Source organism: Furipterus horrens, unplaced genomic scaffold (assembly GCF_987537825.1).
Source record: "Furipterus horrens unplaced genomic scaffold, mFurHor1.1.pri manual_scaffold_2, whole genome shotgun sequence".
NCBI lineage: Eukaryota > Metazoa > Chordata > Mammalia > Chiroptera > Furipteridae > Furipterus > Furipterus horrens.
In genome coordinates this window covers 81,102,368-81,234,353 of record NW_028327172.1, presented here as the reverse complement: position 1 = coordinate 81,234,353, position 131,986 = coordinate 81,102,368, and the positions used below count along the sequence as shown (strand labels likewise).

The 131,986-nt window shown below is 40.4% G+C and overlaps 1 protein-coding gene, 1 long non-coding RNA gene and 2 pseudogenes across 2 annotated transcripts; 3 read left to right on the top strand and 1 right to left on the bottom strand.

The window, feature by feature from the left end:
* Nucleotides 1-12,063: 12,063 nt before the first annotated feature.
* On the top strand, nucleotides 12,064-16,296 carry BTG4 (BTG anti-proliferation factor 4). Its single transcript, XM_090267884.1, has 4 exons — nucleotides 12,064-12,236; nucleotides 12,678-12,815; nucleotides 13,610-13,808; nucleotides 16,117-16,296. Exons 1-4 carry the CDS (start codon nucleotides 12,064-12,066, stop codon nucleotides 16,294-16,296), a joined length of 690 nt encoding a protein of 229 aa, XP_090124010.1.
* Nucleotides 16,297-22,517: 6,221 nt separating this feature from the next.
* LOC150018901 (U3 small nucleolar RNA-associated protein 4 homolog pseudogene) lies at nucleotides 22,518-50,582 on the bottom strand (annotated as a pseudogene).
* Nucleotides 47,855-47,925, top strand: LOC150018902 (U6 spliceosomal RNA; annotated as a pseudogene).
* Nucleotides 50,583-54,201: 3,619 nt separating the features above from the next.
* Nucleotides 54,202-103,879, top strand: LOC150018900 (uncharacterized). Its single transcript, XR_016509232.1, has 3 exons — nucleotides 54,202-54,524; nucleotides 95,513-95,668; nucleotides 103,827-103,879. It is a non-coding gene; the product is annotated as an uncharacterized LOC150018900 (long non-coding RNA).
* The last annotated feature ends 28,107 nt before the right edge of the window (nucleotides 103,880-131,986 follow it).

Genomic DNA, 131,986 nt, shown 5'->3' with positions numbered 1-131,986 from the left:
GACGCCGCCGGACCCACTGGGGACCCTCGCCCGGCCCGCAGGCTGCGCTGTTCCCGCAGGACTGGCCGCGAACACTGGGCATGGCACGGCCAGGCCAGCGGGCAGCGCTCCAGAGGGAACCTGCACCGCCGGGGCAGAGCCCCCGAACCCCAGGAGGCTCCCGGGAGCGCCTGGCCTGCTGGCTTCACCTCTGCTGCCGAGTCCCGGCCTCCGGCCTCTGCTGCCCCGCAGCCTCCCGCACCTCCCAGGGCCCTCCCGCTCTTGTTCCCTTCACTTTTCCTTTCCCCTGAGGTTTCTCGGGCCCAGCTCCCACATGCCTCACCCCCAGGCCGGCCGCCCCAGACTACTTCTCTACAGTTCCAGCCCAAACCCTAGAGACGGCTCTCTCAACCCCGTGCGCCCCGCAGCTCCCAGCCGCCGAGTGACCGTGGCCGTGGTGAGCCAACCGCCCTTGGAACCCCGCGGGAGGAGGGGCGGGGCGGGCACGAGCTGGGGCTGGGTGGGGGAGGGGCGGGAGGGCAGGGAAGGAAGCTCGAGAAGGGGCGGGGGGCGGGCCCCTGTAGGGAAGAGGCCCCGGAGACCGAGGCACAGATTCTTAAAAGGTTTCTCTACCTGATCTGACAGGAGGGACAGAGAGCTCCTTCTCCCCTCCCCCTCCCCAAGAAGCCCCGCAAGCCAACCTCATGCCTATCCCCATTAGGGAGGACAGCCTGCCAGGTACCAAACTATGGGCTGAATTTTCCAAATGGAGATAGGCCTGTATATCCTGTGATGTGCTGAAAACTAAGAGTTTCATCTGCACTCTTGCGTTCTCCTTATACTCTTGGAGGGCCATGTGGTGATGTGGGAGTTGAGTAGTGAGCCAGCCAGCTTGTCAGTTAGGTCAAAGTATGGCCCTCATGAGATCAAGGCCACAGTTTTGTACTCTCAAGATCCACTTTAGGCCAACTATTCCTACTTCCAGCACATATTTATTTAAACATCAGCTATGTGTTCAGCACCTAAGGTCATTCATTGCACCCTCCATATGTACAATCTAGGTGATAACAAAAAACACATTATTTGCCCTTCGAGACAGTGTACAATAAATTAGTAAACCGGGTAGAGATGGAAGTGGGTAGGGTGGGACACTGAGAATTGGGATTGGTCAGGGAAAGTTCCTGGAGCAGGTGACACTGAGGAGGTCCTTGAAATAAGACTAAATTTGGACATTCAGGATGAGGGCTATGAAGGACAGAGGAACAATGTTTTGTGACCTGTTCAATTATCTTCTCACAATTTCCCATTTGATGATGTAGATGTGTTTATGTTTTGTGTATTTGGAGTAGGTTTGGCAAAGAGGACAGTTACAGAAGATTCCTGGGAGACCTCTACTAATTGTTTCCTTTAGTTACTCCTACCCTTTTATCCTTCAATGAATGAATCAGAAGAGGATAAAGAATATTCTCTGATTACACACTTTGTGGAACTCAGTTGGAAGTAGTTCCCTGCCCTTGAATATAGTCTTCGTGAACCCAATACAGTGTGCTCATTGTTGACCCTGAAAGCTTAGCTCTAAATTATTTTCCACAAAAGAAAGTTTCCCAGATATAGATTGATTGCCTAGACCCAGCAAATTGTCTTGTAGATGCCACTAGTACTACGATGGGGCAGGTAGCCTAGATCATTCAACACAAATTCCAAACTCACACTATTAAAACACCAGGAGAACTTTCTAAGAATAAGTTTGAGTAAGCTATAACATTATCCTTGAATATGAAACCATATGTTTTGCCAAATTCATCATTTGTTCTGTGAACAACAAAGTGAAGAATAAGGAACCCAAGTGAAGTATAAAATGTATAGTACAGAAAACATTAATGTAAAAATTAACTTGTAAAGTTGCAAAAGACAGTTCATTTACTATAATTTCTACTCATTTTTGGGATAGGCACAATATTGTAGAATGCATTACATAAATTTTTTGTACTCCTTTAAAATGTACAACAAACCAAGCCATACTAGGCAACATGCTAAAATCAGAGCTAATTAACTTCTGAGCTCTCTAGAGATAACTGTAGAGCCAATTTTGTATTTTATAGTTAAATATACATACATAAATCAAATCAGGAGCAAAATATCTTCCATTCCATTAGCAATATGATGAGTTTTAAGTCTTGATTAGGGCATAGTTATAAAAATAGTTCTGTTCTTTCAAACTGTTAGTCATTTTTATCCAATACAAGACTTAATACCTCTTCTTGATTGATGTTTTATAGTTATTAGTTTGCATCTTGCATGTCTTACCTGAGTTGTATTGCTCCCAATCAAGGCTGCAGTAGGGACCTTGAAATTTAGATTTTAAAAACTGTTCTTCAGGCCCTGGTTGGATAGCTGAGTTGGTTAGAACATTGTTCTGATACAACAAGGTTGCAGGTTCGATCTCCGACCAGGGCACATACAAGAAGCAACCAATGAATGCATAAATAAGTGGAACAAGAAATCTATGTTTCTCTCTCTCTCTCTCTAAACTCAATTTAAAAAACTCTTCTTCAAATATAATAAATATAAAGAAAACATATATAAAAGTCATGAAGTTGCATTGCTTACTGAAATAAAGTTTTAAATGAAGTTTATTTTGTAGGTAGTACAACTAAAAATATATATATAATAATGAGAAAATGTGTATGCCCTAGTTCTGTTTTTTTTTTTTTTTTTTTTTTTTTTTTTTAAAGAATGCTTGTTCTTAGGGTTGCTATTGATTTGGCCTGCAGTTACTACAGAAACTCCAAGGATCTCATTCTCTTTATGGTTCATGTCTAGGCATGCCTGGAGACCAGGGAGACCCATGATTTAATCTAAGTAAGAATGCTTGTGGTGTTTAAAATGCCCAAACAGAAGACTGTGTTTGTTTTAGACAGCACCAGGAAGGCACCTTTCAGGGGAATTATTTACTGTTTTGTTTAATTTCTGGGCTTTTGGTGAATAGTGAAATGGGGAAGCAGCACTAAGGAAGGGAGGTAAGGTTAGTGATTAGAAGGGAACCAAGAAGAGTATAGAAAACAAACACCTTCTGGGTGAGCTTTGGTAAATTTATATTGGCTAAATTTATCACTCCTGCATAAAAGACTAGAAGTGATGGGAGCTGTGAATTACAAATGATGGAGACAACTTAACTCCTTTCAACACACACAAACACCATCTGAATTTCTATTTTATACAGCTTTTGAAGCATGTTGTTAGGGATGAAGAAATGAAGAATCAGACTGATTAGAAATTATTGGGGTTTATCAGCTTCTTTTTAAACTTGTTTTTTTAAATGCATATTTTCTCTTAGGAAATATACAACCATGTTTTGATTTTATATAAATCAATAAATGTCATTATCTTATTTACATTCATGATACTACATTTAGGAACTAGTTTATGTGTTGAAGTAAGACAAGATTGAAGCCAGCTCAGTGCCTTTGAAGAACCAGACAACATTCAATCTGCCTAATTATGAGAGATTTTTCTTTAGCTAAATGAACTGCCAGCAGTTTTTATAATCTTATACTTCTGATTCCATTTCATTGTACTCTCATTAGTAAGAGTACATCAGATTCTTAATTAGCTTCTTGTATATATTTATTGATTGATCAATAACATTGCTTTCAATATGAAAATGTTAATATTTTAGTAAATCAAAAGCAATCTAAAAATAGGCTTTATAATTAAATTGCTTGAGCTCTTAGCAGTAGGAGTAAACATGTTGCATATTTTACCATCTTCAGAAAACAGTCTAGGAATTTGTGGTCTAGTTGAAGAGATACATCATTTGTATATATAGATAACTGAGATAGTTATAGTATAGTCATACCTTGGTATCCCTGGGGGACTGGTTGCAGAACGCCTGACAGATAACAAAATCTGCAGATGCTCAAGTTCCTTATGTAAAATGGTGCAGTATTGTATGTAACATACATACATCTTCCTGTATACTTTAATTATCTCCTGATTTCTTATAATACCTAATATAATGTAAGTGCTATGTAAATAGTTGTTATACTGTATTGTGTAGGGAATAATGACAAAAGAAATCTATACATGTTCAGTATAGACACAACCATCCTAAATACACATCTGCAACAACATAAATTTCTTTTGAATATTTTTGATTTGTGGTTGGTTGAATCTGAGGATGCAGAACCCACGGGTATGGAGAGCTGACTGTATATTAATTATATTATATTAATATACACAATATAATACTTTAGATATTATTTATGTATTTATATTACATGTAATTATGTTAAGTACCAAGGTGGCACTTAATCATGATGTGTTTAGGTTTAGGCATGTTTAGTTTTAGGTAATGAAAGGACAGTGTAGTGGAATTAGGTATATGGAGCTGGAACTCTGGAAAGAGACCAGAATTGAAAAGAGAGATTTCATAGTTTTTTGAAGTTTATAATAGTTGAAGTTGTGAGGATAAGATAGATTCTCCAAGAGAGCCAAGTTGTCTTATTTTTTGTTAATCCTGCAGCACCTGCTAAGTTTCACTCAGGACAGAGAAGGAGACTAACGGCAATGTGCTATTCTTGCGGAATAGGGAACAGAATGAGGAAAGCAGAAGGCTCATGACCAACTTTCAGAGCACCCATCTCCTATTTAGGTGCTGGCAAGAGGAAGTAAATTTTGAGAAGGATTAGCCCACGAGGAGGAGCAGAAGAGAGGACTATCACAGAAGCCAAGCTGTTTTAAATAGGGTCATATAGACATATGAATCCAAGGCACCAGCATATCATAAGGCTCGGTCAGTGGAAGCAGCCATAGAGCAGCAGACAGCTGCATCGGCTCCACCAGAATGTTTTGTCTTGGTGCTTTATGCAGTGAGTCAGTAAAAGGCCCATAAAGTTCTCTAGGCAATTAATAAGTAGATTAATGTTCCTGGCCACTTCCCACCACTGATTAGCCTCTGTCACCTCTCCAGAAAAAAACCTGGCTAGATTTTCAAGATTTATTAGAAGTAATTTCAGGGTTTTCAGTACAGCCAACAAATAGCCTGGGTGCACAGTTGAAGAAAGTCTATTCTCCATTAAGAGCTCTGGGATATGTTCTGTTATTCTAATAAGCCAAAGGGAGGAAATTGACTATCTTGTTAATTAATTTAAAAAAATGAAAATACTTTATGCTATTCTTTTAAGCATCACTATCTATTTATTCTTGTTCTTATTTTCACTCTCCCTATTTGATGCTTAATCTTTTTTTCTAGGTTGATTTATACTTTTCAGTTTTAAAAAGTTACATAGCTCTCATTTGTTATCTTTATTACCTTTATACCCATAGAATACATCTCAAGAATTTCAACATAATTATATTTACTAAAGTTAACATTGTCTTTCCCCTTTTAGCTCATCTATAGTTTGTTTAAATCTCAAGCTCAAATCCTATTTCTTGGGTAAAATTTTTCTTGGTGCCTTTAGCTTATCTTGATCTTTCCTTTCTCTAACTCCTTTTGCACTTAGTCAATTTACTCTACAATTACTATCATCCATTGGTAAGAGAACGCTATTCTCTGATATCTAATTGCATTTTGAAAAAAAAAAGCATTTTATTATCATAGTAGAGTGTGTTGGTATATATAACACACATTTATTATATTAGCACAGAACATTGTATATACATTTTCTTACACCCTGAATTATTTTTAGTGGGCTATGTTGGTTTTCAACTTGATGCATGAGATATATATATTTGCACTCTCTAGCACAATGCCACTTACATTATGAATGCTTGATAATTCACAAAGAAAATACAAATAAAGTCATAAAAATGCTTGTCATAAATAAAGCACTTGTATGGTAATTTTATGAAAAAGAATCATTGTATAGTCTAAGGTTCATTTATTTTAGGCAGCTCTAACCTTAATTTCTTTTGGGTTCAAATCAACATTGTATGACTGTACAATTTTACTATGTAATATTTTGGCATATGAATTTTGTTTCAATAATGTAACGTCCTTAATATGTGGTTTGGTCACAATGGGACTGAGTTCATGCATGGGTTGTAGAATAATAGTTCATCACTATATAAAATGGTGCTACTTCCTTGCTTTTATTACAAAAATACACTTTCTGTCAGAAGTGGGATTTTTACTAAAACATCTATATTTTTTCCCTCATTAGCAATGACATGCACTTGCAAATGGATGGATGAGCCTAGGGCTGTAATTTGCAACTTAAGGAAGGGAAGCTAATGAAAGCAAAAGTCCAATGAATTTAATGTTCAATTTAGATGATATTTTAAATTATTTTGCCTATTTTGTACTGTTATATGCAAAAATATTTTTATTTTATAGCTGAAGTTTAGATAAAATCAAGAAGACAAATGTAGAATGAGATTTTCAAGATTTACCTTAATTGATGAACCTTGTGGGGCTTGAAGATACTTCAGCAATCAGATTGAATTCATGTTAAAATGAAGAAATGCAATTCTGAAAACTGTTACTTGTACAAGGTCATTTCTGTCATTTTCATGTTGTGTACCATTGGATTTTCTGTTACAGAAAATGAAGTGTCTCTGTGCTCCCCTTGGTCTGTTCTTCCTCCCCGTTCCTGATGGCCAGAAACCTCGTGTTTCCCATTTTCTGTGGCGCCTCCCTCAGTCTTCCTCCCCTCTTCCAAATGTCTCCAGAAAGAGTATGATCCTGTTCTACTATGGATAACGCATTTGACATTTTCAAAAGGATATCCTGGAAAGGCAATAAATGCCTTATAGCGGGAATTTTAGACACCACATAAAAAGAGTAGAAGAGTTGTTTTTTGTCTTAAATTTCAACAGCCATTTTATATTCTAGTTAAGTATGAGGCTGGCTTAGGTTGGCCCAGGTTAGACATTCTGCTAAATTCTAACATCCTTTCAAAGGACATCACAACATGGGTGTTTCATTGCCATTGAAAACTTAGTACTGTATACCTTAATCTGAAGCAACCATTCTCCTTTTTATACTGGCTTTTCTGCTGAACTTGATTATTTCAGTGATGACCTTATTGTCTTGGTTACTAATGCTTGAAACTTGGAGTAACTTTTGAGTATCCTATTTCTCAAACTCTGGATCCAAATAGCCACTTGTGTACATACCTGATTTCCTTGTCTAGGTTATAAACCTCTTAAAAAGGCAGTTGTGTTTTTTTCCAACTCCATGGCACTTAGCAGTGTCTAATATGTAGTAGATGGTCAGTAAATCACCGTAAGTGAATGCTAATTATAACAGAAGGTATTGTTGTGATTAATATGTAGGAGGTGATTTAAATAAGGTGTTTAAAATTGTCATAAACAGGTAACTGAAGGAAGTCTTGCATGATGTTTAGTTTCTATTTGATTGTTCTTTCCTGATAGCTAAGTACATTGTTAACCTACTATTCTATTCATAATTCCAAGGCCTGCCTGGGCCTGTTGCAGAAACTAATGCTAGGAGAGGGTTCAAAGCCTTATCGGCTAATGTGATTCACTAACACAAAGTCCAGTAAAACAGTATGCCATCTGGGAAGATGAAATAATAAAAGGATTATTAAATACCTGATGCCACTTTAATATTATAAATGCAAACACTAATCATTTGAAAAGGAAAAATTTGAGTATGTGCATATGGTGCCTTTAGTTCTCAAGCAAATTTTATTTCAGTAACATATGAATAATTGTACTGATTTTCAGTATTGTTATTTCCAATAAAAGATCTGTGTTGATGATCTTCCACCTTTGCTGCACATTAGATTTACTTGGGAAAGTTTTTAAATCCCTATGCCCAGGTTGCACTCCATCCCAATTAAATCAGAATGTCTGGGGGTAGGTAGAAGTCAGGCAACAGTATTTTAAAAAGATATTCAGGTGATTTCAAACTGCAGCAATTAGGAAACCCATGCAACTGAGTAAGGGGAATAAAAAATATATCATGGAAAGCTGAAATAAATAAGACACTGTGGAAATGGAAGACCATTAAGGTCTTAGTTGCACCTTTATTTTCTTTTTATATGTTCTGGGTATATAGTAGATACTTAAATACTTACCGAATTGAACTAGCCTTATTAAATCATGTCATTATTAGATGACTTAGCCATCCATTTCCATGGTCCTTATATTCTCATTTTCATACTTCTTAAGCATCAAAGGTATTACACTAGACAATGTGCCCCCAATATCTGTACTTCATCTCCATCACTGATGAGAGTTTTATGCTGAAGTCATCCATATCCGTATCCTCCTACCACTAGCAATGAGCTTTTCATTCCAGCCAGCACGTGAATAATCCATCTCCAAAATCCCATTTTAGAGCCGGCTTCCTTAAAACATTCCTGCTACAAACTGTATTAGATTGGGTTCTTTGAAACAGACTCTGAGTTGGGAGTTGCATGCAGAAAGTTTACTGGAGGGTCCTCTTGAGAGCTATATCTGTAAGGGAGTGAGAAAGATAGGATTGGGGAGAGGGAGAGATGGACCAATGAGGTGAGTGCAGTTGAGGCCTTGGCCTATTTTATGAGGAACTCTGGAGATGGATGGCCCTTCAGAGTTGTTGCACATGAGGCAAGATGGCCAGGTTTTTGTATCTCCACATTAGCCTGAGGTAGTTTCTCAAAGCAATTCCCAATGAGGGATGCAGCTGTGAGCCAACAGTATCAGCTACAATAGTTCCATCAGTTAGAGGATAATTGTGTTGACCCAGAAGAGGTGAACTGGTTGAAGGACCACATTTTCTATTACAAAGTTCAAAAAGACTTATCTTTGACTACTGGGAGTGCGTTGTATGGGCTTTTGTGTCTTTTGATGTGACCATTAGTTTGTATGGTTTGCTTACTTTCTGGTATAAAAATTCCAGGCTCTTCTAGTATACTACCTGAACTAGAACTGGAATCTGCCATTTCTCCATGGATTTTTTTTAAAAGAGGTATTTAGAGACCACAACATGAATGCTAGGATTGTTTATTAATTCTAGGCCTTTTCAATGGACAGAACTAAAGTATACATCTTTGAAAAGAAAAAGAATCACAAGCTCATATTAATCTTGCTATTTCAAATGTAACATTATAGGATTTTTACTTAATTTCTTTATTTCACATTTTTATTTCCTTTTCCTTACATTAAAAAGCTTAGTTCATAACAACGTTAAAGTAAATATCTGCATTCCCCTAGTCTCTCCCCATATGTTTCAAAATGGTAATACTACTGTTACTGTAAACAGTTAGGCTACAAAATAACTTTAAAAAATACATCCTCACAGCTCTTTCTAGAATATATTCCAATGTGTTTTAGAGTCATAAGATTTTGTGAGCACACACTGCTTGATTTTTATCCTCTTCAGCCTTTTAATTCATTACATGTAGCAGGACACATTCTTGTCAAATTTACAGATAACAGGTAGCCAAAAAAGATAAAAGAATTTATTAGAAGACAAAAATCAGGGTTACAAATAATCTCAAATCTTTACAGTGATGGTTTGAATTTAATACAATGAAATATGATAGCTATAGCTGCAATTAGGTTTTATATTCAACTTAATCCACAAAGCATTAGAAAAGACATAATAAAATGATAAATATAAACTTACATTTATTAAGAAGAAAGGCTTTCACTTTTTGAGCACATACTATATGCCAGGCACTCTGCTAAATGCTTCATATAATTTTAAAACTTAATCTTGATAAGAATCTCATAAGGCAATAGCAGTATTGTAGTATGAAAATTGTACTGCATCTAGTAATAATATCTAATATTTACAGAGCATGCCAAGTACCAGGTGCTGGTCTAGGTAGTTTAGTTATCACAACAACTCTACAAATTGGGTACTATTGTTATTTTCCTTATATAGTTTAGGAAATTGAGGCACAGAGAAGTTAAATAGCTTGCTAAGTTACACAGTAAATTGAGGTAGGATCCAGATCTGGTCATCTGATTCCAAAGCCTTAGGTATACTTCTTCCCCTTTTTACAGATGAAGTTATGAAGGACAGAGAGGCTGAGAAACTTCCCCAAGTTTCTAGTAAGTTAAAGATTGGGATTCAATTCACGGCATTTGAACTGATCTCTTAACTGCTCTGCTGTACTGCCTTCCTGTAAAATTACTAGGTAACTAGTGGTTAGATCAGTTGCTTTAACATATTATTAGTTGTAATCTTAATAACAACCCTAGGAGGTTGCTATTTCAATGACAGGAAATGGGAAGTTCAGGAGGCTAAGCAAGTTGCTCAAGGTTACAGATAGCGAGTTGTAAAGTTGCAGTTCACACCCAGATCTGACTCCAAAACCCATTTTCTTGAACATTATACTGTGCAAGAAGACAAAGATGTGACAAAACAACAGCATTAGTAAAGAAGACTACTTGCAAATTCAGTGGGAGGCAGTGGTATGAGGCCACTGCCACCAAGGTGAATGCAACTTGAGGCTGCATTGCAGAAACACGGTACTCAAAGCAAGGGAGGTGACAGTCCCACTCTACTCTGCAATGGCAGAGTACACCTGGAGCACTGTGCATGATTCTGGGCTCCACACTTTAAAGGGGGATTACTCACACACCTGAAACTTAGCCAGAGGTGAGTGCCAAGTTTGGTGAAGGCTCTGAGTAACATTTTTAAAAGAACTGTGAAAAAGCTGAGAGTAGCCCTCAAAGAGGAGACTCAGAGACAGCTGAAAAGCTAGTATTTAATGTCTTCATGTGGTAGAAGATTTGATTCAGTCCAGAGGGAAAAATTAGGCTGCGTATGTAGGGAATCACAGAGGTGGATCTGGCTCCTCAGAGGGAGGAAGGACTGCATGGTGGTTGGAGTTTTTCAGAAATGAAATGAGATTCCTTGTAAGACAATGAATACTTTTTCACTGACAAGAACCTGAATGACCACTTACTGTGAGTGTTAAGGGTTTGTATATCAGGTGAGGTAGTTCTTAAATTTTAACGGGTATATGAACCACCTGGGGGGACTTGGTAAATTCTGATTTCCAGGCCCCACTTTTAGAAATATTGACTCAGTAGGTCTGGGCTAAGTTCCAAGAACCTGTCTTTTTAACAAGCAGCATGGTGGATCTAAACCGGGTGGTCACTGACTCACACTTTGAGAACCAGTGACACTAGATAAACAGATCTCTTCCACTTATTTCACAAATAAACATTTTAGTAAAAAATGTGTGCAGTCAAAATGTGGCTGTTCAGAGAAAGTTGTCATAAGTTTTATAAAAGATTCAAGACAAAATTCTTTAATATGTTGGCAGTTACAATTAGAAATGAAATTACTGAAATGTAGAATATTAGCATATGGAAGGAAAAGGCTTGATTCTCAATCTGTCAGAAAGAGAAGACTTTAAAAGTAAAACAAAAGGTACAAATGCAGTTTGAAAATCTTTAAACACTTCAAGGACCCAGTCTACATATGACAAGGAGCAATTTCATGGGGACCTCAAAAAAGCTGATTATCCTAAATGACAGCACCTGTGTTAGGTTAAACACCTACCAGGCTTTGGGGCCCAGGCTTCTATAAATTTCAGCCTAAAACTAACAAAACACATGTGGGTGCGAATTGGAAGCTTAAAGCATAGTTGGTCTGCCTCTCGCCCACTTTTTGTTGGGGCTAAAGAATTTTTGCTGGCAAGTATATGTTTGATTAATCTTAACTTTTACTTGAAGTGTGCAATCTGAGAGCCACATTTTAAAACTACTGTATCCTGAAATGTTTTTGCTGTCTGTAAATGTTTTTTAAAAGTGGTACTTGGTGTAATTACTGTCCTATATCAAGACTTTCTTCTATTTTAAATTGCATAATGATATTTCATTTATTTCTTAAGTATATTAAAGTTAAAAAAGATGTTTTTTCTTTGAAAATTGTTAGAAATTGGCTAGTTGAGGAAGTGGTATCTTTGGCTGTTTTGTTGATTGATAGTATTAATGTGCTTATTTAGTTCATTAAGAACTAGCAAATAATTTGTTTTAAATTTAAGGCATTGAAAATTTCCAAATAGCAATTACATGTAGGTAAGTTAGGAACTTGTTTCTATTTAATTTCTTCTTGCTTCCTTTTGGTAGTTGCAGACCTCCTGACAGATTTTTTTCCCCCCTTGAATCATGAGGGATGAAATTGCAACAACAGTTTTCTTTGTCACAAGATTGGTGAAGAAGCATGATAAACTGAGTAAACAGCAAATAGAAAACTTTGCAGAAAGGCTGATAACTATCTTGTTTGAAACATACAGAAGTCACTGGCACTCTGATTGCCCTTCCAAGGGGCAAGCCTTCAGGTGAGAGCTAGTATTGGTACAAAAGGAAAGTAACAAGCATCAGCCCTGATTTTGCCGGCAGTCTAAGAGTAATGAAAGTTTTTTGCATGCAAATTTATTCGTTTGAATGTGATCTTAAAAGAAAGAGATGCATAGGCGATAGAGCAGTTGAATATTATAGTATAAACTTTCGCAATTTCTAACTTGTGTTTACCATGAAAGATATACAGTGACCATTTGGCGAACTAGTTGTGTGACTTAGTGATATAACTCACATTCTGAGTTGCTGTGAGAAAAGCTGATGTTTCACTCTTATTTGTAAAACTGGAGGGTGGGGGAGGCGTCAGGGGAGCGCAGGGGTGAGGTGGGAGCTGTGCGTTTTGCAGCAGTATGCCTACAACATGATTCTCCTGCTAAAGCACTTGTCATCATGCCTTTGTCTCCCTTTCCTTGTTTTTAAAGGTGTATCAGGATAAACAATAATCAGAATAAAGATCCCATTCTACAAAGGGCTTGTGCTGAAAGTAATGTGGACTTTTCTCACCTGGGACTTCCAAAAGAGATGACAATATGGGTAGATCCCTTTGAAGTTTGCTGTAGGTGAGTAGCCTCATTGGAAGTAAGAGATTCTGTTTTCACTGACACCTGGAAACAGGTGTTTAGTTTATTCTGTACACCTTTGTGAAAGATGATGTTCTGAAGCTGTGGGTTAGCAGTGAGGGCAATGGTTGGTTAAGATTTTAGATGCAAACTTTATTAGGTAACACAGACTTCCAGTAGGAGTGGGAAGCACAAAAGATTTTGCATAATATTTAAAATTTGATTTTAATCCCTGCACCCTATTGCCAATAGCAGATTATAATGTCTAAGTATTATAGGCAGTATCAAAGAGGGAGAGGAATTATTTATCATGGTGCAATTCAGTCCATTATTTGGATCAAAAGAAACTAGTCTTTGTCTTTTTCTGAGCAATTAACCAAGATAGTTCTTACAGAATACCTCCACTAATTACAACAAGTGTAGTAGTTGAAGATTATAATGTCTTTCAACTTATTTTGCTATTAAGTCATTTCAATCTGTTTTTCAAAATAACTTTTTGGAGGTGGAATGAGGTAGAAGAGGAAAAAATTAATACTGATATAAAAAGACTTGATGGGATGATGAAAACGCAATAATTTAGACAGATAATGTGTAATAAAATTGTATACTTGAAACTTATATAAATTTATTATCCAAGGTAACCCCAATAAATTCAATACAAAATAAAAAATAAAACCCCCTAAAAAAACAACAACTCTTTTTGTAAGTTAGTGAGTTGTCTCCAGGAAAGATTTGAGATAAAACTGTGGGACATTGAACCCCAAATGAATACTTCATTTTCCTTTTCTACTTAGGTGTGGCGAGAAAAGTCACCCATTTACAGTTGCTTCTTTCAAAGGCAGATGGGAGCAGTGGGAGCTGTCACAACAAATCCAGAATGCCATCAGTAGAGCTACACTAGACTCCTCCTTTGACACATCCTCCGATGAAGAAAATTGTGACAAAGAACCTCAGATGATTCCTAAAGTCAGCAATCCAAAGAGTATTTATAAGGTAAAGGGTGTTTCAGTTCTGTATACTTTTATTCCAATTCCAGTTCTAAAAAGAATATGCTCACTGTCAAAGCAAAGAAACAATGACTGGGAAACATGGAAAAAAACAACACTACAAAGATTAAAATCATAATATTAATATTCTGGCAATTTTTTTTCTTTTATATGTACTTCTTCTCCTTGGCTGAGTGCTCAAGATCTGTACCATCTTTTGCAGTCCCATTTTTCCATATAGTATTTGAACATAAGTGTTCTTTCACCTAAATTTCTTTAGGAGTAAATATTTAAAATAGTGGGCTATTTTTTTTTTTTTTTTTTGACAACAGAAAGTAACATACCACTCATAGGTAATTTGGAAAACTAAGAAATAACAAAGGTCTGTAATACCACCACCAGAGCAGTTTTTCTAAAAAAAAATTTTTTTTTTTACCATAACTCATAGAAAGATATGCACAGCTTTATATTAGAAATAGGTTTCGTGAAACAATACTTATTCTTACTAGGTACAATTCTTCCAATACTTTGTATTAAATTAAATTGATTTCAACCACCTAAATTAATTTCATGGTAACCCATACTTTGAAAAAGTGATCTAGAGAGATCTGTGTTAACACTTTGTATGTGTATACTTATTGGTATTTAAAAAAAAATCACTTATGTATTAATATGTTAAAGCAATTTAAATATTAAAAATTTTAATATTCATTTGCTTTCCTAGTAATTTACTTACTTAATCTATTATTGGCAGATATCTAGACTATTTCTACATTGTTGTGATATAAAGAAAACTGATAACTTGTACTGAGATGTCTGAATTTTAAATTGTTTATGGAAATTTGATTCTCAGACATGGACTTACTGGGTCATTGAGTAGGGACATTTTACTCATTCTCAATATACAGCCAAAGTACCCTCTAGAAAGTTGTATTTATCTGTACTCAGTTTTATGTGAAAGTGTTTACTATTTTTCCTATAACTGGGTATTCTCACTTAAATAGTTTGGTAACAATACTATTACAGATATTAATTAAATTGAAAAATTAAATGTCCCCAAATGTTTAAGGTATTTACTGTCTTTTGAATTTTCTCTTCTTTATCCACGTATCATTTGAGGTCTAAATGTATTGGATTGGTCAAAAAAGTTTGTTCGGTTTTTTTGTACGATGGCTCTAGTAGTTCTTAGTTGTTTTTAACTCCATTTGAAACAATTTTGTTAGATTGTATTGTGACAGCTGTCATATCAGGGTACATTAAAAATTTTATCAAAGTTGGTGAATTCTTGTGTAGCTATTTTAATATTGAAGATGGAAGAAAAGAAGCAACATTTTGGTATGTTATGCTTTATTTCAAGAAAGGTAAAAACGCAACCAAAATGCAAAAAAAGATTTGTGCAGTGTATGCAGAAGGTGCTGGGACTGATTGAACATGTCAAAAGTGGTTTGTGAAGTGTTGTGCTAGAGTTCTTTGGCTGGGCAATGCTCCACAGTTGGGTAGACCAGTTGAAGTTGACAGCGATCAAATTGAGTCATTGAGAACAATCAATGCTATATCACGCAGGACATAGCCAACATACTAAAAATATCCAAATCAAGAAAGTTATTGGTGAAAATGAAAAATGTGTCTTTTATGGAAAAAAAAAATCCAGATGAACTTTTTGGCCAACCCAGTATTAGGACAAGCTCTTCAAACTTCAGGAGTATTGTAACCCCTTGTTATATTACCAGAGAATATTTTTTTCCCTAGCTTGTTTAGTTTTCTAAACTATATGTATAGTTTATATATAGTTCTATACGTATAAAAGTTTAAAATTATATAGTGAAATATTTGCCCTTAATTCTATTATTATGCTTAGAAAGGTCATCTTCCATCTAAGGATCAGATCTATAGTCAGGTATATTCTAGAACAATATCCTTTCCAAGTATAGTCTATAAAATATTTGTGTTGGTCATTTGGGATGTTTAAAGTGGTTATTTCTTGACCTCAGTCCCAGGGATCATGATTAGACAGCTTTAGATTCGACCAGTGAGGCGGGGTGAGGTAAGGGAGAACTTAAAAATATGTAGAAATTTGCACAAATGTGTTTTTAAAAGAATTAATTTTGTTAAAATGTATGAAGTTGACTTTATAACCCCCAAAATGCTAGTCAGGTTTCCCGAAGATAGTTATCTACTTTTATTTCTCTTCATTTGTACTTCCTAACTTTTGACAGGTTTACCTTCTGAGTTATTGTTTATTTAATCCTTACTAGCTTATTAGTTTACAGAAGATCTTTATACTACCTCTTTTTCCTCCACCCCGACCCCCACAGGTTGAAAACTTGAAACGTCCCTTTCAATCTTGGTTCCAAATCCCCAGCAAAAAGAATCTGACGGATGGCTGTCTGGGTTTCCTAGGAAACGCTTGTCATGCGTTGTGTAAGAACCCCAAGGGTCATAGGCCTGCAGCTCTCTGCCGGGTGGACAGGTACCACTGGGTCAACACAAACTGATAAAGCAGTGGCTGGGCACTCAGTGCAGCAGAGCTCAAAGGAGCCACTTTATTTTATCTAAACCCAAACTAGTCTAAGGTGGAGAGGCCCATGAAACAAAAAATAATGACATTAGAGACCAGCGTGCATCATGGTGAATCCTCTTACGTAAATTATGACTGTGTTCTTAGTTGTACTTTTAATCCTTACTTAATTTCATATAAAGTTTTATGTAATACTAATGAATGTACCCAATAAGGTAATAGAATTAAGATACTAACCTGTGATAAGATTCAATGAATTATGAAAATTAACAATTTAAATAAATGTATTGTGTTTTTAATATATTCCTTGTTCAGTTTGTTGCAAGAAAATTTTAAAAGTTTGTGTTTCTTCATTATCTATTTTAAAAAAATAGATCATCATTTATGGAAGAGTGATCTTCATAATATAGTTTTTGGTTCTACTTTATTACCTGCCCTCACTTTTATTCATAAGGTCAGTGAGAGCTCATTTGAAAATTACTCCTTAAGAAAAATAATTCTCTTTTTAAAAAATTAGTTTATTTCTAAACCTTTTAATAGACTTAATCATTATGACTTGTTTTATAAGAGTGATACAGTCATCCTCTTATATATACAAATGTAAGAATATATATACAGACAACTTAAATAGAAAACCATACTAAAGGAGCTACTTGTTAAAATATTTGGATTTAACTTTACTTGATCTTAGCAAAATGAAGAAACCTAAAGTGAAACAAAGGATTACTGATATATTTAAAAGCTGTTCTATCACAAAGTATTTTATTTCCTGTAAGACTTCTTTATGATTTTTTTTTTTTAAAGGAAAACACCAGGAGGCTGGAGCAGTCTTTTAAACTTAATTTTTTTTATACAGTATAATTTGTTGAACTTAATTTTTTTTATACAGTATAATTTGTTGCTATGTAAGTTGCAGAAATGAACACTCTTCACTTTTTTTCCTATCCCTATTTCCCATGTCATTTTTTAAGACTGAGGTATAATTGACAGATAACATTATATTATTTTCAGGTATATAACCTAATTTGAATATATATGTACCCTGTGAAATGATCACCACAATAATTCCAGTTAACATCCACTACCATACATTGTTACAAACATATTTTTCTTGTGATGAGAACTTTTAAGATTTACTCTTTTAGCAATTTTCAGATATGTAATTTGTTTACTGTCAAGGTTTAACATTTATGTTCTGTCCTAGAACAATTATTCCTGTAGTTTTATCTCAGTTCTATGTTTCAAATGATTCAATGCTCATCAATAAACTTTACTATATGTGAAATTTATTTTGATTCATCTTTGGTTAGCTGGATTTTATTGTTAAGCAGCTTTTCCTTTTTTAAAAATTAAACTTTTTGAGAGAATTGTAAATTCACATGAAGTTAAGAAAGAGAGAGATCCTGTGTACGCTTCATGTAGTTTCCACCAATGGTAACATTTTATGAAATTATAATGTCACAACCAAATATTGACATTGATGCAGTCAGGGTACAGAACATTTCTATCACCCACAAGCATCCCTCTTGTTACCCTCTTATAGTCACACCCGCTTCCCTCCCATTCCCATCTCTTCCTTAACCCCCTTGACAACTACTAATCTGTTCCCCATTTCTAATTTTGTCACCTCAGCATATATTAAATGGAATCATAGGTAGGTAACCTTTTGGGATTGGCTTTCTTCACTAAACATAGTTCTCTGGAGATTCACCCAGGTTGTTGCATGTATTAATAGTTTGTTTGTTGTTATTGTGTTTCATGGTATGGATATACCAAGATTTGTTTAATCATTTAACCATTGAAGGATGACAACTGGGTTATTTCTAGTTTTGGGGATTATGAATAAAGCTGCTGTAAACATTCATGTACATAAAGTGGGTACCTAAGACTTTATTTCTCTGGGATAAGTGCCTAATAGTGCAATTACTAGGTCATATGGTAGTTGCATATGGTAGTTGCATATTTAGATTTGTAAGAAACTACCAGACTGTTTTACAGAGTGGCTGTACCATTTTATATTCCCACCAATGCATGAGTCATCTAGTTTCTCCATATTTGTGCCTGCCTTTGGTTTTACTGTTTCACATTTATCAGAATGGCTTAAGCAAAACAACAAAACAGCAAAAAACCCAAAACAAACAAACAAAAATAGTGTTACCTCACTGTAGTTTTAATTTACATTTCCTTCATGGCTAATGATGTGGAACGTCTTTTCATGTGCTTATTTACCGTCTTTATATCCTCTTTGGTGAAATGTCTGTGTATGTCTTCTGGCCCCTTTAAAAATTGGATTATTTGCTTTTTAATCTTTAATCATTGACTTTTGAGAGTTCTTTACATATTTCAGATACTTGCCCTTTGTCAGAAATGTGGTTTAAAAATATTTTCTTCAGTTTGTAGCTTGTCTGTTCATCCTTTTAATAGGGTCTTTTGCAGAGTAAAATTTAAAACAATTTAAGTCTGATTCATTAGTTTTTCATTTTATGGATTGTGCTTTGCCATCAAGCCTAACATCTCTGACCAGGCCTAGATCCCGAAGATTTTCTATTTTTTCCCCCCTAAAAGTATTATAGGTTTATGTTTAAATCCATGATCCATTTTAAATTAAATTTTGTATGGGTAGTGAGACTTCAGTTGAAGTTCATTTTCTTTTTTTTTTCTGTGAATATCCACTTGCTCCAACCCTGTTTGCTGAAAATGTAATTGTTTTTGCATTTGTGAAAATTCAGTTAAGCATGTATGTGTTGGTCTGGTTCTATCTTTATTTCCTTCCATTGATCTGTGTATTTATTTCTGCCAATACCACAGTCTTGATTACTGTAGCTCTGTAAGTCTTGAAATTGGGTAGATTGATTCTTCCCACTTTATGCTTTAAAAAAAAATTATTTTAGCTATTCTGCTTTTTCTGCCTTTCTATAAAAGCTTTAGAATAAAGTTTTGTCTATATCTATAAAAAATCTTGCTGATGTTTTAAAAGGAAATGCTTTACACTTGTATATCAATTTGGGGAAAATCAACATCTTTGCTAGGTTGGGTCTTTCAATCCAAGAACATAGTATGTCTCTATTTAGATTATCTTTAATTTCTTTCATCAACATTTAATTGTTAGCATACAAATCTTATACATGTACTTGAGATTTATACCAAGAATTTTATTTCTGAGTAGTTCTAAGTGGTGGTATTTTAAATTTTGGCATCTATCCGTGTTCACTGGTAATATTTATAAATGCATTTGACTTTTGTGTGTTTGCTTTTTGTCCTGTGACCTTGATGAACTCATTAGTTTCAAAAATTTTTTATATTTACTTTAAAATTTTTATAGATTCCTTAGGATTTTCTAGGTAGATAATAATGATATCTGCATATAGGGACAGCTTTATTTCTTCCTTCCCAATCTGGTGTCTTTTTTTTTTTTTTTCTTGCCTTGTCGTAGTGGCTAGAACTTTCCACACTATGTTGAATGAGAATAGCGAGAACAGACATCCTTGCCTTGTTCTAACCTTAGGGAAATGCAGTCAGTCTTTCACTATTAATAGATATTTACCATTTTTGTAGATGTTCTTATAGCAAATTGAGGAAATTCCCCTCTCTATCTTTCTGACAGTTGCAATTATAAATGGGTCAAAGCTTGACAAATGCTTTTTCTGCATCCATTGTTATAACCTTCTGATTTTTCTGCTTTAGCCTGTTGATATATGAATTACAGTTTCTAAAAAAATATTGGACCAGCTTTGTCTCTATGTATTGTGGTGTATAATTATTGTATTATTGAATTTTATCTGCTAATATTTTAAGGGGTTATTGGCCTCTATACTCATGAATAATATTAGTCTGTATTTTTGTATTGTCTTTGGTTTGGGTATCATGGTAATAATGTAAATATGCTATAAATGTATATAAATGTTATATATATATACATTATAAACACTACATAAAATAACTTGGGAAGTGATCCCTCTTATTCTGTTTTCTGGAAGTGAGCATGTACAATTAGTGTTCATTCTGTTTTTAAATGTTTGGTAGAATTATACGGTGAAGCCATCTGGGCCTGGGGATTTCTTCTTTGGCTTTTAAAAATATGAATTCAATTTCCTTAATAGTTGTAATGCTATTCAAATGATTTATTTTATATTGGATGAGTTATGGTAGTTTGTGTTTTTTTGAGGAATTGGTCCATTTTATCTGTCAAATTTATTTTTCGTGGAGTTGTTGTTTATATTTCCTTATTATCCTTTTACTGTCTGTTGTGATATCTCTGCATTGATTCATGATAATGGTAATTTGTATTTTCTTTCTTTTCCATTGTCAGTTTTGCTAGAACTTTGTCAATTTTATTGACCTTTCTAAAGAAAACAGTTCTTTGCTTTATTAATTTTTTTCCTATTGTTTTTCTGTTTTCAATTACATTGATTTCTGCTCTTTATTACTTTCTTCTGCTTGCTTTGGGTTTACTTTGCTCTTTGTTTTCTAGGTTCTTGAGGTAAGAGCTTAGGTTATTGATTTGAGACTTTTCCTATTTTCTAATGTATATGCTACAAATTAGTACTAGAAGTTTCCCTCTCAGCACTGCTTGAAATGTGTCCCACAAGCTTTTTTTTTTTTTTTAACCTCACCCGAGGACATTTTTCCATTGCTTCTAGAGAGAGGAAGGGAGAAAGAGAAACATCGACACAAGAGAGAAGCATCGATCTTTTGCCTACCACATGTGCCCAGACTGGGGATTAAACACCAGCCTACGCATGTGCCCTGACCAGGAATCTAACCCACAACTCTTCAGTTGGTTACTGGATGATGATCCAACCAACTGAGCCACACTGGCCAAAGCTAACTTTATGTTCACTTTACATGGCCATTCATTTCAATGTATTTTAAAGATTTTACTTATATATTTGTCTGTCTGTCTGTCTATTTATTTATTTATTTATTTATTTATTTATTTATTTAACCAACAGGCACACTGCCCAGGGCTAACTTTATATTCACTTTTCATGATCATTCATTTCAATGTATTTTAAAGATTTTATTTATTTATTTACTTACTTTCAGAGAAAGGAGAAGAGAGGAAGAAAGAGAGGGAGAGAAACAGACATGTGAGAGAAACCTCAATGGGTTGCCTCCCACACACCCCAAACTGGGGACCTGGCCCACAACCCAGGCATGTGCCCTGACTGGGAATCAAACTATTGACCCTTTGGTTTGCAGGCCAGTGCTCAACCCACTGAGCCACACCAGCCAGTGCTCATTTCAATGTATTTTTAAAAGTTTCTTTGAGATGACTTCTTTGACATTTAGAAGCATGTTGTTTAGTTTCTAAGTATTTTGAGATTTACTTCTTATTTTTCTGTTAGTGATTTCTAACTTGATTCCATCCTGGTTTGAAAATATACTCTGTATGTCTTCAATTCTTTCAAATTTTTTCTATACCCTAGGATAAGGTTTGTCTTAATACATATTCATTGGGCATGTGAAAGAATGTGTTCTGCTGTTGGCTTAGGACAGTGTTCCATGAATGTTAATTAGTACTATTGATTGATAGATAATATTGAGTAGTTTTATATCCTTGATGATTTTCTGTCTAGTTGCTCTATAAATTGCTGGGGATAGGTGTTGAAATCTCCAACTATAATTGTGATATGTCTGTTTCTCCTTTCAGTTCTATCACTTTTTGTTTTACATATGGTATAGCTCTGTTGTTTTATGTATACACATTTAGGACTGCCATGTTTTCTTGGTAGATTAACCCTTTTATCACTAATGTCCTTCTCTGTCTATGATAATTTACTTTTCCCTGATGTCCCTTTATCTGATATTAATATAGCCACTCCTGCTTTCTTTTTATTAATGAGCACATGGTATATCTTTTCCCTCCTTCTACTTTTCAGTCTGCTTATATTGTTATATTTGAAGCGAGTTTCTTGTAGATAGCATATAGCTAAATCATATTTTCTGCCAATTCCTGTCTTTCAATTGGTATATTTAGAATATTTATATTTATTATAACTATGCTAGGTCTCAAGTTTGACATTTAATTTTTGTTTTCTGTTTGTCCTCCATTTTTCATTTGTTTTTCTTTCCTTGCCTTCCTGTGGACTACTTGAATATTTGTTGAAATTTCATTTTGGCTTTTTATAATTTTTTTCTTAAAGAATAACTTTGTTTTATTATCATGATTCATAAAAACAAACAGGGTAAAACAGTTCAAGGAAGTGCACACAGATGGTGTCCTGTTTCAAGTCCCAAATTTATTCTTTTTTTGATGGGCAGTGGGAACTGAGCAATGATGTCATCCAGAGGCAGTTCTGTTGTTACCAGTGTTCTTTCATCCAAAAGATCCATAAAGAGTAGAAGCTTATATATCTTAGTAATTTTAAAGGCATGGGTTATGTGCCTCCTGATGATATCTGATTTACTCATGGGAGGAAGTGGATTGTACAGGTTTGGTCATTTGGAAGAAGCAATGACTTGTTGATGATGTTGAACATGTAGGTGCCATGGAGAAGAATATGCATTGGTCACTTGGGATGAAAACTCATGTGCGTGGTGGGATTATGCCTTTAGAGCCAAAAGTGATGAAACACCTGCATCTGGATGGTCTGGCTCTACTCTATATATTGTTTGTCTAGGGTGCTGTATTCAAATATCTGCTGGTCAGAATGAGCAGTGACGAAGTTGTTGGTATTGGGGGTGATGGCCAGAGCAGTCACATGGAAATTGTAAGCAGACACTGTACAGTGAAGTTTTAGATGTTTTACTTGTACACATGGACTCCAGCACTGGTACCTGATGCAGCTAGCCAATTTCCTCTGGACTGGCTGCCAAAAGACACACAGACCCTACCATCTCTGAGTGAGGCTGGAAAGTATGTAGGTGCTTAAAGCCTGATTCCAGCAGGTGAATGATATGTAGAGACCCTTGATTTGATGCCACAAAGAGCTTTGTTGAATCTTTGGTAAAAAAAATCTGAAGGGCAGAGTGAGGAACTACTGAAATTTTGGAAAACTTTTGGAGGCTTATGTTGTCGTGTTCATAATTCAACCGATAGAGAAAAAACCAAGAAGCTGTAGAATAGACTATCCAACTTCCACATGGGGAAATACAGTTGCAAAGAATGTTCTTGGGACCCTTTCTCTTCAGGTGCAGTAAATGATCTGCATCTTTTAGAGTGTGGAAGGGTATCCCCATGCCTTCTTGTTGCAAATGTAGATCCCAGTCGCCAAAGATCTAAGTGACAAGAAAACTAGAAGAGGAGAAGCTGCCTCTTTTCAACAGGAGAGATGTGGATGGAGAAAAGTGATATTTCAGGCAGTAGCATCATAATTCTTTACCTCCAGTTCTTCCATGAGAGAATGAATGGCTAAGTGTGTGTCATTGCTTCCAAATATCAGTGCTGTAAGGCCGTGGGCCATGGTTTGCACATTGTGAGTATGATGCTGAAGTGGTTTGTTTGCACCCACCTCTTCTCACTGCTGTTGAAAGTCACAGACACCAGCTGAAAACAGAACACTGTCCTCTCAGCTGTGCTCACAATGAAATTGTCTTCTTGATCAGATAGAATAATAGACTGTATGTTAGCATTTGTGATGAGATGGTTCTTTAAAAGTGTCCTGGTAACTGAGTCTCAGAACTGCACTTCCCAGCAGTGCCACCTGATAAGGAGGCCACACCCCACATGATACATTTCTGCGCATACACATATACTGCCTATCCACAAGCAACTTTTGAATACTGCTACCTGATTTCACATTAAACAACAGTAATGTAGTCCATGGAGCCAGTGCAATGTGGGTACCAGAGAGGTGCCAGCTGAGATTCCAGATGTGACTTTTTTTATCAAAATTTCTTTCAATCTGGATATTGCCTGGGATGACCTGAAATAGTATTACAGATCTATCTTCACAGCCAACCAAAAATCGAGACCCACTGGGGCTGGCAGCTATGTTCCAAATTGGTCCTACAGAGGCATCCACAGGATACTTGAGGTTTAATGACTGCAAATCATACTCGATAATCTCTGTTGAGTCCAGCACTAAAGGGTTTCTGTCCTGTTGCCCAACACATAGCTTCTGTAGCTTGAGACTCATGAGCTTTTAAAAATTTCTTCTGAAAGTAGTTTGCTGACAAGGTATATCATAAATTTCAACAGTGCCATCTGTTCTTGAAACAGCCAATCTATTTGGTTATGGTAAGCCACATAGCAGATGCCTGATGGAAAATACTTAAAGAAATGAATCTGACTCCCAGCCAAGATGGAGGCCTAGACTGACACATTCTATCTCCCTCCACAACTAAGAAGGAATACAACTACCACAAAACCAGAAATAGCCAGAAGTTCCAGAAAATAAATGGAATTCCAATGTATGAAGTTATAAAGAAGTGGTGCTCATCTGGATAGGTGGGAGGGGTGAAGCCAGAGTGGAGAGGTCAAGCTGTGCTTGCAGCTGCAGCAGTGGTGACAGCAGCAGGATGGCGGTAAACACAGACACCTGTATTTAAGTGGGGCGAGAAGTGCCTGGGGAGCACCCCCGGCTGCAGACAAGACCCATCAGCTTGCGATTCCAATGCCGGGAAAGGCAGACCCCCATTGCCTTGGACTGTGAGGCCCGGAGGAGGAGGCTCCTGGTCTCTTAGCGGAGAATGAACATTAGGAATCCATCTTGGACCCCCCCCCCCCCAGAAAATGCCACAGCGTGGTGGAAAGGGTCACCCAGTTGTGACGAGTGCATGGGGCTCCGCCCCCTATAGCGTAGGAGGTGTGACAGCCCAGTCCAGGAAGCAAAGGTAGACACAAAAGTGTCAGGATGGCCCTGGCTGCTGTGGCTCAGTGGATTGAGAATTGGCCTGTGAGCCAAGTGTCATTGGTTCGATTCCCAGTCAGGGCACATAACTAGGTTGCATGTCAGGTCCCCAGTTGGGGGCACGAGTGAGAGGCAACCACACAGTGATGTTTCTCTCCCTCTTTCTCCTTTTCCCTCTCTCTAAATAAAAAATAAACAAATAAATTAATATAAAAAAAATAAACTGTCAGGATGGCACAGATCATGATAGCGATCCTGGTGACTCAGCTGACCAGACAGCAAATATCTAATCTAATGGCTCAGCAGATAGGAAATTTTTCTGAGGCACAGTTCAGAGCTTTGGTTATAAAAATGCTTACAGACCTAATAGCAGATCTTAAACAAGACAGGGAAGGAATGAAGGCTAGTCCTGCTGAAATGAATGAAAACACATATGGAACTAGTGGTGAGGGAAAGAAAACCAGGGATCAAATCAACAAATCAGAACAAGGGAAGGAACAAACAGTCAACCAGTGCAGAAAGAGGAAACAAGAAGTGAGGAAAATGAGGAGAGGCTCAGAAACCTATGGGACAGCTATAAGCAAACGAACATTTAAATAATAGGATTGCCAGAGGGCGAAGAAGAAGAACTAGAAGTTGAAAAATTATGTGAAAAAATAATGAAGCAGAACTTCCCTGACTTGGGAAAGGAAATAAGACTTACAGGTCCAGAAAGCACAGAGAGTTCCAAAAAAACTGGACCCAGGGAGAACCACACCAAGACCCATTATAATTAAAATGTCAAAAATTAAGGATAAAGAGAGAATCTTAAAAGCAGCAAGAGAGAAGAAAATAATTATGTACAAAAGGATCCCAATTAGACTATCAGCTAATTTCTCAAAGGAGACTCTGCAGGCAAGAAGGGACTGGCAAGAAATATTCAAAGGAATAAAAAGCAAAAACCTATAACCATAATTACTCTATCCAGTGAAGCTGTCGTTCAGAAGAGAAGGGCAGAGAAAGTGCTTCCAGGACAAAGTAAAACTGAAGGAGTTCATCAGATCCAAGCCACTGTTATATGAAATGTTAAAGGGACTTGTTTAGGAGAAAGAGGATCAAAACTATGAACATTGAAATGAAAACTGTATCACAACAACCAACAACAGAAGCTAGGGAACTGAAGCAAAGGCAAACTAAGTAGGCCACGAGAGTGGAAAAAGAATTATAGGTATGGGGAACATCATGGGGGGAGGTCAGGAGGGAGTGGAGTAGGTAGGAAGATGTTGAGAAGAACTATATGCACAACCAATGGGCATGGACTAAGGGGAGGAAAAAACTCGAGGGAGGGGGGTCGCTGGGTGGAGGGGAACAAAGGGAAAAGAAATTGGGACAACTCTAACAGCATAGTCAATAAAGCATATTAAAAAAAAAAAGAAATGAATCTGAGGTATGATAAATTCATTTATTCCTGTGGATGGGCATTCTCTTCTTTCTGCCCTGGCCCCACATGTACATGCACTCCTGGGTTCTTCCCAGAAGTGCTTGCAGTGCCTATCTATAGAATTTTTTAATATAGATTTTTGAATGTATCTTTTTGTATAGCTTCCTTAGTGGTATCGCGTTATTACGTAACTTGTCATGGTCTACCAGTGTAGTCATTTTATCAGTTCACATGAAGTATAGAAAAGAAAGCTGAATTCCCATTATGTTGTATTATCCTCTTCCCTCTATAATTATATTAAATATTTTCTCTACATATATTTAAAGCTACATCAGAAGTATTATAATTTTTACTTCAACCACCAAACATAATTTAGAAAGTTTATTGTAGTTATCCTTATTTTTTTTTCTTGCCATGTTTTTTCTTCCTGGTGTTCCAGAGTTCTTTCATTTCCTTTCTTTTTAAATATTATTTTTTAGCCTTCCTCTAGGTTATGTTGGCTTGTGACACAGTCTTTGTTTTTCTTTACCCACAAATGTATTCATTTTCTCTTCATTCCTGAAGAATATTTTCACTAAATTGATGATTCCTTTATGTGCTAAAAAAATGTGCCACTTCTTCCTGGCTTCTGTGGTTTCTAATGATAAATCTGTCATTTAAAAATTTTTTGACTGTAGACAAGGTGTCATTTTTCTCTGGCTACTTTCAAGATTTTTTTTTTTCTGCTTTTAGTTTTCAGAAGTTTAATTATGATGTATCTTTGGGTTTATCCTGTTGGGATTCACTCAGCTCTTTGAATCTATAGGTTTATGTCTTTTCCCAAATTTTAGTAGTTTTCACCCACTATTTCTTTGAGTACTTTTCAACCTGCCCACTTTCTCTTCTCCTGAGACTTTGATCAGACTCAAATGTTAGATCATTTGTTATAGTAGAATAGGTTCCCAAAGGCACTATGCACTCATTTGTTCCGTCTTTTTTCTCTTGTTCTATATAAAAATCCACTGACTCCACTCACCCCATTCCTTCCATTTTACTGTTAAGCTTATCCAGTGAGCTTTTTAGTTTATTTTCTGTATTTTTCAGTTTTAATTTCCATTTGGTTCTTCTTTATTTTCTATTTCTTTGCCTGTGGTTTTATAGACCCTTGCTGAGACTTTGTTTTATATTATTTTTTTTGAGCCTGTTAATAATTGTTTGTTGAGACATTTTTATGATGGCTCCCTTAAAATCGTTGACATATATAATTCTAATATCTTTGTTATCTTCATGTTGGCATCTATTTATTGTCTTTTTTCACTCATTTTCTTTCTGGTTCTTAGTATGATAAGTGATTTTTGACTGAAACATCTACATTTTTGATGTTATAAGACTTGAAATCTTATTTAAAGTTTGGATTAGCTGATTTCCTTTGCCACCTTTCAGTGCAGCACATAGCGGGACCAGAGTGTGCTGCCTTGTTACTGACCAGGGGGAGATAAAAGTCCAGCTTCCTCACTTGGCCTCCATTAATACCTCAGGAAGAGATTATTCATACCTGCTGGACAGGTATGGGAGTTCCAGCTCCCTACATGGTGTTCACTAATACTTTGGTGAGGATGGCCTTATTACCAATGGGCAGTGGTGAAAGTTCTGACTCTTCATTTTGCCTCTGCTGATGCCACTCCCGTGGAAGGGTGGTGGTGAGGGGACTCATTACTGCCATATGTTGGTAGATGTCTAGATTTTTCACATGGTCTCCACTGACATCATGGGGTAGAGGGGAATTTGTTACTGACCTTTGGGGATGAAAATGTGAACATCCCAACACTCTGCTTGGTCTTTTCTGGCATTACCACAGGAGGAGGTTCGGTGCCTTGTTACAGGCTAGTGAAGGGGAAGTCTAGACTCCCCACTCAACCTTGGCTTTATTTGTTTTTGGTCTGTGATGTTTGGCTGGAGTAAAGCAGTCAATGTCTAAAAGTTTTCTATCTTGCTAGGCTGCCCATTTCTCAGTCCTTTGGCTGGATAGAGCAGGCTTTTGTGAAGCTCTTTTGGTCTGTGCTCACTGTTGTTTTGGGTCACTGTTTTTTTATTTTTTGTTTCTATCATTCATATGGGGACCTGAGGGATTATAGTGCTTTCTTGTCTACATGTGTACATACACTTTTTTTATTTCTTTTTTTATTATAACTGAGAATTTGAAGTTTTGAGTATGTTGTTATGTATTGCTTTTTGTTTTTGTTTTCATTAATTGGTTCCAATACAGGCTGCAAAGGAAATAGTATGTACCATCAGAAGTAGGAGACCTCAGCTGGTCAGAAGTATTGAGTCACTTTGTGATGCTTCTATTATATTAGCAAACTTTGATGCCACTCAGTGGAAGACTCAGAGAAGTACGTGTGTAAAGAATGAGCGTTCACTTCCAGCTATGTTACTTTCTGTGGGGATACATTAATTTTGAAACCCATATGTAAATATCTTTAAGATCACTAGCGGTACTGTAATTACAGATATGAAGGTCCTGATGATTCCAATTCATACGTGATCCAAAACTTAATTTTTATCTAATAGCTTCACCCCCCTCTGCTTTTCCACTTAATACCCTTTGGTGCGACTGATAATAAGTGACTGCACTGACGTCATCATTTCATTTCTCTGGGTAATCTTCCATTGCACAGAATTGTATAGAAGCAAGTCTTTCAACTGAATAATTAAGAGTTTTTCAGGTCAAAAGTGTTTTAAAGTAGTGTTAGTTACTCACTGTGCCCTTGGAGTTAAAAGCAAAAAGGCTTCCGTTTCCTCCATGGAATGCCTTACACGTAATCCATCACTCTTCTTGTTGTGTCTGTACAATAACTATAAGCTGCTGTAGTTTTTGGTTATATGCCTTCACTTATCAGTATCTTTCTCCGCATGCTTTAATAATGATATTGCTTTTTCTGTTCAGAATCATAGCTTCCCATTCAAATTCTCACTACTTTGAAATAAGAATGAGACTTCTCGTTGTGTTCCTCTAAGCAAACAAAAAATATCATCAAGTCCTTTAGTTCTTTTTAAATAGTAATATGGAAGGAGTATATTATGTCATTATCTAATGTAATTACTCTTTTAAAAAGCATGTAATTATTTTAAGGTACTCAGCCTGGCCCTCAGGTGGAATGTGGTCTGCTAAGCAGGGGCAGGTAACCTGCAGGTGCACTGTAAGCCATGCTGACCATTGCATGCTCTGACCCTGAGCTGCATTGTGTCCAGAGCCCTAGGGCCTTCGTTTCTAAGTCAGGGCCTAAATCGCGGATCAGCCACAGGTCGGGTCTGTGGCCTCTGCTGAATGGTGCTTTAATTCAGTGCTATTCCTCGGTTCTGGTTGTCACTGAAACCTCTTTACTTTAAGTACAAAAGACATAAGTCGTTTAAGTTTTAGTTTGAAATGAAAGGTGTGGTGGGGCATGGATTTCCCAGGCAGAGTGAGAACAATCAACCATGCAGTCTATACTCTGAGCTGAGTAGAGAAGGAGGAGAGGCCAATAGACTAGAACTCTCAATGAGTTTGAAGACTGTTTAATAAGTGTGCAGGAGAAGAGGTTTGATTACAATGTGGAATTTCAGATTTCTAAGAAGGTGTAGTTTTCAGAAATTAGAAACTATACAGTATAATCTGCATAAATGATTTACTAAGAGAAAATTGAATTACCTTGGAAAGAGATGAAGGATTTTATGAATATAAAGTGACTTTATATATAGATATATCCTCTGCATTTTGAATTCTACCTGCAACTACTTCATTTTTAAAATCACCTTTTAATCAAGATTTCTCTAATTCTGTCCAGAAGTAGTTCGTGTGTGTTTTATTTGAGGTGGACCTTCTAAATAGTGGTAGGGATGAGGAAGTCAGGCCGAGCAGAAATAGAATAAACTAGCATGCGCTGTAGTACTGAGGAGATATAGGTGACGAGTTATTTGGTGCCTTTACAAAGTTTATGTGCCAGTTGGGAAGAAAGTCAATTAGCTATGGAACCTCCTAACCTCACTGTAATTTTCACTTAGAAGTTGCTTTTGAAGAGGATAAAATCTTTCTTACTCCCAAAATGGTCCTTTTAGAATCAGTGGAGATATTGTGGATGGGATGGGCATTACTGGTGTTGAAGGTGTCTTCAGAAGGTAAGTGATGTAACATAAGGAAAAGACGATGATTTTTGATGTCACAATAATTATTTGGATAGTCGATTTCTATAGATTATAGAATTTCTTGCTAGAATTACATCTCGGTGCTTTGCCAGTACTAAGGAACAGACCCTGGGTGAAAACCATAACCATTTCCCCTTTTTTCAGATAACCTGGGACCTCCTCCAGTATATCATATGTACTGTCCTTCTCAACTTCTTCTGGAAGCATCCCACCTTTGCCTTTAGTACCTCTGTTCTAGCTAACTCTTCCTTTTTACTGCTGAAACTCCTATTGGGCGCTCATAGTTGGGCTTATATGCCTCCCCAAAGGAGCTCGTGGTCCACTTCTAATGTCTGCTAAAAGAAATCTGCAGTTCCCCGTATCTTTCCCACCATAGGTCTATATACTCAACTTTTAATGGGGCAGAGCCTAGTCAAAGTAAAGTAATAATTAGCGTAATGAATGACTGAAAGAAGTATTTTGTAGTATTGTATTATTATATTTGCAGATATTTTAATTAAAGTATAGCTGACATACCATATTACATTAATTTCAGGTGTTATACGACATAGGGATTCAACATTTAGGTACCATACTAGATTGATCATAATCTAGTCACCATAGGTTGCCATACAAAATTTTTACAAGATTATTGACTATATTCCCTGTGTTGTATATGACATCCCTGTGAGTTATTTATTTTATAACTGAAACTTTGTATTCCTTAATCCCTTCCACCTTTTCATTCATCTCCCACCCCCACCCCACGGCAACCATTAGTCTGTTCTCTGCATCTATGAGTCTGTTTCTGATTTCTTTTGTTGATTTTGTTTTTTATTTTAGATCCCACATAGAAGTGAAATCATAGCATACACGCCTTTCTTTGTCTGACTTATTTCACTAGTATAATACCCTTTATGTCCATCTAACAGCTCTTGCTGTTGCTTGGGGAGACACATCTGAAGAAAATATTGCTAGGGCTGATGTCAAAGAGGTTACTGCCTATGTTTTCTTCTAGGAGTTTTTATGGCTTTTAGGTCTTACATTTAAGTCTTTAATCCATTTTGAGTTTATTATTGTGTATGGCGTAAAAACGTTGTCCAGTTTTAGTTTCTCACATGTATCTGTCCAGTTTTCCCAACACCATCGAAGAGGCTCACTTTCCCAGTTGTGTACCCTTGTCTCCTCTGCTATGGATTGAGTAAGCATATAAGTGTGGGTTTATTTCTGGGTTCTCTATTCTGTTTCATTTAGACATATATTTGTATTCATTTTAGAAAATTCTACTGAAAGCCCACTCTGCCGAGTACTACACTCTTTGAGATATTAATTTGGAAGTTATTATCAAGAATGGTCTGAGTATACCACACATGAAGCTAGCCAGCTAGATATCTAGACAGACAGACAGATAGCTATGGAAAACATTGGTGTGTAACAAAGGCCATATTTATAATGTGGTTGTAGATGCCGTGAGAAAACCACGGAGGTTAAGAGAAGCTCTCGGGAAACCCTGTTAACCATTGTAGAGGTAAAGTATATGACAAGAAACTCTTTATTCCGCTACCTGATGGACTGTATCTTGTCAACAAGACACTGATTTGAGGCACAGTGCTTCATTTTAAAGTGCTGGGCCGGTGCCCAGCAGCGGAGGGTGGGGTTGCACACATCAGAAAGACTGGTTTGGAATGCCTGCAGTTCCCTCAGGTTTCTTACAGTGTTAGAGCAGAATAAGCAGTCTCTAGTCTTTAATATGCAAATCAGCACCTCTGCATCTCAGACCCTTCTTTTGGTATTCATTGTCTTCAGAATGGAGTCCATTGCAGGACTGAGAGAATTGAAGTTGTCTCCTTTCCCCCTGCCAGGTTCAGAACCGTGTAGTCAGACACATGGACATCAAAGTCAGCGTGTTGTTAGTGGAGGCACGTGCTTGAGGAGTGAGGGCCAGACTGGCTTGCATCTGGGCCTCTCTGCTGTCCTAGCCTTGGGACGGTCACCCAGTGGGGGTTTGAACCTGCAGGTCACACACACGCCATTAGGCTCTCTGTCTCATGTTAAGTAGGGCAGAAAGGGGAGTCAGTCATGAAATTTCCAGTGTTTCTGACCCTGGCTCTACCCAGCAGGAACTGTGTCCCTAAGGCAGTCATTGACCATCCTGGGAAAAGGTATGTGCAGCAAGAGGTGAGGAGTCTTCCTCCTCAGGGAAACGTGGCAGGTGGAGGACGGGCATGCTCACTTCCTTACATTCTTTAGGTTTTCGTTCCTTCAACCTGGTGGTGCTGGGCCTGGCTGGACTTCAGTGTCACCTGTGCTGTCTTTAAAAAATATTGATGCTGACCAAATGCAAACCAAATTTTTAGGGATGCTTCATGAACACTGACATATTTTAAATGCTCTTCCACTGTGCAGCCAGAGTTGAGAATCATTGTCTTTAATTCACTGGCATTAACCACTAAGCCTCTGATCAGGTACCAAGGGTGGGGCTGTATCCTGTGTAGAGTGAAATGAACAGTCTGTTAGGATGGTCCTTTGTCCACCCTTATGAACCATAGGCTTCTTTATAGATCTTGGGAGTGCTGGTGGCATTATAAATTTTTGCTAGAAAGGGGCTGCTGAAAAGGATCCCAATAGTATGTTGACAATTTAAATACGAGGCTATGCTGTTGCCAAAGCTGAATAAAATGCATTCCCTCTTCTTTTTTCCATCTCAGTTATGTTTCTACATACTATTTATTACAGTTTGCCATTGATTCTTCAGTAAGAGTAAATGATAACCTGGATGTCTCCATAATGTAGAAATGAAAGTCTAAAGTCAAATTGTCTTGCCTTTTTGTGTTTAAGGTAAAAAGTCCAAACTTTTCAAATTAGTTTAAGATCCAAAGAAGTTTAAACGATTCCCCCATATGTTCCTCTGCTCACTATCAGGCAGAAGGGTCTTTCACGCCTGGGTAGATCTGGGCTTCCTTTAGGAACCGTGTGCTGAGTGAACACTTGCTGCTGGAGGGTCGTTTCTTCAAGGACTCAGAAGAGTTCTTAGTCAAATGTCAGAGTGCTCCTGCACCTCAATCTTTTGATAGTCATGGGATATCAAGTGAGAGAAGTAACAGTGGCCAGGTCACCGAGGGGTTCCTGCGGCATTGTAAGGACTTTAGATTTTGCTGAGTGAGATGGAAACTACTGGAGCGTTTTGAGCCTGAGAAGTGACTTGCATCTCCACCTGCAATACCTGTGTCACTGAAAAGGTCACCATCTCGTGATTTGTGTATTTTATACTGAGGTACCCAATGTTCCCTCCGTGAATGTTCAAATTTCCTGAAATCATTTGATTGTCCCAATCTTTCCGAGTAGTTTTCCAATCGAAGGCTGTGCATCTTCAGCTTTAGGACAGTGCTTCTCAGTGGCAGCAGGTGTCCCAAGTCCTGTGGATGCCATTCCAGGCCCCTCTCTTGTATTCATTGCTTTTCCCCTCTTAGGTTTCACTGGGCCACAGTCACTGTTTCTGATAGAATATCAGTGAAAACATCTCCTTGCTCACCAGATCCCTCTTTTAAAAGCGCTTTGACTAAGGTGTGTTTCCCTTTCCCTCTCAGCGCCTTTTCTCATCTGGCCTTCACGATTGCTTTTTCTTCATAAAAGACCATTGTATCCTCCAAGATTTTAATCAGTTCCACTAAGGAAATCTCTTTTTTTGACTCAGAGTTTCTTAGCCAAGGGCAGTTCTGTCTCCTAGAGGATAGTTGGCAATGTCTAAAGACATTTTTGATTTTCATAATGGGGCAGAGGGTTGAAGAGGATACGCTCGACATTTAGATGATTTCGGCCAGGGAGGCCGCTAAACGTCCTGTGTACAGGGCAGCCTTCGCAACCGTGAGGTCTCCGGTGCTGCGACCCATGCAGCTCGATGTCGAAACCTAAGTTACCAGAGAGGGGGTCGACCCGAAGATTAAAAGAAAAACACAGACACAAGACACAAGATTAATGCAAAGCAGGGGTCAGGTGGTCCATTGCTCTTGGATGGAGAGACAGTGACGCAGGCCTGAGTCCACCAAGTTTATTTATAATGTATAATTACATCAGCTACTGACATCAGCCGTCAGGAGGTAAAAATAACAAGTGAAATTTCTAAGAAACGAAATGATGAGAAACTCCTGAGAAAGCTGTAGGCGGAGTGTTCTCAGATTATCTTGCAAGTAGCCCCTGCTGCAATCTAGTGGTCAGGATGTTCCCTTCTCCTGCTTTGTTTCCAGCCCCCACAGCCCCAGCCTTGGTCATCAAAAGGCTACATGTTGCAGACGTATTCAGTCAGGCAAGACCTTGCAAATACCTGATCCGGACCAAGCGAGTTGGCCTTCCTTTTGTAACATCGGTTTTCACCGTCCCCTATAGTCCAGCCCCCAAATGTGCACAGCGCCGGGACTGAGACACCGTGCTCTCGCTTAATGGGTCTGTATTCCTGTGTTGTCTTCTCTCAGCCACTTCTGTCCTAACAGGCAGACTGCAGTATATCTTTCAGATCACTTTTTTCTTGATTTTAGAGTTTGCATATATGATTTCTAACATAAGTCCGTGGGTTGGAAATACTTTGTGGTGTTTCTCTGCTTCAACCCAAAAAGACCATATAGTCTCTTTATAATTGAGGCCTTCGTTCCTTTTCATTAGTCTATTAATAAAAGATTCCTTCCTTTGGCAGTGAAACTGGTTTGAATCTCTGAAATCTAAAGCCATGCCAGTGTTCAACTTGAAATCACACAGGGGCCCTGAACTTATGGTCAAACTACTTATATTCATAGTCCGTCCCTCCACATTTTTTAATGGGCTTGTAGGACACTCAGAACCACAGATACAGATACCAGAGTTTGGTACTGCTGATTCAGTACATTAAACATGTAATGCTAAATACATTGTACAGTCTCAGCCTGAAGACCTGCTGAGAAACACAGTAAAGCCATCAGTAAAAAAGTGTTCTAACTTTATAATGCTGGAATATCCTGCAACATCCCTCATGCCTAGAATTGAGTCTTCAGTTTTTATTAAGACCTGCATGGTAAGCACTTGCTAAGACATATTTTTAAACATGTTGATGCTTATAAACATCAGAGGGAGTCAGCTGTTCTGAATTGTCAAGGTCATAAATCCCGCATGACGTCACTTACTAAAATTTATGATGTAAAGCCACTTGCTCTGGCCATACCAATTATTTGCTATTAAAATTTTTCTCCATGCATAACTTAAAATGCCAACCACAGCACTAGATCTTGGGTTTTGAGGAGCTTTCAATAAATTAGACCTTTTTCTCTTCACTCAAAGTTGGAAGTAATTGAGAAAGAAAAAAAAAAAAAAGAAGAGCTTTGGGAATGGGAATAGGATAGAGATCAAAATGTCAGGTTATTACTATGAAAACTCTGGAGAACAAGACTTAGGAGTGAGGTCCAAATAGGGTTGCTAGTGCTGTCAAACTCATAGCCTAGCCTAGCCTCGTGAGTTAGAATTGGGCCTGCAAAGTAAATGCCCTTACCCAGGACAGGGTGAGAGAAGAAGGAAAGTGACTAGTGCTTATCTCCTTTTACTAGATTAGTTTCACCACATAAGGAAACATGAGTCAAGGGATTTCACTGCCCCCAACCGTGGCATGGGAATGAATTCATTCAGAATGGGATAAGAAGCCCAGAGCATCATACTACTGTAGGTTCCTCCATAAGGAAACAAGAAGTTTACCCCTTCCCCCAATCAACTACCATATGACTGGCCTCTACCAGTTTTATAATAGTGTTCCTACTGTTACTAAATACATTATCAAGTTGCATTTTGTTCTTCTGACAGGTATGTTCTCCTCTCTAGGTCCTCCTGTATGATCCTCTCTTTGACTGGACCGTGAACCCTTTGAAAGCTTTGTACTCACAGCAGAGGCTGGGAAGGAAACTGAGCTCCCCTTCGCTCTGAATGCAGATGACCAGGAATGCAAACAATCTTGGGTGATCAGTATTTTAGGAAGAATGTCAGTTGCTCAGATTTTCCTATTCCCGAGGCCCTTTGAAATGATCTACCTCATTAATGCCTTTGTGTTCTTGTCATTAGTGAAATTGTCCAGTTTCAACAAAGTTCCTGAGGATCCCTTGATGAGAATACAAGAGAAGCTCAAAGGAGTGGAGGAAGGAACTGTGCTCAGTGTGGGTGGACGAGTCAATTTACTCCTACAACAGGCCACGGACCCCAAAAACCTCAGCCGACCTTTCCCAGGGTGGAAAACTTGGGTGTGATATTCAGCATATGAATCACTCTTGAATTCAACCTTCAGAAAGTATATGTTGGCCTTTATCTCTAACCCACCCACATATGTTGAATATATGGTATTACTCTGTAACTAAGCAAACTACCTACTGTGCTTTTTAAAAAAATGTGAACTTCTCACTTCAGTCACTTAGAGATGCTTTGAGGGTCTCAAGGAACATCTGTTGTTGCACACTTTAGAAATAATTGTCACTCATGCTCCGTTTCTTGGCTAAACAGCTATTTTTTCTTCTCAAGTACACACTGTATCATTTTCAGTAGGATCTCTAACTTATGCTTCAGCCGAAACAGAGGCAGCAGGAAATCGAGAGCATTGCTGGCAGCTTTTCCTCTAGTATGAGTGCAACAAATGTCCTGCTGGTTTTGAGGGGGCCTTTCCTTACAACGTGTTTCCCAGATCTTATGTATGAATGAAAGATATTTAATGTTCATATGTGAAAGGAAGAAAACCCCTTCAAAATAGTAACCATCTCTATATATCATGGTCAAAGTACCTTAAAAATAAGCAATGTTGAAAACAAGTTAGTGTTTCAGAAGTATGTTTGGATTTTCAATAGCAAAATCATGTGAGGTTACTGAATAAAAAGTTGTTATGTTATGGAGAACACATTTCAAAGACACAGATAGTATGGTTACTATTTTTAAAAAATGTATATTGGACCTACTCATTCTTTTCTCTTTCTCTTTTAAGCTCTCTGTGTTTCCTATTCCTTATCTTTCTGTGATGCCTTTTTATCTGTGTTTTCTAGTTCATGAATTATCTTGTCAGCTGTTCATATAATCTCCTAAAATTATTCATTGGGTTGCTTTTAATTTCTAGCTGTGTATCATTCTTCAGATCTGCCTATTGTTTCAGGGTGTCTAGTTGTTTTTTTAACTTTCCAGTTCCTTTTAGGTCAGTAATGACTTTCTCCGTCCTTTATAGTGTCTCAAATAGCTCTATTGAATCAATTTCCTGTCATCTGTACGTGTTGATTCTTATATTGGGTAGACTGTGTAGGCAGGTATTTTGCATTTTTGAAAGAGGAGTTTATTTTCAGTAGGGCTTTCTCTGTACTAATCTTGAGTGACGTGTTAAGAACTGTGCCTTCTGGGTAAGTTTTGTGTCTCCTATGTCATATTCCCAGGGCTGTGACTGACAAAGGACCATGATTAATTTCTGAGCTTCAGAGTTTCCAGACCTCAAGAGTAATGTGGAGACCCCCAGGCCAGGGCAGACACTTTTCCTCATCATCTGCCTGTCCTAGTGGCAGAGTGTTCTCTTGACTTTCCCTTTTACTGAGGGGTCATCCTCAACTTGCCTCATGTTTATAGAGGGCTTCGTGGGAGGGGCATTTAATTCCCGCTTGCTGCCTTTTGCAAGTCCAAGGTTACATGAGTTCCCTTATAGCTGTTAAAGCTGAAACCCGTAGGTTGATGATGAGATTGGCAAAGTGTGCCAGGCCAGCTAGAATAGCTAGAATCTCAGCTCACAGCTTCTCTCTCTCCTTTTCAGTTCCCTTCCATTTTGGCCCTCAGGATTTCCCCTTACTTTCTTGGAAGTTCTCCTACTCATTTAATAGATTACTTCTTACATCTTATTCACCATTTCTGTGTTTTGCTGTGGAGGAAGAGTTTAGGTATCAAGTTTGCTCTATAGCTAGAAATGGGACACTTTTCTGTCTGCATACTGTCATCAGATAACAAGTAAAACTACTGACTTATCTACTGGTGAATAGAATTCCTCCTCCACCCTTAGGAAGATATTCATTTCTGCTGCAGAGATTAAGAAATGGCTGGTTGGACTTCCCTCATATTGTTTAGGTAACCAGTTTATGTAAATAGTTGTTTCTCTTTTGAAGAGTTAGCGTTTCTGTCTCTTGCCAATAGCAGGCACTCATTCAGCTCTTAGCTCCCCATCTTCCTCTCCCTCCTAAATCAATCTCTAGCACATTATAGACTGTAACTTTCTTGGTTTCGTTTCTGGAGAGCTGTTGTTAATATTATTTTGCATTTCAACTTGCAAACTTGTCTTGGTGTATCTTCTTCTTATAGGCTGACTTCATTCGTAATAAAACTACCAATATACACCCAAAGATTAGTAAATCCAAAGAATGTATTCAACTTAGAATGTCTTTAGTTAAGAAAGCCTTGAAATCTTCCTGAATGAATAAAAAGTGATCAATTAGATGACAGTATAGATCAATGAATCTGTAATTAATTCTTGCTAGTAGATGTATCCAAAGAGCATTGAATAAGATCGTGAACCCACTCTTCAGCCTTGAATGATGTACTATGAGGCTTCTGTGCTGTTCAAATGTTCTTATTAATGGCTATGAAGACTTTACCCAATATACAGATAACAGACCTAGGGGAATTACAGGTAAGGAAATTAGAATTCTAAAAGATTCTGACAAGCTGAAACACTGTCTGGAAATAAATAGGACAGGAATTTATTGGGAACGAATGAGTAGCGGTTAGGTTTGTAAAATTATAATTATAGAATATTTGTTGCATGCTGAGTACCTGATGTACATTATATGCAGCATCTTTTGCAAGATTAGTGGCGTTATTTCAGTTTACATCTGGGAAAAGTAAAACTTGGACAAATAAAGTAAGTATATTAAGGTCACAATATAGTAAATCGATCATTCAGGTCCATGGGGAATCCCTAACTTGCAAAACTAAAAATTTAGATATGGGCTAAAGCAAATAAAAGCAAAGAGAAAAAACTTTGGACTTATTAAAGACTTAAGTAAGCTATGTTTTAAAAAATGTAAAATCTGTTATACTGGCTTGAAATAATAGAGATATGTGCCATTTTGAATATTTTAATTGCACCTTAATGAAGTGATATGTTTTGTAGTGATGTCTTTAAGTACTATGGAATGTATTTCTTTACTATTCTGTTTCCTGTTTTTGAATAAATATTTGTAAAACAAAACACATGATAGGACTCATTCACATTATTCAAGTCTGTGCGTGTGTGTTCTGTGTGCCCGGCATGGTGTTGGTTCCCAGGGCAACAGCGGCGAAGCAGGGCGGGCACAGGCAGCCCTTACAGGGCTTCGTCTGGGTCAGACCTGCAACTTACCGTGCCCTGTGAGCTGGGAAGCCTGCTACTCAGAACCAGCCTGGTGAGCTGCATCTCGGTCTGAATTGTCTGGTAGTTTTTCTTAATTGTCCCATGACAAAAAGGCAAATGAATGTTCTTTGGACCTAGAGAGTGACCTAGTTGATGTTTCCAATCTCTAAAAGATATGTATTGGAATGTGACAGATACAGAGATCCCGTTATCTCAAATGTGAAGTTTGTATGCTGCACGTTCATTTTTTCTTTTTCTCTTTTGTTCCCTTTTTAAAAAAAATGAATTTATTGGGATGCCGTTGGTTAATAAAACCATACGGGTTTCAAGTGCACAACTCTATATAATATATCATCTGCACACTGTATTCTGTGCTCTCCGCCGAAAGTCATGACTCCTTTCACCACCGTGGACACCCTCTCGCCCTCTTCCGCCTCCCCACCCGCCTTTCCCCCTGGCGATCACCATGCTGTTGTCTGTGCCTGTTCTGTTTGTTTGTTTTTGCTTAATTAATCCCTTAGCCTTTTTAACCCAGCCTCCCAACCTGCCTCCTTTCTGAGAGTTCTCAGTCCGTTCTCTGTATCTCTGAGTCTGTTTCTATTTTGCTTATTTTGTTCATTAGATTCCATATATAAGTGACATCATATGGTATTTGTCTTTAATGACTGGCTTATTTCACTTAGCATAATACCCTCCAGGTCCATCCATGCTGTCACAATAGGTAAGACTTCCTTTGTTCCCCCCCTTTTCTTTCTTTCTTTTTTTTCTTTTTACAGCCAAGTAGTATTCATTTGTATAAACGTACTACTTGTTTTTTATGCACTCATCTATTGATGGGCACGTGGGCTGCTTCCAAATCTTGGTTGTTGTAAATAATTTGCATTTGGGTTTCTTTGGATATATTGTCAGAAGTGAAAGCATGGGGTTATCAGGCAGTTTCATTTATAATTTCTTGAAAAATTGCACAGTGTTTTCTGCAGTGGCTGCACCAGTCTGCATCCCCACCAGCAGTGCACGAGGATTCCCCTTTCTCCACATCCTCATGAGCACTCGTTTGTTGACTTAGTGATGGTAGCCATTCTGACAGGTGTGAGACGATATCTCATTGTGGTTCTAACTTGCACTTTTCTGATGATTAGTGACAATGACCATTTTTCCATTTGTCTTTGACCATCCATATGTCCTGTTTGGAGAAGTGTCTGTTCAGGTCGGTGTTGGCCGTTGCTGGTGTCTGGAGATTTCCATTGGTCGTTTTGGTGTCCACTTACTTAGTTCTCTTTCTGGGTCCAGATTTGATGAGGGTTTTCTAATCCAGTGGTGTCATCCAGAGAAAAACCAAGCCTCAAGTGTGCTGCTCAGGCTAGGACTTAAAATCTTGTGCATCTGTGGGTCTCCTCCTAGAGTTGTCTGAAAAGTCACCTTCAGAACTTTGACAATGTTCTTGGGTGGATACTTCCTTTCTGCAACAAAGAACATATGACATTCTGGTGAGTTTCAGTGGTGAGAAGAGGAAGCTGCACTTTCCTATATTTTGTCACTAGTGGATTTTCATCATTGAAGATATGCCGGCTGTCCTGCTGAGATCCCAGGGAGCAGAAGCTGCCGAGTCCCCATTTTGGACCATCCAGAGGGAAGCTTCAGGGGTCTGGGTCCCTCAGCTTGAATACCTAACTAGTGACAGAGTACTTGGAGGGGTGCAGGCTTTGATGCAGAAACTGCACTCCATCAGCTATAGGTTATATAATAAATAAGCCCAGCAACCAAGAACAATGTGCTCAGGGACATCATTGGGACAGTGGTCAGCCTACAGCCATCCCCAGCAAGACCATCGCTTATCTCTATGAATGCACTGATTACACAGAGAGTCCAGCTTTTCTCAAGCATCCCTAAGACTGGAAGAAAGATTGACAGTTCACCTTTGAATCTCAGCTCCTTCCTTCTGATGATGGGGATGATGACGATAACCAACATTTATTAAGAACTTGCCTTCTGCCAGCCCTTGCTAAGCTTTTTATCTGCATTATTTCAATTAATCTCCATAAGCCAATAAAATAGGTCCAATTATTATCGTTTTCAGTCCATAAGTGAGAAAACTGAAGCTTAAATAGAGAGGTTCAGAGCTTTCCCAAAGTTACACCTCTAGAAAGTGAAGGCTCCAGGATATAAACCTGCCATATCTGATTCCCACACTGGTTTATTTACTCAGTCTGCAGAAATGAATAATGGATTCAAAACTGAATTAATCTCTTAGGAGTCCAATGGGTTGTGTCCATGAATCCTAAACCCAATAGTAAACCAGTTAAAATGGGGGAAAAAACATTGAAGAAATCGGAAGACTGCCTAATTTGATGTTACTTAACCAAGTTAACAAATCATTTCATTTAAAATAATTGAGCTAATAATCATGTGTGTTTATGTTACATTCTTAGTTACAATGATTAACAGCTCTGCTCAGTTTTATCACTTAGAAGTCCTATTTCTGCAAGCTTTCTCTAAGGAGTCAGAGCTTTAAAAGTGTTATGCTATGGTCAGAGACTGAGAAAAGTGGAGCTCGGCCAAGGTGGAGATCACTTGGTCTCAGGAGTCGCATAGCCTCGAACAGGATACCATACACTGTGAATCTCCCACAGGGGTCTGAAGGCTGAGGATTGTCGAAATCCTGTCCTGTTCCCATGGGCTCCTCTTTCAGGGGGAACACACAGTTCCCCCACATCCTTCCCATCTTCACGGTCCTCCTGGTTTCTCTCCTCCCAGATTTGAAGCCTTTTTGTTTTGTTTTGTTTTGTTTTTTGCCCCCATCAGTCTGCCTTAAATCAGCATCCAGATTTCCAGAGCCCCTTCTTCAAAACAGCGGACATCAATAGTACGGTCAAGTACAGGTTACCCAGGGAGGGGGGGCATGTACTTCACTCTGCATTATGTAGGCTCAGCCTAGCCACTGTCAACTGCATCAGCTCAAAGAAGTGATTAACACAGAACACTAGAACAAAAGGAATGCAATTACACGCACACACACAAGACATGTTATTGGGTTTCATCTATCATTATGCCTTTAAAAGATATCATAACCACTTTTTCAAAACTGTTTATGGTGGTGAGCAATGCAGTGTACTGTATCCTGGATAATTTGTGTTTCAGGGGCACCCATTGCAATATTTTCTCATTTTTGTTCTCTTTGGTTGCTGTTGACCACTCTGAAGGAAATGAGCTTCCAACTGTGTTGTGACTTTTTTGTCTTTCTGCCACCACTCCCTCCAAATGGCTAGCCATTACCTCTTTATGAAATAAATACTGCTGCCTTTTATGTCTCCCAAATTCTTTTTTGCCTGGTGAGATTGGAGAAAGCTCATCTCTCCAAGGTACTCTCCAAATTCCTGTGTTGCGGGAAGACTCGGCAAGCCTGGCTCTTTGTGAAGCTAAAGGAAATGAGGTAAGTCTGGACGTCTTTTTTGTCGCAGGACAGTTTCCACAAGGCCCCAGTGTAATGCGCTTCAGTTTGCAGGTTTTCACCAGGTGGGTGAAGCCTTCACTGGGTTTATAATCCTTTCCACCTTTTCCCTGTGAGCTTTCGAGTCACCTCTGTGGGAAGCCATGTCACATGGCGGGTAACCCAGAGTCTATTAGACATGGGTTCAAATTCCAGCTTGGCCACCTACTAGCTGTGTGACCTCATGCAAGTTGTTTTGCCTCTCTGAGCCTCAGTGTCTTGCAAAACACTTTTGTTACTTAATAATAATTTTATTAATGCCACTTCATATTTGAGCAATGGATCCAGAGAAGTTCAGTAGTCTGTTCATCTTCACAGCTGAGGGTAAGTGGCAAGGGCAGGAGTTTAATGCAGTTTTGTCCGATGCCCAAATTTGTGCTCATTTCAGAGGGGTGGTCAGCACCAGGAGGGCCAGGCCTTTGTCTGTCTGTCTCTGCTGTGTCCCTGGTAACAGAAGAGAGCCAAGCCCAGAGGAAGTACCCAGGTATAAGTCTTCCTTAGCTTTTACAACATGGCAGGCACTGTTCTAAGCATATGTCCTCATTTAACCTTTAAAAGAAACCACATAAGCTGGGTACTGGTACTATCCTCATTTTAAAGATGAGGAAAAGGATGGATGGATGAATAGATGCACCCCATTATTTCTCCCAGGTTAGCCTGATCATAGCAATCACTTAGGTTCTTATGAAGAATTAGATACACGGACTCCCCACAATTTCCTCTCACCTTGAGGATTCTCTTTCTGTAGGTTTTGGTGGGCTCCAATTGGTAATATGTATGTAATAGAGTCCGCTCATGAGGTGTGATGAGGTTTTTGAGTTAAAGAAGGGTACGGTTCTCCAACAAAAATGTTGGTCCTAGGCTGATAATCATGAACAGCTGCTGAGACCGAATGAAGCCAGGTTTTGTAATTTGACATTGTCCAGGGAAGGAGAGCATATCTTCACGTGCAGCTGACCTAGATATGACTCACTTTCCTAGCTCTTGGATGGGCACTGAGTTACGTAACCCTGCAGGCTGTTAGTTTCCTCAACTGCAAAGCCTGAATAGTCATACCTTCCACGGTAGGTTAAGGTCAAATTAAGCATCATTATTATGATGATGCCTCCATGATGCCTAAAACACGGTAGGTTGTAGGGGACCACTCCTTGTGGTTTCAGGAATTGTAGCGCAAGCCGTGAGTCACGCCCCACCACCTCCCCGGGAAGGACTCCCTGTCTCAACGAAAAACCGAAAGGCTATGTGCCAGACTGGACCGAAGGCCACTCAGAGGGTTCCCATGGCAATTGGGTTTGAAGAATGCATATGATGCTTTAGAGCAGCGGTTCTCAACCTGTGGGTCGTGACCCCTTTGGGGGTCGAATGGCCCTTTCACAGGGGTGGCCCAAGACCATCGGAAAACACACACATAATTACATATTGTTTTTGTGATTAATCACTATGCTTCAATTATGTTCAATTTGTAACAACGAAAAAACATCCTGCATATCAGATATTTACATTATGATTCATAACAGTAGCAAAATTACAGTTGTGAAGTAGCAACAAAAATAATTTTATGGTTGGGGGTCACCACAACATGAGGAACTGTATTAAAGGGCCACAGCATTAGGAAGGTTGAGAACCACTGTTTTAGAGCTTGCCCCGATTTTCTTATTGCTTAGTTAACTATAATCCATCTGTAGCTAAAAATGTATGAAGCCTTGCACCTGATGTCAGCACGGCATCAGGATGTTTAGCAGAACCCTGACACAGCCTGGTCACTGAGTTCTCTGTATTGACATCTGTAATCAGTAACTGTCAGCTGTAACCCAAGCATCTGAAAGCTAAGCGATGATTCATAAGTCTGGACCTTGTATCTCCTGAACCCCCTTCCTCACTAAAAGGCACGGGAGACGGAAGTTCTCTGCTCTTCTCCCCTAAAGAGATTAGCCACCTCCCAACCCTCCAGACAAAATACAGCATCCTGAATAAATGTGTTGTTCTGCCATGGCCATGAAACCTCTGCTGGACAGGGAGTTTCCAACTGAGCTGGGGCGTTGGAGGCAGGACAGCCTCACTAGGCATTCAGCAAGTGATCGCTCTAATTATAAAACACTGAGGACGTGGTACGGTACAAAACAATCTTTTGAGGGAGGTAGAATTCATGCATTTATTCGGCAAATATCTACTGAGCACTTACTATGTGTGAGGCACGGTGTTCAGTCCAGCGAAAACAGCAGTTAACAAAATAAAGTTCCCTGCTCTTGTCTGCTTATAGTCAAGTAAGAGTGAGACAGGCAATAAAATATATGCATAGTAAATAAACAGATTATATAGCAAGAAAGTGAGAGGGAAAGCAAAGAGTGCTTTGGAGAGAAGCACAAAGCAGGGTGCCAGAAAACAGACACGCGGGAAGAAGTTGAACTTTTAAAAGGACAGTCGTGTTACATCTCATTGAGATAGAGGTATCTGAATAAGACTTTAAGGAAGCAGAGGTTTGTGTCTTCCATATCTGCCATTTGAATTTTACCTCTTCTATTTACTTTCTGTGTGATGCTGGGAAAGACATCTTATTTCTGAGTCTCCATCTGATGATCTGTACAATGAGGGTAGTGACAGCTCCTCACAAAGTTGTCCCATTTCATAACAATGTATATTAAGTGTTTTGTGCATAAGATTTTTTTAAAAACCTGTACAAATAATGGATAACATTTATTAGGCAATTTCTCTACCTTCTAGGCCCTCTCCTAGGCATTCCATAGGCAGTATCTCATTTTAATCCTTACCATCGTTCAGTGAGGTAGGTAGCATTCTATTCCAAATTTACAGATGAGGCATTTTAGGCTCAGGGATTTGAAATGATCTGCACAGCATCACTAAAGGAGAGAATGGCCTAGCCAGGACATGAAGCTGGGTCTATTTGACTCCCAAATCTACTAAATCTCTTGCCTCACTTACTAGCTGTGCGACTTTCCACAAATCACCCACTCAGCCTTCATTTCTCACTGTTTAGGAATTTGTCTTCCTATCAGATGCCTTGATGAGTATCTTAACTCAGTCCAGTTTGGCCCATAACCAGGCTGTGCAGTAGGAAAACACAGATGCCTAAACTAAAAAAGGACAAAAAAAGCGGCACCCTCCTACACTCAAAAATTGATTAAATCTCTAATCCAAGTTTGATCAGTTGCAGAGGCTGCCTGGAGCCCTCGACTGGGAAGGATTTTAAGGTCACAACTGCTCTGAGCAGGCCACAGTGCCATGATCTATTAGTAACGTCTGGCATGGATGACAGCAGAGGTCTCTGTGATGCAAAGCTCACTTCGGTTGGTCCCAAATGGAAAATCCAAGTATCCTTGCAAAAGTAACCCGTGCACTCATTTTCTTTTGTTAAGGTAGAGAGCAAGTGAACTTCATTGAAGCCAGTTACCAACGTTGAGAATGAAAACATGAGCTTAGGAGTCATCCTCTCCATTCTCTGGACATTATTGCATTCTCAACCTCTATCCATCAATTAAAACATCTTTGGAAACATGGTAAAGAAACCAAAGATTGTTTTCAACGACTTTTGAATTGAACATAGAGGATAAACCAAAGACGTTTGCTTGGTCAGAAAGGAATCTGGTTGTCTCTTGGATCACCTAATGAACGGCAGCCTACGAAAGGCAAGGAGAGTGTTTTCAAACTGCTGATCGAGGGACCCACGTCCATCTCGACAGGTTCCGAGAACCTCCTGGATGACCTCACAGCACATCGAGGAGACCATAAAACACCATGCCAACCAGAAAATGCATCGAGGAAGCAGACTCCTTCCTTATATAGGAGAAGAGGGATTTATGCAGGAACTTGCTAAGAATAACTCCCAGGTACAACAGGCTGCATTACATCAGTCACCTCTCAATGATCATGAATGGAGGCAGCCTGGGACACTGGTAAAGTGAAGTCAAGGAAAAGCAGCACTCATTCCTATTCAGCATTGGGGTTCAGCGCAAAGGCTTGAGAGCTTCACACAGACCTGGGTCCCAACTAAGTTTGGGCCACATCTTGCTGCATGACCTTGGGCAAGTCATTTCACCTCTCAAAGCCTCAGAGTCCTTACCTAAAAAGTGGAAATACTGACATAGCTTCCCCCCGAGCGTATATTGTGATGATGACATAAAATACAGAACACAGAGCACCCAGCAGAGGGCCTGAAACACGGTAAGCCCTCTCTCAATGTGAGTTTCCTTACTGTTTTTAAGATGACGAGAGCATGTTTATATTTCCTAGTGAGTTTTTATGCAGGTAATTACTAAAGTGAGTCAGAATTCCCATATGAAATTGGAGAGATGTAGTGGGGAAAGCTGCTAGATAAGAAATCTAATGCTGCCTTTGGCAGCACATACACGAAAATTGGAACAATGCAGAGAAGATTAGCATGGCCCCTGCACAAGTCAAGGAACTAGTATGAATGACCCAGGACATGGACAACAGGGTGGGTATTGACTGCGGGGGTTGGATAGGGGGGAGCACGGGGAAAAAAGGGGGACAACTGTGATAGAAAAAAAATTATTATCAAAAAAAGAAAAAAAGAAAGAGAAAGAAAGAAAGAAATGTAGTTCTCAATTTGTACTCACTTGTTATTTGCCTTGGGAATTTCACCCCACTTCTCTGAGACTCGGTGGGCACTGAGTCTAAGACAAGTCCCAGCTTTACCTGTGTGACTCGTCTGGTTTCCTGGTCTGTAAAATGGAGATGATGATAACAACACCAGCTTCCCAGTGAAAATTGACAAAATAAGCTCTCAGAAACGTGAGCAATATTCTTAGCTTTTTAAATAAAAATTTATATAATCACTTTATAGTTTAAATTAAAATTCTGAGTGTATTTAAAATACATATCTCTCAAATTTTACCTTGCTTCTTTGCTTCTTGAAGGGGAGAATGAAACCAAGTTGTGTTGCACAATTTGCCACTGATATGCCACATGTAGGGATGGGAGAACGACTAGACACTGGCCACTGTTAGTCTGGGGGCGAACGAGAGCACAGAGAACACTGATCAAGGCACCAGAGAAAGGAAAGTTTTTTCCAGGGGTAGGGTGGGGGTGGGAAGCAGTGATGGAGCTGACCCAAGTGATCAGGCCAATTATTTCCCTGTGTTATAGGTTCCTTATCTTGCTGATTACCCTTACAATAAATGATGGCTGCTTTTTTTAGGGGGGGGGGTGCGGTGGGTAACGAGGCAGCCTGTGAAAGTTTGAGAATTAGATTCTTGTTAATAATTGGTGAGTATTTAGAAGTGAGATATTTCATTTTTGCCAGATGGGGCTATGGGAATGAATGACGTGATAAGCATTATTTGGAATCTGTGTAGATGTTGACCTCCATTACTTTGGCCCGGACTAGGGCCTGTTGTTAATGCTATTAATTCTGCTTGCTGAGAGGTTGTACCTGGAGGCAGGGGTCCTGACTCAAGGGCAGTCTCAAGCGTGACGGTGGCATATCCTGCTCTTGGGCAGGGATGTTTAAGAGAGCTGCCATCGATGAACCAGTTAGGCACTGGAGGAGACAGGAAAAAACCCTGTGTAATTGGAGAGGATGGAGAAAATGATCTACTACATCCAAGCAGCTGTGCCGAGAGTCAAGTGTTCATAGGCAGCAGGAGAGGAAGGAATGATGTTGGGTTGAGTGAAAGGGGAGACTTGTGAATGGATACTTGAGGGTTTTGTAAAAGGAAGGCATGCAGGAACTGGATGCGTGATGGAGATGAATTACTTACAGCCTGATGACTTCAGAGAGAAGAGACAGAGTGGGAAGAGAAGACCTCAACAGTAGCATAGGGAACAAGTTTTAAGGATTCCTGCACAAGAGTAGCTGCTGCAACGAGAGCTCTTAGGCACGCAGGCCATCCCAGAAAAGGAGAATGTGATGGTTTGGAGAAATAGGCAACTGCCCTGGTCTCAGGTCCATATCCTGTGGTAAGAGACCAAGGGCATAGCCGTCCAGACTGTTGGTTTAGAGAAGGAAAAGATAAGGTTGTTATAGGTAGGGTAATAGCAGGGGCCGGGCCCGGGCCCTCTCCAAAGCGGCTAAGTGGAAGGACAAGGGCCTGCGGTCTGTCCAGCAGCTCGTGAAGATTTGCAGAGGTGGCCCAATAGAGGCTTTTGGCTGTAAGACCTAAATCGGGGCCCACGCTCAGAAATAATTGGCCCAGCCGAGGAAGGAGAGGAGCTCTAGCTTGGACTGGGGGAAGGGGGTGCTCATGATCAGTTCCTCTCGGCGGGCTGAAATGGCTTTGTGTGTGGGGGTGAGGAGTAACCCTAAATAGGTGACCTCGATTTGAGAAAACTGCCCTTTGTCTCTTGAGACTCAGTAGCCCTTGGTGGCAGGAAAATTCAGTAGGGAGACCCTGTGACTTTGAGAGGCTCGAAGGATGGGCTGCAAAGTAGCAGGTCATCTACATATTGTAGGAGGGTGCTAGGGGCTAGCTCTAAATGGGTGAGGTCTGCAGCCAGGGCCTGACCAAAAGAGTGGGGGCTGTCTCGAAATCCCTGGAGAAGGACAGTCCATGTAAGTTGTTGTTCTTCCTGGGTAACTGGATGTGTTCACGTAGAGGTCAAAAGGTTTTGGGAATTGGGAGAGGGGAATAGTGAAAAAAGCATCCCTTCGATCTAGAAGTGGGAAATGAGTTGTTGTTGGCAGGAGTCATGACAGAAGGCTATAAGGATTGGGGACTGTAGGTGTGATGGGGATGGTTGCCTCCACATTTACTACTCAAAGGTCCTGCACCAGCCCATAAGAGCCCTTAGGTTTTTTAACTGCTAAGATGGGGGTGTTGGCAGGGCAGTTAGTGACCCGTAGGAGACCTGCGGCAAATAGCCTGTCTACTACCACTGGTTTCAGACCTAGCAACGCCTGAGGGGTTAGTGGGTATTGTTGTTTGCTAGGATAGTTATTTGGGTGTTTTAAAGAGACTTGCACTGGTGGATGATGTTTTGCTACTGATGGGTGGCCAGTGTCCCAGACTACAGGATTTACTTGTACAAGCTTGGGCAGTGTGGGAGTTATATTAGAGGGTGCAGAGATCCCCAGGGAGAGTCGCAGGACCATAGCCGGTTGCCAAGGCATCTGTGGAGTGAGGATTGCTGGAAGATGTATGATAACATGGAGTTTAGTTAGGATGTCTCTGCCTAGTAGAGGAACCGGGCAGGAGGGGATGACTCAAAAGGGGTGCAGAAAGGATTGTTGGTCTAGCATGCAGGTTAAAGGAGGGGTACTGTTAGGTCGAAGGTGTGTTCCGTCTACTCCTCCAATAGAGATGGAGAAAGGGGACAAAGATCCCAAATATTCTGGTAGTACTGAGTGCATGGCCCCAGTGTCTAGGAGGAATGAGACTGACTTACCTGCTGTTGTGTAGCAAGTGCGAGAACCAAATGGTAGGAGACAACCAAATTAGAAATTAAAGAGCCTTTATTAGCTGGCCAGCGATTGCCCACCCGTCCACAAGCTGGACTTAGGTGGACAGTCCCGACCTTAGGGATTGGGGGGCTTATAAAGCATTTTGGGTACATTCTTGTTCCTACAGGGGCAGGAACTTGGACAGAAATATAGCTTGTACAGACAACAATTTTCCACTATTCCAAGACTGTTTCAGGTGATCCTGCATTTGACCCTGATGCTTTTAAGACAAGCACTTAATATTCTGCATACATTTAGGTAAAGCCAGATTCCATCACTTTAGTCACTTAGTACCACACTGACAAGGAAGCAGTTTCATAGTGCTTACAGGACTGCTCTCTGATGAGTAGAGAAGTGCCATTTCTAAAACAGATGACAACAACTGACCACATCCGAACTTATGACTCTAGTTGCTAAAATCAACTCCCTCATCTTGTCTTCCACTTCCCTGAACTGAAGGCATGAAATCAGACATCTAAAGTGAGAGGTTTGACCCTGGCCAGGTAGCTCATTTGGTTAGAGTGTCACCCCAGTATGCCAAGGTTGCAGGTTCGATCCCCAATCAGGGCATATACAAGAGTCAACCAATGAATTCATAGAAAGGTGAAACAACAAAGCTATGTTTCTCTCTCCCTCTCCTTTCCTCACTCTCTCTGAAATCAAATAATGAAAAAAAATTTTTTTAAATATTAAAAAATAGTGAGAAATTGGCTCTTATCTCTACATCCAGGCAACAGGCAGTTCAAGTTTGAAGGGACAGTCAGGCCTGGGACCCAGAGATAAAATTCAGAGTACTGTCTTTGAAATGTTTTATAGACAACTTGCTAGGATATACATGTGAATAACTTAGGGGTAAAATCTGTCCTCCTCTCTCTTACGGGAGATAGAAATGAGATGATCTGATTGAAATTTTGGGAAGCAGACAAGGAAGTCAAGTTCCTGGGAGAAGCAAATTCTCTGTTGAAAATTTTAAATTCCAAAGCGGTGGTTTCTAAATCCTGGCTACACGACAGAATCCCTTGCAGAGACTTTTAAAGCTGTGGATGTCAGTGTCCAAGGGCCAAGCCGAGACCAAAAGAATCGCTAGGGAAGGGCCTCACATATCACTACTTTCAAAAAAGGTCCTCAGGAAATTCTAACGCACAGCCAGAGCTGAGAACAACTAACTGCCAAGAACTACTGTCAAGACATGTTCTGAAAGGGACAAGACCACCAGTCAGTTCGATGGCTCCAATCCAGAACTCGGGACCCCAGAATCAACAAGAGACTTGAGAACTTAATCCAGTGTCTCAGTTATTCCACATTCCTCTAATTGAAAGGTCTCTACCATATAGCAGTAAGTATATCTCAGTCTCTTCCCTCCATTACCAAATTAAAGGCCATCTATTTTTCTGTAAAATACTTGGGCATCATCAGTATTTCTAGCTCTAGAGCTGACAGGTGGCACAGCCTAAAGGCCAGAAGATCAGCCCAGAAGTTTCTACCGCTGATTCATGCTGTAATCACAAGCAAGTCCCTTGCCCCATCAGACCATGGTTTACATAGCCTCACGACAGAATGAACTGACAACAAATTGAACCCAGCTGAAATTAGTAATTATGAATGAAAGAGAGAGAGAGGTGGTCTCAGGAACGATATATGTGCCAGCAAGTTAGTTACCTGTTTGCTAAGTGAAATTATACCAAGTACATCTATAAAGAGCACCTAGAATGTCTTAAGAATTCACTTGGACAAATCACTCTAACCCCTCTAAGCTTTGGTTTTCTTGCCTGTCAAATAGGGCTAGTCCTCTACCTGTCCTCCTCACAGGGTAGTGACGATTAAGAGAAAACGTGTGTGAAATGCCTACCACAGTGCTTGGCACACAGTTGCCATCATTATCTGAAGTCCTACTATTAATAAATCTACATCATTCCAATCAAGAACATCCACTAGATTCCCAACCAAGGACCCCAGCCAATGGGCCTGGAAAGTCTTATAACTTCTCCGAGTGGTTTTTATTGACAGACTCAAGTCATCTCAATTTTCAAAGCCATCAAAACCTCCAGGCCCAGCCCTGGCTGGGGCAGCTCAGTGCAATGATCAGCCCGCAAACCAGAAGGTGGCCAGTTTGATTCCCAGTCAGGGTTACTGGCCAGGTCCCCAGTGGGGGGCAAGAGGCAAGTAGTCTCTGTTTCTCTCCCTCTCTTTCTCCCTCCCTTCCCCCCTCTCTCTAGAAGTACATAAAATCTTTTTAAAAGAAACTAGCCAATATCCAGAGTTTCCTAAGCCATTTTTCATCTCTTCCTACTCCACCTTTGAATCTGTTCCTAAATGCAAGCAGTGGCTTATGAATGAAGAACTCTGTATTTAGCTACAAATCTTCCTTTTTGCGAAGGGAAAATACATAGTAGTCAGAAGGCAGGCGCTCCTCACGGCAACTTCAGCCAAGCAAGCTTTCTAACGAGCACATTAAACAAATATTAATGATGCCAGAGGGCAGGCACACTTGTGTACTTCATATATCCTAGGAAAAAGTCCTTTACATAAATTTTGATTTTCTTCCTTAGAAGCTCTTAATTAAGAAGGTAAACAAGTATTTTAAGAGTGCGCCATAGTATTTAATTGTTAAAAAAAGAAAAAAAACAGAAAATCAGAAGTCAGTGGGGAGTGATGTGGGAGCGGGCTGGGAGGGCAGGGCAGGGGAGAGCAAGTGGGGGTGGGGGTGGGGGGCGACAACAACAACAAAAAAGAACCAGAAGTCACTTTAGTCAAAACCAACCCAACCATTAGTATTTATTTACTCTATGCATATCTGTTGGAAACGTTAACACTGACAAATATTTGCTTTGGTCACACTACAACAGAGTTCGACATCACCCTGGGAGGTAATCAAAGTTAGTTCCACTAATCAACATATTCCTAGCCAGTTGGGAACAATGAATAAAATGCCTTAAGTAACTTCGTTTTGCTGGGCTATGTTTTTGTTTGTTTGTTTTTGGTTCGTTTGTTTGTTTACAGGGTTTGGGTTGCGTCGGCGCCCTCTGAAGAGGCGGAGGGAGCTGCGGCCGCGGCGGAAGCGGTGGCGGCGGTGGGAGCCGCGTCCGCGGCGGCGGCGCTGCGTTCGGTGCGGGGGCATCCGCGGCAACGTTGACCGTAGGGGCCGTGGTGGGATTGGCAGGTGCGGCGGCCGTCGGAGCGGAGCGGGCGCGGCAGGAACCCCGGCTCGTTGCGTTCGGGCCGGCAGGGGTCGGGACAGCAGCGGTTCACGGCTTTCATGGCCACAGTTTTCCTTGTTTCCTCGCTCTGCTTCTCAAATTGGGAGGAGAAGCGGCGAGCGGGGCGCCCCAGCCAGCTGGTGGCAGTGACCGAGATGGAAGAGGAGGCCGGCGCTGGAGGTGCGGGCGGAGGCTGCGGGGAACAGGGAGGCGCAGACGGTGAGCGAGCCCCTGCCCCCAGCCTGCCGGCTGGACAGACAGGCTCTCCCGCCGCGGGGCAGGGGAGAAGGCTGGCTGCCTCGGTGCTGGGGACCCGTGTTCCGGCTCAGCGACCGACACGCGCTCTGGGCCGAGGCCGAGAGGTTCCTGGACAGCCGACGAGGCGCCAAACAGCCAGGTATGTATTTTTATCATTGGTTTTATTATTGTTCTGGTGTGAAATGAAATGAAAGGCTTATTTTCGATTTTTTTCCAAAAGGTCCTTAATAACGCTTAGACTAGTGTGCCTCAAACTATCTATGGTGAAGGACCAGCTTTATTATTTCCCCAGTACATGATGCACTGAGATGTGGTCCCATGTGCGTGAGTAGTCCCAGCTCGCTTTCACAAGCAGCTCACCACTGACTTTCAACAACAAGTGTATGTTATTTCAGTGTCTGATTGATATAGTCCTGGATTGTTAACAAACAGCTCAGAGCCCACACTTCAAGTAGCACTTAAAGACAGGCAAAGCCCTTACCTGCCATAGCTATAATCCTGGGTAGAGTCCAAAGATGACCTTCAGAAACCTGCGTATCAGCCACATTGTACTTGTTTCTGTTCCCAGATTCCCTAAAGACTAAGTGAGGCAGGAAAAGGCTTGTGATTGTTGGAGATTTAGCATCCACGGTGGAAGCCCACAAGACTGGGAACCACAGTGGATTGCCTATGAAGTTCTGGAGGTATACGTTTCAGAACCCTCATGGAATGCACCTGCTAAATCATTATGTGCTGCCATACCTAAGTTTTATTAATAATGTTTCAAATTTTCTTTAAATTACAGTTGACATATTATACAATTATATTAATTTCAGGTGTACAATAGAGTAATTAGACATTTATATAACTTATGAAGTGACCTCAATGAATCTAGTACCCATCTGACACCATACAGTTATTACAATATTATCGACTACATTCCCTGTGCTGTTTACATCCCTATGGCTATCTTGTAACTACAATTTGTCCTCCTTCATTTCTCCACCTTGCCCACGTATCCTCACAACCCCCCTCCCATCTGATAACCATGAAGATATTCTGTGTGTCTATTAGTCTGTTTCTGTTCTGCTGTTCATTTGTTTTATAGTTTCCACATGTAAGTGAAATCATATGGTATTTTTTTTCTCTGACTTATTTCACTCAGTCCAATACTCTAGGTTCAATCATGTTGTTGCAGATGGTAAGATTTCATATTTTTTAATAGCGGAGACATATTTCATTGTACATATGAACCACCACTTAATCCATATCTTTTTTGAGTATATTTTATTGATTATGTTATTAGAGTAGTTCTAATTTTTCTCCCCTTTGCTCCTCTCTGCCCAGTACCCCCCTTCTCTCCAGCAATCTCACCCCTCTTAGTTCATGTCCATGGATCGTGCATATAATTTTGGCTTCACCCTTTCCTCTATGATTTTTAACTTCCCCCTGTCTATTTTGTACCAACCGATTATGCTTCTTGATCCCTGCACCATATCCCCATTTCTCCCCCTCCCCCCTCACAGCTGATAACCCTCCAAATGATCCCCATACCTATGATTCTGTTGCTATTCTGGTTTGCTTAGTTGGGTTTTGTTCTCAATTTTGATTCAGTTGTTGATAGTTGTGAGTTTGTTGTCATTTTAGTGTTCATAGTTTTGATCTTCTTTTTTTTAAGTAAGTCCCTTTCACATTTTATATAATAATGGTTTGGTGATGATGAGCTCCTTTAGCTTTACCTTGTCTGGGAAGCACTTCATCTGCCCTTCCATTCCAAATGATAGCTTTGCTGGATAGAGTAATCCTGGTTGCAGGTTGCCTTTCATCACATTGAATACTGCTTGCCAGTCCCTTCCTGCCTGCAAAGTGTCCTCTGAGAAATCAGCTGATAGTCCTATAGTCCTATAGTCCTTTTGTTCCAAATCATTGATTTGAAGCCCGGTTTCCTTCCCTTCACCATTGGTTTGGTGTGGATTTTCCTTCGTTTCGCTTAGCATAGCCTTCACTTCTTCTCTTATGCATTTGCCATACTCAAGCATATCTGTCAAACCTGTGAGCATCTTTGTCACCAGTGGTTTGAATTCTGCATCTGTTAGATTGTCTATCTCCTCATCTGTTAGGTTGGCTATCTGCTCATCGCTTAGTTCTCCTACTGGAACCTTGATCTGTTCCCCTTTTTGGGCCATACGTCTCTGTCTCCTCATTTTGACAGGCTCCTGTGTTTGCCTCCACATCCCAGGTAGAGCTGTCGCTCCTGTTACGTTGTAAGGGGCGGAGCCTTAGGGATTCATCAGTACAGGGTGACCTGTTTCACCACGTTGTGGCACTGTATGTGGGGGAGGAGTCTGAGAGGGAACAGTGCCGCCTGCCCAGCACTCGCCCCTTTTCCAGACACCTCTCCCACTTCCGCACCGGACTGGTGCTCCTCCAGTTGCTGCCCTGGCCATTGTTTCCAGAGTGGGTGGGTCTGCAGATGCTCTAGGACCGTGGGGGCCCTTTAAACAAGCAGACTCTGCTGAGAGACCAGCAGTTTCTGCCTCCACCCCAAGCCCCACTGGTCTGCACAGTCAGAAGCAATGAGGCTTGACCTTCCTAGTGCTGGGACCGTGAGCTGCGAGGTCTGGTGAGGAGCTGGGAACACTCCCCAGGTACCTGTCCCAACTTTTTAAAACGTGTAACTGCACTTTCTGCCAGCCTGCCTCTGCTGCCACCACCACACCACGTCCTCTCCGCCCTGGCTCCGCCCCTCCTACCTGTCTCGATGAGTATTTCTTCTTTATATCTTTGTTTGCTGGTCTTCCATGCAATTTGATTTTCTGGAACATCTGGTTGTTTCTGGTTCTGAAGTAGTTGTGGAGGGAGATGCAGCGTGTCTGTCTATGCTTCCATCTTGGCCGGAAGCCTCTCCATAGCTCCTGATGTACACTTAGGTTGCTTTTATATCTTGGTTATTGTAAATAGTGCTGAAACAAATATATGGGGGAATATGTCTTTTCTAATTAATATTTTTGGTTTCTTCAGAGAAATACCCAGAAGTGAAATTGCTGGTTACTTCTTTGTCTCTCATTAAGCCTTTGTTTTAAAGTCTATTTTGTTTGGTATAAGTATTGCTCTCCTAGTTTTTTCTGTTTTCCATTTTCATGAAATATCTTTTTCCATATATTTACTTCCAATCTGTGTGTGTCTTTCAATCTGAAGTGAATCCTTTATAGACAGCACGTGTAGGGGTCCTGTTTAGTCACTTATTCAGTCACTGCATGTCTTCTGATTGCAACATTTAAACCATTAACTATTAAAATAATTGTTAATTGATATGTATTTATTGCCATTTTATTATTTCTATTTTTGGTCTTTTTGTATTCTTCTTCAAGAAGATTCTATTATTTCTTGCCCTACTGGTTTGGTGGCGATGAACTCTTAGCTTCTGCTTATCTTGAAAGCTCTTTATCTGCCCATCGATTCTAACTAATAGCTTTGCTGAGGAGAGTAATCTTCATTGCAGATCCTTTTAATGTCTTTGAATATTTCTTGCCAATCCCTTCTGGCCTGCAAAATTTCTGTTGAGAAATCAGCTGACAGTCTTATGGGAGCTGCCTTGTAGATAAGTAACTGGTTTTCTCTTGCTCCTTTTCGTATTCTCTCTTTGTCTTTAACTTTTGACATTGTAATTATGATGCGTTGTGGTGTAGACCTCTGAGTTGAGGACTCTCTGTACCTTCTGGACTTGTATGTCTATTTCTTTCACCAGATAGGGAAGTTTCCATCATTTTTAAAAATAGGTTTTCAGTTGTTTTGCTCTCTCTCTCGTTCTTCCCCGACCCCCATGATGCGAATGTTGGCGTGCTTGAAGCTGTCTAAGGGGTTCCCCAAACTATTCTCATTGGGGGTGGGCGGGCTTCTTTTGCTATTCTGATTGGGTGTTTTCTGCTTCCTTATCATCCAAATTGTCCATTTCATCCTTTGCTTCATCTGCTCTGTCGATTCCCTATAATGTATCCTTTCTTTTAGTTACCATATTCTTCATTTCTGGCTGGTTCATTCTATGTTTTCTATCTCCATTTTCATGTTTCCTATTTCTTTGTTGTGGTTCTCACTGAGATCATTACATCTTTTCCTAGAGTTTTGTTCTGTGCTTTCATTTGGGATATGCTTCTTTACTCATTTTGGCCCCCTTTACATCTGTGTTTGTTTCTCTGTATCACAAAGAGCTGCTACATCTCCCAGTCTTGGTAGAGTGGCCTTATGTAGTAGGTGATGTTGTAGGGCCTAGTGGCCCAGCCTCCCTGGTCACCCAGGATGGGCACTTGATGTGTGTCCTTTTGCCCCTTGTACATTGTACACGCTGTCCTGTTGTGCACAGGGTCTAAAGGCATCATCAGGGTGGGGCAGACATTGTTAGCCTGGCTGTGGAAGACTCAGATATGATGCCCACCTGCAAGCTCTGGCGGGGAGGGATCGACAGAGGAGAAATGGCCTCTGCCAGAACTTCTGTCTGGGAGGAAGCTTGCCATTCAGCCCTGAACCTGAAGCCAGACAATTCAGTTGCTCCTTGTATGTCCCTGGCACCTTTTGAAGTGCTGCCCCAGCACTGGAGCTCAGAGCCGGTGAATCCATGTAAGTTCATGTGTCAGACCTTTTAGCGAAATGCCTAAGACTGTAGAAATCCTCCACTTGTACAACCATAATCCCCACTGGTTTCTACAGCCAGAAGTTATGGAGACCTTTCCTCCCAGCACTGGAACCCTGAGCTGAGCAGGCTGGTATGGGGCTGGGACACCTTCCTCCTCAGGAGGTACTTCTTTTTTCTTTTTTACATATATTTTATTGATTATATTGTTACAATAGTTCCAATTTTTTCCCCTTTGCTCCCCTCCGCCCAGCACCCCCCCTGCTCAGCAATCCCCCTCTCCAAGTCCATGCCCATGGGTCATACGTACAAGCTCTCTCGCTTCACCCTTTCATATATTCTTCTTCTTTTAATAATTAATTATTTTAACAATAAAAAATAACAATCCCTCCCTCTCAAACTTAAGACCCTTTATAATCTTATAAAGGACAATGGGCGAAGGTCTTGAGCTCCTCTAGCTGCTTCAAGTTTTACATGGCCGTTGTCCTACCTACCATTGGATCCAGAAATCCCAGTTTTTTGATCCACTCATCTACAGATGGGCACTTAGGTTGTTTCCAGCGCTTGACTATTGTAAATAGTGTTGCTATGAACGTAGGGATGCATAGGTTCTTTTGAATTGGTGTTTCAGGATTTTTCGAATATAATCGTAGCAGTGGAATTGGTGGTTCAAAAGGCAGTTCCATTTTTTTTTTGAGGAAATTCCAAACTGTTTTCCATAGTGGCTGCACCAGTCTGCATTCCCACCAGCAATGCACCAGAGTTCCCATTTCTCCGCATCCTCGCCAGCACAAGTTGTTTGTTGATTTGTTGATGATGGCCATTCTGACTGGTGTGAGGTGGTATCTCATTGTGTTTTTTATTTGCATCTCTCTGATGGCTAGTGATGTTGAGCATTCTTTTATATGTCTATGGGCCCTCTGTATGTCCTCTTTGGAGAAATGTTTGTTCAGGTCCTTTGCCCATTATTTAATTGGGTTGTCTGTCTTCTTGGTGTTGAGTCATATGAGTTCTTTATATATTTTGGAGATCAATTCCTTGTCTGAGGTATCATTGGCAAATATATTTTTTCATATGGTTGGTTTCCTTTTCATCTTGCTGATGTTTTCTTTTGCTGAGCAGAAACTCTTTAGTTTGATGTAGTCCCATTTGTTTATTATTTCCCTTATTTCCCTTGCCTTAGGAGATATACCAGTAAAAATGTTGCTACATGGGATATCTGAAATTTTCCTGCCTATGTTTTCCTCTAGGACTTTTGTGGTGCCACGGCTTACATTTAAGTCTTCAATCCATCTTGAGTTTATTGTGGTGTATGGTGTAAGTTGGTCTAGTTTCATTTTTTTGCATGTCCCTGTCCAGTTCTCTCTCCTAACACCATTTGTTGAAGAGGCTCTTTTCACTTCATTTGATGTTCCTTCGCCCTTTGTCAAATATTAGTTGACCATATAGACCTGCGTTTATTTCTGGGCTCTCTATTCTGTTCTATTGATCTATATGTCTGTTCTCATGCCAGTACCAGACTGTTTTGATTACTGTGGCCTTGTAGTATAGTTTGATATCAGGTCTTGTGATTCCTCCGACTGTGTTCTTCTTCCTCAAAATTGCTGTGGCTATTTGGGCTCTTTTTTGGTTCCATATAAATTTTTGAACTGTTTGTTCTAGGTCTGTGAAAAATGTCATTGGCATTTTAATAGGGATTGCATTGAATCTATAAATTGCTTTGGGTAATATGGACATTTTAATGATGTTGATTCTTCCCATCCATGAACATGGTATATGCTTCCATTTATTTGTATCTTTCTTAATTTTTTTCTTCAGCGTTATGTAGTTTTCTGAGTACAGGTCTTTTTCCTCCTTGGTTAAGTTTATTCCTAGGTACTTTATTTTTCTTGTTGCTATGGTAAATGGGATTTTTCTTTGAGTTTCTATCTCTGAGATTTTATTGTTGGTGTACAGAAATGCCTTTGATTTCTGAATATTGACTTTGTACCCTGCTATTTTGCCGCATTCACTTAGGCTGAGTAGTTTTTTTGTGGAGTCTGTAGGGTTTCTATGTACACTATCATGTCATCTGCAAATAATGACAGTTTTCCTTCTCTTTTCCAATTTGGATGCCTTTTATTTCTCTTTCTTGTCTGATTGCTGTGGCTAGAACTTCCAAGACTATGTTGAATAGGAGTGGAGAGAGTGGACATCCTTGTCTTGTTCCTGATCTCAGGGGCAATGCTCTCAGTTTTTGCCCATTGAGTATGATGTTGGCTTCAGGTTTCTCGTATATGGCTTTTATTATGTTGAGGTATGCTCCCTCTATTCCCTTTTTGCTGAGAGTTTTCATCATGAATGGGTGTTGTACTTTATCAAATGCTTTTTCTGCATCTATTGATATGATCATGTGGATTTTGTCTTTCATTTTGTTGATGTGGTGTATTACGTTTATTGATTTGCGAATATTAAACCATCCTTGCATCCCTGCGATGAATCCAAATTGATTGTGGTGTATGATCTTTCTAATGTGTTGCTGGATCCGGTTTGCCAGTATTTTGTTGAGTATTTTAGCATCTATGTTCATCATCGATATTGACCTGTAGTTTCTTTCTTTGTTGTGTCTTGAGCTGGTTTTGGAATGAGGGTAATACTGGCTTCCTAGAATGAGTTTGGAAGTCTTCCCTCTTTTTGGTTTTTTGGAATAGTCTAAGGAGGACAGGAGTTAGTTCTTTCCTAAGTGTTTTGTAGAACTCACCTGTGAAGCCATCTGGTCCCGGGCTTTTGTGTGCCGGGAGTTTTTTGATTACTGCTTCAATTTCACTAGTTGTTATTGGTCTATTCAGGCTTTCTGCTTCTTCTTGATTCAATTTTGGAAGATTATATGTTTCCAGGAATTTGTCCCGTTTCCTCTAGGTGCCAAATTTCTTGCTGTACAGTTGTTCATAATGATTTCTTACAATTCTTTGTATTTTTGTGGTATCGGCTGTGTTTTCTCCTCTTTCGTTTCTGATTTTATTTATTTGGGTCCTCTCTCTTTTTTTCTTGTTGATCCTGGTTAAAGGCTTGTCAATTTTTTTTATCTTTTCAAAGAACCAGCTCCTACTTTTGTTGATCATTTGAATTGTTAGTTTAGTCTCTGAATCATTTAATTCTGCTTTGATCTGGATGATTTCTTTACTTCTACTCACTCTGGGCTTTGCTTGTTGTTCTTCCTCTAGTTCTTGTAGCTGTAGGGTTAAATTTTTCATTAGAGATTCTTCTAGCTTTTTTAGGTAGATCTGTATTGCTATGAACTCTCCTCTCATGACTACTTTCGCTGTGTCCCTTAGGTCTTGGGCTGTTGTTATCATTTGTTTCAGGAACTTTTTTATTTCTTTTTGATGTCTCTGTTAACCTATTCATTATTTAAAAGCATGTTATTCATTCACCATTAGTTTGAATGTCTTAATTTTTTTCCTTGAGGTTTATTTTCAGTTTTAAGCCATTGTGATCTGAGTAGGTGCTTGATATAATATCAGTATTCTTGAATTTGTTGAATGTCCTACCATGTGGTCTATCTTTGAAAATATTCCATGTGCAATTGAAAAGAATGTATATTTTGCTTCTTTGTGGTGAAAAGTTCCATATATATCAACTAAGTCTATTTGATCTAAAGTGTTGTTCAGAGCTTCAATATCCTTGATGTTTCTTTGCTTTGGATATCTGTTCATTGTTGACAATGGGGTGTTAAAGTTCCCTACTATGAGTGCGCTGCTGTCAATATCTTTTCTGTAGTCTTCCAAGATTCTCCTTATATATTTGGGTGCTCTTAGGTTGGGTGCATATATGTTACCAGGGTTATATCTTCTTGATGGACTTTTTCCTTAGGCATTATGAAATGTCTTTCTTTGTCTCTTTTTATGGCCTTTGTTGTGAAATCTGTTTTGTCTGATGTAAGTATTGGTACTCCAACTTTTTTTCACATCCTTTTACTTAAAATACTTTTCTCCATCCCTTCACTTTCCGCCTGGGTAGCCCTTTTGTTTTGAGGTTGGTCTCTTGTAGACAGCATATATCCGGACTATGTTTTCATATCCATTCCACTACCTTATGTCTTTTAATGGGAGTATTTAATCCATTTACTAGTATTATTATTGATAAGTATTTATTCATTGTGACTTCTTCCCTTTGTACCTGTGTTCCTCTCCCTCTCTCTTTTTCTTCTTTTTCTTAAAGTAGGCCCTTTAGCATCTCTTGCAATGCTGTTTTGCTGGAGGTGTATTCTTTTAGTCTTCCTTTGTCTGGGAAGCTCCTTGTTTCACCTTCTATTTTGAAAGAGAGCCTTGCTGGCTAGAGTACTCTTGGCTGTAGGCCCTTGTTTTTCATCGCTTAAAGTAATTTTTTGCTATTCCTTTCTGGTTTGTAGTGTTTCTGTTGAGAAATCAGTTGATAGTCTTATCAGAGCTCCCTTGTATGTTATTTGTTGTTTTCCTCTTGCTGCCTTTGGATTCTCTCTTTGTCTTTGAATGTTGCCATTTTTATTATGATGTGCTTTGGAGTGGGCTTCCTTGGGTTCATCTTCATCGGGACTCTCTGTGCTTCCCGTATTTGTGAGACTTGTTCTCTCCTCATGTTTTGGAAGTGTTCTGTCATTACTTTTTCAATCAGGTTTTCTATCCCTTGTTCCTGTTCTCCTGGTATTCCTATGATACGGATATTATTACAGTTCATGTTGTGCTGCAGCTCTCTTAAACCCTCTTCATTCTTTTTCAGTCTTTTTTTTTTATTTTCTTGCACTGTCTGGGATTTTTTTCTGCATTGTCCTCTAGCTCACTGATCTGATCCTCTGCTTCATTTAGCCTGCTTTTAATTGCTTCTACTGTGTTCTTCAGTTCAGAAATTGTATTCTTCATTTCTTCCTGGATCTTACTGATATTTCTATGTCCTTTTTCATGCTGGTGTAGTTCTCAGTAAGTTCCTTGTAGCTTCCCTGGAGTTCTTTATAGTTCCCCTGGAGTTCATTATAGTTTTCTCTGAGTTTGTTGAGTTCATTGAGCTTCCTCATTATAATTGCTTTGAATTCCATGTCTGATAGTTGCTTACCTCTATTTCATCTATACCTCCTTCTGGAAATTCCTCCTTTCCTTTCAATGGGGTGGTGTTTTTTTGTCTCCCCATTTTAGATGGCTCTCTTGTTTATTTCTCTTCTTAGGTTGATCTGTTTAGTTCCTGCCTTTGTGGTGTGTCCTTCTGCAGTAGGAATCCCATGGGAATCAGTGGTACAGGCTCCATAATATCCTGAACTTGATGCATTTGGGATGCTCTTTATGCCTTTTATTTGGACTCTCTGGTGGTATTTTGGTTTTGGTTGTTGTTGTGTTACTCTTTGGTAGGTCCTCCCTCCAATTAGCTGACTGAGAGTCACTCCACCCCCCCCCCCATCTTATAAACAGTTGTTGAGCTGCTGCTAAAACAGAGCCACAAGTTCAAGCCAAGTAATTTCTCTGGGAGGGGCTGCTGCTCACCCTCGGGCTGATGCCACATGGAGGGGATTGGTCGGCTTAAGTGATTTCTCCCTTAGCACTGGGGATGAGTGTGTACTGGGTCCAGTCCACTGCTTCCCCAGTTCTTTTTCCAAAACCAGCACCATAACTTTTCCAAAGTGCCTCTAGTTCACTTCACCCTCCTTTGGCTGCAGCCCAGGGAGGGTGGGCTAAATGTGCCCCCGCGAGTGTGCAGCCTTGGGTGGCCAGGAGGGTCAAATGTGCCCCTACTCATGCACATAGCTGGGGCCAGTGCGTCGGGATGTATTCCTGTGCATGCGCTCTTCAAGAATCTCACCCACCCCCCACTGGCCTTTCCTCCCTGGTCAGCAAAAAAACGCCATAAAACAGTCAAGCCAAAAAACAAAGAAACAACAAAAAACAACAAAGAAAAGAAAAAAACAAAAATTACACTGCTCCTTGCCTCGTCTCTGCCAGCGGGCACCACCTTGATCTCCACCCCTGACTCCTCTCAGGGGAAGCTTAGGGGCATTGAAAAATCTCCCTGCATAGCCAGCTGCTTCCCTGGAGCCAAGCCAGCCACAAGTCCCCTGTCTCCCAGGTCTCCTCCATGATCCTCAGCAGACAGGTTGTTCCAAGGAGGTCTCCTCTGCCTCCAGCCACCCCAAAGCTCAACTCCCACCATTATCCAGATGGCAACTGAGATGCTTTGTCCACAATGATCCAAAATTTCAGACTGTTTTCAGGAGTAAGCAAGCAGAGCCTTCACTCACTCTTCCGTTATCTTTTTTCTCCCCTGAAATTAATTTTACCAGCTTTTTTACTTCTGTGTAGTGTGGTTACTAGAAAAAATACAATTAGCTATGTAGCTTACAATTGTGGCTCAATATATTTTGTATTGGACAGCAATTCTATAGAGTGTTGTTATTAATGTGCTTAGTTCAGAGACTCTAGTATAATCTATGGACTTGATGAAACTGCATAACTCCTTTCAAAACAAAAGTATGAATACGGTTATAAAATTTTCTCTGCTGTATTAAAACTACCTATGATCACAAGTTTAAAAAAGACATCACAGAAAGTTAACATTACCACCTCAGCCTTACTATTTGGAAACATGGTAAAGAGAGTAACTATGCCCTGGGATTTTCATTGGGCTTCTGCATCAAGACAAATGCAAGAGCAGAAATGTAAATTATTTAAGCATTCTAAGGTTTACCAGAATGACCTTTTCTTGGCTTCTTCACCATTTTTGTTTCCTACCCAGTGTTGTTGTTGTTGTTTGTTTGTTTGTTTGTTTTTTTAGTTTAGAAGTATGTTTTTATAATTATAGTAGCTACCGAACTTAAAATGGGACTCCTGAGGGTAAAGACTTTCTTTGTCTTCTTCATTTTTCAAAAGATGCATACATGCATGATTTTTTTCACAGAAAAATTATGTAGCCTTCACCACAGAATGAGTGATTTTGCATATTCCACCTAGTTTCAAGATTGCACAGTCCAGGAATCTGGGGACTATATCTCACAGTCATAAAATCACAACTGCAAAATAAAAATTATTAAAGCATGAGCAGACCCCAGAGAAATGTGATTGATAGTGATAGATTGTGATTAGACGCAAAGCCTCCCATGTTCCCCTCTCACCACGGAATGAGAAACCCTTCTGTAATGGACTGGAAACCAAGTTAAGAGCTAACCATGCAAAGAAATTTCCTGCTTGCAGAGTTTACTCTTTGAGCATCATCTTCGTAAACAAAACCAAGACATCTCAGGAGATTTGGTTAGCCACTGTGTCCTAGGATGGGGACTTATAGTTCTGTTTTTGTTTTTTTTTTTTGACATTCATACTTTTTTCTTACATAATTTAAACAATTGCTGACAAACGATAGTGAGTCATCTATACTGTATATTTATTGAAAAAAAGCAAGTCTATACTTTTTTTTACTAAAACTCCCATATCGTCTGCAAAATGTATAGTCCCTCATCCTATTCTCTAGCTAACTACTTTTAAATCTATTCGAAAGCAATTAGTAAGTATATACCTTGTGCCTAATAGGATACTAAGTGCCATGAAGAATGTGAGGAAAAGTAGGAGAAAGAAGAAATGTTCTTGTTTCTCAGGGCTTGTGTTTTCCCTTGAGGAAAGGAAATATATTTTGGTTGAAATATAGCAATGCGATATATAAAATAAGCAATTAAACACTAAAAATTCCTTAAATAAAATGCTAAATAATAAAAATGTTACAGAAGATTAGGAGAAAAGCTATGAAAATGATTCATTGAAGAATCTGGTCTTAAAAACTATGTAGCTTATGAACATTCCAATTTATTAGGTAAAAGAGGGAAAGCGTCCAAGTTAGTACACTCACCGGTTTCTGTTATTTTTTTGTGATATGACACAGGTAGAATATTTGTGAACTCACTACTATGAATTGAGAAAATATAGATGGGTCCGAGATAACCAACCGAGGAATCTAATTTTCCCAAGCCCTGCCTGGGTGCACTCCAGCCTGAGGGTTTCAGTCTTGGCACATTTAAACTTATCTGTAACATTTTGTTGGAAATTGACAGTTTATAAAATCAAATACCTTTCTGCAGCATTTCTTTAAAAGAGGTTGCTGGCTTTTTAAAATTTTACTGTGGGTTTACATCTTCTTACCCAAAGGCAACAATCTAGAGGCAGATTGGCAGCTATGAAGTGGTCTAGTGTGGGAACTGATAGAAAAAGATATCTTGAACTGCTCTGTGTCTGTCTAAATAAGTCACATCCCCTCCTGAAAAGTTTGAAGTGAGACTTCCAGAGAATACATAGAATGGATTTTATTTAAAGAATGAAGGGTCTTGAAGAGTAAAAGAAGTAGAATTTATGAGGGAACAGAAAACATGGGTCATGAGAGAGAAAATGAAGAAAAATGTCAGAAGTCAAATAGGAAAAACAAATGAGTAGGAAAAAATCAGAAAAAGGGTAGGCTAAGTTAGGGATATAACATATTTTCTTGGGAAGGAAATACCCTGCTCTCATTCTAAGGCACCAGTTGTTAAGAGTTGCTGCTGTTGAGTCACCAGAACTGTTATCAGACCATAAAGCGAATGTTAGACCCTGAAAGGCTAGGCTATTTCCATGCAGTTTGAGGGTCCCCTGTCAGAGTTCTCACTCTTCTCCTCATCTCCCCTTGTAAGCAATGTGTGTTTATTTCTGTCCCTCACCACCTGGAAAACCTACATAACACACCACCCATGAAGCCAATCAGCACAAATACTCATTTCTCCACAGCCTTCCTTGGTGTCCACTGTGACCACAGAACCATGTGAAGTTCTGCTCCAACAGAAGACTTCTTTCTCATGTGAGGTGGATAATAATTCTTGGAATACTAGTTTACAAAAGCCAGTGGGGAACCGTCAGGCATTTTGTTTTTATTCTGCAAGAAAATATATCATTTCTTACTTCTTTTTTAAAAAAATTTTATTGTATTTTTCCATTACCATTTAGTCCCCTTATACCTCCCTCACTGAAGCAGTCACCACACTGTGTCCATATCCATGAGTCCTTTTTCCTTTTTGTTCAATCCCTCCACCCCTTATTCCCCACTACTGGCTGTCATTTGCTCTCCATCTATGAAATTCTGTCTCTTTTTCGCTTCTTAGTTTAGTTTGTTCATTAGATTCCATATATGACTGAAATCATATGTATTTGTTTTTCTCTGACTGGTTTATTTCACCTAGCATAATGTTCTCCAGGACCATCCATACTGTTGCAAAGGGTGAAATTTTCTTCCTTTTTTATAGCCAAGCAGTATTCCATTATGTAAATGTCCCATAGTTGTTTTATCCACTCATCTACTGATGGACACTTGGGCTGCTTCCATATCTTAGTGCTTATAAATAACACTGCAATGAGCATAGGGGTGGTTATGTTCTTTCCAATTAGTGTCTTGGGTTACTTCAGGTATATTCCCAGAAGTGGGATCGCTGGGTCAAAAGTCATATCCATTTTTAATTTTTTGAGGTATCTCCATACTGCTTTCCACAGTGACTACACCAATCTTCATTTCCACCAACAGTGCACCAGGGTAGCTCTTTCTCCACATCCTCACCAGCACTCGCTGTTTGTTGATTTATGGATGATGGCCGTTCTGACAGGTGTGAGATGGTATCTCATGGTGGTTTTAACTTACATTTTTCTGATGATTAGTGACATTGAGCATCTTTTTATATGTCTATTGGCCATCTGTATGCCCTCTTTGGAGAAATGTCTGTTCAGGTCCTTTGCCCATTTCTCAATTATGTTGTTTGTTTGTTTGTTTGTTTTTGTGAGTTCTTTATAAACTTTGAATATTAACCCCTTTTCAGATGGATCAGCAAATATATTCTCCCATTCTGTGGGTTTTTTATCTTGTCACTGTTTTCTTTTTTCTTCTTTATAAATATCTTACTTTTGAAACTTTCTCATGATATTTAGACACGTTGCCTAACATTTTGTCCACTCAAACTCACATACCCCAAGCAGAGCAAGCTTCATTTCTGAATACCTCATACTGTTTCCCCCAATTCTATTTTTATAATTTGATCTCTGTCTCTATTATTCAGCTCTATATTTGTAGCAAGAGAGCAGCCATAGACAATAGATTAATGAATAAATATATCTGTGTGCCAGTAAAACTTTATTTAACCTTAATTTATAGTTCCAGGAAAAGAATTATTGCCAGTTTCCTGACCCCTGTTTTAAATCAGTAAGTTTTAGGGTGGTTTGTTACAAAGCCAAAGCTAAAAGAGACACTGTACTGTAGTTTCCTTTCCCTTTCCCACCTGTCCAATCTAGTTCACTAGAAGAAGACTCCATAGAAGCATCATTTCAGAAAGTCTAAAATGTATGGGTTTTGGAGTCAGATCAATCTAAATTTGAATCTTGATTCTACCACTTTCTGTGTTTTTGAGACTTAGGAAAGTTAACCTGTCTTTGCTTTAGTTTATTCACCTATACAATATGCCTGGCGTAAAATAATTATTTGATTTTTAATAATTATAAACAGCTAAATATTGTCATTATACCCTTATTACCTTCACTCCCAGTTTAGAATAGATGGTCTACACTAAATGGTATCTTATGTATACTCCTATAACACTATTTACTATATATTAGTCGTTCAGCTTTCCTTGTCATTATTTGACACAAAGTAATTAAGTTGTCATTCAGCAGATGCTTTGTCCCTCGTCTGATGATTCCTTCCACGTGGACACTCAGTTGCTGCCTCACTCTTGGCCTCTCTCATTTTACTGAACTCAGGACTGAGCTCATTTTCCACCGTGTTCCTCTTGGAGAGGCGACTGCCCTCTGAGGGCACACTTCCCACTCTGGAGATCCCTGATCAGGTCAGGGCATCTGCCTGGTTTGGGATTCAGCATTAGGTATGTGGAGGACTAGTTGGCCCTTATATTAAGCCATAGCTTCCAACCTTGATTTGTCATTATAAAGATTTAACTTATACCCTCATCTTCTTGCTTGCCTGTCATATTTCTCAATCAGTTCATAGCTCACTCAGGGGACACAAACAATTTTTATTGGGTCTCTTTGAGATTCTAATATATATGTATATTACACTTAGAACTGTTTCTGAAAAAATGAGCAATTCCTGTAAGGGGAAAGGGTATTTTTTCTTTTAATTCTAGCTACATAAAGAGGCTCCCAGAAATCAAATAATAAATATTGAGGCTTTCAGGCAGGAAATGGGTATTTTACTTTCTGCTGGCTACCTGCTGAACTGCAGAAATGTGTATGTCAGTTCTATGCATTTAATCTGGCTGAGCATGAGAGAGTTTGGGGGAGAATCTGCATGTGTCCTGAAGAACTCTTGACTGGAGGGTACCTCACTGGCAGTCAGTGGACAAGCTGCATCTCAAGTGTGTGTGGAGAGGAGGGTAGGGGAGGAGGGACTTTCTGTGACCAAGTGGAACTATAGCAGGGCTTGAAGTTGCCCCAAAGGTCTGGCCTATGGGCATGGGCTCCCCCCACTCCACATACAGAAAAAGGCCACAGGGCACTGCTTGGGGGAAAGGAATTAATAAAGAACATGAGAGAAGCTGGAGAGTTGTTTATGAAGCTTGTCAGGGAGCAAAGCCATGAGATAGCCTTTACAGAAGAATCTCCAACAAACCACCAAGGACCTGTGTTGATGCCTGCTGTGAGAGGCATGCAGCTGCCCAACCTGCAGTAGCTGAGGAAGCAGATCTTATTTTTTCGTTTGTTTTTCACTCATTTCTTTTCCTCCCCCTCACAATTTCATACCCTACTGGAGACAAAAAAGGGATGATTTAAGAGGAAATAGAGCATGGATAATAAAAGGACAAATCAAGAGACCTTTCTTTCTCTTGAACTTAAGGCCAAGAGTTAGCTAGAGAGAAGGAAAAAATAAGTTTAAAATTTTGATCTAAATTTTACTAAACCATATGATACCTGATGGAGAGATTGTTCTTACAGTTGAAAGACACAGAGAATGAAACAAACAAAAATCCACTGTGTCCTGATTTTACTCCACTGTGCACAGTCTGGTCAATAATCAATATGTACATATAAAAATTAATTATTGAATTTTCTCTTTAGATTATATTGTTGACATATTTCAGAACTATAAATGCACTGCCAACTCTTTTAGTAGCATAAAGAAAAATTAGACTAATTAGACAGATGAGTAAAATAAGGTTATTTGCTCTTACATAATTATAAAAATTAATTTTAATGGCTGTTCCACAAACACTAAGATTATTTGATCTTGCAACAAAAGTAGAGCTGAGTCAGCATACTGGCCACAAATTCAGCAGTGTTTATATGTTTCAGAAAATACAAAAAACAATGCCCTCAGAGTATAGATAAGAGAATAAAATCTCAGAATTGCCCCTTTTAGTCTATAGAATGAATAGTTAGACCCCTTCCTTCAGCATGCTATATTCTTTTTAAAAGATGATAGAGGTTCTCTAGTTAAATAGATACTTCTAATCTGCTTTTATTCTTAAATGATTTCACAAACAATTTTGTTTTCTTTATTTGTTGTACATTTCTTATAGAATTGTTGGATTAAACTTTTCATCATAATAGTTTATCACCGTGTTCCTATTTAATACAAAACCATTTAACTGCTGAAAAAGTCTACAATATTTTGTGCCTGTATGCATACCATTTCTCTGACTACATGCATTTTTTTATACCCTAACTCTTATTGTAATTCTTATGATCAATAAAGATGGTTGTTCAGAAGTAGAATAAATTTGTGAGGTATTAATATTTAATGCCCTGGGCCTTAAATCATTTTATACTCTTACCTAAATAAAATTATTTTGTATTCTTAGTGGCAGCTTATGTAAACTGAGAAAAAAAATCAACAGTTATTCCTGTTTGTAGCAGTTATAGAAAAATTGTTCTTTACATATTTATGGATATAACTAAGTTCTATTCCATTTATTACTGCTGAATGGTCATTTGGAGGAAATCTATGTAAAATGTGGATAATTTTCAAGGCATTTTCTACCTGATTCCCATTCCCAAATATGCAAGAGGCTGGCTAATTTAAGCATAATAATAATAATTTGATAGGAGAATAATTAAGCACACAGTATCTATGGACAGGAATGCCTAAAAATGAAGCTCAGAAGTTGCTGCAAACAAAAACAATGCCTAATATATAAATGGCATACATATATCTGATAGATGAATTAATGAGAAAATGATTCAATAAACTTAGATTTTACTAGTCAGATGTACTTGTCTTGAGGACTTAGACTTGGAAATGGGATGAGAGATGATGAAATGTCTTTTAATATATGGAGTTTTCCTAATAAATACACTTCTTTAATTAGCTTAAATATAATGCATTATCTGAAAATACAAGTGGAGATGTCAGACAGTTGATCATAGACGAGACTTGAGGTCAGAGTGTGATCCAAACTGGAAATGTACATTTGGGAGTTTTTGGTGAGTACATGGTTTTTAGTCATGGGACTATGTAAAATCACTAAGGAAGTGAGTATAGTCAGATAAAAGAAGAGGTAACAGATGAGGACTGGAACACAGTGATGTTGATATATCTGTGTCTAGTGAAATGACCAGCCAAGGAGACTAAGAAAAGGGCAATGGGATAACAGCACACCCAGGAGTATAAGAAATCCTAGAAGCCAAATGTATTCTTTCCTAGGGCTTCCCTAACAAAGTATTACTAACTGAGTGATTAAAACAACAGAAATTATTTTCTAACAGTTGAAGGCCACAAATCAGAAATCAGGAAGTCAGCAGGGCCATGTTTGCTAGGAGGCTCAGGGGGAAATCCTAGCTTGCTTATTCCATCTTCTGGTGGATGTCAGCAATCTTTGACTTCCTCAGCTTTCGTTACTTCAGTTTCTGCTTAATGTATTGGTGTGGTCACCTTTTCTGTGTGTGTGTGTGTCTGTATCTGTTTCCCCTTCCCATAAGGAAAGGCCCAGTCTAATCCAGGATGACCTCATTTTAACTAATTACAGCTGCAACGATTTTATTCCCAAACAAGGTCACATTCTGAGGTTCCAGGTAGACAGGAATTTTTGGAGGACACTATTCAACTCAGTAAACCAAGTGAAAAGGTGTTTAAAGAGATGGAAATGATAAACTTTATAAAATGGTGCTGAAAGTTCAACATTGATGAGGACTGAGATTTAGATTGATCATCTGACATTGCCACACGGGGTCATTGGATCCTCAATAAGGGTGATTTCTAGGGTGGGAGGAGCTGGGTGTAAGCCTGACAGGTGCACATAAAGAAAAAAGGGAGAAGAATAAGAGACTGAGTATACATGACTTCATGTGGGTTTTGCAATAAATGATAGTATAAAAGTAAGATAGGAAAGAAGTGAAATTTTATTTTTGTATCCTTATGGGGATAAAAAGCAGCAGGAGAGAGAATAATAATATTGGCATAACAGTATGTGTCCTCTGCATATAATTAACATATATCCACACAAGTAAGAAATATACCCTATTTTGACTTTAATCTCCTTCCTGTGAGCCTGATGAACTCTTAACTCCATTTATGGATCTGGAGGCAATGAGGGCTATTTGGAATGAGGTTTATGGATAACTAATAGTCCCTTGCAAGGTAGCACCTTGAGGTCATCCTTAAGTGTAGGCAAATCAGCTCCAAATCTTAAGAGACCTCAGGATTTACACCAGAATATGTTCATTTTTAAAAAATGAGTGACAAAGTAAATCTCTCATCTCATAACTAAAGTCTTATAGAGCTAACAATCAGATTCAGAGTTTGATTCTGCAAACATTCCTGGATTACTATTTTAGATTCACAGCCTCTCCCAGTTCTTAGATTAAAGATAATACATTGATTTTAAAAAAGTGGAACTCTCAGAAAAATTCTTTATATGGAACTTATAAGAGTATATTGTCTGATAACAGTGTGCTTAGGCTATACATCAGTAACAAAAATAAAAACAGGAGATTCTCATATACTCAGAGATTAGTAATACATTTCTAAATAATCAATGGTCCAAAATAGAAAGCAAAATGGAATTTAGAAAATATTTGACTAAATACCTAAACACTGTATATCATACAATATTGTATGCAACCAAGTCAGTTTTTAAGGGAAAACTTAATAATGTAAAAGGATGTAAAGTTAAAAAAGAAAAGGTTAAAAATTAATGAACCAAGCATCCAGTGTAAGATATTAGAAAAATAAGACCATAATAATCTCAAAGAGAGTAAAGAAAGTAATAAAGAGCATAAATTAATAAAATTTAAAAAACATATTAAAGCAATCCCTGAATATGCATATATATGTGTATGTATATTTTTATTATCTGTACTCAGCACTAGTGCACTCTAAATAAGATATATTATAATAACTGCATAGAGCATATATCAGGAATACAAAACTGGTTTTACATCAGAGAGTAAGACTAACAGCTAAGGGAGAAATCAAATTATCTCAATATATGCAGAAGGTTTGACAATATCAACAATTATTCATTATTAGAAAAAAAAAGAAAAATATTTTAACCAACTATAAATAAAGAGATTTTAAATTCTGTTTAATGATATTTACAGTATTCCCTCACTTATCAGGGGTATTATGTTTTAGACGCGCCCCCCCCAAAGAAAGTAGGAACCTTACATTTATTCTACACTCTTAAACCTATGTAACTAACAACATACATATTCAGTACCACAAAATCCCACGATATAGCAAAAAATCCGCGATAAATAATTAAATATTTTTTAAAATCCCACGATACAGTGAGGCCGTGATAAGTGAACCGGGATATAGAGAGGGACTACTATACTAAATACATACACACATGCAGCTATAAAATACACATATATAGGTATAAACACACATACATGGAGTTAATTCTCATTATCTCTAGTAATTATATTCTATAAAGTCACTGTGAATGCTAAATTAGCAAATACTGAATCACTGCTTCCAGAGGAAATGCAAGGCTTTGTTCCTACAAGCTTAAGTTCACATTTTCATCAACCCATTGTGTGTGTCTGCTTAAAGACAACTTTATAAATCTACATTTTGACTCATCAACATTGAAGTTACAGACAACAGCACTATAACACACCTGAATGTTTATCTAATATAAACTTTTGGCTCAGCCAAAAGTAGGTTTGCAGTTGTTTGTATGGAAAATAACACAATAATTAATAAATAATACAAGACTAAACTCTGTGTTTGACATACTCACAACTGTAAATCTACTTTTGTCCACTCCATATGTATTTTCTGTGTAACACATATGGTTAAGAACACAAAACACTTCAGCACTACACTTGGGGGCCATATTAAACAGTGAAATTACCAACAGATAACACAAAATGTGGAAAACATGACACCAACTTGACTAAAAAAATGACACTATTTGTAATGTGAAAACTCAAAGAAAACGGAGAATTGCCTTGTTCATCCTCAGCTGGGAACATCCAGTTTTTTGCTACTCTGCCTATGGTTGTGAATAGCCTGAAGTACAGTGAGTATTGATTCTGGGGTTACAAATAAATTTTATCTATAAGCTAATTCACAGATACAAAATCTACAAATAATGAGGACACACATATATAGAAATATTACTCATAATATTGAAATATCAAGAACTTTCATAAGTGAAGAATAAAATAAGGTTGCCTGCTATCACCATGGCTCTTTAATATTGTCACAACCCTAGCCAGAACAATAAGTTAGAAAAATTTAAATAAGAATTGGAAATAAATATAACAGTCAATACGATAATGCATTTTAAAACCCAAATATCAACCAAATTAGTTTATGATTTTTGCTAGGTTGAATATACAAAAGCAAGCTTATTATTATAAGTAAAAGAGATGAAATGCAATTTTAAATAGACCATATTTATAATACCATCAATAATATCCCATTCTGAGGACTAAATCTAACAAAAAAATATATGAGATCTCCTAAATAATCTATAAAACTTTAAGGAGAAAAATTAAATGATACACATGCTTATGAGTAGGATCATTCAATATTATAAAATGTCAATTATCTTTAAATTGATCTATGGATTCCACATTAACTAATAAAAATCCCAGTAGAAATTTTATAGTGGAAATTAACTGTTATTTAAAAATGTGTATATAAAGTTAAAGGATCAAACACAGGGAAGACTCAAAAAGAAATCAAAGGGGGGAGTATTTGCTCTATTAGACATAACACTCTGTTAGAAAGCTACAGTGATATGCAATAGTATTTGAGAAAAGATAGACAAATATACCATAAATAAATTAATAATAGCAACCCTAGAAATGAAATACATGTTTATGGACATTTAATTTATGATAAATTTGGCTCTACAGAAGGATGAGAAAATAGTGGTATTTTTAATGAAAGAGACGGAGACAGCTGGAAACCAAATGGATAAAAATACCTTTGAACATTTTAACATCAACATATAAAAATTCAAAAGAGGCAATAAGCTTAAATGTACAAAGAAAATAATAAAATTTTAGAAGATAGCAAAGGAGAATAACTGTATTAAAAATGATTTATTAAACAAGACACAAAAAGGACTAACTTTAAATGAAATGAATTGATAAAATGGGCTACATTAGAATCAAGGTTTTCCCCACCAAATACACCATTTACTTACTAAAAATGCAAGCCAAAGAATGTGATAGTCATTTGCAACATAAACAGCCTAGGAGACTCATATCCAGATTATGTAAATATCCTCTGCAGATAAATAAGAAGACAATCAGCACTTTACAGAAAAAAGAATTTAAATAGCCAGTAAACATGTGAAACAATGCTGAAGCACTTTAGTAATCAGAGAAATTTAAGTTAAAATCATAAAAAAGATAATAAAAGAGTAATAAACATTACAGCGGCAGAACAAAAACAGATGTCATATAATAAAACTAAGATGTATGGTATTTCTTTTTTAAAGTATATTTTATTGACCATGCTACTACAGTTGTCCCAATTCCCGCGCCCCCAGCCCAGCACCCCACACCACCCTCTCCCCAGCAATCCCAACGCCGGCGGTCCGGGCCTCGGAGGCAACGTGGTGCCCGTTAGGCGGGCGGCGGGCGGCGGGTGGCGGGTGGCGGGCGGCAGGTAGCAGGGCGGGGCCTCGGCGGCAACGTAGTGCCCGTGGCGGCGGGCGACGGGATGTCGGTCAGGCCCTCAGCTACAACGGTGCCCATGGTGGTGGGCGGTGGGCTGTCGGGAGGTCAGGGCTTTAGCTGCAACGTGGTGGGCGGGCTGGCCGGCGATCGGTTCTTCGGGGCCTTGGCTGCAACGTGGTCCCCGTGGCGGTGGGCGGGCTGGCGGTCGGTTGGTCCTCGGCTGCAACATGGTGCCTGTAGCGGCGGGCTGTCGGTCCTGTAGTCGGGGCCTTGGCCAAAACGTGGTGCCTGTGGCGGCGGGCGGGCGGGCAATCGGTTGGGGCCAGGGCTGCAATGTGGTGCCCATGGCGGCGGGCTGTCGGGCAGGCGGTCGGTTGGGCGGTCGGGGCCTTGGATGCTATGTGGCGCTCATGGTGATGGCTGGCAGTCTGTCGGGGCTTGGGCTGCAGCATGGTACCCGTGGCGGTGGGCGATGGGTTGTCGAGCCCTCAGCGACAACTGGTGCCAGTTGCGGCGGGCGGGTGGGCGGTCATGGCTTTGGTTGCAGTGTGGTGCCTGTGGCAGCAGGCGGGTGGGCAATTGGTTCTTCGGGGCCTTGGTTACAACGTGGTGCCCGTGGCGGTGGATGGGCTGGCGGTCGGTCAGGGCCTCGGCTGCAACGTGATGTGGTCGGGGCCTTGGCCAAAACGTGGTTCCTGTGGGGGCGGGCGGGCGGGTGGGTCGTCGGTCAGGCGGTCGGGCTCTCGACTGCAACTGGTGCCCGAGGTGGCAAGTGGAGGGCGGTTAGGGCTAGGGCTGCAATGTGGTGCCCGTGGCGGTTGGTGGGCTGTTGGTCAAGGCCTCGGCGGGAACGTAGTGCACGTGGCGGCGGGCGGGCGGTCGGGGCCTTGGCGGAAACGTGGTGCAGTCGGCTGGCTGTCGGGGCCACTGCTGTACCGTGGTCCCCGTAGTGGCGGGCGGGCGGGCTGGTGGTCAGGCCCTCGGCTGCAACACGGTGCTCATGGCAACAGCTGGCAGTCCGTCGAGGCCTGGGCTGCAACGTGGTACCCGTGGCGATGGGCGACGGGATGTAGGTCAGGCCCTCAGCTATAACTGGTGCCCATGGTGGTGGGCGGTGGGATGGTTCGCAGGATGGCGGGCAGACTTTCGGGAGGTTAGGGCTTCAGCTGCAATGTGGTGGGCGGGCTGGCCGGCGATCGGTTCTTCGGGGCCTTGGCTGCAACGTGGTACCCATGGCGGCGGGCGGGTGGGCGATTGGTTCTTTGGGGCCTTGGTTACAACGTGGTGCCCGTGGCGGCGGGCGGGTGGGCGATTGGTTCTTTGGGGCCTTGGTTACAACGTGGTGCCCATGGCGGTGGGCGGGGTTGCGGTCGGTCAGTGTTTCGGCTGCAACGTGATCCTTGTAGCAGCGGGCTGTCAGTCAGGTGGTCAGGGCCTTGGCCAAAACGTGGTGCCCATGGGGGCGGGCGGGTGGGCGGGTCGTCGGTCAGGCGGTCGGGCTGTAGACTGCAACTGGTGCCCGTGGCGGCGGGCGGAGGGCGGTCAGGACCTCAGCTGCAGCGTGGTGCCTGTGGCAACGAGCAGTTGGTCACGGCCTCGGCTGTAAGGTGGTGACTGTGGAGGTGGGTGGGCGATCGGGGCCTCAGCTGCAACATGGCGCCCATGGTGGTGGGCTGTCGGTCGTGGCCTTGGCTGCAGTGTGGTGCCCATGGAGGCAGGTGGTGGTCGGAGTCTCGGCTGCAATGTGGTGCCCGTGGAGGCAGGTAGGGGGTCAGGGCCTCGCCTGCAACTGGTGCCCGTGGTGGTGGGTGGGCTGTCGGTCTGGGCCTCGGTGGCAACGTAGTGCCCGTGGCGGCGGGCGGGCCGTCGGAGCCTTGGCGGAAACGTGGTGCCCAGGGCAGCTGGCTGTCGGGGTCACTGCTGTACCATGGTCCCCGTAGTGGCGGGCGGGCGGGCTGGTGGTCAGGGCCTCGGCTGCAACGTGGTGCCTATAGCAGCGGGCTGTCAGTCAGGTGGTCGGGGCCTTGGCCACAACGTGGTGCCCATGGGGGTGGGTGGGTGGGACGTCAGTCAGGCGGTCGGGCTGTAGGCTGCAACTGGTGCCCGTGGCGGCGGGCGGAGGGCGGTCAGGGCCTCAGCTGCAGCATGGTGCCTGTGGCAACGAGCAGTTGGTCACGGCCTCGGCTGTAAGGTGGTGACTGTGGAGGTGGGTGGGCGATCGGGGCCTCAGCTGCAACATGGCGCCCGTGGTGGTGGGCTGTCGGTCGTGGCCTTGGCTGCAGTGTGGTGCCCATGGAGGCAGGTGGTGGTCGGAGTCTCGGCTGCAATGTGGTGCCCGTGGAGGCAGGCAGGGGGTCGGGACCTTGCCTGCAACTGGTGCCCGTGGTGGTGGGTGGGCTGTCGGTCTGGGCCTCGGCGGCAACGTAGTGCCCGTGGTGGCGGGCGGGCTGTCGGGGCCTTGGTGGAAACGTGGTACCCAGGGCGGCTGGCTGTCGGGGCCACTGCTGTACCGTGGTCCCCGTAGTGGCAGGCGGGCGGGCTGGTGGTCAGGGCCTCAGCTGCAACGCGGTGCTCATGGCGGCAGCTGGCAGTCCGTCGAGGCCTGGGCTGCAATGTGATACCCGTGGCGGTGGGCGACGGGATGTCGGTCAGGCCCTCAGCTACAACTGGTGCCCATGGTGGTGGGTGGTGGGCTGTCTGGCGGGCGGGCGGACTGTCGGGATGTCAGGGCTTCAGTTGCAACGTGGTGGGCGGGCTGGTGATCGGTTCTTCGGGGCCTTGGCTGCAATGTGGTGCCCGTGGTAGTGGGCTGGCTGGTGGTTGGTTGGGCCTCGGCCGCAGAATGGTGCCTGTAGTGGCGGGCTGTTGGTCGGGCCGTCGGGGCCTTGGCTGCAACGTGGTGCCCGTGGTGGCGGGTGGGCCGTTGGGGCCTTGGCCGCAACGTGGTGCCTGTGGCGGTGGACGGGTGGGCTATCGGTTGGGGCCAGGGCTGCAATGTGGTGCCCATGGCGGCGGGCTGTCGGGCAAGCGGTCGGTTGGGCCGTCGGGGCCTTGGATGCTATGTGGCGCTCATGGTGACGGTTGGCAGTCTGTCGGGGCCTCATCTGCAACATGGCTCCCATGGCTGTGGGCTGTCGGTCGTGGCCTCGGCTGCAAGGTGTTGCCCATGGAGGCAGGTGGTGGTCGGAGTCTCGGCTGCAATGTGGTGCCCGTGGAGGCAGGTAGGGGGTCTGGGCCTCAGCTGCAACGTGGTGCCCGTGGTGTCTGGCAGACGGGTCCGCTGTGGGAACGTGGTGCCCATGGCGACAGGCCGACAGACCATTGGGGTCTCGGTGGCAACGTGGTGCCTGTGGCGGTGGGCATGTGGGGCCGTGGTGTCTATGTGGTCCCGGTGGTGGCCAGTGCTCTGGGTCTTTGCGGCTACATGGTCCTCATGGCAGATGGTTCTCCGGGCCTTGGCCGCTGCGTGGTCCCAGTGGTGGTCGGCACTCCGGGCCTTGGCCGCTACATGGTCCCGGTGGTGTCCCACGCTCCGGGCCTCATCAGCATCGTGATTCTGTTAGCTGCGGGCGGTCGGCACCTCAGCCGCATCGTCGGCCTGGTGGTGGCGGGCGGTCGGGGCCTCAGTGGCTCTGTTGCCCCAGTAGTTGGCGGGTGCTCCAGGCCTCATGGTCTGGGTCGCAGCTGGTGCTCCGGGCCTCAGTGGCTCTGTTGTCCTGGTGGTGGCGGGCGGCCGGGGTCTCAGTGCCAACATGGTCCCAGTCGCATCCAGCACTCCTGGCATTAGTGGCATCATGGTCTTGTTCGAGGCCAGCATTCTGGACCTCACTGGCGTCATGGTCCCTGTCGCAGCCAGCACTCTGGGCCTCAGTGGCTCCGTTGCCCCGGTGGTGGCAGGAGCTCCAGGCCTCATGGTCTCAGTCGCGGCCAGCGCTCCGGGCCTCAACGGCTCCATTGTCCCCATGGCGGCGGGCGCTCCCAGCCTCATGCTCTCAGTCGCAGCTGGCACTCCGGGCCTCAGTGGTTCTGTGGTCCCGATGGTGGCAGGCGGCTGGGGCCTCAGTGCCAATTTGGTCCCAGTCGCGGCCAACACTCCGGGCCTCACTGGCATCATGGTCCCAGTCGCAGCCAGCACTCCGGGCCTCAGTGGCTCCGTTGCCCCAGTGGTGGTGGGCGCTCCAGGTCTCATGGTCCTGATTGTGGCCAGCGCTCTGGGCCTCACTGGCATCATGGTCTTGTTCAAGGCCAGCACTCCGGGCCTCAGTGGCTCCGTTGCCCCAGTGGTGGCGGGCGCTCCAGGTCCCATGGTTCCGATTGTGGCCAGCACTCTGGACCTTACTGGCATCATGGTCCCGGTCGCGGCCAGCACTCCGGGCCTCAGTGGCTCCATTGCCCCGGTGGCGGTGGGTGTTCCAGGCCTCATGGTCTCAGTCACGGCTGGCACTCCGGGCCTCAGTCGCTCTGTGGTCCCTGTGGTGGCGGGGGGCCGGGGCCTCAGTTCCAACATGGTCTCAGTTGTGGCCAGTGCTCGGGGCCTCACTGGCATCATGGTCCCAGTCGCAGCCAGCACTCCGGGCCTCAGTGGCTCCGTTGCCCCAGTGGTGGCGGGCGCTCCAGGTCTCATGGTCCCGATTGTGGCCAGCGCTCTGGGCCTCACTGGCATCATGGTCTTGTTCGAGGCCAGCACTCCGGGCCTCAGTGGCTCCGTTGCCCCAGTGGTGGCGGGCGCTCCAGGTCCCATGGTCCCGATTGTGGCCAGCACTCTGGACCTCACTGGCATCATGGTCCCGGTCGCGGCCAGCACTCCGGGCCTCAGTGGCTCCATTGCCCCGGTGGCGGTGGGTGTTCCAGGCCTCATGGTCTCAGTCACGGCTGGCACTCCGGGCCTCAGTCGCTCTGTGGTCCCTGTGGTGGTGTGGGGCCGGGGCCTCAGTTCCAACATGGTCTCAGTTGTGGCCAGTGCTCTGGGCCTCACTGGCATCATGGTCTTGTTCGCGGCCAGCACTCCGGGCCTCAGCAGCTCCGTTGCTCTGGTGGTGGCGGGCACTGCAGGCTTCATGGTCTTGTTCACGGCCAGCGCTCTGGGCCTCATTGGCTCCGTTGCCCCGGTGGCGGCGGGCACTCCAGGCCTCATGGTCTTGTTCGTGGCCAGCGCTCCGGGCCTCATTGGCTCCGTCGTCCTGGTGGTGGCGGTGGGTGGTCCGGGCCTCAGGGGAATCATGGTCCCGGTGGCAGTGGGCGGTCTGGACCTCAGTGGCCTGATGGTCCCAATGGCAGCCAGCGCTCTGTGCCTCAAAGGCATCGTGGTACCGATCGCAGTCAGCACTCCAGGCCTCAGTGGCTCCGTGGTCTCGGTGACATGGGGCACTCTGGGTCTCAGAGTCATTGTGGTCCCAGTCGCAGCAAGCGTTTTGGGCCTCACTGGCATCGTGGTACCAGTCACGGCCAGTGTTCCGGGCCTCGGTGGCTCCATGGTCCCAGTGGTTTGGCGTTCTGGACCTGTTGGGATGTAGTACTGTTAAAGGGTATTTCTTAGTGGGGAATGTTAAAGGGTATTTCTTAGATGTCCAGCCAGTAGGATAATCAGCTGAACTTGGGTCCCGGGAACCAGACCCCCGCGGTTGTATGCTTAAACCAAGCAGAACAAGGAACTTGACCTAACTATTCCTCCTTTGAGCAGCGACCTATTCCTTTGAGCAGTGACTTAGGGAATAGCAGTAACCGATTCCTTTGAGCAATGACCTGAGGAATAGTGGGAAAATTTTTTTTTGCTTACACAAGCTGTATTTCTGTCCAGGTTTATGCACCTGCAGGAACATGAATGCACCTGAAATACTTTATAAACCCCCTAATCCCTAAGGTTGGGGCTCTCCACCTAAGTCCGGCTTGTGGACAGGTGGGCAGTCACTGGCCAGCTAATAAAGGCTCTTTAAATTCTAATTTGATTGTCTCTGACCGTTTGGTTCTCGCACTTACTCCATAACATTTGGAGCCCCCAGCGAGATACCCAGCCTTGACTGGGCACGGGTTGTGAGACGAGCCCGCTGGGCCAGACCCATCTCAGGGGGAGATCTCTGAGAGACGTTCCTCAGCCCCGAGTAGGACACTGGCGGGCGGGTGCCCTCCCTATCCTGATTAACTACATAGAGCCATTCGGATTTTTACTGGTAAGGACTCAGGTAGGGTCATATACACTGAGGGAAAGGTGTGTGTGGACAGGCCCAGGGCAGGTGCACCAGGGGAGCCCACGGGGAGGCTGGACGCAGCATTACTTCCAGGGCTCGGGCGAACTACACGACGGTGGGTTCGGCCCATATGTTTTGTGTTCTGTGGTTCTGTGTCTTGTTTAGTGTCTGTCTTGTTGTATGTCTTTTCCTAAGTGACATGGGGCAGTCGTCATTGTCGTGTTTATCGTGTTTGTCCCTTCAGTGTTTTCTTAAGAATTTCCAGGATTTCTGGAGGCGGGCCTCCTTTTATGGGACGCCTGTCAGCCCCGAACAATTGTGGACTTTTTGTGAATAGGAATGGCCAACCTTTCCAGGGGTCTTTTGGCCCTCTGATGGGTCTTTTGATCTTTGAACGGCCTACGGGGTCCGCCGGGTTTGTACTGGGAGGCCCAGGCACTCCGACCAAATTCCATACATTCAAATCTGGATTGATATTTTAGAAGACTGACCTAAGTGGTTAAAAAGCTGTCAGAAGAAGGCTGCTGTCTTAGTAGCCTCCAAACCGAAGGATGGCCCCATTTCGGGCCCCCCTCCGGTTCTCCCGGACTCACAGGAAAGTCCCCCTCCTGTGAGACTCACACCATATTCCCGTGCCACCCCAGATTTGTCTGGGACAGGCAGAGATAGGGTCGGGACTACCATTCCCCTCCTGATTCAGGGGATGGGCCAGCCCCTCTTTTGCCTTTGCGGGAGGCTTCGGCCCCTGCCGAGGAAACTGGGCGCCCCTTCATGGTGTATGTCCCTTTTTCCACCAGCAATTTATATAATTGGAAGAATCAGAATCCCTCCTTTTCCCAGAACCCCACTGGCCTGATTTCTCTTTTAGAGTCTGTCTTCTTTACCCACCAGCTGACCTGGGATGATTGCCAGCAGTTGCTGCAGACTCTCTTTACTTCTGAAGAGAGAGAGTGAGGGGAGAAGGATGGAAGCTTATCCTGGGGCCGGATGGTCAACCATCTGCCAACCCAGTGAGACTAGAGCTCGTCTTCCCTCTAGCCCGGCCGACCTGGGATCTGAACAGCGACCAAGGTAGGGAGGCCCTAGGCCGGTACCGCCAGATTCTCCTTTGTGCACTTTGTGCAGCAGCCCAAAAGCCTACCAATCTCTCAAAAGTCACTGAGGTAAGCCAGGGTCCTGATGAGTCACCAGCTGCCTTTCTTGAGCGCCTTCAGGAGGCATATCGCCTTTATACTCCCATTGATCCTGAGGCACCTGAGAATAGGTGGGCCCTGAATATTGCTTTTGCTTCCCAGTTGGCCCCTGATATTCGAAAGAAAATACAGAAATTGGAGGGGTTTGAGGGAAAGCCCCTGGCTGAGTTGGTAGAAATCGCCCAGCGTGTCTTCAACAACCGAGAGGATCCTAGGGAATTGAATAAAAGGATGGCCCAAGTCCTCCTAACTATGGCCGGAGAGCCTATGAAGAAAAGTGGCAGACCCAAGAAGGGCCCCCGTGCCAAAGGTCAAGGCAGACCCCCCTTGGGACGGAACCAGTGTGTCTTTGGAAGAATGAGTGCCCCAAATGGAAGACTTTAGCCCCCTGCACTGCAGTCCTAGCTCAAGGGACTCAGGACTGACGAAGCCGGGGCTCCGCATTTATTGGCCTCCAGGAGCCCAGGGTACGAATGCAAGTGGGGGGCCGATATATAGACTTTCTTGTGGACACTGGTGCAACTTTTTCAGTACTTCAAGAAGCGCACAGTCCCGTACCCCAGGAAAAGACGCCCATTCAGGGGGCCACAGGCAAGACTAAATCATATCCATGGACCCAGGCTAGAATAACGGACCTTGGCGGCCACACAGTCACCCATTCCTTTCTTGTTATGCCTGACTGCCCATTTCCCCTCCTGGGTCGAGACCTTCTCCACAAACTGAGGGCCTCAATTTCATTCCATCAGGAGGAGCCAGAAGTGACCCTGGGGCTTGCCCCTGCCTCAGTTATGGTCACTTGCCCGCTTGGGGAAGAATACCTCCTCTTAGCAGACCAGGCACACTCCCAGCCCTCAGACCTCCTGGCTGAGTGGCAGCCTGACATACCAACAGTTTGGGCTGAGAACAATCCCCCCGGCCTGGCAGTTCATGTCCCAGCAGTTGTTGTAACTCTTTTAGGGAATGCGGTGCTGTGCAGGCAGAGGCAATATCCTATGCCAATAAAGGTCCGGCAGGGAGTTGCGGTTCATATTCGGCGCCTGCGGGAAGTCCGTATCCTAAAGGCTTGCAAGTCGGCATGGAACACCCAGCTCCTCCCAGTTCAGAAACCAGGCACTGAGGACTACCGCCCGGTACAAGATTTGAGGGAAGTCAATAAACGGGTTGAAACTGTCCATCCTATGGTGCCCAACCCTTATACTCTTCTCAGCCTTTTGCCTCCTGATCGGACGGTATAATCGGTTTTAGACTTAAAAGATGCCTTTTTCTCCATACCCCTGGCTCCAGTCAGTCAGCCCCTCTTTGCATTTGAATGGACTGAACCCGACACCAGGGAATCAGGTCAATTAACATGGACTCGTTTGCCGCAGGGTTTTAAAAACTCTCCATGAAGCGCTAGGCAGGGATCTTGCCCCCTTCCGAGAGGACAATCCACACATTACAGTCCTTCAATATGTAGGTGACATCTTATTGGTGGCTGAGGACCTAGCCAGTTGCCTGGAAGCAACGGAAGCATTACTAAAATTACTAGCCCATCTAGGGTACAGGGTGTCAGCCAAGAAGGCCCAGTTATGCCAGAAGGAAGTCACTTACCTAGGGTATACATTAAAGGAAGGTAACCGGACCCTGTCCTCTAGAAGAATCCAGGCCATTTTACAAATCCCGGCCCCCACCACCAAGCGCCAAGTTCATGAGTTTCTTGGGGCCATCGGCTATTGCCGCCTATGGATTTTAGGATTTGCAGAACTAGCTAATCCTCTTTATGCCTGCACAGGGGGAACGAAAGAGGCCTTAGTATGGACTGAGGCAGAGGAAGGGGCATTTCAGGCGCTAAAGGAAGCACTCATCACCACGCCTGCCCTGGCGCTACCAAGGCTTGACAGGCCCTTCCAGTTATATGTGGCAGAAAATAAGGGTATAGCAAAGGGGGTTCTCACGCAGTGTCTAGGACCTTGGAAGCGACCTGTAGCTTACCTTTCTAAGTGGCTAGACCCAATAGCCACTGGGTGGCCTAATTGTCTACGAGCTATAGCTGCCACAGCACAGCTAGTAAAAGAGGCTACGAAGCTAACGTTTGGACAGGAGCTACAGGTCATGACATCACATGCTGTAGAGACTTTATTGAGAAGTCCGCCTGATAAATGGCTCTCCAATGCATGCATTGTACAATATCAAGTTCTGCTCCTTGATCCAGACCATGTCAAGTTCCTACAGTCAACAGCCCTAAACCCTGCTACCCTCCTCCCAGATGACGACCCACACCAACCTCTCCATGACTGTGTTGATGTACTCACTGACCTCACCAACTACCAAGAGGATCTCACAGACCTCCCTCTGACTAATCCTGATGTGGTCCTGTACACTGACGGCAGCAGCTTCGTCCAAGAAGGAGTCCGGTACACTGGGGCAGCTGTTGTAACAAGCGACACCGTCATCTGGGCCCAAGTGCTGGGGCCTGGCTTATCTGCCCAGAGAGCTGAACTCATTGTGTTAACACAAGCGCTTCGCTGGGCAAAGGGAAAGCGGGTAAATATCTACACAGACTGCTGGTATGCCTTTGTTACAGTACACGTCCATGGGAGCGTATATCAGGAAAGAGGGCTCCTAACTTCAGAGGGAAAACGTATAAGGAACGCCCAAGAAATCCTTGATCTCCTTGCAGCTATTGGCTGCCAAAGCAGGTTGCTGTAATTCACTGTAGGGGGCACCAGGCAGCGCAGACATTGGAAGCCCAAGGAAATGCCTTCGCAGACCGGGAGGCCAGAAAGGTGGCCCTACAACCAGTGGGGCCCCTAAAGGTCCTGTCCCTGGTTCCACCGCGGGTGCTTGCCAGGCCCCTGGTATATTCAGCCAGGGATCAGGAAGTTGCTGTCAGAATGCAGGCCCAAGACACTCAAGGTGGTTGGAAACGCCTCCCAGACACTTGCATTCTAGTCCCAGAGGCCCTTGGGTGAGAACTAATCCGGCAAATTCACCAAAGCACTCACCTGGGGGGGACGAAGCTTGCTGAACTCCTCCAATCAGCTTACTTCATTCCCAGGTTGTTTCAGGAAACAAAGGAGGCGAGCCGGCGGTGTCCCCAGTGCGCTGCAGTCAATCCAGCCCCCAAGGACCCAACCCCCTTGCCACCGTCTGCGTGGGGATGCTCCCGGAGAGAAATGGGAGATCGACTTCACTGAAATGCCGCCAGCACAGGGAGGGTACAAGTACCTCCTAGTCCTAGTAGATACCCTCTCGGGCTGGGTAGAGGCCTACCCCACTCGGTCAGAGTCAGCTTTAGTAGTGACTAAAAAGTTAATACAGGAAATAATTCTTCCATTCGGCCTCCCTCTAGCCATGGGGTCCGATAATGGCCCGGCTTTCATAAACCAAATCACCCAACAACTCAGCAAAGCACTAAGTATTGAATGGAAGTTACATTGTATTTACAGGCCCCAGAGTTCAGGACAGGTAGAAAGAATGAATAGGACCCTTAAGGAAACATTAACCAAGTTGAAATTAGAAACTGGCGGAGACTGGCTAGGACTCCTTCCCTTTGCCCTCTTAAGGGCTCGCCATACTCCTTATTTCCAGCAGTTCATGCCCTATGAAATTATGTTTGGTCATCCACCGCCACTCTTGCCTAAATTAGGACTAGACATTTCTGCTTCTGTTACTAATCAGGAGCTTCTTAAGTCCCTACAGGCTTTTTCAGAAAGTACTCAAGACCTGCACTCCCTCCTTCGGGTGAATCGCCCCATTCCAATCGCAGGGAATCCAGAAGGACCACCGGCTGAGCAAGGGGATCTCATGTGGGTCAAGTGATGGGACCCTGGAACGTTAGAGCCACGGTGGACTGGACCATACCAGGTGGTACTGAGCACCCCAATGGCAGTAAAAGTAGCAGGAAAGAAGTATTGGATTCATCGTTTGCAGGTCAAGCCGGCCAGTGACGCCAGCGAAATTTCAGAAGAATGGACTGTAGAGCGCTCTGACCACCCCCTTTGGGTGCGGCTGCGGCGGCGCTCCCCTTAATGCCCTTAATCCTCCTCCTCCTCTCCCTTGACTCTGCCATAGGAAACCCTTACTGTTTAACCAACTAACTATACCTGGCAAGTGTCTAGGACCACTGATGGGGCACTAGTAAGCCAAATCAGTACCCTGGGAACCCCAGTGTTTTCCTTTGACCTCTGCACTCTCCTTGGGAGCAAGTTCTACCCCGGTAGTTGGGGGCAAGGATGGGCCGAAAGACCCCCAAGTCCTATGGGTGCCCACCTCGGCACTGGAGTCCTTAACAGGGTAACTGGGCCAGGGTGCGGGACCCTACAGGGGGAAAGGAAACTACAATCAGTCCAGGTCTATATGTGCCCCTTATCAGAGTCCCCCCAGTGCCAGAACCAAGGGGAATTTTTCTGCCCTAAGTGGGACTGTGTAACCTTATCACCCTGGAAAAAGGCGGACCCTCCCTTGCTTTTGATCGTCCCTGTAGTCTGAGGGAGTGCTCTGTGGGGGCTTGCAACCCTTTCAAGCTATGGCCCCACACCTCCAGGCAAGATGACTGGGAAGGGGGAAAAGCCTGGGGCCTGCGGTTCTATGTATCTGGCCGTGTTAGTCGCTATTCAGAAGGGCCATCTCCCCCAACTAAGTCTCCCTGTGGGTCCCATAGCTGAACTAGGTCTTCCCCCATGGCCGAAAGTGCCCTCGCCTCCACCAATTCCTAATGTTAGGATGGAGGGTAGGGAAGGTAGGGATTGTACCCCCACCAAGGAAACCATGACCCCTCCTACCCCGTCCAATGAAGGAGGACAAAAGCAAATTTACAGAACACTACACACTGTTTTCCAGTTCCTAAACCAATCCCACCCTAATATGACAAAAGACTGCTGGCTATGTTTAAACCCTGAACCCCCTTACTATGTCGGGTTAGGAGAGAACCGCAGTTTAGGGACAGGAGAAGAAGACATCAAAAACCTTACTCTTCCTCAATTAAGCCAGCAGCCCGGCCACTGCTTGTGGGGTCGGTCCCCCAGACTTTCTTTAGGATCTTTTGCAGGTCAGGGGGCCTGTTTTCTATCCTCAGACTATTAAGTTATCTGCTTCCCCTTATCGGGATTCCTGTGCTCAGAGAACTATACTGCCCCCTAGCGACCTGACAGAGGCAGTACTAGTGGCTCCCCCAGGCACCTGGTTTGAGTGGTTTTAACGCCGTGTGTGTTTCTTCTTTACATTTCCTGCTTGAGACCTCCTCTAGCTCCCCTGAACTTTGTATTTTGGCACATCTCTTGCCACAGGTCTATTACTATTCTGGAAGCCAGGGAAGGGAACATTTAGGACTTGAAGGGCTCCTGTCCTAGTCCCAGTACTCCTAGGCTTAGGGATAGCCGGGTCGGCTGCCGTAGGGACATCAGCCCTCATAACAGGAAGTAAAAACTTCAAAGACCTTAGCGCCCAAATAGCCACTGTTGAAAATAGTGTAAGTAAACTAGAGGATTCCTTAAGCTCACTTGCTGAAGTAGTCCTACAGAATAGGCGAGGCCTAGATTTATTGTTCCTTAAACAAGGAGGCCTTTGCTTAGCCCTAGGGGAAACCTGTTGTTTTTATACTAACCATTCCGGAGTAATAAGAGACAGTCTCAGTCAGCTTCGGAAGCGGTTACAAGACAGGGAGGAGGACAGAAAACAAGGAGAAAATTGGTATGAACGGTTTTTCTCCATGTCCCCTTGGGTCACTACACTTCTAAGTGCGCTCGCAGGTCCTCTCCTTCTTTTACTTCTAGCCCTAGCTATTGGTCCCTGTATAATTAACTGCCTCGCTAATTATATTAGGCGGCTATCCTAGCTGTCAAGCTATTAGTTTTTAGAAGTCATTATATCCCCCTCGAAGCTCAGGATTCAAGGGTTTGAATTGTCCAATACAACCAGTGGGGAATGTTAAAGGGTATTTCTTAGATGTCTAGCCAGTAGGATAATCAGCTGAACTTGGGTCCTGGGAACCAGACCCCCGCGGTTGTATGCTTAAACCAAGCAGAACAAGGAACTTGACCTAACTGTTCCTCCTTTGAGCAGTGACTTAGGGAATAGCAGTAACCGATTCCTTTGAGCAATGACCTGGGGAATAGTGGGAAAATTTTTTTTTTGCTTACACAAGCTGTATTTCTGTCCAGGTTTATGCACCTGCAGGAACATGAATGCACCTGAAATGCTTTATAAACCCCCCAATCCCTAAGGTCGGGGCTGTCCACCTAAGTCCGGCTTGTGGACAGGTGGGCAGTCGCTGGCCAGCTAATAAAGGCTCTTTAAATTCTAATTTGATTGTCTCTGACCGTTTGGTTCTCTCACTTACCCCACAACAGTACCAGATCTTCACCACTCTCTGAGGTGGGCCCCCACACCAGCTCAGCACTGGAAGATGCTTCCAGTCCTGTCACTTTTTCCAAAAGCTTATACAGTTCTCCTCAATCTTTCTACTCTTGCACCTTATAGCTCTCCTCTCTCCTATCACATTCACTAGTGGAATGTAGATATCTCTCTAGCTAAGTTTCCTTGGTGACAGGGTAAAGGGGTGGAGTCAGCTAAGCTCACAATAGGGGCTTTGACCCCAGTATATCTGTGGGTGTTGGGAAAATTTTTTTAAAAAAATCTGAAGGTCCTATGGCGGGCTTAGATCAGTCATCAACTGACCACCGGTAGCATTTCGAGTGATCCTCACAGTCCTCGGCCTCCCTGGGTCTGTGGAGAGGACACATTTCTTTCTAGGGTTAATACTGTAGGAAACCGCTCCTTGTGGTTTAGGGAATTTTAGCCCCAGCCTGAGCATGACCTGCCGCCGGCACTCCTGCTGTTCTTGTCTTTAACTCTCAACATAAGGGTGCTCAGGAGACATAACTGAAAGCCACTCCGATGGTTTCCATGGGAATTGGATTTAAAATAATGCTTATTATGCTTTAGAGCTTGCTCCGCTTTTCTTATCTGTTACTATAACACAAACAATCTCTAGCAAGAAATGTATGAAACCTTGCACCTTGTGGCGTCCAGGTGTTTGATAGACCCTGACACAGACTGGTCACTGTGCCCTCTGTACTGGTACATGTAATCTGTTATTGTCAACTGTAATCCAAACGCCTAAAAGCTACTGATGATTTATGAATTTTGACCTTGTATCTCCCATGTGTATCGTCCTGAATAAAAGGAATGGGGGACAGAGGTCTGATTGCTGTTCTCCACTTAGAGGGAACAGCCGCCTTCTTTTCCCCCAGACAAAATACAGTGTCCTGGACAAGTTTGTTCCGCCGTGATTGTGAAACCTCCACTGGACAGAGTAGTTTCCAACCAAGCCTAGGGTGTTGGAGGCACCTCTGCCTTAAGTACGTCTCAAGGTCCAGTAACAGACGCCTTCGCCACACTTGCCCGAGCACTCTGACCACGCTCCCGCCTCCCACATGGTCATGCAGTCCTGGCCCTCGCAGCACTGGCCTCCGTCAAACTATCCAGCACAGACCCTCTCTGGGACCCTAATCTTGGTTCCATTGCTCAGTTGTTGCATACACGCCACTGGTCTGCTCTGCACCCCTTGTCCACAAGAAGAGAAACTCGGTTCATTCTGTCAGTATCTAGTTTGGCATGGCTGCTCATTGTATTTGCAAATCTGTGTGTCTGGCTTTGTTAAGTACTTGCATTTTTTATTGTCCATGATGCTGATTAATTTTGTTCATGGCTTTTATGAAAGGTAATAATGTTTTCATTTCTCCTGCGCATTCCTGCAGCTTGCAGAATGGTTGCCTGTGACTGTGTGCCAGGGTCAGAATGGGTACAGACCAGCCCTCGGCCACCTCACTGCACTCTACAGGTCCCCTGACCTGGCAACTGGCTCCAGTGCAGGATCTCAAACTCTTCCCTGGGCTCTGGATCAGGCCCTGAACCACTGAGGAGCTGTGTCCCCATCTGCCATCCTGGCCACATCACCACCACAAAAACAATTTTTTTATTTTTATTTTTTAAGTGTATTTTATTGATTATGCCATTACAGTAGTCCCAATTTTCCCCCCTGCTCCTCTCTGCCCAGCACACTGCCCTCCCCTCAGCAATTCCACCCCCATCACTTCATGTCCATGGGCCATGCCCACAAGCCCCTCTTCCTACACCACTCCCAACATCCACCCATCCACCTGCATCAACCAATCACACCTCTCAATCCCCGCACCACCTCCCCATCTCTCCCCCGTCCCCCTCCCAGCTGATAACCCCCCCAAATGACCCCCATACCTATTATTCCGTTCCCACCCTGGTCTGCCTAGTTGGATTGTTTTTATTTTTTAGATTCAGTTGTTGATAGCCATGAGCCCACTGCCATTCTAACATTCATAATCTTGATCTACTTTTTCTAAGTCCCCTTGACATTTCATACAATAATAGTCTGGTGATGGTGAGTTCCTCAAGCTCCACCCTGTCTGTGAAGCACTCCATCTGCCCCTCCACTCCAAATGATAGCCCCACTGGACAGAGCAATCCTGGTGCAAGCCTTTGCCCTTCATCACCCCGAATACTTCTTGCCAGTCCCTTCTTGCCTGCAGTTTCTTTTGAGAAATCAGCCGATAGTCCCATAGCCACCCCTTCATTGGCAACTCCCTGCCTCTCTTTCACTGCTCCCAAGATTCTCTCCCCATCTTCAACATTTTGCATTCCAACCATGATGTGTCTTGGTGTGTTCCCCACCAGGTCCAGCCTGCCCGGGACTCTCTGTGCTTCCCGAACCTCCATGTCCACCTCCTCTGAATCTGGGGAGCCCTCCTTCACCATCTTCTCACATAAGCCCTCAACCTCTCGCTCCCCCCCACCCCCCCGGCACCTCCTTGGCTCGGATGTCTGCACACTCAAAGCTGTCCCAGAGGTCCCCAAGCCTCGCCTCATCCCCCTCAACTCTTGTTTCCCCACTCTGCACTTGTTCACCGTTTCTCCCTTCACCATGTTCCAAATCATCGACCTGGACCCCAGTTCCCCTCCCCCCACCACTGGCCCCGTGTAGACCTTCCTTTGCCTCACCCAGCATAGCCCCCACTTCTTCCCCCATGTGCCCGCCACACTTAAGGATATCTGTCAAGTCTGTGAGCATCTTTATCACCAGTGCTCTGAACTCTGCATCTGTTAGGGTGACTATCTCTTCACCGCTTAGTTCTCCCACTGGAACCCTGATCTGCTCCTCCACCGGGGCATACTCCTCTGTCTCCTCAACCCGACAGGCTCCTGTGTTTGTTTGCTTTGGTGTCTCAGGCAGAGCTGTCGCACCCGCCACCATTGCAAGGGGTAGAGCCCTAGGCATTCGCCAGTGTAGGACAACCTGCTTCACCACGTTGCAGCGCTGCACGTAGGGGAGGGGTCCGAGAAGGAACAATGCCACCCTCTCAGCACTTGCCCCTGGGCCCCAGGCACCTCTTCTACTTTCACATGGGACCGGCGCCTCTCCAGCCATTGCCCCAGTCGTTGTTCCCGGAGTGGGTGGGTCCGTGGACACCCCAGGACCGTGGGGGCCCTCCAAGCAAGCGGACTCTGCTGAGAGACTGGCAGTTACCCCCTGCTCCAAGCCCCACCGGCCTGCACAGCCAGAAGCAATGAGGCTTGATCTTCCCTGATGCCCGGACCGTGAGCCATGTGGCCTGGCCAGGAGCCAGGAATGCTCTCCAGGCATCCCTCCCTTTAAAATGTGACTGTGCCTTCTGCCAGCCTGCCACTGCCAGCACTGTCACTGCCTCTGCCACCACACTGTGTCCTCTCCACCCCAGCTCTGCTCCTGCTACCTGTCTGGATGAGTATTTCTTCTCTATATCTTTTTTTGTTGGACTTCCATGCAGCTCAATTTTCTGGAACCTCTCATTGTCTCTAGTTTTGAGGTAGTTGTATTCCTGCTTAGTTGTGGAAGAAGACGCAGCATGTCTGTCTAGGTCTCCATCTTAGCCGGAAGTCTCGAAGCTGTTTTTTTCTGCAGTCCATTATTTATTATGTTCTTTAAATAAAATTTAAAATTCCTGGTTTTCTTAATAGAAGCCGCTCTGAAACAATATCAAAGCCAAAGTAATGAGCACAAAAGGCAATAGAGATGAGGATCCTTTCTCTAAGTAACTACCGAAGCATGGGAAGACATCGATCACCAACACTATGTGAATGAAGGTAGAGTGAAGGAAGCAGCACATGGCAGTAAGGAAGAGAGGGTAATGAAATGAAAATAAAAAAATTAGACATTAATAAAATATTCCTTCATCTTCAAATATCATTTAATCAGAGCTGATGCTTAAAATCTCTAGACTGTCCTTGATAAACTTTAAGAAAAGAGATTTATTACCTATTTAAAATATTCTACTAGAACATTTAAAAAATATTAACCCATAGCTTGCAGGGATCTCAAATGGCTAGTCTTCCTGCCTCTTGCCAGAACTACTTTCAAGTCATGACCGACAGATGGCTGCATATAAAATGATTTAAAGATGCTCTGAAATTTATACAAAGGTGCCACTAGAATGTGAAGAACATTGTAATCACAGGAAAATTTAACTCTAACCCAGATAGACTGCAACAAAACAGCTTTGACCGTCTTCTAGGGAAAATAAAACTAAAATGTTTGTTTATAATACAGATAGACGAGTCTAAATAGTGTGTGTTGGTTGGCCCTCAAAAACAATATACTATAAAAAAATTCCAATGTGTAGAAATTAAGCAATGGTACAATCTCATGAATATTACTATGAACTGGCAACTAAAAGAAAACTTATAATCACTAACCACGTAGTATGCTTTTTTAGCTAGTTAAAAATGCTAGATAGAAAGTAGCCTAATAAAATTTTTACTAAACCCATCCTGGTTTGTTTGCTCTTTAGCACCTATCAACTTAGGGCGAGCTGTGTAACTCACCATGAGGGCATGAGTTGTTTGTTTGGTTTGTTCAAATGCACCCTAGTAGTCTAAAAGAGTACCTGGAATGTAACAGACCACAGATATACTTTTGTATGATTGAATACTCTCATTATATATATTTACATGGACTTTTATATATCCTTAAAAGATTAACATTTTTTCCCTTTTATTTTCAGAGGTGATAGCAAAGGCATTTCCCAATCCACACATAATATTCAACAAATCCTACACAACCGGATGCAGGATAAACAGCTTCAGAACACTGGATTTGGAATCAGAAGTTTGACTGCATTTGGGTTTGGATGCTGGTGTCTATAAGTTATAGATCTTAGGTACGTAATAACATTTCTCTGATCTTACATGTTCATATCTGTAACGTGAGACTAAAAATACCCTTAGGTTGGGAATCAGGTTCCACTGAGATGACCTAGAATCAATGATGCCCAGTCACTATAACCACACCTAGCACTCAGATCTTAATTCCTAATGCTGTTTTCCAATAAAAGGAACCAGGGACACTTGGAGGAAAAAAAAATGGTTATAGGACTACCGCAAGAAATGTGTAGGATGAACCTATATCATCTTGCAGATGCCAGAAAGTGCTAAAACACACACACGCATACACACACACAATGATGAATATACATAAAAGGACATAGCAGCCAACTAAAAAACTCCCAATGGCCAAGCTGAAATGATTTTACCAACAGAACATATAGAGTAATATTGGATTATTACTCTGGCATTGCCCTGCGGTATTATACTGGTATGAATAAATTATTTAATAAATAAATAATTAGGAAAGAATAGACAAATTTGCCATGCAAAAAAAATTCAAATAATTTATGTAGATACTCTGCCCTTAAGGAGGCAAAATATAACCTTTTAATTATGGGCTGTGCATAATGATATTTTTCAAGAAAGTGCTATATGGAAGTGGAGGAAGGCAAAGTAAGGTTGTAGTGAGAAATCTGACAAATATCACTATCAGGGGATATTTTGTGATGAAAATATTAGTTTACTTCTGGGTTCTTCTTCCCCCAAATATATAACCCCAGTTTAATCACAGGAAGAAACATCAAGTCATTAGGAAAATTCCAGTTGAGGGGCATTCTACAAAATATCTAACCAGTGATTCCGGAAGATCAGAGAAGGAAAACTCTGATTCCAAAAATCCTCCGCTGCCTTGCGGCATACCTCTTCAGGGGAAAGGCTAAGGGAGTAAACCCCGACAGAAAATCTGGAGCCGGAGTCCCTAAGGCGGTTTGACGTTATAGTCAACACCGGCAACTCCTGCGGCGCACCTGAAGCCAAGCTGTATTGACTCCGTCTTTCCCTTGGACCCTTCAGCTGCGAAGAGAGGGGGGTGTCTGCTGCATGGGCAACAGCAGACCCTCCATATCACCCTGCCCAGGCTCTGTAGCTTCAGCTTCACTGGAGAGGACACTCCAGCGTCATCGCAAGATGTCGATTCAACACGGGAGGAGACAGATACCGTGTCACTCCCAAGTCGGACTGCACAGCCATTCTCGGCGGTGCAGATAGACTCTTAAGAAGCTACACCATTGTCTCTCGAGACGGACGGCTGCCGAAACGAAACGATTCCGGAAGCCAAGATCATCAAAAACATAGAAAGTCTGAGAAACTAAGATATTCAAGATGAGCCTAAGAACGTAGCACAACTATAATGGTACATTCTAGATGGAATCCTAAAAAGAAAAATGGCATTAGGTAAAAACTAAGGAAATTCAAATAAAGTATCATAATAATGTATCAAGCTTGATTTATTAATTGTAACAAATCAGCCATACTATTCTGTTTCTGCCAGCTTTCTGTAAATCTAAAATTCTTCTTAAAGAAGGAAAATGTTTATTTAAAAAATACCTAACATATATAATCTATAAAACTCAGATAAGGTAAATATTGTAAACACATAAGGCACAGTCCAAATTTACATGAGTCTTTAAATTGCCATACAGGGGGATAGTATAGATGGCACTTAAAGAAAATTAGAATTAAACTGCTGGGATATCTTATCATATAAAGAACTTCTCTTCCTCTTTGACTCCTTTAGCGATGAGATGGTCATCTCATTAAGGCAGTGTTGAATCTATACTTGCTGTTGGAATAGATTAGTTTATGCTGCAATAACAAGTATCTTCCGATCTAAGTGGCTACAGTTGGTGAAAGCTTCTTTCTTGTTCAAAGTATAGTTTGTTCCACATCATTCTCATTCAAGAACATGAGCTAATAAGAGTCTCTACCAGTTAGCATATCCTCATTTTTTCTAACACTGTGATAAAGGGAAAAAACATGATAAATCTAAAGGTGCCTTTGTGGCAGCTTGTATTTCATTGGTCAAGATAAATCTTATGGCTACACCTTCACAGAGGTGAAAAAAGACAATCCTAAAACATTTCTGCAGGTAGTAAAAGCACAAATATCAATGTACAGAATAAATGACTATCACATGTTTTAATAACAGTCTCTATTATCTATTCATTCATCCATTCAGCCAATAGGAAAGAACAGACCACATTTATCCTTAATGAAATTGGAAAATTTATACATTAAAAATTCATTTCCACACTTCTTTCTAAGTTTTAGACTTTTCTGACTGGACAAGTGATGCTCAAAAGTTCAAGATCTTATGATTCAAGCTAATATTCAATATAGAAATTTCTTAGGCTATCTCAATATTGGGTAAAAAACACACTCTTTTTAGTAGAACGCCTTCTTTCAGTGACCAGGTTTGATTCTGGTTCCTTTCATAAGTATACGACATGGCAAAGAAAAGGGAGACAGCAGAAACAATCATCCCACAATAGTCAACTTATAGGAAAATTTAATGATGAAAAACACAGGCTGTGGTTCAGATCCCAGCTCTGCCATTTTTCTTCCTTCCTTCTTTCCACAAAAACCCAAACAGACAAAAAAACAAAAAACCTGAGTGAGTTAGATGAATTCTTTATTGGATCAGTTGCAAAGACAAGACAAATAGAAGGCTGTTGTATAACATAGCCTCTGCCCTTCAATAAGCCTCACGGTAAAGTGGGTTATCTCCAGCTTGCATCTCTTCTATCTGCTTTTGGTGAATATTTGGGGGGGGGAGGGTACATATTTGTCCCTCACTCCAAAGCCATCTTTGTGATTTCTCCTCTGATCTGTATAAATCCTCAGTGCTCACAAATTATACAAATCTTTTTAACAAGCAGGTATCACTTCCATGGTGTAATATGACAGTTTCTAGCAGAGTTTTCCAGAGATTTATCTGCATTGCCTGTTATGGTGTCTGAAATTTCATTATCACAGATCATTTCATGGGTTGGGAAAGGGCAACTTTAAGAGCCTACAATAAAAATGTGAAGACCTTGGCTTATATTGCTTAGAATTAATGAAATTATCACTTGGCAGTACAGAGACCAAAACATTGGAGTAATAATTAATACTAAGGGCCCTAGAAGGCATCAAATGGGAGAAAGAGGCACTGAAAGAGGTTGAATAGGTTTAACAGTCCTATTGGATATGCTATTTTGCTTACAGGTAAACCTGAATAAAACAAACAATGATATAAACATTGGAATAAAAGTTGCCTGCTGTTAAAGTTTTCAGTTAATTGACAGACCAATCTTTTCAGCTTAATGCTTTAAAACAATTTAATAACTCCTAAGTGTGCAGTATTAATACATTAACAAAGAAAAGAGGTCCTAGGGAGAGTCAAATCCCTTTAAGTCATTTGCATTACATTATTTACAGGAAACACCATAGGGTTTATTATGAGATTAGCATCAAACTCAAGGCAAGTCATTATAATTTCTTTTAAACATCCTCCAGGTATGCTTTCCTTGGTGGACTCCTTTGGCATCCCACTACCATTCTGTTTAGAGATACCGTTTGAAAGCAGGGCTCTTCTCTGCAGGCCATCTGGCAAGGAGAAATTAGCAAGCACATAGCTAGAGACAGGCTAGAGAATCTATTCAGTCTAACAAAGCAAGTAGTATGGCTCCACTAACCAGATAAATGGAGCAGTAAAGAGATTGAAGCTACATGAAAATATTTATTATTAAGACACATTTCAAGAGCTTTCTGTTTTTCAGGGGATTGATGATGAATGGAAGTACTTATGATTGAAATATGAACCCTGCTCTTTTTGTAAACAAAGCTTTCTAAATGAAACTTACCAGGGGGTATCTGCCTCCATAATGTGAGATCCTTTTCAATTTTATTTTGTCCTGGGATGACCATTTATTTTCCTTACAGGAATAAATGTCATTAATGCAAGCCAATGGTCATTTTCATGAGCTACTTATAAGCTAACCACGCATTCTTGTTCTGCTGTCCTGGTATCTTTATTAATAGCACAACATTTGCTCTTAAAAGCATCCTGATTTAGATGATTCATTATGTGGTCACATAACTAATAAGCAGTCTCTGTAACTGATTTGGGCTCAATATAAATTGATACCAGCTTCATACCAGTAATAATCAATGAAAAACTTCATTTATTATGTCATGTGATTAGAATGCTCTACTCATGAGGTCAAAAATCATGCACCTCACCCATATAATGGCAGCAAAGATAAAATGTGTTCAAAGATCAAATAATTTCCTCCTAACTAGGTTAAATGCACTGACGGACACTGAAAGCGAATATATGTTTGTAAATACATACACTTTATTTGAAAACTTACCAGACATGTGAATTTGGGCAACTTACTTTACATCTATGAGCTTCAATTTTCTCATCTGCAGAACTGAGATAAGAAAGAGCTGAGTTACAATATAAATAAAAATCCAAGCCTTTCTAAGGAGAGTCGGGTAGACAAAGATTACTGAATTTGGAATCAGAAGATATCAGATAATGAATGAAGCCATCACTTACTAGTTTTGAGACCTTGAGCAACTCATTTGAACCACTTTGAGCATTGGTTTTCTTATCTGTAAATAGAGGTATTAAAATTGTGAAGGTCTTTGCTGTTGAAAGAATATAGCATGCATAGAAGAGAGGACTTGGAAAAGTGTAATTTATTCATAAAAGTTGTGTATTTATCCTTACAAGTTTAAACTTCAGTCACCTTCAAAGTACTCTCCATTTGATGCAATACACCTATTGAGACATTTTTCCCACTGCTCAAAACAGTTATGAACTCGTTGATTTTGATGCCTTTCAGTAATCCTGCCATTTTTGTTTCACCTCTTCCACATCAGCAAAACGTTTCCCTTTGAGGATTCTTTTCATCCAGGGAGATAAAAAAAAAAAAAAAAAAGAAAAGAAAAAGAAAAAAAGTCACTCAGGGTGAGAGAGGGTGAACAGGGAGGGTGGGGTTGGAGGTCATGCTGTTTTTGGTCAAAAACTGCTGAACACTCAGTGCAGTGTGGGCAGGTGCACTTGTAAATCATGAAATGGGCAAATGCATTGTCTTAAAAAAATTCACTGAAGCCAAATGCAGCCTCTCAGACCACCACCATTTGGTATACTGATACACTCACCTAGCAAGGGAAGTCCTCCAGAAGAGGACTAAAGGAACTGTTAAGGCTCTGGGATGAGGATAATTCTGTTGAAGTGAATGTTTGCAGAGCAATTTCTGTCTTTTATAGAAAAGAATGGAATTTATTTTGGTGCAGAGCTTTTTTTGGTTCTTTAAAATATTGAATTTCTGGGATCCCTTATTCATGAAAATGTGAGAAATATACTTTTTGTGGTTGGCAAGAGAAACTATAAGCTTGTGCAGATATCCTCAGGTATAAATGTACAGTTTGATAGGGAAATGGGCATATTTGAAAAACTGTACTTTGGTATAATTAGAAAAATACTTTTTTCTTTTTTCCCCAAAAATATGGACTTTAAGTTGTCTTATACCTGAAAATAAGTATTTATTTCTGGGACATTTATATAAATGTATGTCTAAATTTTTGCACAGGAACAATCAAGAGCAACCAGACTATAGAAGGAGCAGGGGATTCTAAACTTTCCATCAATGTAACAACAATAATAATAATAGCAGCTATCAATAGTGCTTATTATACAACAACATTTACTAGACTATAGTGCTAAATACAATAAGTAATTTTCATAAGTATTTTTTTAAATTTTATTTATTTTTAGAGAGAGGGGAAGGGAGGGAGAGAGAAAGGGAGAGAAACATTGTTATGAGAGAGAAACATCAATCAATTGCCTCTCGCACGCCCTCACCCAGGGACCTGGCCCCCAACCCAGGCATGTGCCCTGACTGAGAATCAAGCTGGTGACCTTTTGGTTTGCAGAACAATGCCCAGCCCACTGAGCCAGACCAGTCAGAGCCATACAGTAATCTTTTTAATTCTCACAATAAATCCATAAAATAGGTAATGTTTTTACCTCTAATTTACAGATGAGAAAAAAATACAGAAATTAAGTCGAGTCTCCATAGTCACACATCAATTGAATCATCATGCTAGGCTTTAAACTTAAGTGATTGCACTTCAGAGTGTTTTAACCTTATCTAGTGTCAACCCTTGAGACTGGATTCAGCATTATGAATTTATGCTATAAGGTCTTAAACTTGGTGTTTTATATAATTAATTAAGTTTAAGGTTCATGGAAGTACTATCAGACTATTGTTTCTGGAGCTTGTGAAACCAGATACCACACTTGAGGAATGATGTTTCCATCTGATGGATCCCACTATTGTCATTCTACAAAGTAGTGAATTCTAGGCCAGTCAAAACCTGGACTCTAGACCCAGGGAAAAGGGATGCTTTCTCTTTGGCTCTAGATGGGCCCAGAGTCAAGGGAGTGGAGATATTAGAGCATTTACAGTGAGGACTGGATTCCTACCATTTGAAAATTTTTTTTTCCTATTTTTAAGTATATTTTATTAATTATGTTGTTACAGTAGTCCCAAATTTTTCCCCTTTGCTCCCCTCTGCCCAGTACCCCCCTTCCCTCCAGCAATCCCATCCCCCTTAGTTCATGTCCATGGGTCATGCATATAAGTTCTTTGGCTTCACCCTTTCCTATATTATTATTAATATCCCCCTGTCTATTTTCTACCAACCGATTATGCTTCTTGATCCCTGCACCATTTCCCCATTTTTCCCCCTCCCCACTCCCAGCTGATGACCCTCCAAATGATCCCCATACCTATGATTCTGTTGCTATTCTGGTTTGCTTAGTTGGATTTTCTTTTTATTTTTTAGATTCAGTTGTTGATCGTTGTGAGTTTGTTGTCATTTTGGTGTTCACAGTTTTGATCTTATTTTTAAGTAAGTCCCTTTGACATTTCATATAATAATGGCTTGGTGATGATGAGCTTCTTTAGCTTCACCTTGTCTGGGAAGCACTTCATCTGCCCTTCCATTCCAAATAATAGCCTTTCTGGATAGAGTAATCCTGGTTGCAGGTTGCCTTTCATCACATTGAATACTGCTTGCCAGTCCCTTCCTGCCTGCAAAGTGTCCTCTGAGAAATCAGCTGATAATCCTATAGGCACCCCCCAGTAGGCAACTCTCTGCCTCTCTCTTGCTGCCCCCCGGACTCTGTCTTTATCTTTCACCTTTGGCATCTTAGTCATGGTGCGTCCTGGTGTGGTCCCTTTGGGTCCAGCTCGCCTGGGAACCTCGATGCTTCCTCGACCTGTACGTCCATCTCCTTCGCAAAATTTGGGAAGTTTTCCTGATTGTTTTCAATTCTTGCTTCCTCATTCTGCACTGGTTGACTGTTTTTTTTCTTCCTTATGTTCCAAATCATTGATTTGAAGCCCGGTTTCCTTCCCTTCACCATTGGTTTTGTGTAGATTTTTTTTCATTTCACTTAGCATAGCCTTCACTACTTCTCCTATGCGTTTGCCATGCTCAAGCATATCTGTCAAGCCTGTGAGCATCGTTATCACCTGTGTTTTGAATTATGCATCTGTTATGTTGTCTATCTCGTCTGTTAGGTTGGCTATCTCCTTGTCTCTTAGTTCTCCCACTGGAACCTTGATCTATTTCCCCTTTTGGGCCATACTTCTCTGTCTCCTCATTCTGACAGGCTCCTGTGTTTGTTTGTCTCTGCGTCCCAGGTAGAGCTGTCACTCCTGTTATGCTGTAAGGGGCAGAGCCTTAGGGATTCATCAGTGTAGGGCAACCTGTTTCACCACGTTGTGGTGCTGTATGTGGGGGAGGGGTCTGAGAGGGAACAATGCCACTTGCTCAGCATTTGCCCCTTCTCCAGGTACCTCTCCCACTTCCACACCAGACTGGCACCTCTCTAGCTGCTGCCCTGGCTGTCGTTCCCAGAGTGGGTGGGTCTGTGGACGTTCTAGGACCGTGGGGGCCCTTTAAACAAGCAGACTCTGCGGAGAGACTGGCATTTTCTGCCTCCGCCCCAACCCCCACTGGTCTGCACAGTCAGAAGCAATGAGGCTTGATTTTCCCCAGTGCTGGGACCGTGAGCTGCAAGGTCCAGTGAGGACGCTCCCCAGGTGTCCCTCCTGACTTTTTAAAACGTGTAACTATGCTTTCCTCCAGCCTGCCTCTGCTGCCGCTGCTGCCACCACCACACTGCGTCCTCTCCGCCCAGCTCTGCTTTTCCTACCTGTATGGGTGAGTATTTCTTCTTTATATCTTTGTTTGCTGGACTTCCACGTAGTTTGATTTTTTTGGAACTTCTGGTTGTTTCCAGTTCTGAGGTAGTTGTATTACTTCTTAGTTGTGGAGGGAGACGCAGCGTGTCTTTCTACACCTCCATCTTGGCCAGAAGTCCTCTGAGAATTTTTCAGAAGGTAGAGAAAGAGCCATCCTAGTGCAGGAAGCTGCAGTCAGATTGGAGCTCATGGTCTCTAAGAGTAGTGACTTTGACTAGCAGTTATGAATAAGTCTTCTGGCTATATCTCTGTTATTTCTAAACCATAGGTAGATCTTTTCCTCAGGCAAAATGTGGTCTCGTTAGTTCTGTTGGAAACCGGAGAATCAGTGTTCCGGAGGCCACCGTGGGCAGGAGCAGAGGTGACCTCTGGAGGACAGTGGTAGTTAAATGAAAAGCAGTCTCTCCAGAGTCACTGATGCTTATGGCAGAGGCAGCCATGTAGGGGCAAAATGAGTTTCTGCACAGAGGACAATTTGGATTTGATTAGGATTACCTTTAGGCAGTATCTGAAAAATTCAGAAATTGTTTGGGGGACGTTTGGTGGGGGCAGACTGGAGTATCTGGCGACATTTGGGTTACATAAAAACAGGTAAATAAGTGAAATAGCCTAGGAAATAGTTTTAAGAGCCTTACAATCACTGGACTCAGCTTTTCCAAGACATAAGACTCTAAGAGAGAAAAAAGTGAATATTGGTTTCAGGAGAGTACCTGTATGTGTTAATGACCCACTCTTCTATGTATACCTAACACATAAACCCAACCCACCCCATACACAGGGATCTATTTAGGTAAGCCTTTCAAAATCAATTATCATTATCATTATTGTTATCAATATCCACTTCACCCTCTGCTGATTTGGTCATAGTTAATACTAGGTGAAGAACATTAATCTGAACAATGTTCTCTCTTCCTTCTTCATGTCTTCATGTCTTCTATGACATCCCAGTGCCATGACAAAGGATCAGAAGGCATCAGGCTTAACCATCCTCTTTTGTTTCCTGTTTCTATAAAAAAGGATAAGAACACCAACCTTGGTGAGCTTGGAGATGGCCCAAGCTTCTTCTCTTGGCACTCGATAATGTGAGCTCCCTAAGATTAGGAACCTTGTCCATAATGTTCAGATACAACCCTAATGCTAAAGACTAATCACTCAATAAATGTATTGAAAAGTAAATGAATGTCTGAATTAATGCTTACAACTTCTGCTTCATTTTTCCATGCAGTTACATTGGAAATCCAAACCTGAATACCCTCTTTGAGCAGGTCCATTCCACTTGATATCTGCTTGGTATATTTCTACTTTCTCATGTATGTGCTGGATCCCTCTAGACATTTGTGTCTGTGCGGCAAAAGGAGGTGAAAGTAGGAAAGCCACGTTCTGTAGGCTAAGCTGTTTGGTAATGAACATCAGCTGTTTGTGTCTGCTTACGCTTTCCTTGCTTTTCCTCTTTCTTCTGCATACTGCCTTTTCTAGGTACATCTCTCCAGCAATTCCATATGGTTCTGATGCAATTGTAAATCTCAGGGACATGTTCTTTTGAACACAGCGTTGGACAGAGCACCCAAACATAGTCAATTATATTTTTTCTTGAAAATTTACTTCGTAGATATAAAGAGATAGAATGCAGTTCAAACAAAGTTATCTTATAGTAGCCCCCTAGAGAAGTAATTCAGAAGCTCCGGCTAATATGATCCCTGGAGTTACACCAATTCCTTATCATCCTAAGGTATGATGGCTCATCTCTTCCTTCAGCTGTCAAAGCTACGTCAATGAGTCCTCTTCAACCCCTCCATAAGTCAATCAGAATACTGCTTTGTTGCATGTAACCAAGTAACCTTAATAACTTGTCTAGATATTTCACCAGGAATTGAGAGTTATCCACTCTGTGAGTTATACACATAGTCTGCCTAACAATAATGAGACACCTTACTTACCATTTGCGACTGTCTCACTCATTCCGAAAACCCCAGTGTCTAGAATAGTGCCTGGAATATAGTGAAAATTCAATAAATATTTTATATGAGTGAATAAAAAAAAGTGACTTGTTTTCTTAATAAGTATATTTTCCTGAGAAATCTCTTGGAGAAGTTACTGTGGCTCAAAAAGAGTTTTAGGCCTCCTTGAGCCTTCCAGACAAGAACCATTTAAATAGTGCCTTCAAATTCTTATATTACTTCCAAAAATGTCATCTTTCTTTCAGGAAGGATTCTGTGCCACACCACCATTTAGCTGTTAAGTACCTCTCATGTCCCTCAGGGTACCTCTGATCTCAGCACTGATCACTGGACCAGTCACACACACCAGAGTGGCAAAAGCCACATCAACGTCATGAAGGAAAAACACCTCTAGATGCTTTTCTGAGAAGGGGAAACAGGTGTAGCTGGCACTTAGAGCTCTGTAAAGCATATTGTTACTTTTTCTCTTTGCCTGACTTGGTACTTTTGGTAATTAAATTAAGATAAGTAAAAACATGTCCCACATGCCTTTTGCACATGCTCCTGCCCATGTGTTGATATGTAATATTCCCTATTTCACACCCACAACCAAAGTACTTGGCTGACTCATGTGCTCCATATCTGAGTGTGGAGGTCATCATTTACTCAGTTGGACTCACTTCCTACTCTCTCTGTTAATTAGGTGGCTCCAGTAGGTATTGTTCTCAGATGCTATCCTTCATCTTTCATGAGACTGATTCACTTCTGTTAGTCATTACTCAGTGCTGTGCTTTCCAACAGACTACACACTCTTGATGGTCAGGGCCTTCACTCTGTTCCTTGCTGTGCATGCCACTGCTCCTGTATCTTCTTGCTTTTGTACTTTTAACTGACCGACAGAATTGACCAGGAGACCTTTCGAAGGCTTTTAAGTGTTCTATAACTATTTATTAATTTAGTAGCATATAGGAAAAGACTCTATAAAATATTTCCAAGGGAGTACATGTGCAAACCTATTGTTACTATTATCAGTGAAAATTCTAAAATACTCAGATGTTCTAAATATTTTTTAATTAATTAAACTTTACCTATTTATATAATATAGACACATTGATAGCTTGATCCCCTAATGCACAAAGTAAAATACTATTTAAATCCTCTTTTGAGAGATCGTAGCCAGGGAATAACTCATAAGATACTAAAATCCTTTTTAAAAGTACATTGATAAGATAAATTTCAATATGGCTTCAAGCACCGAACCTAGTATGTCGTGTTTCGAAGCAGTTTTACCATATCACTTAATTGACTTTTACGTGTCAAATAGCAGAGGGAGTTAACCGGGAGACCTTTTGATAGAAGTACAACACCCACCTGGAGCAGGGCTATTGAGAAAGGCTGGCAAGATTCCCCAACGATAATTATTCATGCCCCACAGAACTCCTTCATTATCCCTTTACCCACATATATACATTCCAAAGATGTACCAGAATTCTAACTATAGCAGGTCCTAGAATAACATTTTCTCCTTGGATGTTGTTTCATTCTAATGTGAGATGCTATAGGAGCTTAACTCTTATATTAATTAGCCAATGGTAAAAATTATTTTATGTTTCAATTAAAGTTATCAAACTTTATCTATGACATTGAGGCCTTCCTGTTTAGGCTAGTCCTTTTGCTGCTCAAAATCCCCCATTAATATTCTACACATTGCTTACACTTAGAAGGGTAGTCCACAATTACTAAGAACAAAGAACTTTCGAAGGAAAAGAACTTTGATGGCCATTTGGGAAGAGATTAGATTGCCAGGATAGACAAGTTTACTGAATTGAAGATACTTAATGCTTTTCTCAGAGCCACAAATTGGTCAGGTGATAGCAGACACTGACCTTATAAAAGCAAAACAAAGTAACTTCTTCTGAGCAACGGCAACAACAGATCTCGAATGGACTGAATGTACAAAGTTGTAAGCCCAAACCAGCTTTAGTAGGGAGCAGAACAGGGAGAAAATCTCAGTGGATGGGGCACTGTCACCCATGACTTTCCATAAATACAGAGAAAAGTCAGGTTGCTGAGATGCAGCTAAGAAGTAAGCATTACTCCCTTCAGAACTTCCTTAAGACATGAAACTCTTGCTTTCATATTCCTTTTATATTATCTAGATCCCACCACCATCGCTTACACCTTCCCTGTACAGCAATTCTATCTACCTTCCAAGCTTTATCTTTTATACTTAACCCTTCCCCCAAAAGGAAAAATAAAACTAGTTTCCATGTTATTTTTCATTTGCTCAGACAAGTCACTCCAGCTAATGACATTAATATTTTTGTTTGATGTTGCACGTCGACAAACCTTTTTTTTAATTTTTTTTTTTTTTTTTTTTTACTTTTTCCACAAAATAAGAATGTTGGCACTTTTAGTTTCATTTTCCATATAACAAACAGAATATGGTTATGTTCATGTAGCTGGCAAGTGCCTGAGGACTTTTAATCAGAGGGGTTTCTCTATAATAAGAGTATGATGTCACCTATTTCAAATACTTTATGTGAAGGGTAATTGCCTTTGACATAAAGTGCTAACATTGTAAAAATGAGCACAAGTAAAACTGGATCCATAACAGCCTGTCTCCTTTGACTCAGTAACTTAACTGACTGCCATTTCTTCTTACACCAAGACTGAGTGATATCCCCCAAACAACAAAGTTAGTTGTCCATTTGTTCTTGTTAGATATGATATTTTACTTATTAAAAGAACAATGGGAGAGAATAAAACAAAACATGTGCTCAGGAAATTTGTCTAAACATGGCATAGTGACCACATGTGCTTATCTTTTTACCCTCTCTGAAGCCTAATTAAAACTATAGGAGAAAAAAAAATTTTTAAATTTAACTTACAAAGACCAAGAGAATAGAAAGATATGACATAAGTGTAAGAACTGTGTCACTCAGAGAACCATGAGGAGGCAGCGAGTAGAAGAAAAGTTTATTGGAATTAGCAAGCAGGGAGGAAGCCATGCCGCAAATGGCCTGACTCCAGGGTCCTAGGGAAGGAGGGGGCTGTTTTATAGGGGGAAGAAAAAAGAAACTGTTGAATTCAGTCGTTATCTCGCAGCTGTGAGTCTAGAGCTCATCAAGGCCAAACGGAGCTCAGTTGATGTACCCCACTATCATGGAAAACTCCCAGATAGCTGCAGGTGGGCAGGGGGTGAGGGGGGTTGCATGGGAACCAAGGCTGTCAATAAGTTGAAAGAGAAAGATCTGAGATCATGATATGGAAGCCAGCAAAGGGGAATGGAAGCAACTTCCCAGTATAGCAACTGTACTCTGGACATTAACAACAATCTTTCCAGATTTACTGCTGGAAGACGGATACCTCTTGGAGGAAGGGGAGGGAATAAAGTTGGTGAAAGATGGTAATTTAAAATATTGACTTATGTGTTTTGGCATTGGAAAGAAAATATTGCTTGCTGTTGAAAGAGATTTTAAAATATATTAAGGAGAAATACCAGCTGATATATAAAAAATTAAGGCAAAAAATACTAACTTCAGAATAAATCAAAATAATTCCAGAAAATAAACTATTTAGTTGTTATAAATATATACATACTTATAATATCCTAACTCTTAATTACATTTCAAGCCAATTTTTAGAGAAAGAAGATGTTATGGTGACACATGCCAGCATTATAGATTTTTAAATCAGTCCTCTAATGATTTTTTTACAACTCTAATAACTTATGGTCTCTAATTAGGGAGCACAAAATTCCATGGAAAAAAAAGACTTATTGATGTAGACAACTTGGAGCTAGGGAGCAAGAACATGGTATGTGACTTCCTTATTTGATTCAGATTTTAAAAACTTAGTTTAGATTAAATTTTTTGATGAGAAAAATATATAATATTTGCAAAATTTTGTTTTTCTAAAGTATAATTGATACTTAACCAAAAGTGTTGACCATAATTAAACAGTTTTATAATTTTGAAAATACATTGATATCAAGTATAGAATATTTAAATCACCCGAGAAAGTTTCCTCATGAACCTTTCCAGGGGCAAACACTGTTAAGATATCTGTCCCCATAGGTTAGTTTTATACATTCTGTAACTTTAAAAGTGAAAAGTCATAAATTATATATTTCTTTTATGTATGAATTATTTTGTTCATTATTGTTTGACATATTCAGCCATATTGCTAGGCATATCAGTAGTTCATCCCTTTTGTTTCTGAGTATTGGTGCTTCGTATGAATATACCTTAATATTATTCATTCTCTTGTTGATTGACATTTGGATTATTACTACTTTCTGAATATTCTGAATAAAATTTTTATGACTGGGTTCAGGTCTTTTTGTGGACATGCATTTTTACTTATCAATAAAAAATACACATGAGAGGAACTGCTAGATTGTGATATAGATGTATGTATGACTTTATAAGAAACTACTACTATTTTTTTCTACCCATCAATGCATGAAAATCTCAGTTTGTATTACATCCTTTTCAAAATTTGGTGCTATCAGGGTTTAGTTTTTTTACTTCATTTTTATTTTATATTTTATTTTGTCTTTGCAGTAAATATATGGTATCTCATTGATATAAATTTGAATGTTCCCAATGATTCATGAACACTTTTTCATGGGTTTTTGCCATTCACGTGAAGTACTTTGTGAAGTATCTGGTCAAATGTTAATTTATTTTTTCATAGTTTTTAATATTGACATGTAGGAGAACTTTTTTATAGCCTCTCAACTCAAGTGTGTTGTTATATATATGTATTGAGAACATCTTATTTCAGTTTGTGGTTTGCCTATATTAATTTTGTTAAACAATGACTTTTGTGACATTATTGATTTTAAATTATATCTAATTTATTATTTTTATGGTTAGTTTTTTTCTTTGTCCTGTGTAAAAAATATTTTCCTACCCCAAAGTCCAAAAGATAATATCCTATGATTTCTTCTAGAAACTTTATAATTTTAGACTTCTTGGCTATGACTGTAACCCATCTCATATTAATATTTTATATTATGTGTTGTAGTGGTTGAGATTATTGAATATATGGCATTCCAGAACATTTTAGAGAATCATTTGTTGAAAAGACTTAAATTTATACCTAATAACTTTGTTTTCTGCTATTTTAATTGCATATTCTTACTGCATTATTAAGATATAATTAACAAGTAAAAACTACACTGACTTAAAAGGTAAATTTGATAAGTTTTAATACATATATTCACACCTGTGAAAACATCACCACAATCTAGTTAATTAATGTACCTATAAGACCCAAAATTTCTTTAGGAGTCCCTTTTTCTTGGCACACCTAATGTCTCCACAGTGCCCCCAGGCAACCATTGATTTTCTCTGTGTCACTATAGATTAACTTGATCTTCTTAGAAATTTACATAAAGGTAATCCTTAAAGACACAATATATATTCTTTTGGGAGCATCTGTCTTCTTCCACTCAGCACAATTCTTTTGAGATTTATGCGTTTTGTTATTAGTATCAGTTGTTTGTTAACTTTTATTGCTGGTAATTTTCCACTGTATGAGTGCATCATAGTTTATCAGTTCACCAGTTGATGGGCATTTGCAGTGTTTTCCTTTTTTGACCATTATGAATAAATCTGAAATGTACGTTAATATACTGGCTGTTGCTTGGACGTATTCTTTCAATTTTTCTTAGGTGGGCAGCTTGCATCATATGATAGCTACATATGCATATATCTCAAGGTGATCTATTCTGCTCTTCCTTTTCTCTGGCCATAGCTCTTGTAGAAGCAGCATAATGATTAAAAACACAGGCTTTGCAAAGAGACTAAATTCAAGTCCCAATTGTGCCATCTTAAACAAGTTAAGTAGCCTTATTTTCCTCTTTATAAAATGTAAATAATACTAATATCCATTTCATGGGGTCATGATGAAATCTAAATGGAATAATGCATACAATGTATATAGCACCAGTGCCTAGCATATGGGTGCTTTATTAAATAGTCACTGATATTATTGTTATCCTTACAGTATGGTCATCTAAATAACTTTCTGTCAAAATTGCATTAAGGAAAAAATGAGACTCGCCTGTAAAGAAATTGGGATAGGATCCCTGAAATTATCTTTTTAATTATATCAAGAAACACAGGCTGTAGTCTTAGGGAAGGGTACAGCTTGACAAAAAGTCCCAGATCCAGTTCTTATGGGTTTTAAGAAAATCTGAAACTGTTTTTGAAAGCAGTCATACCATTTCACATCCTTACCAGCACTGTCTGAGAGTTCCTGTTGAGACATATCCTTTTGCAAGACTTGGTATGGTCAATCCTTTTAATTTTAGCCATACTAATATATGTATAGTGGCATCTCATTGTTTTCATAATTTTCATTTTCACAATGGCTGATTATGTTGGACATATTTTCATGTGCTTACTTGCCATCCGTATTGCATCTCTGTGTATTCTATGTCTATCTCCTTTGTCAGTCTTCAGTCAAGTACCACATTGCCTAGTTACTGCAACTTGAAGATACAGTATCTTAAAGTCAGACCCTATGAATGTTTAAAATTGTCTTCATTTTCAATGTTGTTTTGGTAACTCTAGTTCTTTTCATTTTTATATTTTAAAAAATTTGCTTAGGTTTCCATTGGCATAGTTTTGAATATCTTGATCAGTTTGGAGAGAATTATTGATTCCTTCTGACCCGTGAACTTGATATAGCTGTACATTATTTAGGTTTTTTTAGTATCTCTCAGTAATATTTTGTTCTTTTCAACCTATAGATTGTGTCTCTTGACAGATTTATACCTAAGTATTTTATATTTTTATGCTATTGTAAATAGTATTACTTTATTTTTATTTCAGTTACTGACTGTTAAGTGCTACTATATGTAGAAAATATGTGAACTTGTTTAATAATCTTGCATTATGCAATCTAGCTAAATTCACTTATTTATTTAGTTTCCATGAGATTTTCTACATAGATGACCCTGTAATATAACAAAGATTTCTTTTTCCTTTGCAACCCAGGTGCTTTTATTTATCATGCACTGGCCAAAACCTGGGGGGGAAATTGATATCTTTCCCTTCTTTTTGAATTTCAGAGGAAATATCCTGTCAGATGTAGGTTTATCATAGATTTACTTTCCTAGGTTTTACAGTTTAATATGACAACAATTAGATTTATTGGTTTTCAAATGATAATCAAATTTTTAAATTTATGAAAAATATTACTTCATAATGGTATTTATCGTTGATATATTGTTGACTTCAGTGATTAAATAGGCTAAGAATTTTTGCATCCATGTTCATGAGGGCTATAGGTCTGTAGGTTATTTTTTCTTTTCTTTTTTTTTGGAATGCTAGTCTCATAAAAAGAGTGAAAAATATTCCTGTATCTTTAATTCTCTATTACAACTTTTAAGATTGGTATTATTTTTTAAATATTAGGTAGAATTACCATTTAAGCCATTTAGACCTTCAATTTCTTTAGTTCTTATAGAGCTATTCAGGTTATAATTTCTTCTTCAGTAGTTTTGTTAGGTACTGTCTCTCCAGGGATTTGTCTGTTTCATTTATGTTGCTAAAATTATTGGCAAAAACTTGCCATACTGTTCCCTATTATCCTTTAATACATGAAGAATATGACGTGATGTGGCCCCAGTAATTTCTTCTATTAGTAATTTGTGTCTTTTATTCTCTTCATGATTATTGTGCCAAGAGATTGGTCAGTTTTATTGATTATCTTAAAAAACCATCTCATAGTATAATATATTTACTCAATTTTTCAGATTTGTGGTCTGATTTCTTTTATTTCCTTTTTCTGCTGAATCTGTGCATTGTTGGATTTTGTCAAATAATTGTTCTACATCTATTTAGCTTCTGGAAAGACTGATGTAAAACAAAGGATTTTACAAAACATTTTAAATTTCCACTTGATAATTTCAGAGAAGGGAAAGTACATGGCTCTATGAGAGTGTCTAACAGGAAGTCTGAAATTGTTCTTATCCACGTCAATAAACTTAAACTCTTTCAAATTCAGAGAATTTATCTGAACATTTTGGTGGTTTTAAGGGGAACTTTGCGTTAATTGCATTACTGCCTTTGCATATTTGAGTTTATGTTAATTAGCAGAAATGGCCAACACACAGAGAAATCAAACAATCTACAGTTGAGTAAGGGAGTATTTATGGACTGTTTCCTGTTTACCCACTATGTGCTAGGCATTATTGCACACTCTAAATGTTACAGAAAGGGGGGTATCCAAAAACCTCCAGAGCTTGCAGCTGGGGGATGGGGAGAAAGAAGCAGCTTTCAGGTTGCCCTCGCATGCCTGAGGCTAGGGGCTAGTGTCTTTGTTATGCAAATGATCAATGCATCCAAGGCCTGGGAAGATGGGAGGGGTCTTGGACGGTAGGTACTGAAAGAGCTCACAGAGCCTGCGTGAGGTTCTGTGAAGAGTCAGAACTGGGTGCCATGCTGACTGCATCACAGGACGCAGTCAGGGATTTAAAAATAAGTGGCAGACATTTTAACTGGGACTGACCATGCGGTTTTGAGAAGTTCTCCATGTGGATTACAAAGGAGGGTACACCATGCTGCTTTAAGAAGGGAAAACTCCATGCAGTTTACAAGAAGGCTGAGAATCTACACGGTTCTGGATTAAAAGCTGGCGAGCACCATAACACAGACAAGACCTTCCCCAATCAGAATTGAATGATTGGCAGCTACCGGTAAAGCTGAACTGTGTCTAGGAAGTAGGGAAACGGTTTCTCTAACTTTTCTAAAACTAGCCTGGTTTGGTAGGGGGAGGCTGAATCATGTGTTTGTGGGTGTTTTAAGGAACATAAGACTTAACGGCAGAAATCCGCAAATAATCTAAATCTATATAACTGTTAAATGAACAATTCTTTTTCTTTTCACTAAACTCTGGTATTGAGAGTTATAATTCTGGCAGTGGGCAATCGGTCCCCTAACTAAACAGCCTGTGGGTGCTAGTTTTGATTGGAGCAGCCCAGGGGTTCTGTAACATATAGATGTAAAAATTTATAAAGTAGTAAAAGTAGGCAAGAGTCAGAGTGATGCGGATTCAAAGGGGTTGGGGAAAGGATAAATATGAGATGGAGTGGGTGATTGGATTCATTTAATTGTTCAAGAATGAGAAATCTTGATTATGTTACAGATTGAGTGTAAAAAGCCAATAAACAGAAAAATGTTGAACACTTAGGAGAAGGATTATATAGTTAATGGGGTATTTGTGATTTTGTACAACAAAATACAGTGCAAAGGTAGAGGGATTGTTCCTGGATTTTTATTTCTTCCATGACTTCCTACAAGCAATAAATCATCTAATGTATTGCAAACTATCCCAAGAAACTATCAGAAATGATGAGGGTCCCGTGCAAAAATAAATATTTTCTGTTGTTGCTGATTTCCTTTTAAATATTTTTGTTCCAGAAGTAATCCCATACTTGCTGCTTCAAAATATGCAGGAAATACTGATAGGCATAATGTAAAATGTAAAAGCCCTCTTAACTATACCCTTTGAATTAACCTAAGCTAACAATTTATTTGTTTCCAGACGTCCCTCCCAGACATAAACTTTGAAGTGAAAATAATGTAAATCAATAAGGTTTGATGCTTGCTTATTTGTTTCAAGAAAATGCTGAGGTCACAGAATAGCACACACTGATCATGGACGAGGCTGAGTACCAATGAGGTCAATGGATTTTACCACCAAAATGGAAATAGAAACAAAAGATAGCACAGGTTAATGAAAGAGCATTACCTAAGTCACTGGGATCCTGAATTCCAGTTCCAGCTGTCATTGATTTTTCTGGACAACCTTTTATTAGTTACCTGTTCTTCTTGGTCTCAATTTCCTTTTTTATAAAATGAGTGAAATTGTCTGGTCGATCACAATAGTCATTCTCAATTTTAATGATTGATAGAGTTTAGGAACTTCATTACTTCAAGTTAATATATTGGGTTATAACTTTCATAGCTTTGGGGATGTTTAGAAATAGTGTTTTCAAAAGTAGTGATCTTAGGCAATGAAAATTTCGATGACATTTGTCTCAAACAATGAGTCAAACTAAACAATAGTATATATTTTAATTCAATTTAAGTAGCATTACAAATGATATCTCTACAAAACAAAACCCTTTAATTGGCTGTAAAACTTTTAAAGGTATATTACCTCAAAAGATTTCTAGTACAAAATAATTTGTATAATTCATTTTCATTACTTTTAATAAGCTATGCAGTAAGAATTACCCTCCCGCTTCAAAAATGACCAAAAATAGGTTGGATTTTTATTATAATATAAAGCATCTTAAATCACATTTTATTTTTTTTGCAAAACACTAAAATAGCAAAAAGTTACATCAAATTTTTTAAAGCTTAAAATAATTTACGGATATTTTTTCTTTGTATCTACCTGATTTATCACAGTTTAGATGTAGTTCCATAATAATTATTCAGGCATTCATTTACCAAACATTTATAAAGTGCCAATTAAAACATTTAACACAGACTCAACCTACTAAGTCGATTTTTATGCAAATACATGACCCTAAAGGATTTAAGGTGTAAATGGATCCCTTGCTCCCTTGATTGACAAGTAAAGAAGAATTTTAAAAGTCAATTAGAATAATGGAGCTATTATTTGGAAAATTAGATGGATAAAATTACCAAACTATTATCTTTAAAATAACATATCTAATTAAGTTTTATTGTTGGGTACTCACCAACTTACTGCTAATAACTCTTATAGACTTATAATTAGCACTTACATTGTCAACTATCCTGTAAGTATGTGCTTGTCCTGATTTTAAAATATTAATGAATTTTAGCTAATATTTATTGAGCATTTATCATGTCTCCATTAGTATTCAAAAAGGTAACAGTGTCATGATGAAATACGCATGTGAAAATGTATGTGTATGTGCTTCGCAATCTAAATGGGAGAGGCTAACAAAAGCATATCATGAAATGGATGCTACAAAGAGCAAGGATTTTAAAAAAGAGAGCAAAGATTCTTTTGGGGAGCATAGTGAAGGGAGAGTATTAATTGCAGAGAAAGCAAGTAGCTTTATAGTATGAGTACTTTTATTACTAAGTCTACAGCCATCATTACAACTTCATTAAATACAGGTGATGAAATAGAAGAGTATCCTGAGAATGGGGACTTTTATATAATTTCAGGGAATGGTGAAGATGGCTTCTTGTTTGGGAAATTAAAAGTAGTCTAATCAAACTCATGCAAAAAAATTTTTTTTATTACCTTAGGAGAAAGAACCTGGGGCATTAATTGGGGTCCAATATTGAAGTACCTTGCATGCCATATCAAGATACTGTGACTGTCTTTTCTTAAAGTGAATGTTTTCATCACTGGCTGTGATTAGAATTATTTGCAGAGCTGTCCTGTCCTGTTCCGCCCCAACCAAGGTTAGATGGGAAGAAATATCTGAGGCCAAGCCTGTAAAATAATATATTTTAAGCCCCATGATTTATTTTGATGCATATTAATGTTTGAAAAGCACCATGTAAGAGAAAGAAACTTTAGGCTTACAAGCAGGAAATTACATATCAGCTCTTGATTTGGAAAAATAATTCTTGCCATTGATTAAATAGGGAGAGACAAGTTAGGAGGTGGCTGTGTTATTCCTGTGCTGGACATTGAATTTTAGAGGGTAACAAGAGAAAGAAGTTCTCTGTACTCATGTAGTTTATATCTGAATGGGAGAAGCAATAATAAATACTGTTTAATACACTAAGTAAAACTGGAGGTCAATATACATAATTTGAATTAAATTATAATCTTGTATACCTTTTTATTCCTTTTTTGTTTGTTTGTTTGCTTTATCTACAGTCAGTGGTTGCCAAACGTGGCTGTCATCAGTAACAATAGGGGATCTTATCTTATTGAACATACACAGGCATCAGTTTGAGGTCCACGAGTCTGTATTGCTAAAAAGCTTCTCAGGCAGCTCTTTGAATTGCGCACCTTTGATCATGTCTAAAGCATCCATGGAGACATTTGTTCCATGTCAAAATATCCTTGATATTTGCTCCTGCCCAAAACATCCATGCTGAGAAAACATCCCTGGAATCAAATATCCTACAATATTTGTTTATACTTCTGGTTTACAGAACTAAAACATTAAAAATATTATCATGGTCCTGACTGGTGTGGCTCAGTTGTTTAAGCATCATCCTGCAAAGCAAAAGGTGGACAGCTTGATTCCCAGTAGGGGCCTATGCCTGGGTTGCAAGCCAGGTCCTGGATTGAGGGAGAGGGAGAGGCAACCGATTGATGTTTCTCTCTCACATCCATGTTTCTCTTCCTCTACCACCACCCCCCTGACCCCTCTGTCTAGAAATAAATAAATTAAAAAAAAATACAGTCATGTTTTATCGGTCCAATGATTGTGTTGTGGCTGCATTGACACCAATAACCCTTCTTGCCTTGGTAGTCTAGCCACTGGTAATGATACATGCGGTTAGGTAGATGGGTTGGCATGGATCACATGTCTCCATGGATGTTTTAGACAGGACCAAAAGTCCTGCAGGGAGCTTTAGAAGTGGTCTCAGCACAAATGTGCAGAATGGCTTTGGGCATAAAGGAACATAGAACTTGAAGATCCAGATTTGCTAAATAATCCCAGTCCTGTATTCACTGTATGCTTTGTAAAACTAACCTGAGATTTATCTGGGAATTATAATTCAATACACTCTAAAGTTAACAAAAACTGTGCACTTAAGGTTTATGGCTGGGTAGACAGATAAAAACAATAGTACTCTACATTTTAGAACAGAAAACAGACTAATATAAGGCAGATCTAACTAGTACAGTTATATAATAAAATATAAAAGAAAAATGAAGAGAAATAATTAATTTTAAACAGGAGGATAGACCCAGTTAAATCTCACGAGTCAAATTTCACCATCAGGATGACCTTTGAAAATGTTTCTATTTGTGAATTTATGCTAATGTTTCTTTTGGTCACATAGTATCGGGGCCAATTTTTAAAGATATTTTCTCTATCAGTATGTCCCTTTTCTCTTAGGGCTGGTGAGCAGACCAGTACATAACATTAGAGATGTTAAAATATGCCAAGGTCTATATAATGAAACATAAATTATGCCTATGTAATACCAGTTATGATAAAGTTTTGTGTTAGTGTATAATAATCACCCATTTGTCCCTAAAGCTTTAGTTTTTGAAATATCAGAAACAAAGTTAGCTATAGTTTTATGTGGCTCAGGCTAAGAGAGCTGTGCTTTCTAACATTACATGTACTATCCGAATAAATAAAGTGTGGAATATGTTTATTCAGAAATGGAAAGCATTTATCAATAGTGTGCAATGTATCAAGCAGAAGAAACACAGAGAGATTTTAATAGGAAAATCAAACAACTAGCCAACTAGCCCAGTTTATAGTCTTCTTTTTAGCAATGAAATTATTTGCATATTTAAAGAGACTATAAGATTTGGCATCAAACACGTTTAGGTAAGGCTTTCATCATCACTCTGGTAATTATGGTCTTGGGCAAATTACTAATCACTCTGCATCTCAGTTAACTCATCCATAAAATGGGGGAAATATAACTAAACCTCAGAGCTAGTCTAGGGAATCAGAAAAATAGAAAATAACATATAGCAATCACAAAGTAGTCTACATATTCAAGTATTTAGGATTAATAGCAGAAGGAACAGAGTTTCATCACTTTAACATTGAAGTGACAAATATTCAAAGAGCAATTCTGTAACTTGAGTGTTGAGTTTTCCTTTTGATTCATATTCTAGAATATTAGGCTTTACTATTTCAAGTTATTTCCATTACATCAGAGGTTCCTCAGATGCCACTGGCACTACATTGCATTCTGCTGGTACCTCATCTGCCCTTGTAAAAGAGTGCAGCCTTTTCCCCAGCATTCCTTGTAATTGGACTACACACAGGTTAACTGAACCATGCTCTTAAAACAGAAAGCGGACTTCTCTTTTGAAGCAGGATGGTGCTGCCCAAATGTGCAGTGTGCACACAGTTTAATGACTAGTTTCTCACGCCATGAATCCTGTAATGGAGGAAAGGCTCTTTCCGCTCAGTTTTCTCCACAGCAGCACCCATCCCTACTCAAATTCTTCCCTGCCAAATATTTTGTTTCTGAGACAGTCACAGGGAGTTAGCAAATGAATGCTATTCCAAGCTCACATCTGCAGAAGCAGGCAATGTCAGAAGCACTAAGATCTGTTTGCATTATAAATTACTGTCTTTGTTGGAGTTTGAGAGATTCTGCGTGCAAACACATGTAGTGTAAAAAGACCAGAGCCAAAAGAAAGGATCAATTTGTCAGCATAGTCTTGGAGCAAGAGCTGGAGACATCTTAAATATATTAATGTTATATAAATATATGCAGAGATGTAACAAATACAGTATTATTACATTAGCATATATTCTGAAGAAAATGCATATACACATAAAACTAAAAAGTAATTCTATACTAACCCTGTGGTTCACCAATATTGACCCCATTATAGTGATACATAGTTGTTATTTAAAGGCATAACACACAAAAGCATATTAACCATGTATAAACATACATATAGAAACTTTATGCAAGCCTATAGACAATGCTTTACACAAACATATTTAATCTCTATGTAAATATATGTAATCAAAGTGTCGTAAAAACTGACAGAATATTTTGATAGAATGAGCATTTTGAAATACTGCACTTTTGTCAAATGGTTGTCTGATGCTTCTTTTCAATTATTTCTCTTTTCATATAAGATCTCTGTTTTTATTATCTCTACAATTTTCACTCAAGAAAAATGCTATTACCTCCTACTACTGATGCATAGTCATTCTGGCCCTTTCTCAGATTGCTCTTCCAAATCCATTCCTTTCTTGGAGCTTCTTAGGGTTGTCCTCTGTAGTGATGACTTAATATTGCTTTGGGGCTTGCTGAGACAGCAAAATTCTCAGAGCAGAGAACTTATCTATGACAAATTATAAAAAATGTAGTGTCTCTTAGAGAGAAATATAAAATAACTTACCCAAAATTTACTGGAAAATGATGTTATACAATGTTTTGGAATGCAGGCACTGGGAGATGGTCCGAGGCTCAAACCCTGGCTCTGCCAGTTACTGGCTGGCTGCCTGAACTTACACAAATTACTAGCTATTCCAGGTCCATTTCATCATTAGGACAGAAGAATTTAATAATAACTGCCCCATAGGATGGATTTGAGGACTAAGTGACATGATGCATTTAAAACACTTTTCATAATGCTTGAAACAAAGGGAGTTCTTAGTAAACATCAGCTGTTGCTGCTATTTTTAAATTAGTACCTGAAAAACAAGTTAATAACTCTAGTACAATTCTGTCTAAGGATGTACCTCTTGCATATGTAGACTTAATGACCTCCAAGATATATTATGTCAGAATGTGGGATGCTGATTTTATTACAGTCTGTTCAAAGATAAGCCTTACTAGGTATAATTCTCCCATATGATTGATGGCAGTGTGTATGATAAAATGATAGACAACCACAGATGTTCTATTTCAAGCAATTAAAGGCATGAACCCATACTAAGTGGATCCCTTCTGGATATGCTGACACAAAATAAGAAAAAAGAATGATATTTTGTTTATTTTCATAAACCTCACTTAAACCACTTGACCATTACTATGGCATAAAGAGATGAAAGTTCTACCTCCTGGAACAGGTAGACATGTTTTTGCTGAATTCACCCTGGTTTCCCTTAATGCATCAACCCCCCATATAGTCTGCTTCTAGAGGTAAATGCTGTTGTCTGAAGGATAGAGGGGGTGGTTTGTCCAAGTCTCTACATTGACAGGGCAATTTGAAAAAGTTTCAACAGCTGAATGAATTTACATTATGCTTATCCAGCACCATTAATCCTTTGCAACCAGGTGTGGTCAATTATCTCATCTTAAAAAATACATTAATCTCATTTGACAAGTAGTAATATGTGTATGTTCCAAGAGGAGAGATGCATGAAAGCAAATGTCTCCTGGATTTTGTATACTTTTTTTCTTTGTAATATGTCAAGCTAACCTTTATATAATTATTCACTACAGCAAAAATATGTGAGAATGTGTGTGTACATGTACCACTACTTACATAACATTGATAATTGCCAGTGAATCTACAAATGTATGCCATCTTTGTCTTTGATTTCTAATGTGAGAATAAACTTTAAGAGAAATGGAAATAACCACTTTGACTCATTTTTAAAATAATGCAACATGACAATAAGACATTACCCTCATACCGTCGACTTAATATTTAGATTTAGCTATAGCAGTATTTGCTAACCACGTAGAAAGAATAGAAATACAGAGGTTACTTTGCTAGCACTCACTCTCACTCTACCTTCTGCATGTTCATATTCTTCAATGGTAAGCTCAATTATTTATGTTAGTATCAAAGATTTATATTATATGGAATTAGGGATCCTCTCATAAAATTGAAGTCTAAGACCTTTTATTTTTCTCCTAGTATCTTTCTTAGTGAACTTTCCACAATGACAATATTTATCCTAAAGAATGAAATGGATTACAGATCACATCTGACTTTGTCAATTACCTATCTTTCCAGTTATATTCAAACACATTGTTCTTTGCTATATGTGTTATAGTCATTGTTATAAATTGTTTAGGGAGGTCATTATCATTTTCACACTTTATTCCAGTGACTGCAAAAAGCTTAAGTCTTAAAATCACATAATTTTATGGTGAATAGGAAATTCAAGGAAAAAATAAATACATGTATTTTGGGAGGTATGTATAAACTGGAAAAATTTTATAATTGTCAAAATAACTTTGTTATTGGGAAGCAATTGTTCTTGCTTAAATATATATCTTTGCAGAAATTCTGGTTAAATATGGCACACTGAACGTATACTTTTTAAAAATTTCCCTTCTCTCAACTATGAGATATGAGATGATGATGAGGATACATAAGTGTGAATAATCATAAGCAATGCTGAAAATGAAAATATCCCATTTACACCTCAGGGAAGTTGATTCTTTTGAGCAATCCCTAATTGAATATGATTATATTGACTTAGAAATCAAAACCCAAGGGTCAAAGCCTAGATAATTACTGGATGGGCTTGAAAGAGGTAAAAACCCAGAACCAGCAGCTATGGGGGGAAAAGAAGGCAAGCATTGGCTTATAATCAGGGTAATAAGCAAATGTCTGTAGAATAGCTTGATCAGGTGGCTCCTCTCCATTATGGGCATCTCCAAACAGAGGAAGATGTATCTAGTATTTGTCTCAGGATAAACCTTAAAACTGCTTTCTGTAGAAACCATACTGTTCATCTAGCTACAGTGACCCTTTATGCCTAAGAAAAGCAGAAAAGATCAAAGTATTTTCAAACTTAACATGGGGTGGAGTCAATGGAGGGTAAAATGCAAGTCAGTGCTTCCAACTGCTCTGCTCCTGATAAAGCCGTTCTTTTTCTTTTCTTTTTTAGTGAATGTATTGGGGTGACAATGGTTAATAAAATTACATAGGTTTCAAGTGTACAATTCTATAATACATCATCTATATATTGTATTATGTTCTGTGTTCACCACCCCAAGTATCCCTTCATCACCATTTAAACCTCTGTATCTTCTTCTACCTCCCCCAAGCCCCTTTCTTATTTGCATACCTTATCTGAGTACTCTTGGCAGTGCATGCCTCTAAATAATATTGTCAGTACATGAAATGGATTAATTTATTTCATTCTTACAAACAGCCTTGTGTACCATTATTATCATTACCCAAGAGATAAGGAAACTGGGCACCAAATATTAAGTAAATATGCTTGAGTTCATACAGCTAGCAAGAGTTGGAACTGAGATTTGAGCACAGAGCCTGGTTGGAGTCCTGTGTTCTTAACCATTACCCTAGGTCACCCTGATACAACGCCTGCTATTTGATGTGTCAAGAAAAGTCTACAGGAAGATTTCCCACATAGGGGTAAGGACTTCAGAGGAATAAACCAATAAACCTACAGGAAAAACGCATGCTATCTATTTGTGTCTTTCAATGAGTCCCTTGTTTGAAAGCATGAACAGGTAACCAAGAATCTTCAAATATTTTAGGAAAATCAACTGCCATCAGGAGAAAAATCAAGATGAACAAGGCTAAAAAAAAAAAAAAGCCAAGGATATTTCAAGGAACAAAAGAGAACTTTAAAAATTATAATGATTACACTTAGAGAAATAGAAGATATTTCATTAACAAAAAGTAACCACTGCAATGAAAAATAAGTAATTATATAAAAGAAAGTTTCTTAGAAAATTCGCGTGTAATTCCTAAAATTTAAAAATGTTTATAAAGTGGTTAAGTAATACAAAAAACCTACTTTAACTAAAATTGTTCATCTTCGCTATCATAACTATGAACTCTTTCAGAATAGGGAGAAAATAAGAGGAATTAAGAAATACAAAGGATAAAAGCAGGCATTCAAACAGCCAATAAATACAAATTCTAGAATGAGAAAACACAGAAAATTTAGGAGAAAAATGGTAAAATTACAGAAGAATAGAATTTTAATGATTCTAAGAAGTCATTTTTAATATTTAAATAATTTTCTTACCATCAAATACAATGAGATTAAAAAAATTTACACCTAGAAATATTTTGGAAAAATTTCTGAGTTTTAAGGGAAATGATATCTTTCAGAATGGAAAAAAAATACAGGTTGCTTCCAAAGAATAAGAGGTTGTATTGCCTTCATATTGTTGCCACCAAACACCAAACTTGATGGTAATGGGGCAATGCCTTCATAGTTCAGAGGTAAATGACCTGTAACCTGGAATTACAAATCCATCTGCCAATCAAAAAAATGTAACCGAATCCAATATTTTGTCTCATACATACCAGTTTCAAAAAGTTTCCTTCAGTATATATTCAAGCAAAAAATAAATACATGTAATATATAAAAAGATAATTAAACCAAGGTAGAACTAAACTAGGAAAGCAAATAGTTAAAGTCAAAGATGGGGCCCGGGTTGGTGTCACTCAGTGGATTGAGAACTGGCCTATGGACCAAAAGGCTGCTGATTTGGTTCGTAGTTAAGGCACATGCCTGGGTTTTGGACCAGGTCCCTTGTTGGGGCCTGTGCAAGGCAACAGATGTTTTGCTCTCACATCAATGTTTCTCTTCCTCTTTTTCTCCCTCCCTTTCCCTCTCTCAAAAAATAAATAAATAAAACCTTTTAAAGTAGATCCAAACTATACCAAAAAGTCAATTCATAAACTTTGTCTTCAAAAAGAAAGTGGATTTTATCAATAAAATGTATAATTTGACAAATAAAGACTTATTTGTTTCCTTTATCAAGAAGAAACAAACAAAAAATAGAACATTGGAAAACATTTAAAGTTTTTTAACTTAAAAAAATGATAAAATTGACACACACAGGAGACTTCCGGCCAAGATTGAGGCCTAACTGACATGCTCTTTCTCCCTCTGCAACTAAGAAGGAATACAACTATTGCAAAACCAGAAATAACCAGAAGTTCCAGAAAATAAATGGAAGTCCAACATATGAAGTGGTGCTCATCCAGACAGGTAGAAGGGGTGAAGCCAAGGCGGAGAGGTCAAGCTGTGCTGGCAGTGGCAGAAGTACAGGAGCAGGACAGTGGGAAGAATGGACACCCATATTTAAGGGGAGATGGGAAGCATCTGGGGAGCACCCCCGGCAGCAGACCAGATCTATCAGCTTGTGATTCCAATGCCAGGGAAGGCAGACCCCCATTGCCTTGGACTGTGAGGCCCGGAGGGGTTGGGGATGGAGGAGGATGCTCCCAGTCTCTCAGCAGAGCGCGAATAGCAGGAATCCATCTTGGACCTCCACCGCCACAAAAACACCACAGCATGGTGAGAAGGGTCGCCCAGTTGTGATGAGTGCACAGGGCTCCACCCCAATAGCATAGGAGGTGTGACAGCCCCGCCCAGGAAGCAAAGGTAAACACAAAATTGTCAGGATGGCACAGATCATGATCGAGATCCCAGTGACACAGCTGAAAAGATAGCAAATATTTAATCTAACAAAGCAGCAGATAGGAAATCTTTCTGAGGCAAATTCAGATCTTCGTTATAAAAATGCTTACAGGCCGAACGGCAGATCTTAAACAAAATGGGGAAAGAATGAAGGCTAGGCCTGCTGAAATGAACAAAAATACATATGGAACTAGTGGTGAGGGAAGAAAACCAGGGGTCAAATCAACAAATCGGGACATAGGGAAGGAACAGTCAACCAGTGCAGAAAGAGGAAATGAAAAGTGAGGAAAACGAGGAGAGGCTCAGAAACCTATGGGACAGCTATAAGGGGGCCAACATCTGAATCATAGGGTCACCAGAAGGTGAAGAAGAAGAACTAGAAACTGAAAAATTATGTGAAAGAATAACGAAGCAAACTTCCCTAACTTGGGGAAGAAAATAGACTTACAGGTCCAGGAAGCACAGAGAGTTCCAAAGAAACCAGACCCAAGGAGAACCACACCAAGACACATTATAATCAAAATGTCAAAAATTAAGGATCCAAAGAGAATCTTAAAAGCAGCAAGAGAGAAGAGAATTACATACAAAGGGGTCCCAATAAGACTATCAGCTGATTTCTCAAAAGAAACTCCGCAGGTGGGAAGGGACTGGCAAGAAATATTCAAAGTAATGAAAAGCAAAATCCTACCACCACGATTACTCTATCCAGCGAAGCTGTCATTCAGAAGAGAAGGGCAGAGAACGTGCTTCCAGGACAAAATAAAACTGAAGGAGTTCATCAGATCCAAACCACTGTTATATGAAATGTTAAAGGGACTTGTTTAGAAGAAAGAGGATCAAAACTATGAACATTAAAATGAAAACTGTGTCACAACAACCAACAACAGAAGTTAGGGAACTGAAACAAAGGCAAACTAAGTAGGCAATGAGAGTGGGAAAAGAACTATAAGCATGGGGAACATTATGGGAGTAGGTCAGCAGGGAGGGGGAAGAGGGAAAAGGGAGTGAGATGGTCCAGGAATTAAGAAGCATAGTAGGAGGGAGTGGAGTAGATAGGAGGATGTTGAGAAGAACTATATGCACAACCAATGGGCATGGACTAAAGGGGGGGGGGGACAGGTGGAGGGAGGGCGGGTCACTGGGTGGAGGGGAACAAAGGGAAAAGAAATTGGGACCATTGTAACAGCATAATCTAACTACACGAGGTAGCATGTCCCCCTGTGCTGCTAGAGCATTCTATGTTTCCCTCCGTCTAGAACTCCTAATTTATGTTATTCTATAAGGGTGGCCTTTGCATCTTCCCCCAGCCTGCCCTGCACCTGTTCTTCTCTCCTGCTGCTGCAGTACCTGAGACTGTCCCATGTACAGTTCCTTCCCAAATAAGACCACAAACACCTATCATGTAAGCCCTTAGTGCTGTGTGGAAATTTTACTACACTTCTCTTATTAGTTCACTTCCTAACGCCCCTGAACAATATTTTATACTTAGTTTTTTCTTTTCAAATCACCAGCACCCTTACTCTTATCTCACTCTTAGATGATGGATTTAGTTCTCATTTCACTTAGAAAATAGAAGTAATAGAGAACTTTCTCATGTTCCCACTGCCAAATCTGTATATTGATCTGCATCTCTATATTATTTTTTACTTGCAACACAGCATGGGCACTGTGTCCATTATAAGTGAATACAACTCCCTATGTACTGGTTTCAGTATCTTTTGGCATGCTTTCAAAAGATTTGATAATTTTTGGTTTCCTGATTTATCTGGACTAAATAATTCCCATGTGTATATAAACATTTTGTGGTATACATTATCTTAAATCCCTCATTTACCACCTTTTCCATCTTCATCTGTCCCCTGGTTTTATGGTTTTCTTTACAACAGAGTTTCCTAAAAGGATTGCTTATACTTTCAGTCTTTTTCTTCTTTTCCCATTCTCTATTATATATATCTGTATCCAGGCTTTTGTCAAAAACACTCCAAGATACTTCTCTTGTCAAGGTCGATAATGACTTTTGTAATTCTGATATCAATTTTCAGATTTCAACTTACTTGGTGTATCGGTAGCCTTTTGAACCACTGACTACCCACCTCATTCTTTAATCACTTTGCTCATGGCCTCCAAACCTTACTCCTCATTGATTCTCCTACTTCATAAAGTCTGGTTCCTTTTTTCTTCCTAAAGTATAAATGTTGAAGTCTCTTATTCAAATTTTCAAAAACAAGCTATTGATTCCCAAATTCATACCTTCAACCCTAATAGCACTAATTCCCCAATGAATGTCAGTAACTCCTAATTTCTGCTTAACATTTCAAAACCAGTATTTTTTCCTCCCCAAACCTACTCTTCCTCTCATCTTTTATGTCACTAAATAGAATCCTCATCCTTATAGTTGTTCAGGCCAAAAACCTTGGAGTTACACTAAATTTTTCTCTTTTCTCTCCACCACATTTAATCCACGAGCCCATGGTGTTGGCTCTGCCTTTAGATTATATCTATAATTAAACTAGTCCCCACACCATTAGTGTTATTCTAGATGGTGCAAAGTTCATCAGTAGCCTGGAGTATTACCCTGCTATAGCGGCCAAAATTACACTGTCAGCTTCTTTGCCTCTTTGGAGGCCGTTCTCCACACAACAATTATAATGAAATAATCCTCATAAAGAGAAGTCTGATCAATTTTTTGCTCAGCTCAGAAGCCTGTAGTATGTCTGATCTCACTCATAGAAAACCCACCGATTTAAAAAAATACATTCTGGAGTCAAACTTGTGATTCTAAATTGTGGCTGCCCCACTATCTTGCCTTGTGACTTGGTGACGTTATTTAACTTTCCTATGTCTCAATTTTCCTATGTGTAAAATGTTCATAATTAACACATGAAACTCCTAACGTGACAGTTGAGTTGAAGTTTGTACAGCTCTTAGGATGATGTCTGGCAAAGAGGAAGTGCTATGTAAGCGTTAATTGTTACTCATTGTAGTCTAGAGGCCTTACATGGTCTAGTCCTCCAGTCACCATCTTTTACCTTGTTCATTTACTCCAATCTTGATGTCTCTTGCTGTTCATCAAGCATGCCAGCCAAATTTGCTTGCAAATCTGTCTAAAAGTCTTGAATTGTGCATGCCCATGGAAAATCATAGCAAATTCCTTGTTATTTTTTACTCAAATAATATTTATGTGAGACTCCTTTGTTAATTCCCTCACATAAGACAGTATACTTTGTCACATTCCGTCTTCATATGCTGTGCCATTTTTCATATTACATACTACCTCTTGAAAAATCATATTTCCCTCTGTTTATTTGGACATTATCTATCTTCCATGTTAGGGTTAATTTTCATGACAGCAGAAACTGAGTCTGTTCAATGCTGTACACCTCAAACCTAGGAAGATATATGGCACATAATAAGGGTTCAAAAATATTTAACTTGTTCTTCATAATTATAAGCATTTACAATAATTCACAATGAGTTGTTTTCTCTATTAGGTGATGATTAATCAACATGTAAAAAATGCTTCTTACTAGTGGAATTTAATAACCAACTTTGAAAGTAATTAATCAACATTTGATTTTTTTTTTTTTTTTTAGATTTTATAAAAGAACCAATTTTCCACAAATTAATGAACTAGGTACTGTTCAGAATTTAATTTCCAGGATCCTCATTGTGATTAATATTTATTCAGGTCTGAGTCTTATAATAACTGTAATTATAGTAATTTTGAACACATCAAATTGTAAGAGCCATTTTTCCAAAAATAAGTTCTTACTAAAAATGTAAATTATGTTCAGTAAACTCCACTTAAGAGGTTAAAGTGTACATAACAATTTTTTTTAAAGATTGTTATTAAAGTAGAATGCTGGATTTAAAACATTTCTTCCCTGCCAGCTAGAAACTGTTACTAACCAGAATATTAGTTGGAAAAATGCATTTTTAGTTTGTAATTCTTTGTAGAGAAGACAAAGAATATGTTCAGTGTTGTAGCTCCATGCAAAGAATAAAAAAGAGAATAGTGTTATCTAGAGGCATTCCTGCCTAATATCCCTATTAGCTGCTGATTTATTTTCTTATTGATTTAACTGTTTGAAAGTTTTTAATCCATTATTTTGTATATAAAATTAACAGTTTTGCAATCATTAGTTACAGTAGCAATTTACTCTTGTAGTAACAAATATATATTAATATTTATATTTCACTTGACTGATATAATTTCAATATTTAAAGCTCACACGGAGCTTTTCTTTTAACATTATGTCTAGATGCTTACCCCTATTTAAAAATGAATATTAAAATGTTAATAAATTCAGAAGAATGCTAAAAAAATAAAAGAGTGCAAAGAATATTGCTAAGAATCTAAGGAGATTTTTGGAAATCACAAATCTTCTATCATCCCATTGCAATCAGGCAGTGTCACAATCTAAACTTCTTATAAAATAGAAAAGAAAATTTTTGACAAAGCAATTTTAATTTTAAAATACTATAGGACCTCTTCCACAGTTGCTTGCAATCTACCTATCTTTCTGCCATTATGTCTTTGATCTATTAACTGAGGATGGAGTGGAAAGACTACTAAGGAAATCTTGTTAAGAATGGTGGTTTCTTGGAACAAACTGAACAATTAGTAAGATTAATATTGTGCTTTGAAGATCCACATTATATAAATTTTACTTTTTAGCACACTTCATGCAGATCTTCTAATAGGCCACATGTGAGAAGACAGTAGCTGAACTCTAAAGCAAATGAGGCAACAGAATAATGAAAATTAAGGAAACCATATTAGTTGAAGCTCAGTTCAGGAAACGAACAGCACTTTAGGTGGTTTAAGCAGCAGGAACATTAACACAAAAGAATAAGTGCTTACGAATGATTCTAAAGGGCTAACAGAAAAACCCCAAAGCTAAGAATTCTTGGAGACACACCAAGTACATTACAGAGTTTATGATCAAATGAAGTTACTGCTTCTGACCCAATCAGAACCATGGAAATCAGGAAGCCACCACTGGAAGTGCCAAGTTCAGGAACACACCACTGTAGGTAGGATCTAAACAGTAGAGCGTGCTGGTAAATACATGACAAGCAGCTGGAGTTGTTCCCCACACCACCCTCCACTGGCTTCATGTTTGACAATTACTGTGGTATAAATAGTCTTACCATGGCCTATTACAAGCACCAAGGTGAAGTCACTAAACATGAAGTTACAAAGAGCTGAGCAAATGACACACAATTACCTAGTCTCTCCAAAGTACAGATAAAAGAAATGTAAGTAAATTTCAAGAGCATAAAAATTAGTAAGATGCAGTAATTAGGAAGTGATGAACTTTGAGTTTTTATTACCCTGATTTATAATATAATGTATTTAATTTAAATTATATAATTTAAAATTTAGTAAGAGTTGTGTTTAAAAATCAGCTTGCACTTTCTATTAAAATACCAATGACATATTTCACAGACCTAGAACAAATACTCCAAAAATTCATATGGAACCAAAAAAGACCCCGAATAGCAAAAGCAATCTTGAGACAGAAGAACATAGCAGGAGGAATCACAATACCAGACATCAAACAATACTACAAAGCCACTGTGATCAAAACAGCCTGGTACTGGCATAAGAACAGACATATAGATCAGTGGAACAGAATAGAGAGCCCAGAAATAAATCCAGGAACATACAGCCAACTAATATTCGATAAAGGAGGAAGGGACATAAAATGGAGTGAGATGAGCCTCTTTAACAAATGGTGCTGGGAGAACTGGACAGGGACGTGCAAAAAAATGAAACTAGACCACCAACTTACACCACACATGAGAATAAACTCAAGATGGATCAAAGATTTAAATGTAAGCCGTGACACCATAAAAGTCCTAGAGGAAAACATAGGCAGGAAAATTTCAGATATCCCACGTAGCAATATTTTCACAGACACATCTCCTAAGGCAAGAGAAATAAAGGAAAAAATAAACAAATGGGACTACATCAAACTAAAGAGTTTCTGCTCAGCAAAAGAAAACATCAGCAAGATGAAAAAGAAACCAACCATATGGGAAAACATATTTGCCAGTGATATCTCAGACAGGGGACTGATCTCC

What these genes read in the sequence shown, in the direction of transcription:
- BTG4 (XM_090267884.1), top strand. Translation starts at nt 12,064, where the DNA reads ATGAGGGATGAAATTGCAACAACAGTTTTCTTTGTCACAAGATTGGTG. An exon ending in CCCTTTGAAGTTTGCTGTAG is followed by an intron (nt 12,816 to 13,609) that starts GTGAGTAGCCTC and finishes TTTTCTACTTAG; the next exon opens with GTGTGGCGAGAAAAGTCACC. An exon ending in ATCCAAAGAGTATTTATAAG is followed by an intron (nt 13,809 to 16,116) that starts GTAAAGGGTGTT and finishes CGACCCCCACAG; the next exon opens with GTTGAAAACTTGAAACGTCC.